The sequence below is a fragment of the Brassica rapa genome, chromosome A05 (genome assembly GCF_000309985.2).
Source record: "Brassica rapa cultivar Chiifu-401-42 chromosome A05, CAAS_Brap_v3.01, whole genome shotgun sequence".
Taxonomy (NCBI): domain Eukaryota; kingdom Viridiplantae; phylum Streptophyta; class Magnoliopsida; order Brassicales; family Brassicaceae; genus Brassica; species Brassica rapa.
This window is the reverse complement of record NC_024799.2, coordinates 17,505,184-17,630,417: the sequence shown is the minus strand read 5'-3', so window position 1 is coordinate 17,630,417 and position 125,234 is coordinate 17,505,184. Positions and strand designations below refer to the sequence as shown.

Here is a 125,234-nt window from a genome sequence, read left to right as displayed (position 1 = left end):
TGCTTCTGTTACTTATGCATAAAGCTTCATTCATTTTATTTTATTGGGTCAATTAAGATTTTGAATATTTCTTATGATTTCCTTTTCAACCCTAGATAATATGGATTGATACAAATTAATTTGTCCATGTTTTTGTAGATATTTTACCCAAATTTGATAGAACTTAATCAGTGGTTGACGAATCCATAAGTCAAGTAGATAGCCTAATTCTTTGGTTCTTGTGTTGTATTTTCTCAAAAAATGTTTGAATTTTAGAAGTTGAGTTTTTGTTGTTTTCATCGTAAAAAAAAATTGATATACCTCTAATTAGTGCAAAAATAATTTTATGTTTTATAATATTACACAAAAAGAAAAGAAAATTTCCAAAATAGCATTCATTAAAACATTAAATGAAATATATATATATATATATATGATTAATTCAATATATGAAAATTAAAAAAAAAAGATTCCTTTCTTAAAATATGTAAAATATATATATATATATATATATATATATATATTTTTATTTTATTTTAGTGATTATGGTTTCGCTTTTAGAGGTTAGAGTGAAATTTTATTTTAGAGTAATAAAGTCTTTTTTGTCTAATGAATGCTTATTTGAGGGCTTTTTCTCATATCTGCTATTTCTGTGACAATTTTATTTAAGTGTTGTGGGAACCGAAATTCGCACTGTCGATTTCCGTTTAAATAAGAAAACTAGGAAAACCCTAATTTCCCAGAGGTTCCGGATCTCTGCGAGAGCCAACGACAAGTGACCGAATATATGCGGAAATCATGAAAAGATAACAAACAAGTTTAGAGAAAACAGTAGATCTTATTTCGAATCCGCGTAAGAGCGTTGCGATCATTACAAGAGATCATAAAAGCTTTGGCCGCAAAGGCTGTCAGCGAGTTACTTAGTTCTAGCGGCCTAAAAGCTCAAACGTAGTTGAGTCGCAGCTCGATAACAAAAGACGAAAAAGATACATAAAAGGTTTTTGATTGATTTCGGACTGAACCTTGTTAAAGGCTGCCTACGTACCCCTTTCGAGGATCAAGCCGAACGTAGTTCAATTGATAGAGCTGGACAAGAGACCGAACTGCCTGGACGAGTTCGTCTAGTAATTGAGTGCCAGTTATAGAAACCGAACTTGTCGAGAATAAAGCTTAAAGTTTCTAAGTGCAAAGAATTCCAAGTCTAAAAAGTTCTCCCCATGCCTCTCGCCTAGGACTCCTTATATACTAGCTCCAAGGTCGGTTTACGCTTTTACACTTCTGCCCCTAAGCCGTCATAGCATAAAATGGAGATATTCCATTTTTTCCGATCTTCGTATTTATCCTCAAAATTTTGTATTTATCTGCGGAAACTTGACATTTATCCTTCCTTGCGCACCAAGCGTAAACCGTCATACGTTTTATGGGCTTTTGGTTAAGAAATCGTAAGTTGGGCATCGAGTCGTGTCTTAGGTCCCTTTGGACCGTCTTCCGACTCAAAACGTTTATTACGACTTCTTTCGATAAAGAACGAACTTTCCGTGGTTTTTATCGCAAAGTTTGATTGATGTCTTAGAATGGTCGGAAGACATGAACTGAGTTTGCTACGGTCTTTGGGAGATAGAATCGTAGGATAGACGAGAATGCATGAATTGGTGTCGTATCGACGTTTCGGAAGAGTTCGGTCGCTACGTAACGACCGAACAGAACGCACGCTCGGTCGCTACTTAGCGACCGAGCTCGACCGAGCGAGACGGACTCTCGGTCGCTACGTAGTGACCGAGCTTGGCTCGAGCTCAGTCGCTACGTAGCGACCGAACTTGGCTCGAGCTCGGTCGCTACGTAGCGACCGAGCGGGACGGACGCTCGGTCGAGCTCGGTCGCTACGTAGCGACCGAGAGGGACGGACGCTCGGTCGCTACGTAGCGACCGAGCTTGGCTCGAGCTCTTTCTCTATGTAGCGACCGAGCGGGACGGACGCTCGGTCGCTACGTAGCGACCGAGCTGTGTGCATGCTTGGTCGCCGCGTATCGATCGAGCTTGGCTTGTCCGTGGTCCGATTGCCGTACTCGAGCTTGTCCGCGGCCGAATTGGATACATGTCTGTTTCCTTCGGACAATCGGTATTTAGTGGTTCGATTGAGATTTGAACAAGATTTTACCGCAAGGCTCTTTGTAAAGATATCTTTACGAAGATTACTTTTTCGTAAAAACGTTCATGCTGATTTTTACGGACTTTCAGGCATTGATTCCGTCGTGACCGATTTTGACCCCAACAGTTAGCCCCCCAGCTCGTTAGAACCATGAGCTTCTAGCGTGAGGTTCTAGCGAGTGGCTTGGCAAGTTAGGCAAGTTAGGTGAGTTAGGCGGAATTAATGGTCGAAAACGTCTGTGGTAAGTGATCTTCTCGCTCTCCTAAAAGTAGAAAACGCGATAAGATTGAGGCTGCGCCTTATGACGGCTGCCTACGTACCCTTGTTGAAGGGTTCAAGCCTTTCGTAGTTCGTCTTGGAGTTAAGGTTCTTATGACTAGTTTTCCAGTGGGACCTTTATGGTCTAGTTTTTATGTAGCGATTATAAGGCGTATTGCTGCCGATGGCATTTTGTATGGGTGTAGAGGGAAGACTTCGAGTTGTCATCTCGTAATCTAACTCTATGTGAACTGCTATATCCGTAATCTGTTTCGAGAGTTTTCCGCAGTGTGTAAACTTGCGGGATTTCTGAAGATTCTCGAATATTGGCAAAAAGACAAATTTTGGGATCTCGTATCAGGGTGTTTGATACTATGCCTAGAGATGTTAGAGACCAGTGCGCTGGGTTTAGGGTAAGACCTAGGTTTACTCCTGGTTTTAGAGGGTGCGACGACTAATTCGACTTACGTATCCCGTTTCAGTTTCATCCTGATTTCATACTGATTTAAAGTCCGCGATAGGTTCTCGGCTTATACGACTTGTATGGTTGGAATCGAGCATCTCTCCAGAGATCGGAAGTGCTGGACCAAAATTTTGGATTTCTTTTATAGCGCTATTATCCTTGTGTCGGATGTACGAGAGTCATCTCTACGAGATGGCTAAGTCTGTTTAAGACATTGAGAGTTTGTTGTGATCAGCAACAAACTTAATGGTAAAAAATACCGTTTCAAGTCTTCGCGAAGGATATGTTTTGAGAAGATGTTAGTGCGTATGACTGTCTGGTATTCCAAGAAAATGTTTTTATCGAGGAAGGAAATTTCGTCGAAAAACGAATCTTCAGGCGTCTGCGACGTCTCGCGATGCTGAAGATTTGTTATTCTTTCGTATGCCGCGTTTCGTGCTTGAAATGTTTGCGGGCTTGAAGATGTTTCGCGATGTTGCAAGGGTTTAGTCTTAGCCCTGCGTTTGAGAAACGTTCTTGTTTGACTACGGATGTTCGCAGCAAAAATTGTTGTTCCTGGTTGGATGCTAATAATTTGATTTTCGATCGAGGAATTGGGACTGTGGTATCTCGTAAATTTGTCTATGGGAAGAAGCGATTTTCTTTATAGTGCTTTGTGAAGTGTTGGCCTTCCGAGATCTATTTCGTGCATTTTTGAGGATGTTTTGTATAGCTCCAGAAGCTTTCTTACGAATTTTTCCTTAGATACCGCTTATTATGGGTAAAACATAGCGGGCTTAAAGTGAATTGTGGAATGTATCAAACTTGGTCGATTGTCAAAAAGTTTAGATTTCCCGTTAACCGTTTGATTGTTAGGACTTAGTTTCGTTACGAAGAATTTATCATATGGTTTCCGACTGTGGGCTATAAGATAATTTATCATATCATATAACTGGTTTTACGAAGGTTGTAAATCAGTGATATGTATACATATGTCAAAGTAGCGTTGTTTCTGTGGGTTTTACAAGAAACGTTCCTGCTGTGATTTTGATTTTAGGTGAAAATTGCTTGGAGTTACTCATGGAGTGTTACCGAAGTTTATTTCAATACGATCTAGTCGCAGAACGTTTTTCATAGGTTTTTTTTTAGAGGATTCTCATGACACATTCGTTTCTTGAACGAATTGGTCAACTAGAGGTGGATCTAGCTAACCATCGGGAGGATAGTGCTCCTTTTAACGTGCACGATGCTACATCTATTCTCGAGTTTTCTTCGTCGCAAATGTTTTCGATGCTTTTCCGTGACCTACTTGGTACAACGGAAACTGAAAGAAATGCTTTGGTGATTGAAGATTTCTCGTAAATTTTTTTTTTTAAAAACGAAACTAGCTTTCTGAAGCCGGAAAAGGCTTCAATACTTTGGCTAATTGTCGAGTTTCAGTTTGATATTGGTACAAGTTTTCTGTACGCATGATTGCGACAAGAAATGATGTATAGTTTTTGAGATTATGTTCATGATCGTCTGGATATGTTGCTAGCGTTTAGACGAATATTAAGATTGTCGTTTACCTATTCTTGACGATTTGGAGAGGTTTTTGAAGTTTGGGAGTATACGAGTATAGTATACGTACCTACTCCCCCATTTTTTTACGAAAGAAAACGGTTGAACCGATACTTTGAAGGGTTGTGTACGTTTCTTCTTCTGATGTTTGGAATGATCGATAATTCGGGACAATTTATAGACGACGCTTGGACTGTGATTTGGTTGTTTCCAAGTTGACGACTTGGGATATGTCAGTTCCGAGAAAATCGCCAGAAATGAATCGGTTTTAAGATGACGTTCATGTCTCTAACTTTTCTCTCTTTAGCAAGCGAGCTTGATATGCGTGGCGATCGTTTCTTGACTTTCGGAGAGTTTAGATCGGTTTGCAAGATCTGGATGAACAATTATGGAACAATATATCGAGACAGAAAAAATCGCTTAAAACTTAGTTCGCTAGACTATCCGCCTAGGTTTTACGTTCCCTAAAGTTCTATGGCAGCCTCAAAGTAATTTCCTACGAAAATTCCAAGACTGATTTCAAAAATTTCAAGTCGGAAATACCTTAGTTCTCTCGAAGATGCAGTTTTGTTTCTTCTCAGTTTTGCTTGCTCATTTCCCTTTCCTCTTCTCGTGTATGTTCGCCATTTCCGATATTGGTGTTTATCCTTTGAAACTTGACATTTATTTTCCGAACTTGACTGTTATCTTCTCCTTATATACGACGTCAAAAAAGGTTCAACGTAATCGTATAGTTAAGGCGGCTAAGGTGTTAAGTTAACCGTTGCCGTTTTATACGATTAATCTGAATCCATTCGAGAAAACAGGTCTTTGCGGTTTTTTTTTATATCATAAAGTCTCAATGGTAACTTCAATCGAGGCGAAACAAGAGACATTTCGATCGAGATTCGAAAGTGAACGCAAAGATGGAGGTAGGGCGAGCAGGAACAAGCCAAGGAGTTTAAGATGAGTTTTACTTGTTTTTGTCGTAAAATCTCAACGGAAACTCCGATTGAGACGAAACGAAAAGCATTTCGATGAGGATTCAAAGGAGAACGCAAAGGAGGACCCCTTTGAGGCCTGACAGGTTGCTATAGCGAGTGAGGATGTCATCTCGGTCGCTATAGCGAGTGAAAGGGAGCCGAGACGAGTCCCACTTGTTTTCGTCGTAAAATCTCAACGGAAACTCCGATTGAGACGAAACGAAAAGCGTTTCGATGAGGATTCAAAGGAGAACGCAAAGGAGGACCCCTTTGAGGCCTGACGGGTCGCTATAGCGAGTGAGGATGTCATCTCGGTCGCTATAGCGAGTGAAAGGAAGCCGAGACGAGTCCAACTTGTTTTCGTCGTAAATTCTCGATGGAAATTCCGATTGAGACGAAACGAAAAGCATTTCGATGAGGATTCAAAGGAGAACGTAAAGGAGGACCCCTTTGAGGCCTTACAGGTCGCTACGTAGCGACTGACGGTCTGACAGGTCGCTACGTAGCGAGTGGAAGCAAGCCAAGAAGTGTCCTACTTGTTTTCGTCGTAAAATCTCAACGGAAACTCCGATTGAGACGAAACGAAAAGCATTTCGACGAGGATTCAAAAGAGAACCCAAAGGAGGACCTTTCTGAGGCGTTACAGGTCGCTATGTAGCGACTGACGGTCTGACAGGTCGCTACGTAGCGAGTGAAAACAAGCCAAGAAGAGTCCTACTTGTTTTCATTGTAAAATCTCAACAGAAACTCCGATTGAGACGAAACGAAAAGCGTTTCGATGAGGATTCAAAAGAGAACCCAAAGGAGGACCTTTCTGAGGCCTTACAGGTCGCTATGTAGCGACTGACGGCCTGACAGGTCGCTACGTAGCGAGTGGAAGCAAGCCAAGAAGAATCCTACTTGTTTTCGTCGTAAAATCTCAACGGAAACTCCGATTGAGACGAAACGAAAAGCGTTTCGATGAGGATTCAAAAGAGAACCCAAAAAATGAGCTTTCTGAGGCCTTACAGGTCGCTACATAGCGACTGACGGTCTGACAGGTCGCTACGTAGCGAGTGGAAGCAAGCCAAGAAGAGTCGTACATGTTTTCGTCGTAAAATCTCAACGGAAACTCCGATTGAGACGAAACGAAAAGCGTGGCGATGAGGATTCACAAGAGAACCCAAAATAGGACCTTTCTGAGGACTTACCGGTCGCTACGAAGCGACCGAGCACGCACTGCTCGGTCGCTACGTAGCGACCGAGCGGTGTGCGTGCTCAGTCGCTACGTAGCGACCGAGCAGTGTGCGTGCTCGAGATTAACTTTGGGGTTTTTCAGCGGTTTTTTTGGGAGAACAAGTTTTATCCTTCCGAAATATTTTCGGAAAACGTGTTTTGGTAAAACCCTTACGCATCGAGATTTCTTTTGTTCGGTAATGAGCCAAACTTACGGGGTTTTGATAAGATTTATCGTTTCCCTTCGTGTTTACAGGGAGAAATCACGAGCTTGTTTTAGTGCTCTTCCTGTGGCGGAAGGTCGCGACTAAGTTTTCGATTTTGTTGAAAACTACGGCGTTTGCGTAAGGGTTGGCCATAGGAGCAGTCAGTGCTGCGAGTTTGTCTTTCATATATCCAGACATCGTTTCGATCAAGCGTTTTGTGGCCATGAGTAAGAGTAATCCGTTACGAACCCTCCTTCTAGCGTCAAACTGTGGGAACCGAAATTCGCACTGTCGATTTCCGTTTAAATAAGGAAACTAGAAAAACCCTAATTTCCCAGAGGTCCCGGATCTCTGCGAGAGCCAACGACAAGTGACCGAATATATGCGGAAATCATGAAAAGATAACAAACAAGTTTAGAGAAAACAGTAGATCTTATTTCGAATCCGCGTAAGAGCGTTGCGATCATTACAAGAGATCATAAAAGCTTTGGCCGCAAAGGCTGTCAGCGAGTTACTTAGTTCTAGCGGCCTAAAAGCTCAAACCTAGTTGAGTCGCAGCTCGATAACAAAAGACGAAAAAAGATACATAAAAGGTTTTTGATTGATTTCGGACTGAACCTTGCTAAAGGCTGCCTACGTACCCCTTTCGAGGATCAAGCCGAACGTAGTTCAATTGACAGAGCTGGACAAGAGACCGAACTGCCTGGGCGAGTTCGTCTAGTAATTGAGTGCCAGTCATAGAAACCGAACTTGTCGAGAATAAAGCCTAAAGTTTCTAAGTGCAAAGAATTCCGAGTCTAAAAAGTTCTCCCCATGCCTCTCGCCTAGGACTCCTTATATACTAGCTCCAAGGTCGGTTTATGCTTTTACACTTCTGCCCCTAAGCCGTCATAGCATAAAATGGAGATATTCTATTTTTTCCGATCTTCGTATTTATCTTCAAAATTTCGTATTTATCCGCGGAAACTTGACATTTATCCTTCCTTGCGCGCCAAGCGTAAACCGTCATACGTTTTATGGGCTTTTGGTTAAGAAATCGTAAGTTGGGCCTCGAGTCGTGTCTTAGGTCCCTTTGGGCCGTCTTCCGACTCGAAACGTTTATTACGACTTCTTTCGATAAAGAACGAACTTTCCACGGTTTTTATCGCAAAGTTTGATTGATGTCTTAGAATGGTCGGAAGACATGAACTGAGTTTGCTACGGTCTTCGGGATATAGCATCGTAGGATAGACGAGAATGCATGAATTGGTGTCGTATCGACATTTCGGAAGAGTTCGGTCGCTACGTAACGACCGAACAGAATGCACGCTCGGTCGCTACGTAGCGACCGAGCGGGACGAACGCTTGGTCGCTACGTAGCGACCGAGCTTGGCTCGAGCTCGGTCTCTATGTAGCGACCGAGCGGGACGGACGCTCGGTCGCTACGTAGCGACCGAGCTGTGTGCATGCTTGGTCGCCGCGTATCGATCGAGCTTGGCTTGTCCGTGGTCCGATTGCCGTACTCGAGCTTGTCCGCGGCCGAATTGGATACATGTCTGTTTCCTTCGGACAATCGGTATTTAGTGGTTCGATTGAGATTTGAACAAGATTTTACCGCAAGGCTCTTTGTAAAGTTATCTTTACGAAGATTACTTTTTCGTAAAAACGTTCATGCTGATTTTTACGGACTTTCAAGCATTGATTCCGTCGTGACCGATTTTGACCCCAACAAGTGTTATTGATAGGATTTGCCAAAGAAAAATTTTATAAGAAAAAAAAAGCATGATCAAATATATGAATGGCCATAATTGTTTTTACTTATTTGAACAATTTAACCTACTTTAGACTCTGTGTATTATTAAACATCTAAAATTGTATCAACGATTTACATGACATATTATATAATTAGGTTACATAATTTACATTCTTGTAATTACATAACCATCATTTGTTTGAACTTTTATGGGCATAACATTAAAAATTGTTATAGTGGTTAAAGTGTCATATATATTTTTGTCCTGTATTTTTAAAAATGGTTTGAAAGCAATGTAAATATATTTTATCTCTAAAAGTTCAAAAATTAATGGCCAATTTTACCATATTTTACTAAAATCTAAGAACTTATTCTAGCATAACTATTTCTAGCTGAAAGAAAAGATTCAAATTAGCCAACTTTCTTTTTCATTCTCGGCACAAAACACTAATATGAACATATTTTGTTTCCACCAAAAAAGAGTTTGGTATATTAGATGTTTTTGTTAAAAGAAAACTATCTACTAGTTAGAGTCTGTAGATACATTAATTTAGAAACATCATTTTTTGAAATTACAATATATATATATATATATATATATATATATATATATATTCAACGCATTACATCATATGTGAGGCATTGATGTTTCTTGGGCCATCCTGGGCCGACTACTGAGCTTCGTACAAAACCTAAAGAAATAAGAAGATTGAGTTAGTTTCATCCGTATCCAAGAAGTTTATAAAATCTTATAAACTTAGGATAAAGGAATCACATTACACAATCTTGTATAAATAGGAGTCTAATCTTCCATTGTTAGACACATAAACATATAATCGCTCATAGAACACACAACTAGTGCGAGGCTTGTAATCTACTCGATCCATAGTGAAAACAGTTAGTCACCGGTTTGGAGAGAACTTGCCAAACATATTTTGCGTTTGATTCGTTTTTTACAAGAACAGCCAAGGTCGATTCTCTACCAGTGGTATCAGAGCCAGGTTAACAGATATCCAAGGTGCATAGATTCGAAGGCAAGAGTCAATAAACAAGCAAGGAGAATTCTTATATGGTGTGGTGAAGAATACTCAGCTCGTTGGTATTGAAGCTTGACGGGTACGGCGTGTTACAGAAACCTGCAAACAAAGGAGAAACAAGTTTACCGGTTAATAGAGGATGCAAGCAACTTCATGGAAATTTGAAGTGGAGAAGTTTGATGGTAAGGGTGACTTTCGTCTATAGAAGTATTAGATGATATGTCAGCTTGAGATTGTTGGTTTGGGTTCTGTTCTTAAGGAGAAAACTCTTTCTACTTCTATGGATGTTGAAGGTGAAGAACAGAAGGATTCTAAACCGGACCCTAAGGAGCAAGACCAGGAGCTGCGTACAAAGAATTTGATCAGTATGTGTCTGTCTGATCTTATTCTACGGAAGGTCATGCATGAGCCAACGACATTGGCTATGTGGAAGGCTCTAGAAGCGGAGTATCAGACAAAGACGTTACCTAATCGAATCTACATGAAGCAGATATATGCAGGTTTCAGGATGGAAGAACACAAGACCATTGAAGAAAATTTGGATGTGTTTCTGAAACTTGGGGCTGATCTAGCAAGTCTAGATATTAAGATCAGTGAAGAAGATCAAGCTATTCAGATCTTAATCATCTTACCTAAGTAATATGAGTCTCTCGTTGATCCTTTAAAATACGGCAGCGGAAAAGAGACTTTAACGGTCCGTGATGTTACAAGCTCGGCTTATTCTAAGGAAGTTGAATTAAGGGAGAAGGGACTTCTTAACAAGTCTAAAGGTAACTCGGAGGGGCTGTTTGCTGGCGAAAATAGAGGCAGAGGTGAGAAGAAGAACGACAAGACTTGGAGAGCTAGATCTAAGAGCAAAAACAGATTAAAATCAAGACCTAAGTTCTCTAAAGAATGTTGAACGTGTGGCAAGGAAGGACACTTTAAAAAGCAGTGTCCAGAAAGAAAATCAGAAGCCATCAAATTCGGTCATCATTGCTGAAGAAAAGAAGGAACCATTGGTACTAGTGGCTAGCCAGCAAGCTACTAAGCACAAGTGGGTACATGATTCTAGTTGCACATTCCATATCACTACGAATAAAGATGTTTTATTTGATCTTGAAGACATAGAAGGAGGGAAGGTTTTGATGGGAAATAACTTTTTCAGCGAGATCAAAAGGATAGGAAAGATCCGGATCCTGAACGATGATGGATCAAACGTGCGTTACATGCCAACAATGGGCAGAAACCTTATATCCTAAGGTTTGTTGGAGAAGATGGGATGCACATATGAAGGCAAAGACTTCATGGTGCAGTTTTACAAAGGAGATCAGAAGGTTATTTCTGGAAAATACTGTGATGGCTTTTATTACTTACAAGAAATGGTATTGAATGGTGAAGCTGCAGTCGCAAGGCCGGATATCAATCTGACTAAGAGATGGCACTCTAGAGTTGGAAATATGAGTCTAAAGGGCATGCATATCCTAGTCAAAGATGAATACTTAAGCGAGAAGGATGTGAAGACACTGGAGTTTTGCGAGAATTGCGTTTTGGGAAAAGCACATAAGTTAAGCTTTTCAAAGGGCAAGCATACGTCTAAGGAAGTCCTAGAATACATCCATTCCGATTTATGGGGTTCACCTTTGGTGGTTGAAAGTCTAGGAGGATGCTACTACTTTGTTACATTAATTGATGACTTTTCTAGGAAAGTATGGATCTATTTCCTAAAGGATGAAGTGTTAAAGAACTTGAAAGAATGGAAAGCCAGAATGGAGACAGAAACATGAAAGAACGTGAAGTGTCTTAGGACAGATAACGGATTAGAATTCTGGAATACATAGATGGACACTTTGTGTAAGGAAGCAGGGATTAAACGACACATAACATGCGTCTATACTCCACAACAAAACAGAGTATCAAAACGCATGAACCATATGATTATGGAGAAGGTTCAGTGTATGTTGACAGAGGCATGCTTAGAGCAAAAGTTCTGGGCGGGAGCAGCTTTGACGGCTGTCTACTTGATCAACCGATCTCCAAGTTCAGAAATTAACTTCAAACTACCGGAAGAGATGTGGTCTGGAACTAAAGCTGACCTAAACCATCTAAGGAAGTTCAGATGCACAACATATGTTCACGTGACTCAAGCCAAAACCAGTCCAAGAGCAATGAAATGAGTTTTCATGGGATATCCTAAGGGGACTAAAGGCTATCGGATTTGACTACCAGAAGAGCTAAGATGTTCAGTAAGCAGAAACGTGATCTTTAATGAAGAAGATATATTTAAAGATATCAAAGGAATCAGCGAGATGAAGAAGAGAACAAAGAAAGTAATGTTCAATCCAGTGCTGATAAGGACCTTCAAATGTAGTTACTGACGAAGACACAGAGGATACAGTTCAAGGTGGAGTTTCTCCAGCATCAGAAAACTAAGAAACCGAATCCTTAAGCTCGGAAAGTGAAGAAGAAGTTATGGAAGCTTAACGAGAAAATCTAGATAACTACATTCTTGCGAGAGACAGAATCAGAAGAGAAGTGAAGAAGCCTTCTAGGCTTGATGATTCAGACTGCATGGCTTATGCTCTAGCTACAACAGAAGAGATAAATATGGATGAACCTAAATTCTATTTAGAAGCAAGAAGAAGTAAAATCTGGAAGTTATGGAACGAAGGAATGCAAGAAGAAATGGACTCTTTGGAGAAAAATCAGACTTGGAAGCTGGTTGAAAAACCAGAGAATAAGAAGATCATTGGCAGCAAGTGGGTGGGTCTTCAAGCTGAAAGAAGGCATTCCTGAAGTTGAGAAGCAGAGATGTAAAGCTATATTAGTAGCTAAGGGGTTTTCACAAGTTGAAGGGATCAATTACACAGAGGTGTTTACTCTAGTGGTGAAACACGTGTCGATCAGAATTATGTTGTCACTTGTTGCAAATTACGATTTTGATTTGGAACAACTGGACGTGAAAACAGCTTTCTTATACGGAACGTTGGACGAGGAGATTTTTATGGCACAACCAGAAGGTTTCGTTGAGAAGGGGAAAGAAGATCAAGTTTGTCTCTTGTTGAAATCTCTTTACAAATTAAAACAATCACCAGGACAATGGAATAGAATATTCGACAGCTTCATGAAACAAAAAGGCTTCGACAGAAGTGCATACGACCCTTGTCTCTACATGAAAGGTTCGGATTTATCTCATACGACAGAAGCGCATACGACCCCTCGATGACATGTTGATAGCATCAAAGGATTCTAAAGAAATTAAGAGAATCAAAGATAGCGTGAAGAAAGAGTTTGAGATGAAGAACCTTCGAGCAGCTTCAAGAATACTTGGGATGGATATTATTAAAGACATGAAGAAATGAACTCTAAAGCTATCGCAAAGAAAGTATTTATAGAAGGTTCTGGAAACTTTTAACATGGCAAAGAGCAGAGCAGTGGTTACTCCTGTCGGACCACAATTTAAACTTAAAAGTTTGACACAAGAAGAAGAAGACATGTAAGCGAGTATCATAAGGAAAGTACCACACGCATCAGCGGTTGGAAGCTTGATGTACGCAATGGTGGGATCTAGACCGAAATTATGTTTCACAGTGGGCTTGATCAGACGTTACATGAGCAAGCAAGGAAGACAACACTGGGAAGTTGTTAAGTGGGTGATGAGATACCTACGAGGAGCTCTAGATTCAGACCTATTGTTTACTAAAGGAGAAGATTTCAAAGTACGAGGGTTATGTGACGCACACTATGCAACCGATTTGGATAGAAGAAGATCTGTTACAGGATATGTGTTTCAACTCGGAGGCAACATAATAAGCTATAGAGATCAGGTCTCCAACATATTGTCGCACTATCAACGACAGAATCAGAATATATGGCCTTAGCCGAAGCTTTTAAAGAAGCACTATGGCTAAAAGGTTTGTTAGCAAATTGGATTTGAGCAAGACGATGTGAGAGTGTTGCCTGATTCTCAAAGTGATATACACTTAGCTAAGAATGGAGGATTCCATGAAAGGACTAAGCATATAGATACTAGACTACACTTTATGAGAGACGTAACTGAGGCTGGTGACGTTACGGTTTATAAGATTCACACATCTATCAATCCGGAGGTTTTCCTAACTAAGTGTGTACCTGGACAGAAGTTCGAGAAATGCTTGGAGATCCTCAAGGTTCTGCCTTAGTAGGTCTCATGTGGCTGCAGGTGACAAGGCTGTCGAGTTGTTCACCTCGCGGAAAGGCCACAAAAGAAGGAATCAGTTTCAGGAAAAGCAAACTGATGGTTTGACAGGAATTTATAAAGCTTGGTAAAAGATGAGTTCAGAAGATTGCCTGAAGTCGTATGGTTGCAGCGAGGAAACGTCTACAACAAAGCTGTAAACTTAAAGCTATTAGTTTACAGGTTTAAGTTCTTAAATAAATTGAAGAAACAATTGTGTCTGTTACCTAAAGGAAGCAACGGTGGTGAAGAGACGTCGACACCATGAGCTGGAAATTAAACAAGGAGATATGTTTAATCATTTAGCTAAGGAATTTCATTACAGGTTACAAAGGGGGCTTAAGACACTTATCAAAGTGGAAGAAGTCAAAGCAAAAGGAGATACCTTTGAGCTTTGACAAGTCTGGTTCGGTTATGTTGTGAGGTTGGTGTGCAAGAGGAACTTTGTCACCGGAGAATCACAGAAGTCAAGCTGAATTCATCAAGGGACGAGCTGGAAATAGAAATCAAAGGTTAGGGTTTTGTTCAAATGTCTAAGGACACAGACAAGAGAGAGCAAACGAAACCTGAGATTTTAATGGTGGAGGCGGTGGAAGCTAACACCGGTGAAGACAAGCGGCGGTGATGTTGGGATCTTGTCTGTTCACAGAGAATCGAAGAGAGGAAGTGTTCAAAAAGAGAAGAGAAGCAAGGATCGGAGAACGCATACGTCTCCCATAAAGACGGTGTCGAGGAACAGGTGGTGCGTCGGAGAAAACGAGGCGGCGAGCTCGTCGGAGCTTTGGGTTTCTTTTCGTAGAGAGAGAGAGAGAGATGGAGAAACCGAGAAGCCAAGGAATGACCAAAGAGTCAAGATGGAGAATGTGAGGCCTTGATGTCTCTTGGGTCATTCTGGCCGGCTACTGAGCTTCGTACAAGACCTGAAGAATTAAAAAGATTTGGTTAGTTTCATCCTTATCCAAATTTTTTTATAAAACCTTATAAACTTAGGATAAACATGTTATTCCATTTACAACAAGAAATCACATTAGACAATTTTGTATAAATAGGTGTCTAGGCTCTCATTGTTAGACACATAAACATATAATCGTCCATAGAACACGCAACTAGTGCGAGGCTTGTAATCTATTTGATTCATAGTGAAAAGTGTTTGTCTCCGGTTTGGAGAGACTTGCTAAACATATTGTAAAAACTAAAATATAATATTATGAGATTAATTCATGTAAAAATATTAATATATCAAATATAAATATTAATTAAATTAAAAATTTAATGTTTTAAAAATACGGATCCGGATCCGGATATCTGGACCTAAAAATTAAGATATTCGGATTCGGTTTGGACGGATCCAAGATTTTACTATCCGGATTCGGATCTGGGCACCCCAGATATCCTATTTTTGAAGCGGATCCGGAGCAGATCTCGGATCGAATCCAGATATCGGATAATAAGTCTCAGGCCTAATGTGGGGGGTGTTATGATCGTCCAATTTAACTAATTTACAACTATATATTGTTTTGCTTGTTTTAATGATTACCATTGGTCACCATTTAGAGCCAAAATGATTCCTTGTTAAATATGGGATGGAACAACCATTCATTTTCATTCCTACAATTTTATTCCTATTCGTTCATTTTCTATTTGTTCCTCTTGTTTCCAGAATGGTCACCAGTCGGACAATATATATACATGTTTTGTTTTCTATATTTGTCCTTAATTAGTAGTTATTTTTCCTGTTTTTTCCTGTTATATATCGTCATGTCTGCATTAAAATTGTCAATATTTTGTTCTTGTTTTTGGAATAGCATACTTCAAAGGTCGTAGAAATCATTCCACATAACAATTACTGAAGAAGCAGATATCCAAACAACAGAAATGAAGTCCTCCTCCATAGAAGCACACAATACCTTTCAACGTGTTAAACTAATGCTTCATAAAAAGTATGTGCATATAAACCGAGAATCAAAAACCAAACTGGAACCGAACAAAAAGAATGAATCCAGAACCAGACTGATGTTCACAAATAAAAGAGTTGTTTCTATATTTATAAAACCAAAAAAAAAAAAACAGAAACCAAACCATAACCGAATGGACATCGGAATATCTAAAATACAATTTATATATTTTAAAATGTCAATTCTATTTAATTTGAATATTACCAAATATTTTTTAAATACTACTTATAAACCGAACTACCGAGAAAAAAAACTTATCTGACTATTTTTATCCAAAATATTTAAAATTATTCTGAAAGAATTGAATTACCCAAACAGTTTTTATTCGAAATATTTAAATTTATCTAAGTTACCTAGAAAACTGAAAATGAACCAGAAACAAATTGGAACAGAAATTTAAGGGATATTACCCAGTTCCTAACCATGTTACCTGAACGGAACCGAAAACAAAAATAATCAATGGATTTCATAAAAAATCGAACAGTTACCGATCTCGGAATTTAAAAAAAAAATACATGAATAGAAGCACATTGAAGATAACTATATTTTGATGAGATGAGAAGGGGATAGATCGAACCAGGCGGAAACCAAACTGAAAATAGACTATTGAAGCTAGAAGACTCGCTAGACCCCACAAGATTAGAATCCGGCGAAAGACATATTTGTCACAAGATCTTGATCAGAAAAAATTAAGTTGGTAATTGGAGACAAACCCCACTCAAAATATCAAAAAGATATGGGACCACAAGCTCCACAATCACCCAGAATCAAATAGTTCTGACATAAGACGCATTTGCATCAAAACATCTACATGCATAAAAAACTAGACATAAAAGAGAAGACAAAAAATACAAGAGCCCGACCGAAGATGGCGCTATGGCAGCCTCCATGGCTTCATCCACTGGCTGAAAAAAAAAGGAAAAAATGGAGGTTGATTCTTTATGTGTCCTGGCTTGCTATCATTTACACTTACTCACTAACAAAGTTACAACAATTTGTTGGAGATAGATTACATCCTCCGAACAAGATCCATCAAGGTAATTGAACTCGGCAAGAGAATAGATTTGGAGAAAATAAGGAAGGCAGTCAGCTATAAAAGGAGAATGTAAAGGATGAAGAAAAGACATTCAAAAATGCACACAAGTCGGTAAAAGATTAGGGTGTACATAGCTAATCTTGTTCTTGCCGAGTTGATCATCTCTTACGATATTTTAGTCTTTTGTAGTTACTTTTTAATCATTAAACAAGTGTCTTTTAAACACCCACCATCGAATTGTGTCTTCAATACGTATGTGCCGAATTCGTATTAAACACAACTTTACAATTAATATATTTTTAATAATTTTTGAATCTATAAAGTAACACTTTGCAATTACAGAATTAAACACTAACATATATCCTTTATATATTAATTAAGAAACATTACAATCTTTAAGTGTAGCCACGTGTCATCACCAGAATGAAATTCAAAATCCTTATAAAATAATTTGGTCCAATTAAGCATATATTATACTTTTCATTAAACTAATCATAAAATTAATTAAAGTGTACACTTACTATTTTCTTTTCTTTCCTTAAATAAAAACTACGAGATTACCAAATATGACTAATATATATATGACAATTAGTGATTCTAATAATAAAGATTTGATAATATTTTATATCTCATCCATCATTTTTTGTTTAATTTTATATTATTAAAATAAATTAAACAGTCATATAAACTATAAAATTAAAATATAGATTTCGTATATGTTATATTTTGAATTTTTAAAAACGAAAAAATTACTAAAACTGTTAAAATTATTATGTTAAAAATTAATGATCAAATATTTAACATCCTATATATATTAATAGAGAAACATTTAAAAAGTTTAGAACATGTAGTTTGTACTAATTAAAAAAATATCATGTTGAAGTTTGAAAATCAATTGAGAATTTTGTTAGTTCAAAATTAAATTGCTAGGGAACGTTATATTATATAGTATGTCCATTATAGACCATTTATTTATCAAATTGAAATTTATTATATATTATTTTCCTTAAATAAAACCTACGGAATTACCTAATGTTATTCTGATATATATAGTAATTAATGATTTTAAATAATGAAGATTTGCTAATAACTCTATACTTTCTATAATTTTTGTTTAATTCTTAATTTTTAAAATAAATTACACAATTACATTAATCATATATTAAAATTTTAGATTTTTTTATATGTTATATTTTGAATTTTTCAAAACGAGTATAAATTACTAAAACTGTTAAAAATCTCACATAAACTTTTGTGATCAATGTTTAATTTTTTTTCTATAATAAGATACAACAATAATAAAATCATATAAATAAATAATTTTATTTTAATAGGTGTCTATGTATATATATATATATATATATATATATATATATATATATATATATATATATGTACTTCATATCTTTGATTTATATGTGCAAGCCAATTTATTACATAATAGTAACTGATTTCTTAGTTATTTAATATACAAGACGTCTATCTTAACCTAAGTATGTATCTATTTAATAATTTTGAATCTTAAACATTTTCTAAATCTCAGGCCAAAAAAAAAAGAAAGAAATGAGAATAAACTCAAAAATCAATATTTATATCGAGCAAAAACCAAAATGACACAAAAAAGAGAAAAATATCGAAGATAGATAGGATTGGCACGTGAACGTAAACTTATCATAACCATAATTAAAATTTAAATTGCTAATCATAATATAAAACCGAGCTGTCATAGTTTCATTAACCAAATAGTAGGCATGATATTCTCCGGCCTAAACGTTAGGTTTTTATGCGATAAATAATTTTTGACCTAAAATATTTTAAAAATAAGATCAGTTCACTAGTAAACAAATTATGTAATTAACAAAAAAAAAATTAAAAAATTATTTAAGGGCCAGAAATATTAATTCGATCAATAATATAAATTTTATTTTCCATACGATATTTCTTAAATAATTTTCATATAAATTTTTAACCTGCGCAAAGCGCATGTCTTATCCTAGTAAAAGGTTATTAGTAGGCTCTACATACAGATTTTATTAAGGGAGAATTGAAAAAATGGGACACTTTGAACTTTTGTTTGTCACAATAAGATTTCTCATATTTTTACCAATTTTGGACATGTATTACCCCCTTCTTTAATGGGAAAATAGTAAATTACATTTTAAAAATGTACAAAAATATGAAAACTATTGGAAACATAAGTATGACAATATATATGTTTAAACTTTTTTTACAAAAATTGGAATCATATTTTATTTTATCTTCTAGGTACAGTTAGAAAACTCATTCTGGTAATCTATCTAGTTTATATGTTTGATTTTAAGTTTTAAACATAGATATATCAAGGATATATACCGTAAACTAACATTTCTTGTATATTCTAGCACATATAGAATCAATTACGTTATAATCAAGAAAGATGTATGCGGTCAACCTACAGTTTGATAACGACATATAGCCACAACTCAATGATATACTTGACATAACTTGTTCTGCCTTTTACCTTATATGACGCCTACATGAAGAATACATTTTTCACCTCCTATACGGTGTTCTGGTTATGTAGTGTACATATTCTACGCAAATCGTAAAAATATGGAAACTTCCATATTCTGTTAAAGAAGTTTCCTAAATCTAAACTAAATCTTCCCTAAATATCTCATAGAATATTATCTCCCACGTTTTTCTCCTTCTCCCACGATCTTTTCTCTTCGTTGTTTGTGTTTCTCTCTTCTTGATCAACATAGTCATCTCTTTTCTCTATCAATACAACATGATTCTAATCTATGTTAAATCTGGTGAATGGATGTCTAGTTGCAGTGATGAGTGGAGTTTCGTGGTTGACAAAGAAAGACGTTGTCGAATGGTAACATTAGAAACTACTGCTACGTTGAAGCAGCTCAAGATCATGGTGTGTGAAGATTACGGGGTGGACCATAATGTCGTTAATACTGACTCATCATAATCATAATAGCCAATTATTGGCTTTAAAGCATTGCAAGTTCTCAAAATGTCTCAATATAAAGCTCATGTACACCAACACACTGATTAAGATGATAGAACTAATAAAGCAACCAAGCAAACACCACATTCAGTTTTTTTCGATCTTATTTCTCATATTCTTAGACAATGCGCAATGTACTTGTGAGATTATTATTGACAATCATCATTGTCCCATTGCATACTTCTGGGTCCACGATCGGGCAGTGCTCTCGTACTTGACACCGGTCTGTCTTGTAGGTGTGAGCTATTTCTGGAACCAAAGGATCATCAGGGTTTGGATCTGTCAGCAATGAACATATAGACAGAAGAACCTGTAGAAAACCAACACCAACCTGTTTTAGCACTTGAGAATATGAAAATTAAAGAATCTCAGTTTATCCACGAAAGTATATTCAAGCAAGTCACTCATGTAAAATATAAAATGGAAATCCAGATGTCATGTCATCAATATTGATAAGGAAGACCTTGATTAGAAGGTAACTCCTAATAAAAGAGATAGCCCCTCGAGAATCACTGAGCTAATACCAAAATATAAGCTCAATCTTTGGCCAAAACGAATAATCACAACAGAGGAGGTGGGTAAAGACGTGACTGTAACATATCATCACCGACATGACCTAAACAACAATCATCAATTTCATTAGAACCAAAATAACTCATACTGTAACATAAAAACACATTCACTATCTACTGATGATACAGAGTGTGAAGCGAAGAGAAAGAAGAGACTGTCTGACGAAATCGTAGAGAACAAATCACCATTAGAGACGAAATAAAAAGGAGGAAAGACGAAAACGAGATTAGAGACGAAATAATTGATGATTTCCGATAAAGAAACAAGTATTCTCTGCTCACCTTAAATCACCATTGATAGGGGTTGAAGGTACGTTGGAGAAGAAGATGAAAGGGAAAAGGAAATTAGGGTTAAACGAATTGTTTTAACTCTTTCGTGGATTTCTATTAATATTCTTTTTTCTGTTTTTATTTTTCCCTTTTTAATAAAACTTAATCAATTACAAAATATTAAGATTAATTAAGTTAATTGAAGGATATAATGGTATTAAAGAGAATATAAATCTTAGTTACCTAAATAATCTTCTACAAATTCTATTGGGACAAATCTTAGTTAAAAGTGTCTATTTTTTCCAATTTTCTCTTTTATTCTTTTATTAATTGGTTGCCTTATAGTATTGAAATCTGTATTTTCCCATTTTCTAATGCATCTCATTTTTGGAGAAAAAGATGTTCCTCATTTATTTGTACTAGTTGTTTGTCCGGGCTACGCCCGGGATTTTTTGTTCTATAATTTAATTATTTTTCTATTACAGTTTTTATTTGAATATAAATGTACATATATACATTAGAATTTATTATAAAAATTTAAAACTATTTATATTATATTCTTTGTCTAGTAAATTTGAAATGTTAGAACTCATAGTTTTTTGTGCGTTCTTTATTTCAAATTATAGATGTAATGTGTATGAGTTAGAAATTAACTAAACATTAATTTAAAACATAATATAAAATGTAATTTTATTGGTTAAATTTTTGAGATATATTTAATTATAAAGTTTATGCATAGATAATTAATATTTAATATATTTTAATATGTATGAAAAATATTAAAACTTATATTTTTTCAAAAAACAGAGGCTGTATATCTTTTGAATATATTTTACTACTAATCTAATTTATTACATATTTGAGTGTTAAATATTATTGTTTATACTGTAAATTAACTCACTAATTGTGTTAAAGTTTAGTTTATTTATTTAGTAATTGGAACTCACCGGAAACTGGCTTAGTTCTGGAGAAGGGAAATTATATGATGGTAAATGTGGTTACATCTTTGAAGTTGAGCTATATTGTTTAATAATGTGTAGTTGTATTGAAATGAAATTTGGTTTGAAGATAATAAGTCATATACAATTTAGGAGGTTATTTGCCTATTACGTATTAGCTGTAAACTTTGTTGGTGGAGAAGATTTTGGTGATTGTGATAGGTACTGAGGAGGAAAATGAGATTATTACTGGGATGAGCATTCGTATTGATCTAATGGGATGTAAGTTATTCTATTAATCCGAAGACTAATTTTAAACATGTTCTAAATTTTTTTTTTGAAAAACAGAGCTTAGTTGATTAGATACAAAATTTTGAAAACAAAACACATACACTAACATGACGGACGGTAGTAATGAGTTTTGAGTCATAATTCATTAATATGCGAAATTTAAAAAAGCTCTGGTGTAGTTTGTGGGAGTTGACATGAGGGTCATAGACTCCATTACTTGAGATTTTACTCAATGCATGTCAGAGAGCCCATGTTCCAGAACTGTTAGCTTCTCCGCACTCCGCAGTCATTTCGGGAACAACAGGTCGAGCACTTGGCAGAGCTACCTCGCCTCTGTTTTTTTCAACCATCCCATGCCTATCAATCAAGCCTTATGCTGGTCATAGGAACACCAATCTACACATCATGAGAGGTATTTGTTGTTACAGATGCAGCTCCCAGCATATCAGCGATGGGGTTGTCATTACCTTCCTGCGCAGACACCAGAGCACTCTTTTTTTTTCCTTGTTGATTTTTATTTTGTTGCATTTTCTTCCCAACCCGCAAGTATCATACACTACAATTCTTCCCTCTGTTGAGAAACCAGATACAATACAAAAATCAATTAACAAATGAACTTTAAAGATTAAAATCCCATGAAGGGGATGATTATTTGCCTTTTTCTTTGGAGAGACAGCTGATTGTTTGTTGAAATCCTTCAGCAGCAAGTGTGTCTTTCATGTACATCGCGGCAGCTGTAACTTCATCATGTGTTTCTTTCCATGTCAATCCTTGTGTTATCTGCATTCAAAGCGTTGCAACTTTAGAAATTTAGTATCAGACGCGAAAGAAAGTGGAGGATATATAATGTCTATATACCTGTGAAAAGAAGCCAGCCTTTGCCAATGTTGATAGACACATCGTCATCCTCCTCGAGATATTGGTATCAGACCAGCAACCTTAAAAAGTACACCTAAAGAGTTAGCTTTGGCAAAATAATCTCTTGAGACTTTAGATTGATGGTAAACCATTCTTAATTCATTTGACCTTCTCCATTAATACAGAGGAAACCTCTGATGCTTCAGAAACTCCTTCCCCTTGGTCACTATTTTCTCAAGATGCTTTGTATGCCTTCGCCTCTTTTATCACCTCAACATCTTCAACATTTTCTTTTGGTAGTTGTGTTATGAAACTCCATCTGAAGAAACAAAAGAATAATTTATTCCAATCTAGGACACACTACGCTAATCAAACAAACCACTTATCCTCACACGCTTTTTACAGACATTCTTTCTTGTCAGCCTCAGGAATTATTCGCGCTCTCAACATACTGACAGTTTATATCCCAAACAAAGAGAGTATGAAAATAGGTATCAGAATAATTGTTTTGTATACTTAGTGTTCAAATATGTAGACTCATTTTACTTACAAATGCGGTAGTAGAAACGCCAATGCACGGCCAAGTTTGAAAAGATCATCATGCTGTTCAAGAACTCTAGCTCTGACCGGTTTTGTACTTATATGGCTGTTGGCATGGTCATCTCTTGGAGCGACACTTATCCTCTTCGCCACCTTTAAAATCCTTAATCCTTGTAAACTCTTTTTCTTCTTGATTTCTTCAAGCAAGCATACTCCAATACAATCAAAAGTTAAACTATTATGGTACAAAGTACCACTGAGACCTTTGACCGCAACAGTATAAATACATAGTGAAATTATAACATAATGTTGCAAGATTTTGTGACACAGCGTCCAAGACATGAGCTAACTACGTTTCACAAAAGCCACAACACGAAGTTTCAAAAAGCAGAAGCTAGAGTGTGAAAATAAAATAAAAGCTTCATATCATCATCCCATAAGAAAGTAATGAAAGTATTGCAATAATTTTTAGTTGCATAGTAAGCAGACACAAAAGTGAGCACATTTCTGCTCCTTCTCTTAATTGTCTACAAAGCAAAAAAAAAATAAACTGATATGACCAATTGTGATCGGCTGATTGGTCACCAAAGTCCTTTGGTTCGTATAGCCAGACAATAAATTAGATATAGTCTAGAGTTAATAAAAAAGCCTGAGAATTAGACAATGAATTAGGTTCGGTCAAAATCCACACCAAAAGAAGCAGTAAGCGCATTAATCTTACCAAACAAAACTCATCATAAACATTGTGAGAGGAAAAAGTTACCTTGCGCCCTAGGTCATTGCAGATTTGCAGAAGAATTCTTCGATGGATACACGCGTGAGAGGGGGCGTTTGATTTGAGCAGCTTTAGGGATTCATACGGCGATGTCGTATATATATTTAACCTGGGAGAGGGGAATTAGGGAAGTTGAATAGTGATTCGTTGATTCATTGGCTTTGATCTAAAGCAAAGGTTGGGACGTTTAATGCAAGGTTCATTTAATGCACGGTTGAGATGTTACATTGAGGTTATAGCTTTAGGTTCTGGAAAAATCTACTGCTAACATATGAACGGAGAAAGTGAGAAGATAAAAAAACCTTAATACTTCAATGGGCTCGATAAAAAGTTTTGTAAAAGCCCAACCGAAAGATGAAACAAAAGCTGAGTCCAAAGAAGCCAACGAAATCAGACAATCACTAATGACATGGCAGAAAGGATTTCTATGATTGGTTGATTTTTTAATCTGAGGTGGACACTCTCCCTGCTCTAGTTATTCTACTTTTAGTATTGTGATTCAGTTTTCATCCTTTCAACGTTTGAACGTAATCAGTTTTTGTTGTTGTTCTGGTATGGTTGTTAAGAAAAGAAGAGATCATATATATTTGTTGCATAATGAGTACATTGCACTTTGAGTAACACGAAAATACATGAATATAAGAACTTCAAACTTATGATATGCATATTTATCATAGATATGATTTTGACCAAATTGTAATCAGAGGAACATTCTTAAATAATCATCCATACGCTTGTACTTGACATCCGGATAGAGACTTGACGCTTCTTCATCTTCTCCGACTTTGTGATCAGTGAGACATCCTTCATAGAAGATATGATAAAAATGTCCTATCCCTGCTTGATGTGGAATCTCCATGTCTACATTAATATAACAAATTAATTAACATTTAATGGGCTTTATGTTTTAAACGGACATAAAGCCTAGTCTATTAAGCACGTGTAGCTGAAAATGATATATAGTTTATATACTATGTTACATTATTAGTGGACTTACGTTCAATGTTGGCAAGGAAGTCTTTTGCAGCAATATTGGTTTTCTCCAATTCGTTTCCGGTTAGCTTTTCCCAAATTTTAACCAATTCATTTTGAGTGAGAACGTTGTCCTGAGGTCTGATATACACGGTTTTGTTCACTGTTCGTGGATCGTCTAGTGTTTTTGCGGTGTATTTTGCGATATCGTCTTCATCAGCGAACACCACTACGAAGATAACACCATTAAAGATTGATTGCTTTAGAAACTTATGAGGTTAATCATTCAAATCTAAGAACTAATTAATGACCACACTTAGAAGAGTAAAGTTTTTCTTTGGAGGTAGTAATGATTTTTACCTTTTACGTTTCCGTCTCCATATATATTAGCTTTTTTCTTTGGAGGGAGTAAAGTTTCCATCTGAGATAAGTTTCCGGCAAAATATGCGGCGAAGCAAGCGCCAACAACGTAAGTGTAAGGTATTCCGGCAGCTTCAATAGCATGACGCACTTCCATTTTTTGGTCGAACGTTTCTCGTCCTGGTGGTAAAGCATGTCCCATACGTGGTGGATCCATACCAAACTCAGATGGTAAAAACCGCTGAAACAATTATTTTTATCAATCTTATTATTTAAAAATAAAATATAATAGACACCCATCCAAAGTACGACAATGAAATGTTTTATCAAATTAACACACTTTTGATTTGTTTGAAATATTAGGTTAAGTTTTCTATTTAAGCATGTTATTAGAAACGTAAAAAGTTAAAAACAACAAACTTATCAGCAGTTTTTTAATTTTTCTCAGCCCACCAATCTTAATCTCACCTTGACATTACCAGCCTCTATGATGGCTTCAACGAGCTTAAGCTGGACAAGGATGTTATGGCTACGGAAGTGAACGCCCGACATGGCGGAGACAACGACGTCTACGAGTTTCACGGCTGATACGAGGCTTTGGTGGTCGGAGAAAGAAGCCTCGACGAGACGAGCACCTAGTTTCTTGAATGAGAAAAGGAGTTGGACTTTCTCGATGTCTAGACCAATCTCTGGCCGCTGCAAAACATAAGTTTCGTGACCTTCAGCCAAACACGCCCTCACGATTCTCTTCCCTAAGTAACCCGTCGCTCCCACCACCAAAACGCGCGTTTTCTCGCCGCTTTTGATCCCTCCCATTTCGTTTTTCTTGATTTTTGTGTTTGGTAGAAGTCTCTCGCTCGCTTCTGTATATATATATGGGTCGAAACATATATATGTGTATATATAGATATATGTATGTACATCTAATGGATTATTGTATGCATTGTAAGTAAAGTTATTGAGGGTAGATATGACGCCTATAAAATAAATTAATACTTTTCAGCTGAATATTTTTTTAATGAATGATATGTAAACGAAACATACGATTTGTTTAGGAGAGATATGTTTTTAACGAATTAATGTCATGTTAAAGAAACATACAGTTTGCATCTTATGAATGAATTAATGTTATGTTATACACAGTTAGTAACATATAGTGTGGAATTGGGTTATAAAATTAAAAATATAACTTATATATACGTATTTATATATGATACTTGAGATATAATGTGATGTGAAAAAGCTTATCATTGGATTATAAACATTCATTGTGGTTACATAAAAGCACTGAAATTTGTTTATGTTCAAAATGTATTTGACATTGTATGTATCCTAGTTATATGTAGTGGTTTTTGTAAGACAGCAGTTTTGTAGTGTCTTAAAGCAATTCATTTGAAAATATAAATTTTTAAGCTTTATAATCTTTAGCGGAAAAATATTGATATATTTTTCTGGGCTTTTTGCAAAATTGACCTACAACTCAAAGTCAAACACAAAACTAACTTCCTTTTTTTTTAGAAATTAGTTTTACCCTTTTCACCTCACAAGTTCATATAATTCACGAAAATGCCATCAATTTTTTTTATTTTTTTTCGAAAATGACATTTTTACTCTCTCATCCTCATCATTTTCAAGTAATTACAAGATTGCCATTGTCATCAATACCCTAACCACCATGAACAACCAATTTGAAGCTCTTAATGCTCCCAAAATCAATTTACTCTTCTTCTTCTCCATTCTTATGAACTAAACACAACATCTCTATCACTTTCTCTCCACATTCAACTAAAAAAAACCAAGATTTTGATTCTACATTTTTTATGGTTTATAGAGTCAAAGAAGTTAACGATTCTGGGTGGGTCACTTTCGTTTGAGATTATGTGTTCTTGGAGAAGCCTTATGTGTGCTAAGGAAGTTATTTCACCAATTTAAGGTATGAAATCGAGTTTTTTTTCCAGATCTGTTCGTCCAGACGGCTTACAGGTAAGTCGTCTGGTTGTAGATGACTTACCTGGAAGTCGTCTGGTCAACGCAGAGGTTATTTTTGCAATTGACTTTGAAATCTGTTTTCTGAGACGACTGAAAGTTAAGTCGTCTGATTTTGTTTGGTTACAAAAAAATCTCCAAAGAACCTAGACGACTTACATTTCAGTCGTCATAGGTTAGTTTTGCATTTAACTGGATTATTTCAGAAGTTTGACTTTCCTCGACAACTTACATTTCAGTCGTCTGGTAAAAATTGAAATATCAATATTTTATTAAAACTAGACGACTTACAGTTAAGTCGTCATAGGTTAGTTTTGCAATTGAAAAAAAAACTTCAATATTTAATTATACCCAGACAACTTACAATTCAGTCGTCCGCACGACGACTTACATGTAAGTCGTCCAGGATTTTATTCTGAGATTCTGGTCAAACCTCGTAAATCCTGGACGACTTACATGTAAGTCATCGGACAGACGACTGAATTGTAAGTCGTTTATATATAATTAAATATTAAAGTTTTATTTTTTAATTGTAAACTAACCTATGACGACTTAAATGTAAGTCGTCGAGTTTTAATAAATTATGGATATTTGAATTTTTCACCAGACGACTGAAATGTAAGTCGTCCAGGAAAGTCAAACTTCTGAAATAATACAGTCAAATGCAAAATTAACCTATGAAGACTGAAATATAAGTCGTCTAGCTTTTTGGAGTTTTTTAACCAAACAAAAGTAGACGACTTATTTTTCAATCGTCCCAGATAACAAATTTCAAAGTCAATTGCAAAAATAACCTCTGCGTTGACCAGACGACTTATATTTTAGTCATCTGGAAGACTTAGATTGAAGTCGTCCGCGTCGACCTAAATGGACGATTTCTCTGGAAGTCTACTAGATGACCTTCGTGGATGTCGTCTGCGTCAATGTTTAATAAACTTGCATTTTCTCTAAAATTATAAGAACTTTTTAACATTTTCTTGTTAATTCATGTTTATTAATGAATATTTGGGCTACTGAATGAAATTTATAACTTAATTGGTGATATTTATGAGGTTACCAATATTTACGTTAATTAAAATTTCTAACTGATCCGAGAAAACTTTCGTGGAAGTCTTCTCCGCTAGTTTTTAAGTCTTCTACGCTAGTTTTTGAATAACATGTATTTTTAAGAGTGATAAGTAACTTCAAGATATGTAAAACTCATATTTTAAAAATATGTTATCTTCCTTAGTTTTACTAAATTTGACTAAGTTTTTCAACACAAACTTATAAAAAATATGATATGATTTGACTAGTTACTATTGTTTGTTTCCATCTCTTAAGTATTATTGTTATAGACACTAATGATGATTATTGTTATGAGTTGTAAGAAGGATTAAAATACTTCTTAAAATGTTGTATCAATATGAAGTTACCAACATTCTTGTTTATTAAGATGAGAAAAAGGCCATTGGAGTTTATTATTGCATATGAGAGATCCAAATATAAGAAAAAGGCTACTAAACTCTATTATTTCATTGATTTGTAAATGTGTAAACACATTGTTAGCACATGTATTACATCTTGGGAAACATTATTACTGATTTTACAAAAAAATTCACAACTAAAAGAGTAAACATGCAATTCACAAAACAGACCACAAACAAAACTATTATAGATCATTCCTCTACAAAGACAAGCTTGGACTCCACTTGATATGGAAAAAGACTTTTTCAAAAGACATCCAGGAAGTCCAGACGACTTCTAGGAAGTCCAGACGACTTTCAGGAAGTCCAGACGACTGAAATGGAAGTCCAGACGACTGAAATGAAAGTTGTCTGGAAGACTTTCTGGAAGTCGTTTAGTGCATTATATTTTAGACGACTAACATGTAAGTCGTCCCAGAAGTTTTCCAGATCTGAAAACCTGCATATCAAATCCAGATCTGAAAATCTGCATATCCAAAAATATTCAAATGGCTTAAAACAGAAAAATGAGTGGAAGATTAGATAAATCTACCTTTATAGAACACACAAAAATACATATCTAAAATTAATAGATTTACCTATAAATGAGTGGAAGATGAGTACCATCTGATTAGAAACCTGCAAAAGAAGATAGATTAGTAAGAAAGACATGAGACAAAACTGAAAAAATCATATAAAGTTTGGTGTTTTCAAGTCAAAGAGATTAGAGAGAGGTTGAAGAGTTTTAGAATGATGAACATTACATTTTTGTTGCAGCCATTTGAGAGGAGGAGAGAGAATGTGTAAAAAAATTTTATATAGGGAGATAAAAAATCCAATTAGGTTATTTAGACGACTTCCTAGACGAATTACTTGTAAGTCGTCCAGAAGGCTTTAATATTTTTAGCGGGAAATTAAAATATTTTTAGTGGAAAACTAAATAGAAGACTTCCCAGATGACTTACAAGTAAGTCGTCTTGTTTAAATTATTTAAACGGGAATTTTTAAAAAAAAAAAAATTAGGCGGGAATATTTGGACGACTTACATGTAAGTCGTCTGTTTTAATTTCTTCACCAGACGACTGAAATGTAAGTCGTCTAGATCCTAAACATAACCCCTAAACTTAATTAACTGACTTAACACTTCATAAAATCAAATTAAACTTCAAAAGTGTTTACTATACACAAAAATAAACACGTATAGGTAAAAAAATTAATTTTTCAAAAAAAATATTCAAACTTTCCAAAATCTAACCCTAAGAATACATACAATACTACAATATATGTTGCCAAACCCTAGACCAAAGAGTACCATGATTCACTACCTACACTCATCTATGTTGAAAACAATTCAATTTTGTTATATTTTAATTTATATCACTTAAAACTGTTTATAATTACATTATTTTAATTTTTTGCTTATCAAAATATTTTTTAAAAAATTTAAAAATTATTTTTAAGATAAGCTACACCAGAAGACTTACTTTGAAGTCGTTCAGATGACTTCCAACATCTTAAACGACTTAGACGATTTACTAGGGTTATATTCGTAAAAATGGCTTCTGTTTTTTTGTTTGGTCACAAGGAGCTGGACTGTAATTTCACAAGGCTTGTAGGTTAGTTTTGCATTTGATTCAAGTTTGGGTATAAGTTTAGGGTTAAAATCAAGTTGTGGGTTAATTTTAGTAAATTTTCCTATTTTTTTCTCCATAGAAAACAATCAATTAATTTGGGATTCTTATGCATGCATTCATTTACAAGCATTATATCATTTATTTGAAATTTGATGTTGTATATATGTATTCAACCCACTATATCATAATTTTAAAGTTAATTTCAACGGTCACGAAGAAATCACCTGATCATCTTCATTTATTGTACACACGTAAACTCCTAAACATATGATAATTTGTATAACGTAGATTAAAATCATAGATCCAATGGTGTAAAACAGTAAAAGTTTTGTATATATCTAAATTATCTCTGAAGTAAACAAACTTTTTTTTGTCTAAAAGCCGTTGAAGGGTGGATGTAATGTCCCACACGGCGCACTCTTTACAATTGTCAACCAATTTTGTTCAGTTTCATCTTTTTCTGACATGATTTCTTCAGATTTAATCTTTTACCTACTGGTTTTATATTACCCAGGGTAAGAAATTAATAACCGAAAGTTCACATATTCTCAACATCGTCACGTGAAACAGGAAAACAATATTTTACTTTACTTATTCATATTGATATTCATTAAGATGGGGCATGATCGTCTGATATAATATAATTTATAGCCTATTTTTTTTTGCATACAATTTCTAGCGTTTACCATAACTTTTTTTTTTTAAATTGGGCATCATTAAATATAGGACGTACACTATTTTCTTACAATATAAGTTTTTTTTTTTGAACAACATTTCTTACAATATAAGTTTAAACGTATATGGAAACTAAATTTCAACGATATATATATATATATATATATATATTATAATTATAAAATTTGCATGAGCTGAGGTCTTTTTTTAACACTTTTTTTTTATTGAAACTGATTTGGAATATGACATCAAAGCATAATATAGTTCCGTCTCAATACTGCAATCTGCAACATATAAAAATCCAAAAAATCAACATATAAATTCTATCCTTTCGGGCTTTTTCAATTGTACCAACAACAATATTATAATTTTTAGTTTTCTAGAATAAAGATAATGATTTCATTTGAAGAAAAACAAAACTCTTCAACAACCCTAAATGGGGCGGTCTTCCATTGCCGTAAAGTAGTACTTGCAAAGCTTAAGAACAAACACAAACAAGACCAAATAATTGAGTTCATTAGCTCATAGCATGTTAACCTTTTTTTTTTAATAAAAAAAATGCATGTTAACCTTTTTTAAATACATTTTTTGTTAGAACATGCTATTTCGTTTATCATGAAACTTCACCAAATATCAAAGTTCATTTTAAAAACAAGAAAACCCATTAAAGACGATGAATGGTAAAACTACAAGTTGCTCTATACAATCATTCTAAAATTAGTGTAAATCATAAAACCAAAATTAAAATTAAAATCATGAGAAAAAAAACGAGAAGGAATTAATTATACCAATAGATAGAGGTCGATAGGGTTTGGTTGTCAAAAGAAAAAAGAGAGAGAGAGAGAGAATGGGGTTGGTGAAGGCACCGTCATTGGTTGAGTTAGGTGCCACGTGTGAAGATATTGTGTTCTCACATTATAAAATTAAATTTTGATATCATAATCAAAAAGTATTTGAAACATGTGTCATATGGTGATAGGAAGAAAAGCAAATGATGGTGGTTATAGTTTCAGTGTTTCACGCAATATTCAAGATACCGCTAGAGATTAGCTGAATCTTTGTTTGATATTGACATACACTCCGATTGCCGGTGGTTTTAAACCCAGGAGAAAATCTTAGAAACTCTGTACTACTTTTTGACCTTGAATCTTTTTGTTTTTTTTTGGTAAAATATTAAAATGAAAAACTGTTTCACCTTTTTGCCAGAAAATCCGAATAATGCTTTTTGCCAGAAAATCCGAATAATGTAAAGACATCCGCATTGGCAAGTGTCTCCATAGATCTCTCATGATTAAAATAACAAAACACAAAAAAGTACTCACTCTGTTCCAAAATAGATGAAATTTTAAGATATTGCACAATTATTAAAAAAATTATTTTTTATTTAAAATATCATTAAATTATAAATTAAAAATTATTTAACCAATTAAAAAATAGTCTACAAAAACATTATTGGTTACACAGTTTTAGATAAAGTTAAAAAGTTACATTAATATATGGAAACATCATCTATTTTGAAACATCCAAACTTTCCTTAAACATCATTTATTTTGAAACAGAAGTAATAAGTAAAAGAAAAAAAGAAGGTGTTGATCGGTTCTTCTCAGAGGTGCTCACATCTTTTGTTGAGAAATTTTTATTAAATATGTTACCTTCTCATTGGGTAATATTTTTTTATCATTATAACAGGTCTTGAGAGATCCATCGTTTCTTTTTATCACTAATGTTGACCTAAATAGTTATTTCCACTGTGAATTGAACCCAAATGAGGGTAGTTACAACCACAACTTCTTTATCACTGGGTCAACTCGACGTTGGTCCTTGAAATTTTCTTTGTCTAATGAAATATTCTCCACGTTTCAGTTTAGTTGTCGTTGTAGAGTAAAATTTTCGTTTTAAAACATATATTGTTTATAATTTTAATGCAAACTTTATTGACTTCATATTTCAATTTATTTTTTTACTGATTGAAATGTGGTTTGATGTATTGACAATGATGTTCTTTTCTAGTAAATATACAAAACTAAATTTTTCTTTAATATATGTACTCAGGTCTAAATCAATACTCCATTCCTTCCACAAAAATAAACTTTTTAGTATTTTCACACATATTAAGAAAACATATTAAATTACTATAATAAATGTATTATTTTTTGTAATTTTTAATTTTCAATAACTTTTAACCAATAGTAATTCAATTAATTCAATTAATTTTTTTGAAGTTTATAATTTTTTCATAGAAAACACAAAAAATACATATATTTGTGAAACAAAATTTTTTTTCTAAAAAGTCTATCTTAATGGAATGGAAAGAATAATTTAAATGAAATGAACGAAGAAAATGGTAAAGTACATTTATTGCATGTCTCCACGGGACTAGTCAGTTGATTTTCTTGAACCGGACTTTTAGCTTGATTATTCCAATATTTTGCTGAGTCTTAGTAATTTGAAACAAACTGATTATTCTAAATTGTATATGGTTTTAGTTTCTTTTTCAAGAATTTCTATATAAGTAGTTAGATAATTGACCTTTATAGTTTTGATATTTTCACGTAATTTTCTTATGATAAATTCTGTACATGTTCAATATATGATTATATATATGTTGTACGAAAATTATTTCAAAAACATGTATATTAGCCATGGATTTCGTACTGTATTTATATAGGTGTGGTGAGTAGAGAACAAATTTACTCTATGAGCCAAACAGGGCCGTCTCAAATTTATTTTAGACCCTGTTCAAAAAAAATATAAATCGTACATTTTATCAAGTAATTTTAAAATTTAATAACTTTGTCTGATTTTTTTAAATTATAAGCTCAAAATTTAGCATTATATTTAAAATTTTAAAGTTTCTTACCATAATTTATCTATATATTTTAAAAATTCTTAAACTTTTTATTTTTATATTTCGGGGCCCTGTTCGACCGCTCCACTTGCGCGTGCTGTTAGACGGCCCTGGAGCCAAATATGAAGAGAAAGATTGTGTATGTTAGTAATGGATTCGTGAAGACTCATTTTGCTCAATACCTCCAGTTGGAAGCAATATTAAAAATGCACACTATTTGATGTATGTGTAGGTTACTATAATTTTTTTGTCTAGAGTTTCTCATTACTAATATATCTTTAAATGATAATAGTAATATCTTTTTAAGGCTTTTTTTACTAGCTTTAGTGATAAAGTCTTCTATCTTAAGAGTAAAGGTGCTATGTTCGGATTTCATCAACTGCGCCGAAGAAATGTAGCAACTAGCAACCAACTATTGTCTATGGTTCAAAAAAATTAATTATTGGTTTTCGTGTAGAATTTATTACGTACAATAAAAAATTCGTTTAAGTTTGTGATACAATTTTAGTATGTGCAAATAGAACAGTAAACACAATCTTAATTAAACATCATAATTGTTAAAGAGAATTTTAAATATGTGTATAAATTTCAGTTTATTTATTTCTGTAAAAAATATGAATATAATACATTTTCTAAAATAGTTTGAAATTTGTCTTGAGTGGTATATAAATAAAAGAAAAGTCTTTTATCTTCTCGAAAGCAGGTTTTAAGTCAACAATGTAAACTCAAATGTCAAGCGCCAAATCTAACTTATACATTAACATATAAATAAATCTATTACTAAAGTTCTAGCTGACTATAAAAAGACAAGAATTCAACAAAAGTAGTTCGAACTTGGAAGTCAATTAATGTTCTGTTACTTGGCAGTTGGCACTACCAAACAACCGAGACAAACAGCCGAGACGGCGAGACATGATCATGAGCTGAACGGGAATATTGTATTATGGTCTTATTATATTTGATAGGCTCGTCGTCGGCTTTATAATACTCGTCGTCGGCTTTATAATGCTCGTATTTATTCAAGCCCAGAGTAAAGACTGAGCCCAAAATTCTAAATAGTTCACTAAATATTCAAAGTTGACCAAATATGGATGTGACCGACCTGATAAAACAAAATCATATTATTTCTTGGGATTTTTGCCGATAAGGAACAAAAAAAGCATATCTTTGTCCCCTTACAATAAAAAACCCAAACTTTGTCCCTTTAGAACAAAAAAAAATGAAAAACCTGTTTTGTCCTTTTTAATAAAATAGGTTAATAGTAAGAAGTAAAAAACAAACGGATTCAGTGAAAAATTGCTTCACTTTCTTTGTCTCCGACTCCCGTTTCATAAGGAACAAAAGGCGATTCCGCCGTCGACTCTCTCTTTATTTTATCCGTTCAAGTTCGTCGGAGACGACGATATCGTCGTCACATCTCTCCTTCGTCCTCCTTCTGTCGTCTTTACTCTTTTTGAATCATCGATTACAGAGAATTGAAGGTTAGGGTTTGGAAATCCCCTTTCTGATTTTTTTCCGTTTTTGTTTACGTGCATGTAGTATAAAGAGCATGAATTGTTTAAAAATACAAATCGAATCGCATTTTGATTTTCGTTTGTGGGTTGAGTTGATTGTGAGGTCATCGTAGTTCTTGTTCTATACGATTCTGAGTTATATTTTGTTTGGTATTGAATTTGCTTTGTGTTTTGAATTCGTAATGGACTTAAAAGGCTAATGAGTTGATGTTTTTGATTTCATGTTTTATAGGAATGGATTACCAGTTTCCAAAACGCTTTATTGAAGAAGGAGCTGAGACCAAGATTGATAAGATTAACAACACCTGTAGGCGCACGATTCTGGGGACGCTGAAGGTGGTTCTCAGGGATGAGTATCAAGAAGTTTTGAAAGACCCTGTCTTCGGTCCGATTCTGGCAATCGTAGAGAACAAGCTTATTTACTCAGGAAAGGTTATTCACAGTTTCATATGCAAGCAGCTCAAGGTTTCCAAGCTTCACGAGTTGTGGTTTCTATTTGCAAAGAGGCCTCTCAGGTTTTCTATGCAAGAGTTTTATGCTGTGACTGGATTGAAGTTCAAAGAAGAACCCGACGTAGACTTCAATAACTGGAAGAGTGATAAGGGGTTCTGGAGCACGGTGCTGAAGGAAAATAAGAAGATCAACTTATTGGTTATAAGGGATGAGCTCCTTAAAGTCTGTAAGGAGTGGACGTATGTGGACAGGGTGCGACTAGTGTATCTGTGTATAATACATGGATTCGTCATTGCGAAGGATTTGAGAGTGTTTATCCCTCACGAGTTCATCCGTTTGGTGATGGATTTTGAGAAAATGAGGATGTATCCTTGGGGTCTTCGCGCCTATGATGAGCTGCTTGCATCAATATTCAAAGCAAGGGAAGATGTGCATCTGAAGAACAGCTATGTATTGGATGGATTCTCATATGCGTTTCAGATATGGATTATGGAGGCAATCCCAGACATCGGTTCTATGGTGGGTAAAAAGATCAAAAACAACTTGACGAAAGTGAGATGTAGGAATTGGAAAGGAAGTGGAAAAGTATCATATCAAGATATCACCAGCCTAGAGTCCAACTTTGATAAGGTAGTTATCTTTCTTATATTAAAGTTGAGTTCAATAATCGAACAACTGAAGCTTATTGTTTCATTTTTTTCAGGGAGAGCTGTTCCCGTTTATATCATCTACTGGGAGCTTGGATGCAACTGATAATGCTGAGTTCTTTAGGGAAGATGAGAAGAATGACGAAAGAGTCAATCGCATTGTTGCTCTGATCAGTGCCAAACAAGACTGGAAGCAATTCACTTGGGAAGTTGAGACTCTGCCTCCAAATATGGAGTTATCTGACGCAGAAGAGGATGTCGAAGTTGAAAATGTCACAGAAACACCTGTGGAGGAACCGGCTGTTGTTGAAGAGGAACCAGCTGTTGTTACAAAAAGGGGGAAGCGTAAGCTAATTGATCCTGGTGTCGAGTCTCGAAAGAAACAACTTCTTTGTCAAAGAGCGGCTGAACATAACAGTGTTGTCTCCGGTGATATGAAGACCTTCATTGAAGGTTTGTTCAACTCTTCTTTCAATTCTTTTAAGGAGCTGCTGCAGAAGGACATACAAGAGCGTTTTGACAAGGTCGACAATGAGATGGCTCAACTGAAGGCAACAGTGTCGCAGATTACGGGTCCTTCAGTTGCAGTGGGACGAGACATAGCATCTGAGATTCTCTGTCCTTCTGCAACACTTGGGAAAGAGCAAGAGAAATCATCACAGAGTCCGGGTCCTTCAGGAGCAAAGGGAAAAGGCAAAGGCAAGGCATCTGTGAGTGTTGATCCTCCTCCGCTTCGTCGTAGCCCTCGGCCAGTAAGAAAGGTAACCAAAACATGAAGCTTTGAATTATGTAGGACGAAACATCTTCCGTTGTAAGTGTTTATGTGGTTTGACTATTTTGTAATGTCCTTGTATTGTGCTATGTTGCATATCGGCTTGTAATGTATCTTTTTGTTTGCTATGAAGTGAACTGATAACTTTGACATGTTAGCTTGGCTATTTTGTAATGTTTAGAACTTGGCTATTCTCCACAGCAATGGTTAGTGGCTTCGAATGCTTAGAACTTAAAGTTCTACGTTTAAAAAACCATCGAGTCATCATTTCCCTAATGCTGTCCAACAAAGGTATCACTGGAAACTCTCTAGGCGTACGCAAAGCTGCATTTATCGACTCCGCAGGGTTAGTAGTCCTAATATCATATCTGTAACCCGGAAACTGACAACGAGCCCACTTCCTCACATCGGCATCTATGAGATACTGTCCAATTTCAGGACTAATAGCGAAAATAGCAGTGAAGACCTTACGAAAATCAGCAGCTCGATAAGCTTTAGAAGCCTTAGCAACCAAACCAGCCACACCTTTCCCGCTGAAATATGTTACAACATTATTCAGCAAGTGGTGAATGCAAATTCCATGATGAGCTTGCGGGTACACTCTCGCAATAGCTTTAGCAATTGAGGAATTCCTATCAGACACAAAAGCTAAACTATGGTCGTCAGCAATGACCATATTAAGTTGTCTCATAAACCAGTTCCACGCGAGGTCATTCTCTGAGTCGACAACTCCAAAGGCAATAGGATATAAACTCGAGTTTCCATCTAATGCTGTAGCAACTAGTAATACTCCTTTGTATTTGCTCTTCAAAAAAGTCCCATCCACCACAATAACTTTTCTAATTGCAGCATAGAAACCGCGAACACTCTGACCAAACGAGATGAAGAGGTATTTGAATCTCCCTTTTGTATCCCTTTCATAAAATGTGTGTGACCCTGGATTAGCTTCCTTCATCATATGCAAGTATTTAGGAATTTTTTCATAACCTTTCTCCGGAATACCTTTAACTGCGTTGATTGCATATTCACGTGCATCCCACGCCAAAGAATAGGATATCTCAACTCCATATACCATACGCATATACTGGATTATATCATCCGATCTCGGTCCTTCTTTAGCAGTTTCATACTTATGCATGATCAGAGTACCCACTGTTTTTGCTGAAACTGTCCTAACAGAACCCTTCCTATTGGAGGCAGCACATGAATGATCAGGTACATACTTTTTGATGATAAAATACGATGAGCCTGTTAAACCCTCTGCACGAACACGCCATGTGCAGTCATCATCTGAGCAACGAATGTACCATACTTTTTTATCCGATCTGACAACCACGTAGTCGAAATTATTTTTCATTGCACATATTTCGAATGCTGCCTTCAAAAGTGTTTTGGAAGTAAAAGATTGACCCTTCTTCACAACATCTACCAAAGAAAAGCGAACACCATCTTCATTGATCTTTTCTTTGTCACACTTTTTGTCATCTTCACTGTCAGGTACCTCAACATCTTGTTCTGAATCCATATCACTTGAATCGTCAGACTCCATAAGCGCTTCCTCTCTGTTAGGCGACTCACTACCTTCTTCCGCTATGTTAGAGGCTTGAGTACTCACACACAACTGCGTCGAAGCTTTGTTCTTTACATATGTAAGAAAATTTCGAACTTGTCTTTCACTGGTGATGATAACAGGGGGTGAGTAGATGCTATTGATCAAATCGGAAGGTAAATAACTCAGCTCTATATTGACCATGTTTACATCAATTCCAAAGTCTTCACACACCATAGCCTTTAGGTTTTCAAAGCTTGAACTTGTGTCCAAAGTAAGTAACCTGCCTCCTTTTTCTTCATCAACAAGAAATCCCCATCCATTGTTCATCGACGATTTCCACAAACCACATGAAGCATATATGTTAATCTTCATATTTTAGAATGACAAAAGTTTGAAAGAACTAAAAAATGAAGAAAACTTCCACGTTGAATTTCAGAAATCGTGGTATGTTGAACAAGAAAACAAGATTTTAGGAAAGACAATTAAAAAAGGAAATTCAAAACATTTAAAAGATTTTCTGAATATTTCCTAACCGTTTTTGGCTAGATTTCCGGATTTTGTAATTTTATTAGGTAGAATTTGCATTCTATCTATTTAGAAATTAGAAGACCTGGTAGAATACTGTATACCACTGGTGTAGACAAAAATACAATCCGAATAATGCATTTCCTACCTTAGTAGGTTAATTAGTTTTTGTAGCGCATCAAATCTACCAGTTACGTAGAGCATAGAGGGAATGAGGAATTTATATTCTTCTCCAGTAGTTGTTTATGTTTTCGGTGTATTGTGCATGCTACGACTAGTAGATCACTATGTCTTTGTTAGATTATATATTCTAAACCTCCGTAGATGGTAGATCTGATTTTCTAACCCCTTTACCCCATTTTTGAAATTATTATTCAAACATTTTTTGAATCCAAATTTATTTTTCTTATATGCAGTTGTTTATCTACATCTAATATACAATTTTTTCAGAATTTTTTGCCTTCTAAAAAAATTAATATGAATTTTTATATACAAAAAGGGTAGTGAATGTCCAAAAGTGACAAAAGTTTATTTTGTTCTAAAGGGACAATACCTTAGTTTACTTGTTCTATTTTCCCAATTTTCCCTTATTTCTTTAGCTTTTCGATTCGCATTGTTTCTTTTCTTCACCTCTCTATCTTTCTAAATCAAATACTTATAGAGTTGGATATTAAACGTATCATCCTCTCTATCTTTTTCTTTTTGGTTTTTTTTTATCATCAGAGATTCAGAGTACTGAAACATCTTAAGTATCTTGTAAGAGGCGATAATATCCACAAAGTAAAAACTGGTAAAATATAGAGATAAATTGTTAGTTAATCCCTAACTAAACCGAAAAGAACTTTCAATTTTCTTGACAAAAATAGAAAGGAGCTAAATTCCATTATGTTACTATAAAATACCTGATCCAATCAAACTAACGTAGGTTTTCCTCTTCCTTCTACAATTATAAGATAACCTTTATCTTCATTGTATCACTATTCATACTCAATAAGAATTAAAAATCACTTTTACATCTTAAATCATACTTAAACGATCAGTATATTAGTTTCTTGTACAACTCGTAGTATCGAATCTTAACCATAATTTCTTAGTGGATTCTGAGGTCCATCAAAAGGCATCATACAAGCCATGGAGATACACCACCACCACCACCACCAGTATGACTCATCAAAATTGTGGACAAAACAATGAGAAACAGAGCTCTCTCGCGGTGCAAACTAAAGGGCAAGCACGAGGATTGCCTTACTATATGTCGTTTTATGATTATGTACATAGATACTCCCTCTGTTTTTTAAAGATGAATGTTCTAGGATTTTCACACTTATTAAGAAACCATATTAAAACTTAGTTATTAATGCATAGTTTTTTGTAACTTTATATTTCCTATATTTTTAAACCAATAGGATTAAAAGAAATGTAATTAATATTTTTGAAACACACAATTTTTCATTATTAATTGACAAAATATGCTTTGAAAACATGAAAAATACATCTTTTAGAAACAAAATATTTTCCTAGAACATCCATCTTTAAAAAACAGAGGGAGTAATAGATTACAAAAACATTTATTTTCATATATTTTATAAAAAAATAATTAATTGTTCAATTAAACACAATTGGACCAATAATAAAATAGATTGCAGACTACAAATAATTATTTATTTATCTATATTATTATTTGTGAAGTGATTTTTTTGGAATCGAGCTCTCACGTTAAAAGTTAGAGTGGTCAAAGTCAATGATACTCTTAATGAATTTTATATATAATTAATTATACAATCAAAAACAAACTTTTATTAACAAAATTATTATTTTTAAATAATATAATTTTTATATATTGTGTTGTTATCTTAAAACATATTTTTCAACTATGAAAAGTTAAAAATAAGATATAAAACATTTTATAATAATTAAGTGGTTAAAGTCAATGTTACCCTTAATAAATTTTATATATAATTATTTATATAATTAAAAGCGAATTTTCATGAATAATATTAGAATTTTTTTTAAAATAAGTTAATTCTTATATATGGTGATTTTATCTTAAATTTTATTTTTTCAATTATAAAAGTTAGAAAATAACATATAAATTTTTAATTAAATATTAATTAACTAAAAACATTATTATAAACAAATTAAAAGAATTAAGTGGTTAAAGTCAATGTTACCCTTAATGAATTTTATATATAATTAATTATATAATTAAAATAAATTTTCATTAATAATATTAGAATTTTTTTAAAAATAAGATAGTTCTTATATATGGTGTTTTTATCATAAATTTTATTTTTTCAATTATAAAAGTTAGAAATAACATATACATTTTTAATTAAATATTAATCAACTAAAAACATTATTATAAACAATTTATAAAAATTAAGTGGTTAAAGTCAATGTTACCCTTAATGAATTTTATATATAATTAATTATATAATTAAAAATGGATTTTCATTAATAATATTAGAATTATTTTAAATAGGATAATTCATATATATTGTGTTGTTATCTTAAAATTTGATTTTTTTTAAATTATAAAAATTATAAAATAACATATAAACAATTTATAATTAAATATTAATCAACTAAAAACATTTTGTATAAAGATATTTTCTAAAATATTTCTAATATGTGAATGTTTTCTTTTAAAATTTCAACACAATAATAAACATATATATTTTAATGAAATTGCTTGTCATATATATATGTATATATATTTATAATTTGATGTTTATTTTTTTTTGAAAATATAAATAATATGTTATCATGCTTATTTTTGAATTAATAAAATTTAAACTAATAAATATTTGTAAGACGATTAAATCCACACTTGTAGACAAAACACCAAGTATAACATAAGAATTTAATAAATTTTACATCAAAAATTGAAAACATCATCTAATGTTGAACAAATATTTTTTTCTAAATCTTCGTGTATTAAGAAACGGAGGAGTAGTTTGCAACCCGACAAAGAAAAGATATTTGATTCATTGTTCATTTATAGAAGTTGTTCTGTTTGTGGCAACTCTGTATCATCATGATTGCTACAACCTTGACTGATACATTAGGCTGTGTGGACTGATACCTCGATGGATTTTATTAGTGATCTTCCATCTTCTCTGGGAAAAACAGTGATCTATGTGATTGTGGATAGGTTCAGTAAAAGGTGCACATTTCATCGCTCTCAATCATCCTTATACATCAACATCAATAGCTCAGGCTTTCCTTGATACGTTCTACAAACTTGACGGTTTTTCACGGTCCATTGTCAGTGATGAAGACGCTATGTTTGTCAGTATTTTTGGCAGAAACTCTTTAAGCTTCAAGGGTGTTCTTTAAACTTGTCTAGCGCTTATCGTCCACAAAGCGATGGACAAGCAGAAGTTGTAAACAGATGCTTGGAGACTTATTTTCGTTGTATGATAAGTGATAGACCTCATTTATGGTGTAGATTGTTACCTCTTGCTGAGTATTGGTATGACACGAGCTATCACTCATCTACTCAGACTACCCCATTGGAGATCTTTTATGGACATTTTATGGACAGCACCACCAGTCATTTACCATATGTTCCATGGGAGTCAAAATTTCAGGTGGTGGCTAGGTGTCTTCGAAAAAGAGAAAAGATATTTGTATTACTTAAATTTCATCTCTTGCGAGCTTAACATAGGATGAAACAGCAGGCAGACAAACATAGAAGTGAGAGGAGTTTTGAGATTGGAGATAAGGTCTTTTTGAAGCTTCAACTTTATCATCAATAATCAGTGGTTATTAGATCATCTTAGAAACTGGCTCTGAAGTTCTATGGACCATATGAAGTGTTGGATAGAGTGGGTGCAGTGGCTTATAAGTTAAACTTTCGTCTTCATCTCGAGTTCATCCGGTGTTTTATGATGCACAACTAAAGAAAGCGGTGGAAGTTTTCAAACAACTCACCATCTTCCTACTATGGTTCATGATGTTTTCGTTAAAGAACCGGAATATTATCTGGAGAGGAAGATGGTGAAACGCCAAGCACGAGCTGCGACAATGGTATTGGTTAAATGGAGGTACCAAGCAGAAGAAGAAGAAACTTCGAAATTCTTATTTGATATCCAAAAGAAGTATTCAACATTTGAACCTTGTGGTCAAATTGTTTCAACTGAGGAAGATTTGATACATATATAAAGAAGAAGATGTTGAGGCACATGTCAGCTCAAAACTGGCAGAAGGAGTTTGATAGACTCAACGATTCAGCATAAACAGAGGAGGATACGTGTCGTCAACCAATTGGAAGGAAGATAAGTTCGTTGAAGTCGTTAGAAACAAAGTATAAAAACAAATTCTAGTTGTTTTTACAGATTCATTCAGAAAATTAATACTTGTAATCTCGTCTTGAATCTAATACATTATGTAATTCGTGAAGCTCATTACTGGAGAAGTTCTTCTTATTCACGAACTTCTACAAGTGGAACTACTAATTATGTGTTTCAATCGAAGCATTGTTTCAGATTATTGAGGTGAAACCTATTAACCTCAATCAAATATCAAAGTAAAATTTGATAGATCAACAATTGTGAATCATTGTATGATCTAGAAGAAGAAGAAAAGAGTAGTTTACAGCTGGAGTTACTTTTTCTTGAGTTGTAACGACTTGACATACTTCTCGTCTGAGGTATACTTTTTCCTTGCTTTATGAATTTTACATGTCCAAATTGTCCTCTCAGTAACGTGATTATGTTTTATTCGATAGGTATAAAGTAACAAGCTAGTTACTTTATGTATCATTAGTTAGTTTTAGTTTTCCATGTGTTATAAAAAAATGTATTAGTTAAAATTTTTACACCCCCATATCTTGTACATCAATATTTCATATTTAATATATAAATAAATATATATAAATGTATCTATAAAATAAACATATTTTTTTCTTTTTGTTTTGATATCCATATGTATATATCAAATATATATTAAATAGAATCATTTTAGTTGGTACAAATATATATCAATCATGGATAACAAAACGTGGTCAAGCCTAATAATCACTATCCTCATAACCTATGTTCGCTGACCACACGATTTATGACCCTTGCTTTTGTCCTTCAGAAGAGATCCCTGACCACATAACATATGTCCTTAACTGTTTCTCAGTTCAAGCCTATGCTTGAAGGTGGTAATTATGGTGGATTGTTCCTCCGTCAAGTCGTATGAAAAATACATCTTTTAGAAACAAAATATTTTCCTAGAACATCCATCTTTAAAAAACAGAGGGAGTAATAGATTACAAAAACATTTATTTTCATATATTTTATAAAAAAATAATTAATTGTTCAATTAAACACAATTGGACCAATAATAAAATAGATTGCAGACTACAAATAATTATTTATTTATCTATATTATTATTTGTGAAGTGATTTTTTTGGAATCGAGCTCTCACGTTAAAAGTTAGAGTGGTCAAAGTCAATGATACTCTTAATGAATTTTATATATAATTAATTATACAATCAAAAACAAACTTTTATTAACAAAATTATTATTTTTAAATAATATAATTTTTATATATTGTGTTGTTATCTTAAAACATATTTTTCAACTATGAAAAGTTAAAAATAAGATATAAAACATTTTATAATAATTAAGTGGTTAAAGTCAATGTTACCCTTAATAAATTTTATATATAATTATTTATATAATTAAAAGCGAATTTTCATGAATAATATTAGAATTTTTTTTAAAATAAGTTAATTCTTATATATGGTGATTTTATCTTAAATTTTATTTTTTCAATTATAAAAGTTAGAAAATAACATATAAATTTTTAATTAAATATTAATTAACTAAAAACATTATTATAAACAAATTAAAAGAATTAAGTGGTTAAAGTCAATGTTACCCTTAATGAATTTTATATATAATTAATTATATAATTAAAATAAATTTTCATTAATAATATTAGAATTTTTTTAAAAATAAGATAGTTCTTATATATGGTGTTTTTATCATAAATTTTATTTTTTCAATTATAAAAGTTAGAAATAACATATACATTTTTAATTAAATATTAATCAACTAAAAACATTATTATAAACAATTTATAAAAATTAAGTGGTTAAAGTCAATGTTACCCTTAATGAATTTTATATATAATTAATTATATAATTAAAAATGGATTTTCATTAATAATATTAGAATTATTTTAAATAGGATAATTCATATATATTGTGTTGTTATCTTAAAATTTGATTTTTTTAAATTATAAAAATTATAAAATAACATATAAACAATTTATAATTAAATATTAATCAACTAAAAACATTTTGTATAAAGATATTTTCTAAAATATTTCTAATATGTGAATGTTTTCTTTTAAAATTTCAACACAATAATAAACATATATATTTTAATGAAATTGCTTGTCATATATATATGTATATATATTTATAATTTGATGTTTATTTTTTTTTGAAAATATAAATAATATGTTATCATGCTTATTTTTGAATTAATAAAATTTAAACTAATAAATATTTGTAAGACGATTAAATCCACACTTGTAGACAAAACACCAAGTATAACATAAGAATTTAATAAATTTTACATCAAAAATTGAAAACATCATCTAATGTTGAACAAATATTTTTTTCTAAATCTTCGTGTATTAAGAAACGGAGGAGTAGTTTGCAACCCGACAAAGAAAAGATATTTGATTCATTGTTCATTTATAGAAGTTGTTCTGTTTGTGGCAACTCTGTATCATCATGATTGCTACAACCTTGACTGATACATTAGGCTGTGTGGACTGATACCTCGATGGATTTTATTAGTGATCTTCCATCTTCTCTGGGAAAAACAGTGATCTATGTGATTGTGGATAGGTTCAGTAAAAGGTGCACATTTCATCGCTCTCAATCATTCTTATACATCAACATCAATAGCTCAGGCTTTCCTTGATACGTTCTACAAACTTGACGGTTTTTCACGGTCCATTGTCAGTGATGAAGACGCTATGTTTGTCAGTATTTTTGGCAGAAACTCTTTAAGCTTCAAGGGTGTTCTTTAAACTTGTCTAGCGCTTATCGTCCACAAAGCGATGGACAAGCAGAAGTTGTAAACAGATGCTTGGAGACTTATTTTCGTTGTATGATAAGTGATAGACCTCATTTATGGTGTAGATTGTTACCTCTTGCTGAGTATTGGTATGACACGAGCTATCACTCATCTACTCAGACTACCCCATTGGAGATCTTTTATGGACATTTTATGGACAGCACCACCAGTCATTTACCATATGTTCCATGGGAGTCAAAATTTCAGGTGGTGGCTAGGTGTCTTCGAAAAAGAGAAAAGATATTTGTATTACTTAAATTTCATCTCTTGCGAGCTTAACATAGGATGAAACAGCAGGCAGACAAACATAGAAGTGAGAGGAGTTTTGAGATTGGAGATAAGGTCTTTTTGAAGCTTCAACTTTATCATCAATAATCAGTGGTTATTAGATCATCTTAGAAACTGGCTCTGAAGTTCTATGGACCATATGAAGTGTTGGATAGAGTGGGTGCAGTGGCTTATAAGTTAAACTTTCGTCTTCATCTCGAGTTCATCCGGTGTTTTATGATGCACAACTAAAGAAAGCGGTGGAAGTTTTCAAACAACTCACCATCTTCCTGCTATGGTTCATGATGTTTTCGTTAAAGAACCGGAATATTATCTGGAGAGGAAGATGGTGAAACGCCAAGCACGAGCTGCGACAATGGTATTGGTTAAATGGAGGTACCAAGCAGAAGAAGAAGAAACTTCGAAATTCTTATTTGATATCCAAAAGAAGTATTCAACATTTGAACCTTGTGGTCAAATTGTTTCAACTGAGGAAGATTTGATACATATATAAAGAAGAAGATGTTGAGGCACATGTCAGCTCAAAACTGGCAGAAGGAGTTTGATAGACTCAACGATTCAGCATAAACAGAGGAGGATACGTGTCGTCAACCAATTGGAAGGAAGATAAGTTCGTTGAAGTCGTTAGAAACAAAGTATAAAAACAAATTCTAGTTGTTTTTACAGATTCATTCAGAAAATTAATACTTGTAATCTCGTCTTGAATCTAATACATTATGTAATTCGTGAAGCTCATTACTGGAGAAGTTCTTCTTATTCACGAACTTCTACAAGTGGAACTACTAATTATGTGTTTCAATCGAAGCATTGTTTCAGATTATTGAGGTGAAACCTATTAACCTCAATCAAATATCAAAGTAAAATTTGATAGATCAACAATTGTGAATCATTGTATGATCTAGAAGAAGAAGAAAAGAGTAGTTTACAGCTGGAGTTACTTTTTCTTGAGTTGTAACGACTTGACATACTTCTCGTCTGAGGTATACTTTTTCCTTGCTTTATGAATTTTACATGTCCAAATTGTCCTCTCAGTAACGTGATTATGTTTTATTCGATAGGTATAAAGTAACAAGCTAGTTACTTTATGTATCATTAGTTAGTTTTAGTTTTCCATGTGTTATAAAAAAATGTATTAGTTAAAATTTTTACACCCCCATATCTTGTACATCAATATTTCATATTTAATATATAAATAAATATATATAAATGTATCTATAAAATAAACATATTTTTTTCTTTTTGTTTTGATATCCATATGTATATATCAAATATATATTAAATAGAATCATTTTAGTTGGTACAAATATATATCAATCATGGATAACAAAACGTGGTCAAGCCTAATAATCACTATCCTCATAACCTATGTTCGCTGACCACACGATTTATGACCCTTGCTTTTGTCCTTCAGAAGAGATCCCTGACCACATAACATATGTCCTTAACTGTTTCTCAGTTCAAGCCTATGCTTGAAGGTGGTAATTATGGTGGATTGTTCCTCCGTCAAGTCGTATGAAAAATACATCTTTTAGAAACAAAATATTTTCCTAGAACATCCATCTTTAAAAAACAGAGGGAGTAATAGATTACAAAAACATTTATTTTCATATATTTTATAAAAAAATAATTAATTGTTCAATTAAACACAATTGGACCAATAATAAAATAGATTGCAGACTACAAATAATTATTTATTTATCTATATTATTATTTGTGAAGTGATTTTTTTGGAATCGAGCTCTCACGTTAAAAGTTAGAGTGGTCAAAGTCAATGATACTCTTAATGAATTTTATATATAATTAATTATACAATCAAAAACAAACTTTTATTAACAAAATTATTATTTTTAAATAATATAATTTTTATATATTGTGTTGTTATCTTAAAACATATTTTTCAACTATGAAAAGTTAAAAATAAGATATAAAACATTTTATAATAATTAAGTGGTTAAAGTCAATGTTACCCTTAATAAATTTTATATATAATTATTTATATAATTAAAAGCGAATTTTCATGAATAATATTAGAATTTTTTTTAAAATAAGTTAATTCTTATATATGGTGATTTTATCTTAAATTTTATTTTTTCAATTATAAAAGTTAGAAAATAACATATAAATTTTTAATTAAATATTAATTAACTAAAAACATTATTATAAACAAATTAAAAGAATTAAGTGGTTAAAGTCAATGTTACCCTTAATGAATTTTATATATAATTAATTATATAATTAAAATAAATTTTCATTAATAATATTAGAATTTTTTTTAAAAATAAGATAGTTCTTATATATGGTGTTTTTATCATAAATTTTATTTTTTCAATTATAAAAGTTAGAAATAACATATACATTTTTAATTAAATATTAATCAACTAAAAACATTATTATAAACAATTTATAAAAATTAAGTGGTTAAAGTCAATGTTACCCTTAATGAATTTTATATATAATTAATTATATAATTAAAAATGGATTTTCATTAATAATATTAGAATTATTTTAAATAGGATAATTCATATATATTGTGTTGTTATCTTAAAATTTGATTTTTTTTAAATTATAAAAATTATAAAATAACATATAAACAATTTATAATTAAATATTAATCAACTAAAAACATTTTGTATAAAGATATTTTCTAAAATATTTCTAATATGTGAATGTTTTCTTTTAAAATTTCAACACAATAATAAACATATATATTTTAATGAAATTGCTTGTCATATATATATGTATATATATTTATAATTTGATGTTTATTTTTTTTTTGAAAATATAAATAATATGTTATCATGCTTATTTTTGAATTAATAAAATTTAAACTAATAAATATTTGTAAGACGATTAAATCCACACTTGTAGACAAAACACCAAGTATAACATAAGAATTTAATAAATTTTACATCAAAAATTGAAAACATCATCTAATGTTGAACAAATATTTTTTTCTAAATCTTCGTGTATTAAGAAACGGAGGAGTAGTTTGCAACCCGACAAAGAAAAGATATTTGATTCATTGTTCATTTATAGAAGTTGTTCTGTTTGTGGCAACTCTGTATCATCATGATTGCTACAACCTTGACTGATACATTAGGCTGTGTGGACTGATACCTCGATGGATTTTATTAGTGATCTTCCATCTTCTCTGGGAAAAACAGTGATCTATGTGATTGTGGATAGGTTCAGTAAAAGGTGCACATTTCATCGCTCTCAATCATCCTTATACATCAACATCAATAGCTCAGGCTTTCCTTGATACGTTCTACAAACTTGACGGTTTTTCACGGTCCATTGTCAGTGATGAAGACGCTATGTTTGTCAGTATTTTTGGCAGAAACTCTTTAAGCTTCAAGGGTGTTCTTTAAACTTGTCTAGCGCTTATCGTCCACAAAGCGATGGACAAGCAGAAGTTGTAAACAGATGCTTGGAGACTTATTTTCGTTGTATGATAAGTGATAGACCTCATTTATGGTGTAGATTGTTACCTCTTGCTGAGTATTGGTATGACACGAGCTATCACTCATCTACTCAGACTACCCCATTGGAGATCTTTTATGGACATTTTATGGACAGCACCACCAGTCATTTACCATATGTTCCATGGGAGTCAAAATTTCAGGTGGTGGCTAGGTGTCTTCGAAAAAGAGAAAAGATATTTGTATTACTTAAATTTCATCTCTTGCGAGCTTAACATAGGATGAAACAGCAGGCAGACAAACATAGAAGTGAGAGGAGTTTTGAGATTGGAGATAAGGTCTTTTTGAAGCTTCAACTTTATCATCAATAATCAGTGGTTATTAGATCATCTTAGAAACTGGCTCTGAAGTTCTATGGACCATATGAAGTGTTGGATAGAGTGGGTGCAGTGGCTTATAAGTTAAACTTTCGTCTTCATCTCGAGTTCATCCGGTGTTTTATGATGCACAACTAAAGAAAGCGGTGGAAGTTTTCAAACAACTCACCATCTTCCTGCTATGGTTCATGATGTTTTCGTTAAAGAACCGGAATATTATCTGGAGAGGAAGATGGTGAAACGCCAAGCACGAGCTGCGACAATGGTATTGGTTAAATGGAGGTACCAAGCAGAAGAAGAAGAAACTTCGAAATTCTTATTTGATATCCAAAAGAAGTATTCAACATTTGAACCTTGTGGTCAAATTGTTTCAACTGAGGAAGATTTGATACATATATAAAGAAGAAGATGTTGAGGCACATGTCAGCTCAAAACTGGCAGAAGGAGTTTGATAGACTCAACGATTCAGCATAAACAGAGGAGGATACGTGTCGTCAACCAATTGGAAGGAAGATAAGTTCGTTGAAGTCGTTAGAAACAAAGTATAAAAACAAATTCTAGTTGTTTTTACAGATTCATTCAGAAAATTAATACTTGTAATCTCGTCTTGAATCTAATACATTATGTAATTCGTGAAGCTCATTACTGGAGAAGTTCTTCTTATTCACGAACTTCTACAAGTGGAACTACTAATTATGTGTTTCAATCGAAGCATTGTTTCAGATTATTGAGGTGAAACCTATTAACCTCAATCAAATATCAAAGTAAAATTTGATAGATCAACAATTGTGAATCATTGTATGATCTAGAAGAAGAAGAAAAGAGTAGTTTACAGCTGGAGTTACTTTTTCTTGAGTTGTAACGACTTGACATACTTCTCGTCTGAGGTATACTTTTTCCTTGCTTTATGAATTTTACATGTCCAAATTGTCCTCTCAGTAACGTGATTATGTTTTATTCGATAGGTATAAAGTAACAAGCTAGTTACTTTATGTATCATTAGTTAGTTTTAGTTTTCCATGTGTTATAAAAAAATGTATTAGTTAAAATTTTTACACCCCCATATCTTGTACATCAATATTTCATATTTAATATATAAATAAATATATATAAATGTATCTATAAAATAAACATATTTTTTTCTTTTTGTTTTGATATCCATATGTATATATCAAATATATATTAAATAGAATCATTTTAGTTGGTACAAATATATATCAATCATGGATAACAAAACGTGGTCAAGCCTAATAATCACTATCCTCATAACCTATGTTCGCTGACCACACGATTTATGACCCTTGCTTTTGTCCTTCAGAAGAGATCCCTGACCACATAACATATGTCCTTAACTGTTTCTCAGTTCAAGCCTATGCTTGAAGGTGGTAATTATGGTGGATTGTTCCTCCGTCAAGTCGTAGGAGATAGATTACGGGTTTTGATATTCTAGATCTACAATAGAAAGAAGGGCATTTAGGTGAATTTATAACATATGATTAGTAGATTGAAAGGGTAAATGATGTTTAGATCTGAAATTATTGATCTGCGACGGTGAGAAAGACCAACTTATCGGCGTCTAATATTAAAAGAAAAAAAGAGAGTGGGGTCAAGATATAGAAAGATAGAGTGGATCATGATAGAGAGAAAATAGTAAACTAAACTAATTTTAGTTTTGAGGGTAAATTAGACATTGCCACAGAAAAAAGTATACTGAATGGAGAAAGTACGTGTTAGTGATATGGACTTGAGAAAAAGTACGTGTAAGTGTAAATTTTTCAGAAGAAAAAAGCTCACTTAATAGCACAGACAATCTAAATTATGAAATTCAGCCTAAGGTGGTGCAATATCCAATATGATACCAAATAGCATAAGACAATACAACGAACCAGTAATTTAAATAAGAAAAAAACTGCAGTATTTGTAAGATGCGTTGCACCACGAGGTTTAGGGCCTGACTGGTTTAAACGCATCGGTTGCAGTTGCGGTTGCGGGAGTTTGTGGATGCGGACGGTTGCGGTTTCTAGCGGTTTTAAGAGATTTGTATGATTGGTACTGCGGTTAAAAATTGGTGCGTTTGCGGGTGACTTATGACTGATTAACTACCTAATGCGGTAACATTCAAATAATAAATTAACAATATTTACATTTAATATAATTATAAAATATCAAAAATCATAAAATTATAATAAATATAAAATTTATATTTAGAAAGTTATAATTTTAATTTTTGAAAATTTATTGAAATTGTTTTTATTATAAAATTTTATAATATTAATTAAAATATAATAGATATATTTTAATATTTTCATAATTTCAATTTTAAATTTTTTATTAAATATTTTTACTTTTGTATATATATTGTTTTAAAAAAAGAAAAAAATTTTACCCTCCCGCAACCGCCCGCAACCGCAAACGCTAGCTGGAGCCAGCTTTTGAATTTATGAGATTCGGAATGGTTTGAAGCGATGTAGAGCGATTTGAGTGATTGTTGCAAACCGCCGACAACCGCTACCAACCGCAAAAGCTGCGTTTGCGGGTGGTAGCGGGAAAACCAGTCGCCCCTTTAGTGTCGATCTCAGAAAAAAACAAGTATGCTATCACCTGAATGGATATATACCGAAATTGAGACTACACAGAGTTTGCTAGGCCTCGCCATAGAAATCGATGGTCGTCGTAGAATTGCATTTATGCGGTTTTTTAGAGAAAAAGATAATTTAATGATATATGCTTTGATTTTCAGTTTTTCTTGTTAATAAAAAAAATGAAAGAGAAAATTGCATTCTCGTAATAACTATCAATAAAAAGGAGTTTTGTGTGTTTCAACCTTATTAAGAAGCATGTCCAGATTACTTAGAGTTAATCTAATATTCTCTCTATTTCTGAAAGATCCATATTTTAGAAAACAAAATTGTTTAAAAAGATATTTTTTACATTTTCAATGCATAAATTAATTGCAAATTGTAAACTTCAAAACACATAATTGTTTTTATTAAAATTCTATTGTTAAAAGTTGTGGGAATACATAATTACGAAAAATAATGTATTGGTAACTAAAATCTTATATCTATCTATACCAATAAAGGAGGCTTTTCTCCCTTCTCCTTGCGCCACGTCAGCATGGAGAGAGGGGCATTCGCCGACACGTGTCGCTCAGCCAGTGACCCGCGTCTTTCCCTTCTGTTCGTGTTTCTTTTATGTTTTAATGAGAACTGGGCTTTAAGTTAATTCGTTTGTTTTGGCCTGTGCATTTGGCCCGTTAGACCCAAAGGTGTTTAGGGTTCGTCGTTTCTTTCTTCCAGAAGCGACCTCTCCGATGTAACTCACGAAACCAAACCGTCGCCGAGCTCTGTAACGCCTCCCAATCCATTAATCCTTTCTTTACTCTGAGTTTTCCTCAATTAATCCACTCCACCCATGTTAATCAAACAAAATACCTCTTTGTTTTCAGACCTTGATTTCCATGTTCGATGCCTAAAATCCCTAGAAACCTCTGACCAGGAATGGCTGCCTCATCGACTCTGCTCGCCGGCTTGAAACACCGCCGAAGTTTGGTTGCTGAGATTTTGGGAAGCTCGGAACGATAGTCTCGCTATCAACTCAAAGAGCATGGAAGGATCTCTTGTGCTTGCTTTGATGCTGGACGAGGCATCATCCCCGGTCCACAGGTAACTATCGCTCTCTTTGCTTTGTGTCATTAGATTCATTACATACCAGTCTTTGTGTGATGTTTATTTGTTTTTTTTTGTCCGCATATTATTAAAGGAACATACTACTAGACTCTTGATGGAACTTGCATAGCTAAAGCTCTTGAAAAGGCTAAGCCCCACGAAGTTGGAATCTTTGTTGTTGGTACTGAGAAAGGTATGCAAATAGATTCTTGGCAACTACTAATGGAAAAAGAGGGCGAATGAGTTTTAGAGAAAGTTATGTGTTTTGTTGTTGTGTGAGCAGGTAGCTTGGTGAAGGAGATTATTGAAGTCGTCTTGCAAGAACCATGAGGAGTTTAACTGGAGCAAGAGTTCCTTATGCTTTGAATTTCTTGATGTTAACAGAATATCCTCATTACATCCAGCAGTCTCAGTGTCCCACTTCAAGATTCACTTATCCGAAGGCTTTAGCTTCAAAAACCTACGTGGTATGGTCCACCAAAGGTTGTTCTTTTTATATGATTGGAACTTGGCTTGAACTATAAAATATCCTTGCTTCTACGAGTATATCCAATTTTAATCATATCAACTTATTTTTTTTGGCTTCAGGGTACCTCCTTAGCAGGGCCTTGGATGGAAGACAAACGTATATCTTCCTGGTGGCTGGTGGACTTAGGCGAACATCACCAGGTCTCCTCCATTACTTCTATTCCGATCACATCATTTTTTTCGTAAAGACACATGTAGTCCAGGAACTTCATGCTGAGTAGCAGAAAAGTTAGTTCGTGTTTAGTTTGATAGCCAAGAACCTAACCAGCTGCGTATTGTGGGATGCAGCTTATGTTCAAATACTACATTTTCAGACGATGGGTTAGAGCATACGTAAGTCCTGGAAGTTTCACATATCTTATCTATATGTTTGAGCCTAGACTTTGTCTTATTAAGACAAGCACCTTAGGAAGATTATGTGTGTCTTGATGGGCATGAAGGGATCAGTGGATGGGAAAACATGGACGAACTTGAGAACTCTACGGTTACTTGGAACTCTATGGTTACTTCCGTTGAAAATTACACTGCAATGAAATGGCCTGTTGACTGTCTCCACTACACATGTGTGCCTTTCAATTACCATATCTAGACACAGTGAATGAATTTTCCAAGTATGGATTTTTTCCTTCTATCTCTGGTGCTCAGTGAAATGTCTTTGTAATCTTACTTATACATGACATGGTGTGTTTCCAAGCAGGAGACAACAATTGATAGTGCAGGTGGTAGCAGATGAAAGCGATATGGAAGGTGTTCACCAGCTTGCTCGAGGATATTGAACTGATTTTGATAGCTTTTTCAAAAAAAAATCAAATGAGATTTTAGAATATAGTTTTCTTCTTCGTATAAATCAAAACACTATACGAACTCCTGGTATGAATCACTTCAATGTCATTTTTTTATTATTTTTTTCCTGGCTTGGTAACTGAGAAACCTATTGGACCAAAGATTTATATTAAAAAAAATAGAAGTTATCATTTATTAGATATTTCCTATGGAAAACACAGACATCTTCAGAAAATGAATGTACAATAACATCTTCAGAAAATGAATGTACAAACTCAGCTTCTCATCGACAAATTACTTCACAAGCAAACACAAGCAGCTCGAATAAAAATTGAATTTTAAAACTCTTCCTTCTTACATAACAAACTAGAAAGGACGTGATTTCGGAAAACGAAAAATGGAGCCACCAAATTTATTCGAACGAGAACCTATATTCTGGTTTCTTGATGATCAAGCAAATAAATTGTCTATCAATTTGACCCAGTCGTCTCAAACACATTAAAAAGTAACATAATCCATTTGTAAGGAATTATACTCAATCGCCATTTAAGTGAAATGCATAATGTCCACAAAGAAACCGTTTCATCCTAAACGGATCCTCTATAAAAACGTCTGGTTTATCAATGTATTGATTGATTTGATTGGAAGTCAACCTTAATGCTTAACTTAAAGAAGAGACATAAATATTACAGCAACTTACTGACATAAGATAGATTTCATTACACAAATACGAAATATGGTCAACCATTAATCTAAAACATTACACCAAAAATTACTAAATACAACAACATATGTGTCAAAAAAAACCCCACGTTAACAGACAAGAAAAAATGAGTCAAAACAAAAAATAGTTACATGGAAATCAAGGTCTGCGAACATACTAAACTAACAAAATAACTACGGCGTAAAATACATTCACATGAGTTCGCCCTATCACTCCTTCATCAGTCACCCCAAATCGCCTATAATCTAAGCTCCAAAATCCACATGCAATTCGCTCCTACATTAAGGAAAATTATAATAATTACCACTAACCATTAATACAACAGCCATAACTGAAGCAAAACAAAAGAAAATGTATAAGATATAAATGCTTACTCTTCTTCGCCACATGCTATTTGTCTTTTTTACTACACACTCAAAGAGCGAGAACCTATCATTTTCTCCTCGGCATATCTAACCATGACAACCATACGACTATAAAACTATGGAAGTACACATCTATTGACTTAAAATAAACCTATAATTAGCCCATTATAGTAAAATTACAATTCAAAATCAGCAACAAAACAATATGAAGACCAACGTTGAAAATTTAGAAACAAAAACCTCCCTTTTCTACTAAGATACTTTTGAAGATATTGTTCATTAATTGCATAATGCAATCTCTCCTAAACAAATTACTAATTTACTATTTAGTAGAAACAACTATATATCCTAATGAACAATGGAAAGAAAGAATCCCTAATAACTACAAAACACAATAACATAATCTACGTTTGCTAGAAACCGTATTGATCATCAAATGTAACATCTTCCAACAACATCATATGAAGCAGCTAAAAGAACATACACACACGATGTAAGAGCTTATCCAGAGATACTGGTTATTCCATGATTAAAAACATTTTGGACTCATTAGAGAATAAAATATATGAACCCGGCGCGTAGCGCCGGAATACCACTAATATATATATATATAAAGTAGAGTTGTGCTCTGCATACAGCCCTCCACCTCATCATCCTTTTTGTGACACATGTCCACTCTCATTTACGTTGTTTGCTTCATTGATTTAACAGATCTCAGTTTGTAGGGTCTAAGTAAAACAACCCTTTTATAGTCTTCGTTTGTTTCTCTTCAAATAAAGCCCATCAAATGATACCCTTTCTTCTCTCTAATCGACATTATTATCTAACCTGCAACCTAACGATCCCATTCCACTTCCCCCGATGAAATAACCTCCATAGTTATGGCATTCAATCAACAAAACCCGTTAATCCCACTATCATCTCTTCATTGTACCTTTAATCCATTGTTCTTAAACTTTTTCCAGTGTATACAAAGCTACAACAATGGTGAATTCTTCACCCTGCTTTGCAATCTGAACTGTTCCAAAGAGGAACAAAGGAAGCAGGAAGGTTCGAGAACACAAGTAAATGACTAGATCCATCGCACCCTCCCACTACTAACACTGTTTATAATTGTAAAACATAATTTGATATTTATGATGTTGGTGCAGTAGCAGAAACAAATGAGGAGAAGCAGACAACAACTCTAATATATCCTGGAGTAGGATTTTATCTTCTAGGCCAACACTCCGCTGAGAGGAATCAAGAAGCTAGTGTTTACGTTGGGAATCTCGGCCCCCAGGTTCTTTTCCTTTCTTTCTCTCTCGCACGAACCTTAAATTTCAGATTGGTTCGGGAGATTTTCTATGTGTTTCTCAGTTTCTCTTATCTGTGAATCGTAGCTATCTGAAGAATTTCTTTGGGAATTGTTAGTACAAGCATGCCATGTTGGTAAGTTGAACGCTTTGATTCATATGAACAATCTTCGCTAAGTTTCTTCTTCTGTATCTTATGGTTTTTGGTTATACTTAGTAGAACTGGTCTTTCTCTGACATTATGCTCCTTTTTTTGTTTTTAGATTTTATCAATTAATGTCTATGTTCCCAAAGATAGGATGACAAATCTTCATCAAGGTTATGGATTCATTGAGTTCCTTAGTGAGGAAGATGCTTGCTATGTAAGTCTTTCTCTTTTCCAAGAGTTTTAACTTCTTCCTATACACAATAGTAAACTTTTCTTTCCATGTGCAGACAATTAAGCTAGAGCTTGAAGCTTTGATATATATATTAGGATTAAGAGTGATACAGAGGAGGCTAAGAATGATCTGCGATGACCTTTCATTCAGATAGGGAGTTGGTACCGGATGGGTTCAAGACAGTCGAGTATGATGGGTTCGTCTCAAGTTATCAGAGACAGCTCTATCCATGTTCTTCCATGTGTTCTAATCATTGCTCTTGGTCATATTCCATTCAGTTTCACTGTAAGAAGAAAACTCCCAACCTTTTCAACTTTTTTCTTTTCCATTTGTAGAAAGTTGTGACTGATTTGTATCTTTTGGGTCCAATGTGGTTATTCTTCTTCAACATTAGTTGCAATCCTATGGATCTCGGTTCAAATGTATCTGAGGTACTTAACCAATCCATTGTTCTTAAACCTTTTTTTCCAGTGTTTAACCATATATATATACTTTTTCAGTGGCCTCTCCAATTCCCGTAGAATTATTTAGATATTCTGTGATTTGTTGTTTGAAATTAAGTTCAATGTTTAAACTTGTGTGCATCTTTAGGGATCGTATTTAGGAATGTGATTAGCCAGTTGTAGCAGCAATGATACATCATCTGCCCTTGGAGATCCAGAGAAGAAGAAGCTTTACGAAGCGAAATTGTGGGTGAAGCCATGGTTGAACTTCAAGGAGCTGCAGAATTCAAGCTTGATGGTGATGATACCCCTACCAGTACTCCCTTTGATTTTGGATGCAAAAGGTATGAATACAGAATACAGAAGTTACATATATGTATGCAACAGAAAGATAAATCTTAAGTTTCAGGATGGAGGAAATTTTCAGGAGATGGTTTAGAAGACACCTCTCAGTTCAAGGCAATATATTTTGGCTTCTCAGATTACAATGACCATCTACCATCAACTCTCCAATTATAGCCAGAAATTAATATGAATGTTCTGTATGCAACGTTGATCAGAGGGTTCCATCAATGTGAAAAGTCTGAACACTTTTTGAGACCTGTTTAAGGAAGGTTCTATTTACTCAATAAGTGGATTTGACGTAGCACGGAGCACCACCACCTTGATAAATACTTGAGAAGATGTTGCGGTATTCATTGACTCAACTCATCCGGATATTACAATACTTGAGAAGATGTTTATATTCTGCAACCACGAAAACTACTTCCGTTGGCAAATATCAACACCCACCTACCCGGTTAGTCTCACATCCTCTGTATGTTAACCTCTGCTTTCAAGCATATCAATATTGATGACTATGTTTTTCTTGCCAAGACATTACTGGTGAGTTGTGCGTCATCAGGAATTCAGGATCACATTGAACGAAGAAACACGTACGACACAACATACAATGCAACCATTCGCCTTGACAGGTGCTTTTCCACAGTTATGTGTAACATTACGCATTTATGAATAACGTAATTCCACGCACATGGATTTTTCTGTTTGTCTTCAGGTCTTTCACGAGCTAGCCATCGCGTTTCAGAAAAAAAAGACAGTTCTATTGCTGCTCCTAATGTAGTTGTAGCCACTAGCGTTAACCCAAAAATCGTTGGTGGTGATTCTTCTTCTACCACTACTGAATCGTAACAATGGCAACCATTATGAGACTGTGAAAAACTGTAAATGCGAGTTCCATAAACCACATCACTGATACAATTCTTCTGCAGCCCGGTTATTTTTGACTGCCACCTCTTGCACCCATTTTTACTTTGATACACAGACTACAACAATTTAAAGAAAATGATGATCGTGAGAATGTTCATCTATACGGCATACTGATGCTGGACCAAAAGGCCCACCCATACTTTCGTAAGGTTGTAAGACATCCACCTGTATAGACCTGAATATGTATTATAGGACAACGTTCACCTTAAACAACTCATTGTCTTTACATTCTATTTCTTGAGAGGTCGAAGTTGATGAATTTTTTCACCACCACGATCTGATTAGAAGTAACATTCAGAACAGACACATCGTCAACGACGGGTTATTGACATCCACAAGAGAACTTTTTTAGCACATAATTTAACTGAGAATAATCTGAAACATTATATACACTATTTCAGATAAAAGAAGAATATCTAATAAATAAATAAAACTATTTATATAATAATTTATAATAAAGTTACCTCAATATAAAATATCAGATTATTTTTATAAGATAATATAAAAATAAATATCAGAAGTTATTTTCATAATATAATAGAAAAATCAATATCAGAAGTTATATTTATAATATAATAACATTTTAATAATGAGTACATATATTTCTAAAAGAAGTATTATATTTGTATGGTTCTAGGAAATGTTTTTACAAAAAATACGAGGAACCAATTCCTCTTTTTCATATTATTTAAACATAATAAGTTTGAAATACAATATTTAAAATATAAAAAAATCAATAAATCCAAAATATAAACAGAGATAATAGTTTGTTATGTTTGTGTTGAATATCAACTGTAATATATTAATTTATTTTTATTCACTATATAATAAATATTGAAAAATGTAAAACAACTAAACTTTTTTAGTGGTGAGAAAAACCTATGCCCTTTTAACAAGATCAACAAATACAGATGGTTAAAATTATTATCAGTTGGATAAATTAAATATTAGAATATTAAAATTAATAAAAAAAAATGTTACTTTTCTTTTATTCACTTGTCCGTAGGTTTATGGTTTAGGAACTTTGGTATAGAAACTCTTGATATGACTTTTACTCTTTTAAGGTTGCAAAATGATTCATTTGTATCTTTTTATCTTCGCTTATAAATAATATTGATAACAGTCTAACATAAAACAAACAATCAATTCATTACAAACCATTGACTCAAAAGACCAAACGCTTCTGAATTAAATTGTCCTTTAACCAAAATGTTACAAGAAATTAAGAAAATCGATAATTTAAACTCACCATCTATAAAAAAAATATAGCTATAACATCTTATACTTCTTAAAACTTTGAACTCATACAAATAACCAAAGAATGAATGACGAACCACTTTTATCTTATGAGTTCTCACACCAAACAAGATCTTAAGGAGCAAATCCACGGCGCACACTCAAAGTCTACATCAACAGGCCCAACACACAATAATCTATCATTGATTTCGAACTACCATCTATCACAGACCATCAAGATAATTTTAATGACTCAAAAAGTGAGGGCATAGAATTTATGATAACATACCATGAAATCGAACACCAACACACTTCAAGTCTATATCAACAGATCCAACACACAACAATCTATTATTAATTTCCAGCTACCACCTATCACCGACTATCAAGGTAATTTTAATGACTCCACAACTGATGGCATGGAATTCATGTTAACATACCATGAAATCGAGCAACCCGACTCAACCCTGCTTATTCAAGAAACAACCCAATACGTGATGAAATTACTAACAGATGAAGAGAATAACGTAACTGATGATCTTCAAGTTACTCTTACCATCACAGACTACAACCAAAACGCGACCGCAAGACCTGACGTCAACCTTATCATCACCGATCTTGACGCAACTAATAGGCCTCCAACTACAGAAAAAGAAAACGATACATGCACGGTATAGTTCAGAAATTACAACAATGGAACTATCTATGCTCTTTTACGCCGTACTTTCTATTTATGTTGCATTGATCAATGGCTTCGTACAAATGTAAGATTTCCCATATGTAGGGAAAGTCATATGTGATTCAGCATTATTACAATTTATATGGGGGTTTCTTATGTTCTAATTTTCAGTTTTATTTACATACTGCTTTTGATTTTCGTTTAAATTTTTAAACAATATAACATATAAATATTTTTCTTCATTTCCTAATATGTTCCATTACCAGAATTAGTTTTTTTTTAAACCAAAAATCAGATAAAAACATATATGAACAAAACTTCATTACACATGTTTAAATTCAGATTAGTCACTAAAATAAAATTCCAAATGATGTTTCTTCTATATACTATCCACATGGTACTTAACAGTATAAGTATGTTCTCTAAATAAAACATCAACTTTACTTTATATTTAAATTCCAACTAAATTAACTTTGTTACGACTATCGGCTTTTTATTATACTTTTATTGAATCTATTAGTTACAATCACTGATGCTATTTCACTTTGAACTAAGTAACTTTTTAAAAAAAAGTAATACACTAGGATCGCTAACCAGTATATTTTCATTTTCATATTTTTGAACATTTTTTTTACTAAGACCATAAAATGAATTGTAAATTCATGTAAGAATAAAACATACGAATCCGGTGCGTAGCGCCGTAATAACACTAGTATAATATATGTTCTTAATAAGTGTGAAAATCTTAAAACATACATCTTTTTAAAACAGAAGAAGTAACTAAATAAGAAATAAAAGTCAATAATAATTTTCTCTCTTTTTATTCTTTTGATTTATTTACCGTTAATGCAGCACTCATATGTAAAATAGTTTTTAATCGAAAAAAATTTATATTCATTAAAGAAAACAAAATCACAACTCCAAAACCGACTGCCTCTATGACTTGTGTAGTCAACGCTTGTGAAGTCATTGATGACATCTCCAACCATGATACTAAATTTGGTGTTGAAATTACACCAAATTTGGTGTTTTGATGTCATACATTTTTTTTTTCATATCTAACCATAACACCAAATATTACACAAAAATTAATATTATATATTATTTTATGTTTTCAGCTTTAGTAATTTTTATATTTTTATTATTTGTAACTGCTAAATAAAATTATTTGACCACACTTAAATATGTTTGTTTAATTATTTTGTAATTTTATGTTTATAATATTTATTTACATTTATGTTTTTAGTTTAAAAATATTATACTTTTATGTATTTTATTTATTATAAAATATTGTATAAAAAATACAAACTATTAATTTTTAAAAGCACATAAAAATAATATATTTCTTTTAATAAAATTCGTATTAGTTAGTAATACAAGTTTAACTATATTATAAAATAAAATAAAAATGTTATTTTAATGTTTGGTGAATTTAATAGTACTAATTAAAATTTCATATTGCTAAAATAAAATATAAAAGTTCTATGATGTTTTATTTTTTTACAATATAAAATAAATGTTAGGGGGTGTTATTGGTTCATATATTTTAACGGATTTGAAAATACAAGTCAAATCTAGTGTTATTGGTTATGTGATTTTAAAATCTATATTCAAATTCATTGTTATTGGTTATATGATTTTAAAATCTATATTCAAATCAATTGTTATTGGTTTTATGATTTTAAAATAGATTTTAAAATCAGGTGTTATTCAATAATAGTAATTTGTTTGAAGATTTGATTTAAAATTAGATTTGAATGGATTTATGAATGATTTTAAGTTAAAAATACAAAGGAGCAAATATTGAGTTGAACCTTGATATTTTGACAAATCTGTATTATTGTACGTAGCTGCTCCTGTTTTAAATCTTGCTTCTTAAAGCAGTTAATCAGTGTCTATCTTTAATCATTGAACTTATGATTATCAGGACATAAACGAACTGATATAGAGAGTTTATTTGAACAATGTTAGCCGCAGCCAGTTACAAAGACGTTTGTTTTCTGTGTCCATGTAAAGCTAATGAGAACTTAAATGCTACAGTATGGTCCCTTCTATGCATCACATGGCTTTAACAGTTTCTTGTCTGGAACATCCCACATACCCAATCTTTATCCCTTTAGGGTTAGTCTATTTTGTATATACAGAGTGGAGGTTAATTCACTTTCATACGAAGATACAACTTGTATATAATGAGGTAAACAGTGATATAAGAAGTTGTAGGCACTATCTGGGATATTAACATGTTATCATTATGGTATCTCTACTTAACTATTTGGCTGATTTATGATAATCCAGTTATTTTGATTTTGAAATCTATATCATTGATTCTGAAATCTAATTATTTGACTTTAAAATCTATGTATTTATCAAAAATTTCTAAATCCAAGAAAGAATCCTAAATTCATTAAAATACTACAACCAATAACCTCCACTTAATAATCATTTAGTGATTCTTACTTTAAAAATAAAATAAAATATTTTAATTATGTAAAAATAATTTAAAATACAACAATACAGTATATTTGTGTTTAGTTACAAATATGAACTAATTAATAATAATGATTGAATTGTATTATAAAATGAAACATAGTAAAATATGTATATTAAATATTTGGTGTGACGAATAAAGGCGTCAAAATGGGATAATCCATGAGTTGTTTATAGCATGAGTCACATTCTGAATTTGTCTTACATTCAGAGACACATTCAACATTTGATGCACTTTTCTTTGGCATTTGCTATTTGATCAGACAATAATGCCCTTGATGAGAGCTTTGTTATTAATTTCAGCCTCATTTATTTATTTGTTTTTATCTCAAATATTAATAAATATAAATAAATAAATTTGATGTAATAAATTTTAATTTTTCATCATTTACATTTTGACATCCATTTATATATACTTTAGAAATTTTAAAATAAAAACATAGAAAATGTTTTTATAATTAAAATATTATAGATAGTATTAGATGAATAAGTCATTTACAAAAAAAATATAAATGAATGAATTGTGGACAACGAAAATGTGGACATAATTTTATAAAAATGAGGATAAAATTTCATCAAATATATGAATTTATAGTTTGTGTTCGATGTAGGAAAGGTAAGAAAGATAATCTTCTTTGTCGATAGAATCTCTCAGGTTGAAGCCACCCACTAGTTCCTAGAGATCTGTTCAAACATCCACACATTCCCAGAGATCTGTTCAACCATCCACGCTCCAGCTATCCACACACCACTTATTCATGCAACCCCCATCCACAAGCTATCCGTCCACATGTTTTGCAGATCTGGAATATGAAATCGTAACTTTGCAGATCTGGATTTTGAAATCCACAACAACACTAAGAAACCAACAAAACGGGAATCGATTAAAAAGATTTAAAAGATCAGACAAATTCGGAGAATCTAGGATTTAGAAGATCAGAAGGTTAAACTACCTTCTTCCTTTTCTACATCTTTTCATTTTTTTTACAAGCTGTAGTCTTTCAGTTTGCTTTTTTTTTTTCCTTTTGTAGGAGAGAAAAAAAGAAGTGATAGAATCATTGGAAGATGAAATTTGAATAAAGTTAATTTGAAAGAATGAGAGAGACAAAAAAGTAAAAAAATGTTAATGTACATAATTTTTTAATTAGTGAGTTTTTGGTCTTTTTAACACTAGAAAGTGTTTTACGAGCACATTGTGTTTTGCAGTGTAATTGATAAGATAAAATGTGCCTCCAAATGTAAAAAAATTAATAATCCATAGCTTTAAAGTCTTTGTGAAAGGCGTTCCTTTTTTAACTTACCATGGTAGAAACATTCCAACACTTTAGAAACAGATGAAACGAAACCATACGAAAGGGATCAAGCACAACAACTTTGTCACCGTACTTATCCGCAGATGATCTCCATATATCAGGAACAGCCTTCCATTCATTAGATCTCAAATCAGTAGCAGCATCATCCCCTGGTATTGATGAGCGTTCTAAGAACGGTGAACAACGCCTTAGCTCCTTCTCCCGAACCTGTGAGAATAATACACAGATTATGATGTTACAGATTCATTCAAAAAAGCTGATAACACTGGGAACAACCGAACTAAGACAAGTCAAGAATTCAGGGATCAAGCTCTGGTGAACAAAAAGCGATATAGCTGTCGTTAGACCTAAATTAGTCTGGTTTAGTGCAACCTATAAAGTTGACAACCCAAAAGTCAACCCTCAGAAAGACAAACGCATACAACAATCTTAGCAAACCAATAAGGCCAACAAAAGATCATACGTACATCCTTTCTATCACCCTTTAGCACACATAAGAACTTAAATAAATCTAAGCAAGTCTCGTGAGTATTTCTCCAAGACTCCAACCAAACTAAAGTCCAAAAGCTACAAATCTCAGATTCGCTTTGCAAGAGCAGCTACAAAAACTTTGAAGAGACGTTGTAACGATTTAAAGAGTCAAGTGTACTTGCCTTAATAAACGAGAGCTGAGCCATAATCAAAACCAAACACAGAATCAACCCAAAAACCATAAGAATGACCAAACAAAAACACCCAAAATCAAACCAAACACGGAAGCAAACAACACAGATCTGTACGTTCAACAAGTAGATCAAACGATGAGCACCTAAAAGAAATGAAGCAATCAGATTAAGATATCAAGCTTCGATTGATCTGAGATATCTTAGAGTCAATGGAGTCTCTTCTAAACTAACGAGTTCCTCGATAGATCAAAGCAAACCAGAAAATACACTTCAATCGATCATAAATCAACAAAATCAATGACCCAAAAGGCTAAATTGAAGAAAAATAGACTTTTGACTCTCCCTCACAACGAAGGTGACGTTGGGTTGGATTGGATAATCCATAAACCCATTTTGATCCAAACCAATATTATTCCAACTCACTAAACTCATTAACCCATAAAAACCATTAATCCATTAACATCCAAATTATTGATTCATTAAAACCATGGGTTGGTTTGGTTTGGATCAATCCATTCATTTAGACCCATTTTTACACCTCTAGTGATGAATAGTGTTACAAACTTGTGATCATATTCCTTACACGTCATAAACTAAGCTAGTAATCATCACTATTCACTAACAATGTAGGCTTGTTTACAAGATATTTTTATCAATGTAAAAAAGGTCATTATGATGAAGCCATGACAAGAAACTATCTGGAGGTTACAGTACCCATGATTAGTGTCATTTTTATTAAATCCGTTTGATGATATTTTGTGTCGCTAGGAAAAAAAGAGAGTAAACTAATCAATTGATTATCTAATGAAAATAAAATGAGAAGATCAGATTCTCTCCCATGTGAGTTGTGAGTTGTGAGTTGTGACTTGTGAGAGATGATGAATGTTTTTTTTATTAACGTTTCCTCTATGATTGTCTTATTATTGCTCATCTTTTTTCAATTCTCAAAGAAAAAAACGCAAAAGTTCTTATTTTTACGCGACCCTTTTCGAGAAGATTTCATTTGTTTTCCGTTTCGATCCATTTTTTTTCTTACTGGGAAAAAGTTTATATTTTTCCTTCCTTCATCTGATCCAAAGTTTCTATTTTTATTGTTCTGTTTGTAAACGTGTTCTCTCTTCATCTGATCCAAAGTTCTTCTCGGTAGCTTCAAACGTTGACCGACTTTGTTCTATCTCTCTCTCTGATCCAAATCTCCACAAAACGAAGAAGAACCCTTGATCTGCTATTTCTCAGAGGTTCTTATTATATTCCTCGTTTTAAATCTCTGCCCTTGTTAGCTCTCGAGTAAACTATGAATCTCTTAAGCTTTACATGAAACTGATCTTTAGTTACATTCTCTTCTTCAGGAAGATGGGTTCTTTCAAAGGCCATGCTTTGCCAGGTACATTGTTCCTTGTGGTTGGAGTATGGCACATTTGGAGCTCTGTGGTTCGATTCATATCCAACCCCAACTCATTTCGTGTTCGAGTTTGGCACCCTCTCCCTGCTTTCAACGACAGGTTCAAGTGCTTGGAGCTCTACGTTGTCACCATTGGCTCGTTCATTGACTTGTGCATCGAGTTCTTCTACTCTACTCATCTCAACTTCTTTGTCAATGGTGTACTGAATCCTTCACACATGAACGACTTCGAGCACTCAGGGATGCTTCTCATGTTCTTCATCCTCGGCCTCATCGCTTTGCTCTCCGAGAAAACGAGGTACCATGTTCGTGTAATGATTACCATTCATGTTTATAGATCTATCATGATGTTTTTCTTATTTCTCTTTAGGTTGCTTCCTCTGCCACAAGAAGCTCTATGCCTAATTGCTGCAACAGCTTTTACAGCAGAAGGTCTTCTCTTCTTCTTCCACTCCACAAGCCACAAAGGTCTTGAAGGTTATTACCACCTCCTCCTCGTTTTTCTCATCGGTCTCTGCGTCATCTCCTCAATCGCGGGAGCTATCTGCCCGACCAGCTTCCCAGTGGATCTGTGCAATGGCATTGCAATGACTCTTCAAGGACTTTGGTTTTATCAGACGGCTTTCACTCTCTATGGCCCTATGATGCCTCAAGGCTGCGGTTTAAAAGAGAACTCTGTGGTCTGCAGATCAGTTGATTCCGTTGTCTCTGGAGAGTTTCTGGCAAACTTTCAGCTCTTCTCTTTGGTTCTTGCTGTTCTTGTCTGCCTTGTGGGTTCATATGTTTTTGCAGCTTCAAGATTTGGAGTCAGTAGCTAGATGAGAGATCTTTAGGGAGTAGAATCTATAGATATTTTTGTTGTTCTTCTTCTCTTTTTCTTACTGAGTTTTTGTAGCTTGAAGATTTAAAGTAGAAGAAGATACATGGCCGGCATTAACATATCTGACTATGATGCTACATGTCTTAATCTAATAAATGGTTTGTTTATATTCTGCTCTCAAGAGGAACCTAGTGCCTCTTTCACTTGTCACTACATTAGATACTCGAGCAACTCATTTATAGCAGCAGAGTACATTGGGATCCAAACAAAACTGAAGATTACATGACAGAAGAGGCAGTTCCAATCTTAAAGTCAATGCTCTGGTTGCAAACTCTCCTCTACAAGTACTTGATCATACCCCGACCTTCCACGCTCACCTTGGTGGCTTGCAACCGCTTCTTCTTCGTTCCTTTCAGCTGCTGCAGTTTCTGGAAAATGGAGCTTAAAACTTGAACAAAACTTGAGTCTAAAATCAAAGAGAAAGTCACCTAAGAAGTAAGAACTTGCTCGATCCAAGCTGCTTTCAATTCTTTGAACTTCTCTCTACTTCTTTTCACACTTGATTAGCGATTGTGTGTTGTGTCTGACTATGCGAAAACGCAAACACGAATGGTCAATTTTCTAACCCATTCTAGAAATGTTAAATGGGTTGATCATGTTATTGTGGTGTCTTTTTGATGTTACTGTCGCTTTTGTAACTGATGAAATAATCTAGAAAAAAAAAACATAAATAAATCATATCACCTAGAAGAGGAGAGGCCAAAACATAGCATTTATAATAGAGAGAAACATCACATGCATTCTGCTTTATCAAACTTAACCCCTAAAATAAATCCTTAAACATAATGAAAACTAACTGATATAACCATGTCGCCTCATCAAACTGATATTGCCACAATCAACTTCTTGTGAAGATGAAGTTTCCTTGGGACAGTAAGCACAACATCGCACCACTCAACCTTCCCATAAATCTCATGTTCGTTGAGTCCTTTGTCAAGAGTAATCTCAGCACACCAAATCATCATCTTAAAACATGTTCTTGTATCCCATGAAACCGCAATCCTCCCACCATAATTCACCAAAGTAACACCACTTGGTAATTTAGGCAGTTCTTCCAAACCTTTCAAAATCTTCCAACAGTTTTCCTCGTCGTCATACCATTCAATCACTTTATTCCTTCTATAACAGTACATTACGTTATCTATCACACAGATCGCCGTTCCTATATAATTTATCTCCCATCCTACCGCATCCCATCGATTTTCCTTAGGCTTGTACACCATGTTCTTGTCTCCAAAAAAATAAAAGGTTTCCTTTGATGGCTCCACTTTTAAGTATATATTCACCGCGTATCTCTGCACCAGGTGTTGGCACATGCTCCCATGTTTGGGTTTTAGGATCGAAAACCTCCATCAAATTCGATGTATCATATTTTTTGAAGCTTTCCAATACGTATATTTTCCCATCAAGAACACTCACGCGAGGGAATCTCCTAGCTATCAGCATGCTTGGAGCTTCCTGCCAGATATGAGACCTACAATCCATGCAGAATACCCTAGACGTGGGTTTATAACCAATGTATCCACCAATCATGTAGATATTAGAACCAACTGTGCTAAGATTCCACAGGAAATTACCACAAGGAGAAAAATTGGAAGTTGTGACTGAGATCAAAAGATTGTCACCTAACTTCCTCTCTTCCTTCCTAAATGGTCTAAAGCATGGACTGAACCATTGTGGTTTAGGAGTAGGGAGTCTAGGGACTCGTGTTGGTCTACGGCAGAGAGTAAACCAACGTGATTCTTCAGTACCGTACTGTAAGCACACATAGATACAACTCTCGGTGCGGTTTAAAAGCTTTCGGGTTTCGTAAAGGGCACGTGAGGCTAGGAGACAGCGGAATCTCTTGGAGACTAAGGAGAGAATTGGGTAATACAATACCGAGACGCGGACAAAGAAGTTCAACAGTAAGTCATCAGGAAGATATGTCTGATTAAGTGGTAACCATTCTTTGAAGCTTCTGGCGGTTGCAAGAAGTGGTGAAGACTCATTGGAGTCTGTGGCAGTAGAAAGTTTAGTTAAAGACGTCGACATGTTAGCAGAAGACGTTGGAGAAGATCAGGTTTAGGTTAAATACTTAAATCTTATACGATCGAGCCAGATATATACAAATATGTAAAAGAATATTATTTACAGAAAAAATAAATTGAAACTGTTAGTGATGAATTTATCTGAGCGGACTTTACATATAAAAGTAAAAATAAAATAAAAACCGAAGTGTGTGTTACAAAAAAAAAAAAAGCAACCCAAAGTGCAGTTCGAACTGTTTTCAAAAATTGTGTATAGAATTGCAGAGAAGCATATACGGGAATAAAGAAAACTTTTCTGAAGCAAGCAAGAAGATGTAACAGAAATATATGATTGGATTGACGCATTCGTTTTAGCTTCTGTTCCACCAAGAACCAGACTTTTGAAATGTGGACAGTATAGCCTTTGACCAAACTATGAGCAAGTTTTCTGCCTTGAAGATATACTTTCTTGAGTGAACTAAAACACTTTGGTTTTTTCTCTCTTCCAAAAAGCATCCACCTCTTGATTAAAATTCTGTCACTTCCAGTGAAGATTATACGATCAGTTGAAACAGAGTAAGGATCAACGAACAATTAAAACAAAGCATATAACAAAAACCAGAATAAAAACAGGCCCTAGAAAGAAGAGTACAAACTAAGACAACGAGGAATCTGACAAAAGACAAACACAGTAACTAGGAAATAAGTAAGAAAAAGCGTGATTACAATCCGATCATGTGACAACAAACATGTGAGAAACTAGGACGAACGACCAAAGTTTTGTTCATGCATGCGTTAGTAAAACTAACAGGAAAATGTGACCTTGATCTTGCACTTTGAAGAAGCTCTGGGAATCATCAAGTGTTGCTTGTCTACGTCAGGTCTATCACAAGAATGAAGTTTCACCAACTTCAGACACGACAGTTTCTCTATAAAATGCTTCAATTGATCCACCTCCCCAATTGTTCCGCGGTAATCGGTTATCTGTAGGACCTTTATAGGACACGACAACAAGAAAGAATATCCCAACAAGCAGTTGCAAACAGATTCAGGTTGTTCTTCATTGTAGTGCAGTGGACCCTGAAGCAAGAGGAACAATATATATATAGAGAAAAAATTAAGGAGTATCTTTAAGGTAAGCTATTTGACCAATAAGCATTTAGGGTTTTGATCATACATCAATGACAAGAGTCTCTAGATTTGGAGACTTCTTTAGCAAATATGGTAGAAATGCCATACAATCCTCCTCATCATCACATCTAATGGTTAAATGATATAGGTTTTCAAACACCGGGATTGCTTCACGGAAGTAATATAATGCCTGAAACAAAAAAAATATATATATATATATCTAATCTTCAACGTACTGCATTATTTAGATACAAAGCCTCTAGTGGAACATCATATGAAAGCAAAACAATAATGTCTCAATGATTACTAATTTTTTTTTTTTCTAGAAACTCAAATTGTAATAAGATGTCACAGAGTTATAAAAGAAACAACAGCACACTTACCACGAAAGTGTTCTGAAATAATATCTCCATGATTTCAACATTTCCCAACCCCTTTATCAGATTTGTTGGAGTGCTAGAAGAATTATTGTGATCATGACTTACAGATCCATCGTAGGGTATGTAGTACTGGTACTGACCGTCAGTGAACATAAGATGGAGCTTAGCTTCAACAAGGGAGTCAAGATTAAAAATTGAATACTCATCCGGCATAGCATCAGAGCACTCAAAATAGGTAAGACTTGGAGTATCCAAAGTAACTCTCGTAAACTGAGAAGGATGGAAATCTTGAATAATTAGTCTTTGAAGGGTTGGAATGCACAGCTTGCCAGACCATTTCGGACGTTGCCACCTCATACCAAATATTGTCAGTTCCTTAAGTACAGGGCAAGCAGAAAGAAGTTTTTTAAACGCACAACCACGAAGATCGTTGAACTGAATGACACTAAGAGTAAGCGTATCAAGTGCGGGTAGAAAAGCATTCTCAGGGAGAACATCAATAACAAAACCCTTCCCATAGGAATAACCCGCCGCATAACGACCCTCCAGTTCCACTTTAACAACTGTCTTGCAAGTGAAAAACTCAAAGGGCAGATAATAATGTCTTCCAATACCTATGTCCAGTTTAAGATCCAAGATGCCCCGCTTCAGCACATCACATAGACAACGGTTGATAAGATCATATTGAGCTGGATCAACACGATCTCTGCATCTTAGGTAGAACTTATTCACGCGAGTACTGGACGGCAGAGAAATTACTCCATCCACGAAATAAGAGAAACTCCCTTGAATCTCGTCTGTGTCATCAAACAGAAGCTTTGGAATGATGGTAAAGAGATTTTGCCACTTTTTTGAGAGAATAGATGTGAAAACAGCCTCCTTTGCAGAAAGAAAGGAGACAATGCGGCGGATAACCTCTTTTGGTAGATTACTAATCCTATCCATCCTATTGCTAATGATTCCTTTCAGTTTCAGTAACTTAACACTAACCTTGCTACAGATGAAAAGCCTCCACATGTTGAGTGCACGAGGACAAATGCAAATGCATCTGAGATATTATTTAACCAAAGGATATTATTTAACCAAAGGTGAAAAAGACAAAAGGTAAAGGAACCGAATTGTCTTGCATTGCGCCGTTCGTGTGCTTCTTCCACGTGGCATGCTGCAGTCAAACAAGAAAAACCAACAACGATGATGAATTGATGATCATCAACTCAGATACCAAAGTTGAAAACGTTTTGGGCCTGAATTCAAATTTGCCAAAGAGCTGATCGTGGCCCAACAATTATAATGACGTGGCGTGTTCTTAGTGGTTCGTTGTCTACTACTTTGTCTGTTAATTTATTTATTTTTGGAGCTAATAAGAGGAGTCTCTGTAGAACCTGAGCCACAATTTGGTAGTAGTCATCTCTGAGATACTTTGCGAAAAATCAAATCCAAGAAAGAAAAAAATGCAAGCAATCGGCAGCTATGGCTGCCTCTGCTTCAAGCACTACCACTCCCTCTCCAAGTTCCTTTCTCCTCCCTCTACTTCTCCATCGCTTCTTCCTCAGGTGAAACTCGTCGTTTCGTCTACTTCGTTCTGCTATTTCGTTAGGTTAGGTTAGTTTAATCTGCTCGGACACTTGGTAGCTTATGGATTCTCAGTTTATTTTCTTGCTATTGCTTTCGTTGTTATTTACAGAGATGCCATTCGTTCTGTATCCCCAAGCTTGGAAGTAGCAGCAACAACGCTGAGAACGGGCGAGGAAGAGGCGTGACAGTGAGAGCCTCAGGAGAAGACGACAACTTTGCCCCGATTGCTCCTGTTGAGCTGGAATCTCCTGTGGGACAGCTTCTGGACCAGATTCTTAGGACACATCCTCATCTCTTACCCGTCACTGTCGATCAGCAGCTCGACAAGTTATCCACCGAAAACGATAATCTCAAAGCCGAACCGTCTTCTTCGCAAGACATTCTCTCTAAGTAAGTCTTTTATCCTCTCTTGCTTAAACCTAGGCTATGTTATATTAGCAGTTTCTTTCTCTTTCGCAGGAGGATATCTGAAGTTAAGGATAAGGAGAAACGTAAAACATTGGCAGAGATCATTTACTGCTTAGTGGTGCATAGATTTGTGGAGAAAGAAATCACCATGATCCCTCAGATTAAACCAACCTCAGACCCAGCAGGACGGATAGACTTATGGCCAAACCAAGAAGAGAAGCTTGAAGTCATTCACTCTGCGGAAGCCTTTGAGATGATACAGAGTCACCTGTCTTCGGTTCTTGGAGACAGAACAGCAGTAGGTCCGTTAAGCTCCATAGTTCAGATAAGCAAGATCAAACTCGGGAAACTCTATGCTGCTTCTGTCATGTATGGCTACTTCCTAAGAAGAATCGACCAGAGATACCAGCTTGAGAGAACCATGAACACACTTCCCAAACGGCCTGACAAAACCAGGGAACGCTACGAAGAGCCTTCCCCTCCTTACCCGTTATGGGACCCGGATTCTTTGATCCGGATCCAACCAGAGGAATATGATCCTGATGAGTACGCAATACAGAGGAATGAAGGAGAGTCGTCGTCTTACGGGTTGAGATCGTACGTTACGTACTTAGACTCGGATACGCTTCAGAGATACGCCACGATACGGTCTAAAGAAGCCATGTCGCTGATAGAGAAGCAGACCCAGGCGCTCTTTGGGCGACCGGACATAAGGATACTGGAGGACGGTAAGCTGGATACGTCTAACGATGAGGTTCTGTCTCTGAGTTTCTCGGGTCTTGCGATGTTGGTTTTGGAAGCTGTGACCTTTGGATCTTTCTTATGGGACGCAGAGAGCTACGTTGAATCTAAGTACCATTTCCTCAAGGCTTGAGCCTGCCTAGTCCTCAATTTGTATGTTCTTTTCCAAGTTATCATGTAAAGAAAGAAGAAATTTGTACTTTTGAATGTAAATTGTTTATCTCTCATGTGAAGAATTGATAACAAACTCGAAATTCCAAAACGTATACAAACTACACTTCAAAAGTATAGATTCTAAGTCGATATCTACTAGATTATTTTCTTACTATTTTCAAACCAACATTATACTATTAATTGAAGACATGCTTAACTGAAAAATTATAATTTGATTGGTTCTAAAATGTGACATGATATAATTGACATGTACTGATGACTCAAATATGACTCAAGTCCACATAGGATAAGAATTTATTAACTTGCTGACATCGTTAATTCCAGATTAGCTTAAATAAATGATTTTTAGTTACCATATTTCAATCTCGTTTCAGTTTGCGTTAAATTGTGTGGTTATCCTAATCAAAACTCGTTAGATAATTTCTCATCTGAATTCATTTGATTTCCCCATCATATTATAAACTTTGATTTATGATTGATACTTTTGTGATTAATTTACTTATAAGGTTTATGCAACATATATGGTTTCAATATACAATGTTGGTTTGATTGAATTAATTTTAGGTTTTACGGTTTAGGTTTCAAGACAAAAGTGATACACGATATTTTATTTTATATATCTATCATAATATTTTATTAATTGATAACCACATAAACTTTGATATTTAGTATTGATATTGTTCACAAAAATTATACTTCCTATATATCAAATCACCAAAATTCTCTCACGAATAGTATGATTTCACCATTGTAAACAAAAATTCCAATATATATATATATATATATATATATATATATATCACAAATCGTTTAACTATTAATTTAAATACATCATAGACGGTAGGTAAGATACTATATTTGGAAAAAAAAACCAGTGAGAAGTGAAAGAGAGAAGCTCCCAGGCACGTGCTTCGATAACGGTCCATAAAAAGTTGACTTTCTGCGGTTATTCCCTTTACCCACTGGTTCTTTGTGGTTCCTGTCACTGCTACACTGCAAAATCCCCTGTTATTTCAAATTTCTTTCCTCTTTTAGAAGTAACTGTTGGATAATTACATTCCTTGGGTTAAAATCCACCGGGTTCTCCCCCGACCAAGGTCGGAGGGCCGCCGTTCCTTCACCGCTACAGTCCCGGTAAGCCCCTCCTCTCTATGGATTGTCGCATTTCTTAACCTCTAACCCAATCTCTTGCTAGACTCCTCCTTTGCTAGCAGTGAACCTTCTTGTGAACTCTTCCTTAAAAGCTCTAGCTGAGCTGAAACCCTGTTACTTTCTAGAGCAAATCTCTAAGAACTCTCTCACGGAAACGTGTTGAACTTTTGGCAAGACTGTCCTCCAACTAAGCTCAGCTCAAGACATGTCTCGTCGACTTTCATATGCTGAAAAGGGCAAAGGCCTCCAACGCCCTATCTCACCTCTACGCCGCGGTAGAGTTGTTCTCCCCGACTTTTACACTTCAGAGCTGATGCGGAAACATGAGCTCACCCTCATCGGTAGAACCACAAACCCCAGGGCACAGCGAATGTGGTCTCTCATTCCCTTTTTCGCTGATCACTGGAAATGCAAATCCAGGCCCTTTGGAGCTGACCTGGGACAAGGAAAATTCCAGTTTCAATTTGAAAATCATGAAGATCTCCAAGCAGTGCTTGATAACGGACCATATCACTTTGCAAAATGGATGGTTATTATCCAAAAATGGGAACCAAGCATCTCACCTGAGTTCCCTTCCCAAATTCCGTTTTGGATCCAAGTTCAAGATGTACCTGTTCACCTGTGGAATGAAGCCATCCTTAGGGGTATTGGAGAAGACATTGGTACATTTGATGTATGGGAGATTACGGCCTCAAAAGCACGATTCAGAGCGTTCATTAATGGCTTGCGTCCCCTTATCTTTAAAACTACCTTGGAGTTTGCTAATGGTGATGAAGTCTCAGCAACCTTACTATACGAGAAGCTCGAAAAGCACTGTAAGATTTGCTATATGTTGGATCATGAAAAAGAAGATTGCCGCCTTAATAAGACCCATCAAAGCAACAAACTCAAATCTCATGTCCAAGGAAACCTACAAAGAAAGGAAGAAACCTTACCTCCCCGAAGAAGCTACTCAGCCAAACAGGGTGATAAAGACCTGGACTCCCGCCAACCTACTGGCTTTATGAGAGATGCTAGGAGGACTGGGTTCAATCACCAGCCACCTCCATCTTCTGAATACAGATCTGATAATAGGACTTATGATGGTGGGAGAAGAACTCATCGAACTTTTCCCCGAGCCAGTCAAGATTCATCTCGTACTCAAACAAACAATACAAGAAAAAGATCTGAATATGAACATGGTGGTTCTAGATGGGTTGATACGGGTCGAAGACTCCCCCAATCGGAATATTCACAACACAGAGACAGAACAGGAGGGTCTAACATTCATGCTGAGGAAATGAATGGTGAAAGAATGGCTACCTCACTATTGAAAACACTGCCAAACTCAGCCCCTGTACCCCCAGTAGATGATGGCTACTCGAATGCTATCATGGAGGCCCGAGAAGAGATAAGAGAAGTGATGCTCCAATACACCAGCTGTGCAGATCCCACTGAGAGTGCTGCAAGGAAAGAACGAATGCGGTTAGCAGAAGAAAAAGGAGAAGCTGAGGAAATTGCTAGAAATATGGTTGCAGCAAACTCCGCCTTTAATGCATCTATCTTAAATGCTAACCCCTTACCTACCAACGCTGAGACTAGGAGTGAAATCCTCCCCAACTTTAATGAGGAGAATTCATCTAGACTACCAGCTCTAGCAAGGTTAGGCCCACCAGCAGATGCGGCCAACATCTCTATGAACCCTGAGCAGGAATGTGTTCCAGTGAAAAAGAGACTTGGACGACCCCCACTTACAAAAAATAAACCAAAGGCCTTGGGAGTCAAGACAGGAGCTGGATCAGGAACAACTAAGAGAAGGGTTGCTCCAATACGGGTCTCTCCCAAAAGACGGTCTGCTCCATCCTCTTCTACTAGAGGAGGAGGCTCAAAACGAAAGACAACTCCTCAACAGTCTAACTCCTTACAGGTGAACAGTTCTGCGACAACCTCTCAACCCCAAACTCAGATCATACCTGCGGTGGTGAGAAGGAGGGTGGATTTTCAGAATCCACCCGATCTAGTTCCTTAAAAATTATCAGCTGGAACTGTCGAGGCTTGGGGGAATACCACGACAGTCCAGAAACTAAAGGAGATGCACAAGAGGTTCTCTCCTGATATCTTATTCCTCTCGGAGACAAAGAATGCCAACGACTTTGTACTCCGGAAATGTGATTCGTTGGGTTACAAGAATTCTCTCTTCATTAGCCCTCAAGGCCATGGTAGTGGTGGCTTAGCTCTTTTCTGGAACCAGGGCATTAATCTTACCATCGCTGAATCTTGTAAAAACTTTATTAATGCTGACATTTGCTATGAGAATAAAAGCTTTCGAGCTTCTTTCGTGTATGGTGACCCTGAACCTACCCAATGACGCATGGTATGGAAAAAACTCACTGAAACAGCACTTGACAGAGATGAAGCATGGTTCCTAATTGGTGACTTCAATGATATCACCAACAGTCAAGAGAAAACTGGTGGCCGAGATCGCTCTGAAGGGTCTTTTGGAGATTTTCGAGCTTTCCTATCAGAATGTGACCTCTATGATCTCCCACACACTGGTGACTTTCTTTCATGGAGAGGAGTAAGAGGAGATGACGTTGTAAGATGTCGCTTGGACAGGGCTATTGCAAATAGTCAGTGGTTTGATCTCTTTCACTCAGGGAGCGTTGAGTACTTAAAATACGAGGGATCCGACCACAGACCCATTCTAGCCTGCTTTGATCTAACAAAGAAGAAAGGCAAAGGCCTCTTCAGATTTGATAGACGACTAAAAGAGAACCCTGAGATCAAAGCACTAGTCGAAGATACATGGAAGCAAGCTGGCAACAGAGACGTCCAATATAAAATCGGCCAGACGCGAAGAGCTATAGTAATATGGAATAAGGAACAACAAAGAAACAGCAAGATGCTTATCAACAAATGGAAAGACGAGCTTGAGAGAGCCATGACGAGCCCAAGCAATGATTCAGACCTCCTTAACCATATTAACTCCGAGTTAAAAGCAGCATACCTGGAAGAGGAGGCTTTCTGGAAACAGAGGAGCAGGAACTTATGGCTTAGCCTTGGGGACCGAAATTCTGGCTACTTCCATGCTGTTACCAAAGGCAGAAACGCAGTTAACAACTTCTCAGTAATTGAAAATGCGGATGGGGAACCGGTATTCACTGAGAAGGAGATTACAGGGACAATTGTTGATTACTTCAAAGGCCTATTCACAACTGTTCCTGGCGAGAGAAAACAGATTGTCGCCCAAGCAATATCACCAAAAATTTCCACTTTGGAGAATGAAGCTCTTATACAAACCCCATCAGCAGCAGAAGTGCACTCGGCGTGACTTGCAATTCATCCGGACAAAGCACCAGGTCCGGATGGGTTTTCTGCAAGTTTCTTCCAAGCTAACTGGTCAACTATCGGAGCAGATATTGTATCTGAGCAGATATTGTATCTGAGATCCAGGTCTTCTTCACCTCCGGTGTAATGCCGAGAACTTTAAACCACACTCATGTCAGATTGATTCCGAAAAACACTGAGGCAAAAACAGTTGCAGATTATAGACCAATTGCACTTTGCAATGTCTACTACAAGATAATCTCCAAACTGCTTGCCAATAGGCTCAAACAAGTCCTTCCAGACCTGGTTTCGGAAAATCAATCTGCCTTTGTCCAAGAGAGAGCTATCACTGACAACATCCTCATCTCCCATGAGGTCCTGCACTTTCTCAAAACTTCCCACGCAACCAAACATTGCTCAATGGCCGTCAAAACGGATATGAGTAAGGCATATGACCGTCTCGAATGGGATTTTATTGAAGATGTCCTCTTACAACTCGCCTTCAACCCTACTTGGACCAATCTGATAATGCAATGCATAAGAACCGTTTCCTATTCGTTTCTCATCAACGGGTTGGCTCAGGGACTAGTCAAACCGCAAAGAGGCATTAGACAGGGAGATCCCCTCTCACCTTATATCTTCATCTTGTGCAGTGAAGTTTTGTCAGGGCTCTGTCGAAAGGCGCAAGAAGAGAAACGACTGCAAGGCATTCGGGTAGCTACACACTGCCCCAGCATAAATCACCTCTTCTTCGCAGACGATACTCTCTTCTTCTGTAGAACCAACCCAAAAAACGTCTCAGCCCTCCTAAAGATCCTCTCACTATATGAAACAGCCTCAGGACAACGAATCAATCCACTAAAGTCAGGTATAACTTTCTCCCACCAAGCTCCCCTAATGCTCAAAGAAAAGATTAAAACAGAGCTGGGAATTGAGAAAGAGGGAGGGGCAGGGAAGTATCTTGGTGTGCCTGAACATTTTGGCCGGAAAAAACGAGATCTGTTTACTTCCATTGTGGACAGTATCCGTCAAAGGGCGGTTAGATACTCTACAAGATATCTATCTCCTGCGGGCAAGATGACTCTCCTAAAGTATGTACTAGAAGCTATACCAAACCACACTATGCAATGCTTCAAACTGCCGCAATCCCTTTGTAAAAGAATCCAATCTGCTCTTACACGTTTCTGGTGGGATCCGAAGGCAGGAGATCGCGGTATGGCTCTAGTAGCATGGGACACAATGGTGAAATTTAAAAGCGACGGAGGCTTGGGATTTCGGGACATACAAAGTTTCAATGATGCCCTGCTGGCCAAAATTAGCTGGCGCATTCTGACCTCGCCCTCATGTCTTCTGGCTCGGGTACTTGCTGGGAAATACTTCCATGACCAAGACTTCCTCACCGTACAACCCCCAGCAGCATGCTCCCATGGTTGGAGGGGGATACTAATAGGTCGAGATTTGCTTAAAGAACATCTGGGTTGGGCAATTGGTGATGGCCAGAGTGCACTAGCGTGGCAAGACTCCTGGTTATCTGATCTCTCCGGCGCCCCTATGGGACCAATACCTGAACTCGAGTCAAGTCTGAAAGTTGCTGATCTACTCCAAGCACAACCACGGAATTGGGATGAAGGAAAAATTAATCACCACTTTCCGCTTATCTCTGAATCTATCAGGTCTATCAAACCGAGTAAATGGGGAGGTGCTGATAAACGAATCTGGCGCAAGAAAGCTTCAGGAATCTACACTGCAAAAACTGGATACTATGCTGCGCTAGAGAAAAACAAACCAGACATTCCAGTAGCCCAAGAATACTCCCATGATTGGATTAAAGATTTGTGGAGTGTAAAGATGGCACCTAAACTGAAGCTACTCCTATGGAAAATCCTACATGATGCCCTCCCTGTTGGAGAACTCCTGGTTGCAAGACAAATCCTTCCTACTGCTAAATGTATCAGGTGTGAGGGCTCTGATTCAATTCTACACCTATTCTACCATTGCCCCTATGCACAGAAGGTATGGAAATTGGCACCTTATGCGGGAGACCTCGATGCTTTACAAGTATCCTCCTTTGAGATGGGCTGGAGAAGGGCTCTGAATGCTGCTGTCCTCCCTCCTATTGGGCTTAGTGATTGCCATCTTGCTCCATGGATCATTGCTTCTATCTGGTCTGCAAGGAATCTTCTCGTATTTCAAAAACGAGAATTCACAGCTCAGGAAACGATTACAAAAGCCATCTGTGATGCAAAAGAATGGAAGGAAGCCCAACCTATTAGTACACCCAGATGTAGCAAGCCACAGACCCCCCAAACCCCAATAACTGAAGTCATTTGCCGGTCTGATGCGGCTTGGAAGAAGGAGCTTAAAGCTGCGGGTCTCGCGTGGACCTTCAGCGATGTTCGGAATGAGAGATTTTTCTCTCACAGTGTTACTTGTGCGCTTGTGATCTCGTCTCTCGTGGCGGAGGGACTAGCAATGCGTTCGGCGATGGAGCAAGCTATCGACCTACAGCTGAGGAAGGTGACTTTTGAGTCCGACTCTCTGCAACTGGTATCTGCGATCAAGGGATCCACATATTTCTCTGAAATCCATGGAATCCTATCTGATATTCATCTACTCTCGTCGTATTTTGATGTAATTTCCTTTCGATTCTGCCATCGTGAAAACCTTATGATTGAGGATGGTTTAGCTAAGCAAGCCCTAAGAGGGTTTGTACCAAACCCGGTTTAATATTTGAATGAAATTTTAAGTGAAAAAAAAAAGATACTATATTTGAACTAAATCGTTTAAACATGGTACTACTAACGTACTGGGAAATGTTCTTATGACTCGTAGGTTAACTAGTCAAAAACTTATATATATATATATATATATATATATATATATATATATATCTTCCTCTCATGTATAACCCAATCGTTTAACACAAAAATGTCATTTTCCCAAGAAATATTCCATACTAAATTCAGGTGAACTTGCTAGAACCATTCAGTGAGAATCATGAAATTCATGTAAAGACTATCAACAAATGAACTTTCCAACTCCATAACAGGAACTCTATTGAGTTAATCCTTGTGGATGAAAAGATAGTGTAGTGTTCATGTACTATTAATTATTTATAAACGATTTTAATGTTCTTCACTACATATGAAAATACTAATGCATCTTTTTTTTGGTAAATAAAATGTATCATATTGCATGCATCTATTGAGAATGAGGTTTTACAAAAACATAAGCATCTTCTACATGACGGGCAAACTTTATGAATCAACATATTCAGACTAAAAAATATACGACGGTGAATTCATTATCATCTTATTTCCATACAAATGGTCTATTAAACGAATAACTTGGACCAAAGCTTTGACAAATTTTCTTGATTTTGTACCAGAAAATTATTTTACTGATTTTTGTGATATCTTAGATAGAAAATATGAAAAGAAAGCGTACATATGTAACTATATGCTTATGTATTATTTTGTTCGTAAAAAATCATAATTTCGCAATTTTGACATTTTGTGTTTGTTGGACTTGACAAATGTCATTGGACAAATCAGTTAGGTTGGTAACGTCGAAGAAGTGAAGACTAAAATAAAATCAATTAATTCATCTAAACTACAAATAATTTTGCACGCTACAAAGTAAGTGGTGTTCTTATATATATCATATAAACAAAGATTTATTGTTAACTAAAATATATATAAGATAGGTTACCCTTAAGGCCTTAAGTGCATTTTATGAGGAGATCATGCGAAAAGAACATTTTCATATACACATTAAAGAAGATGGATGCGGTTGTGATATGTGTCTTGCGTTTTATGTCTGTCAAATCTTATAAAAAATTATAACAATATTTATTCATTTATTATATGTGCAGTTTTATTTATATTCGTCGGATACTAATTTGTTAGTCTAAATTTTAAAATAAGCATATCAAATGCTTTTAGTGTCATACAATATGGTTTGATCCTTCTGCTAAACATGTTGATAATTTCAAAAATAGGTACACATGCTCAACTTTATCAGGTTATAAATATTAGGATACAATAATTGTTATCAATTTTAATTATTGTGCAACTAATAGCTTGCCTAGTAATATTTAGAAGATTTTATGAGATGCTTTCAGTCAGTTATCATTTGGTAATTCCCTTGATATCCACAATGAGTTTTTCTTGAAAATTCTCTGAAGAATTTATCACGTATTTAAAAGTCCACTTCAGTAGTATTTTTTTGTGATGTTTTAATTTAAATATTATTCGTCATACTACTGATAGTTATATTATATATAGTTTAGAAAGCAGTTTGTTGTGTTAACATCAAAATGATTGATACTACAAAAAAAATAGTATTATTGAGTATCTAAAACATGTAATATGAAAGTTTAGGAATATGAAGAACTTTCTAGAACCTAGATGTTGAATCTACAAAAATATATGGTTTGTAGAACCGAGATTTTGAATCTTGACTGGACTTTGAAAGACTCTTGCTTAACCACGACCAATACTTCCTTTGTTGATATCTTATGACGAGAATGAGCTTGAAATGGACTGATTAATGGGCTGGTCGAATTTGGCTCGAAACAAATCCAAAGTGAATTTGTTATAGCTTTCTTCATGGGCTGAATCACTTATCTTTGGTCTGAGAAAAGCCCATTTCGTCCAGCAGCTAAACCAACTCCATCTTTAGTGTCACTCAGCTCATCCAGCTCTAGATTAGTGTCACTGAGCTCACTCAGCTCATCCATCTCCAAGTTAGTGTCAATTAGCTCATCCACCTCATTCATCTCATCTATGCCTGATCATTCATCTCATCTATGCCTATCAAGCTGAGATTTAGAGATGGAAGTATTTGAGGAAAATGTCTTCAAACCTCCAAGGAAGTTTCTGTGCAAAACCATACTTTGTTGTTGCTTATATGTTTCTCTTCTTGAACTTTTGTCTCGAGTCTAATATGTTCCTTTTGATGTAGGAGATACATATTTGAGGACAAATTTTTTTGAAAGAGGGGATGATGTAACCATGATCAGCTATATGCAACTTTGGACAATCTGTAACTAACTGATAACGCTGAGGACAAGCTGAAACCAACTGAAGAGAGTGTGTGTGAACTGAAACCAGCTGAAGTGAGTGTAGAGGAGTTGGATGAGCTAAATGACACTAAATTGGAGCTGGATGATCTGAGTGCTCTAAGTGACACTAACCTAGAGCGGGATGAGCTGAATGACACTGAAGATGTAGCTGGTTTAGCTGTTGGACGAAATTAATCTTTCTCAGACCAAAGAGAATTGATTAAGCCCATGAATAAAGCCATAACAAATTCACTTTGGATTTGTTTCAAGTTAAATTCGACTAGTCCATTGATCAGTCTATTTCAAACACATTCTAATCATAAAATATCAACAAAGGAAGTCCTGGTCGTGGTCAAGCAAGATTCTTTTAAAGTCCAGTCAATATTCAACATCTTGGTTCTACAACTGCCTAGTTTTTAGTTTCAGTCAAATTATTGTTTTCTAAAAAGCCTTTGCCTAGTTTTTCTACTTTCTTTCTAGTTTTTTACACATTGTAAGACTGTATAAGGAGGCTGTATGACCTGAAGAAGAGTATTCACCTTTTTAAAAAAAAAATCTCTTACAAGTTGTGAATCTTTTGTTCATCACTGAACATCGACAGCTAGGAGTTCATTCTCTGCAAGAAGACTCGTCCTTGATCATTGTTTGTGGGAACAACTCTCACGATCAAGGACACATCTACATAAGTGTTGATCAGTTCATAGATCCTCACTGAAGACCATTCAAATTTATTTAATCATTCATCAAGTTCAGAATTGATTCAATCTCTCTCAAACCATAAGTTCATCTTTGAAGTATCATGGACAAAGTAATCTCAACATAAGGGGTTCATCAGCCTAGCACCAAGAAATCCAGCTTTGCTAATAATGTCCAGAGCATAATTACGATGAGAGATAAATAATTCATACGAGCAACTTCGATAACGAGAACATACTTGAGTTTGCCAAGATCTTGCATGTGAAAGTATTGGTAAAGGTAGCTCTTAAAACGATGAATACTAGTCCGTACGATTGTGCTTGAATCGACAGTCTTGTAACGCTGTACTTAGTTTTGCAAACCAACATTTGGGGAAATGTTTAAGTCCGTAGATTGATTTACACAAATGACATATCTTTGTAGGATCATGATCTTCAAAACCGGGAAGCAAGTGTATGTAAACCTCTTCTTTCAAATAACCATGTAAGAAAGCATTGTGGAAATCCATTTGATGAAGTTCTCATCTCTTTGTAGAAGCAATTTCAAGAAGACAATGAAATGTAGTTGGTTTTGGAACCGGAGCAACCTTATCCGTATAATCTAAACCTTCACGCTGGAGGTTTCCAAGTGAACCTAGACGAGATTTGTGACGAGCAACCTTATTATTTGAATGGTATTTGATTTTATATAACCACTTATATCCAATTGCCTTTTTCTCTGGAGGAAGCATAGTGATATCCCAAGTACGGTTTACCTCAAGTGCTATATAATCATCGTCCATAGAGTCATTCTAAACATTCATTAAGACAAATTGTTGGTTCGGCCACATATATTATAGCAGAAATGAACACTAGCTTGAGATAGATAAGTTACAATTAGATAAGGTGTTTTACATGTGACCACAGTGGGAGAACAAACATCATAGGGCGGTTGAGCAAGAGTGTCATGATATGATCTGTAGGAATATGAGAGATGGCTGGATTAATTGAAGCGGAATAAACCCTTCAACAACCACGTCCTTGTCCACCTGAGTTAGAATAATGACCTCCCCGACCATGGTTATTTGAACTAGAAAACCCTCACGAAGCAGAGCGTTGTTGTTGTTCGAGAAAACAATTCCGAAATCTATGGAGAACAATTGGAATCGCGGCTGCGAGAAGTTACTGCAACAACACTGGATGTAGTAGGTGTAGAATTCATAGAATCGACCTTAACGGAAATCTTAATGCATCATGTTTAACCTCCACACATCTCATATTACTTAGATGTTATTGTGCTCGAATGGCACGTAAGTAAAAAATGTTGAGGTCAGTAGAGGTTCCTCATCGATTATTTGAGACTGGATTGTATTAAAACAAATCTCATCTAAACCGAAGTGAAATTTGTGTATCTTGGCATCCTCATGTTATTTCTCAAGCTCGGTAAAAGCAACACATGTATACCTAGTAGCAGATTTTAACGTTTCCATAGTATTCAAGAACAAATTGTCTGTTATGTTTGCAATTTTGTTTCATCTTCCAAGAGATGCTTGCAGAGAGACAGTAGACCGAACATGCATATCGATTGATGTGCGATTCTAACCTGAAATCATGGAGTTTGTAGATGTTTATCGAGTTAACTCGAGATTGGAAGTCGGCTTTTGAATGGTGCCGTCAGTGAAGCCAATCTTTTTTTTTTTGCTTTAAGAGAACTCCAAAATTGGTAGCCCACTCAGAATAGTTATAACTTCGTAAATTCACAGATGTAGTTAGTGCACCTATATTGTCAGAAGGATGTAACATATATTGAAGATCCAAAGAAGAGATCTTCATATTCTGATACCATGTAAGAAAATTAAAAGTGTTTGCATATTTATTAACCAAATAGAGTGTTTATACGATAAGTTGTATCCTAATCCTAGATTATCCTATAATATATTACATCAAATATGTAAACTTTATTTATCCAATAATTATTTGTCTTTGTTCTATAATATATTTTGCTAAAACAAAAAAACAGTGTTTTGCATGTAAATGAACTCTATTTTATTATCATGTGTTTTCTATAATTAAACGAAAAATGCATTAAGTATTTAACAACTAGTTGGATCTCAAAACTTATTAATTGTTTTTACCAGAAGAATAAGTTGAAATATTTTGGTGGATATTAGGATATGATCAAACTTGGACATTGTACCACATGGGCACAAAACTTATACAATAATTAATCTAAAGATATTATCATTATATCCATTTGTGTATATATGTTTTCCCACAAACAAGCTTGGAGATGATTACATTACATGTCATACCCTACCATATGCAGTTTTCCTAATCAACTGATTTATTATATCGTGTGTGTTGCAAGTTGTAACCACATTATTATTGGTTCATTTTCTAATAATTGTTAGAAGAACATCCTCAATTATTGTAGTATATGGATATGGAATAATGTTTGTGCTACATATGGACCAATAACATTGTGAGTTAACATATTACAATAAGAATCTTTGAATTTGTTATATAAATTCTTAGCTTCATATCTAAGGCATTTGTTCAATTGATTTATATATAAACATAATAGCTAGGCCAAGATCGAGTAGTAGATAATCATTTTCTCTTCATAAACTAAAATATTAGCAATTCAAATAAAAGTTCAGCTCATTGAGCCTATTTGTATCTTTTAAGAAAATACCACCATGTATCCTTCTTTTCTTTATACTTCGAAGAGGTGTATCCCGTTATTAGCTTTTAGTTTGAAATGACAATAAGTTTAATCAATGGAGTTAAACATATATTCAAAAAAATTAGTTATTAATGATGGCATCCACATGCAAATGCTCTTGTACAAGGTCAACTCCCTCTAAAAGATGATACAACTGAGTTTCTACCTTATTCAATACCTCAAGACTTTCTCATTCTTCTCTAATAGGTTGATGATTGCTAAACTTAGACTTTTTCTAGTTTTCCTATTTGACCCGTTTGTGTGTATAATATACATATATATATATATATATATATATATATATATATATATATATATAATATCACCATATATTATAGGTGTATATGCACATTGTTGCTAAACTGGTTGTTATTATCGGTTACTTTTTTTCTCAAAAAAGATATTAGCGGTTACTTATTTGGATTATGTTTCTGAAAAACTATACAACATTATACATATATGATGTTCTTTGTAAATATAACATATTTATTTGCGCTAAACTAAGTTTTGTATGTTATTCGAAAATGTTCTTAATAAACTTAGACATAAAAACACATCCCTAAAAAATCGCAACACCAGAAAAGCTGTATACTCTGTGTTATAAATCTTTTTTCGACCCTTATCTTTCCACCTCATATGTGATTCTTACTTTGATGTCATATTCGTTTCCATAGTTCCTATAAAAACGAAAAATGTGCTTGAAGTTTATGAAACAATATCTATAAGAATATTCTGATAGATAATGTTGAAAGAAAAACAAAACGTTTATTTTTATTTGTTGAATGCAGAAGTTAGCAACAATTGAACACAGCGGGCCAATAGTGATTGTGTGTACAGATGGTAATGGAATCACTCTCTTGTCTAAAAGAAAAGAGAAAAGGACAAAAGAAAGACAGATTGCTTCCTTAGTAATACAAAGGGAAAATAAATTCAGCCTCCATTTCTAAGTAGTACGTACCACTATATTTTCACATTATGATCAATATACTGTTCTTAGAAAGGTACTAACTTATACATTCTACACAAGCTAAAAATATAGTGGTACGTACTACGTAATGCAGAACTAATTAAAATTAACATGATGTTTCTTTGCGGCTCGTATCACATAATATCACAAGTCTCCTAGCTTTAGTTTTTTTCTTTTTTTTTTTGAACTTTTCCTAGGTTTAGTTTATGAAAAAAAAATCGTTATACAACTTATTAGCAGATTGCGATATAAAATTAAACACAGTTTTGTATTGTAGTTATGTAAGTTTAAGACTGTGTCTTTATAACTTTCGAAAAAGTATTTTTATATTGTAATAATATTGACATGTATGCTTTTTTTTTGGCAAACAATATAGACATGCATGTTTCTTTTATTTTCTTTTCTTTTCTTTTTGTCAGCAAATAGATTAGTTTGTTGTTCTCATATTTGTAGAAAACTTGTAAATAAATTTATTGTTTGATTTGTATAAATAAGTAGATTGCAAAATAATCAAAATACAGACAACCTTACACATCTGTGATTTATGGTTGATTTGTATAAATAAGTATATTGCAAAATAATATAAATACAGACAACCTTATACAACTACGATTTATGCACCATAAACGATTTAACTATTTTATTAGCAGATCATGATAATATACCGTTATTACTCATAATTAAAATCCATGGGTTAGTTTTGTCTTCTAATTGCTTTGCGCTAATAAGTTGATGGCCAGATGCATGCATAGATGTTAGAGAGTAGAGAGGTTGGTAAACCAAATCAACTAACTACACATTTACATATACAGCCCTGTCGCACATATAAATCATGATTTTTATTTGTATATTGAGAGTTGGTAACTAAATTTAGAAGGATTAATTAGCACAATTGAAGTGAAGTATGATCGTAAGCTTTTAAAACGATTAGTTTCTTTTGTCTGGTCTCGGTAGTTCATTTAGGTATTTTTGAGAATTATTCTAAAGTGGCTCACGCTTAAATATAAGAGTATCAAAACTGGTTACTCATATAATAATTATTTGGGTGTTATGGGGATTTGACGTATCTTTTTTTTGGCTTAATATTTGACGTATCTGGTGCGGCTAACTAATTAAAGGAAATGGACCAAAGCTAATCAAATGTGTAATATGTATCAGTATATTGTCCTGAAATTTGTTACCACAAAAGTAATGTCATGTTAATCATTGTCTATCTTATTATGTTCATGACGCTACCCAATCTTTGAATTTATTAAGAATATCATAATAATATTGTGAATACGTATATAAAGCGAAAGTGAACAAAAGATATATATATAGAAAGAGGAAACATAACTAATTAAAGTATTATGATAGAAAATCATAACTAATTAAAGTACAAAAGAGAGCATGGAAATGTTTACGTTTGGCTGTCCATAGTTTTGGAATCTATACCTTCTTTTATATTATTTGTTGTCAACGACCTTTCCATTAATTTAAAGTGTTGATTAGTGTAACTACCTAATATGAGCAACTACACGTAAATTTATATATTTATGTATAAAATCATATTTTAGTGATGAAGATGACCGGCTATAATGTACAGTATGCATGGGAATACAGATAAAAGACTCTTTGACATCCATTTCATACTCAATTGCATGCTTAGACCATGATTAATCCCAGTTTCTTAACTCAGGTTCTTAGCTTCGACTAAGAAACGGTTCTTAGCTTTTTTAGATTTTAACTAAGAAAAATTAAGAACCGTCTTTTAAATAAGAGATATAAGAGCCGTTTCTTAGCCGAAAAATGTAAAAAAAAAATATCAAATCATGAGTTAAGAACCCCAACTAAAAAACTGGGGTTAATCATACCCTTTAAAACCGCTTATAATTCTCTAAAACCGGCTAAACCTGCATCTCAAAGTTAATCATGCCTTGACACCATTGAAACTGAGATCCAGTACTTCTAATTCTCTAAAACCGGCTGAACCTGCATCTCAAAGTTTCTTTTAGTTCTTGTTTCGTTCTGGAAAGACAAAACTAAACTAGGTTTTGTTAACATATATATACCTTGACCGGACAAGAAGATGAAACTGTTGTCCTTCAAGTTTAACACTTTCAAGTTTCTCATGTTTGCAAGTCCTGCCACACACCAAAACAAGAAACCGTCAAGATCATCTCCCATTTACTTATAATACAAAAAAATTCTAATAACATTTAGAAGAAATGTATAACCTTGAGGAGGGAAGACACCTTCCATATAATTAGACTCAAGATACAGAGTCCTGAGCGATGTAGCAGCAGTCAGAAAAGGAAAAATACTGTTGTCGAACATATTGTGGGAGAAATCTATGGTGATGAGCTTCTATAGTCTCCCAAAGCTCTTAAAAACCGGCTAAGAGACCGGGGCTAAGAGATAAGAGATGCAGGTTTAGCCGGTTTTAATTGTCATGTCATTCAGTTTGGTTCTCATCAGCGGAAATGACTAATCTACCTTTTTATACACGTCACCACACATAGAGTACACCAGTTATATAATTTATAAGCTAATAGATAATTTTACTCTAATTGTAGACGAACATCTAGAAGGAAAGAGCCGTTTAAATGCATATACACCACTTGATTGTAGATATCCGCTTTATCATATTATCATTTCTATTACAAAATCTTAGACAATTTTTTTGTAACTGGTTTTACAATCTTAACATTTTGTATGTAACGATCTATATATACAACCAAAACATTTAAATGCACAACTTCGTTAAAACACAAACGAAGGAAACAAAAAATACACGTCCTAACTCCCAATAATAATTGAAAAAACTCCCAATATAACATATTACAGCAAATGGTTTAACATATATACATCATATTAGAAATTACAAAAATTATTCTAGTGAATTGAGAAAACCCGTAGTATTTTTATTACTATGTAAATTACGGATCTTAAATCCGAGTTAGTCTTTGGAAATTTTATTTGAAAAAAATAATATTTCGTACCAACTTCCTTATACTACCATTATGCGAGTAACGTTTTAGTAAACTGAATGCTATATTAGTTTTTTATAATTTTTTCAACTTTTTTTTCTTTCGTGGAAGCACCGTGGCCTAGTGGTCAAGGTTTAAAGGCTTCTACACCCAGGTCTGGAGTTTAAACTCCAGACAACGCAATTTCTACAAGAAGAGGTCTAGATTTCAGTTCCCGGAGAAGGAGAGTTATACAGAAAATTAGAGAAAATGCTTACAAAAGATCTTCAGCGTGGCACAAAGAGTACCGTCAGGAATGGATCTCAGAGGATTACTCAGGGTGATGCTATCAGGCGTGAATCCTTATAAGACATGTAGAATTGTCGGCTGTAATATCGTCTATGTAATGTTTCTTATAATTTGTAATAGCATAATTAACTAGACAAAAAAAAAACTGAATGCTATAGTAATCGAATTTCAAACAATTTTTAGAAACAATAAGCCACTGGCCGGTTAATTATCATTATGTACCTATCTCTACATTATGGAAGTTTTAGTTGAAGAATCTTGTCGTATACATTCAATATGTTGCAGTTGATCATTGTTATTAACCATTGGATATCATACTTTGATTCAATTTCCATTATTTTCCATTGCTATACTCATTGCCGATCCAGATCTTTTATCATCATTAATTCACTTTACAAAAATCTCAAATGCTCTTGGGGAATGATAAGAGATCTTCAAATAATATTCACTCATAAAATTTTAGATCCAAAATCACTTAAATCATCAAACATTTGGCTCCAAACAACTAATTTTAAAAAATCTTATAATATTTTTACAACCACGCATTTGTATCAGATTAGAGGGTTTCATGTTGATAATCCATTTCGGAAGAAAATGCAACGTAGGAGACTGAAATTGATAATAACTTTTGTTTGGTATTTACTACAATGGTCTTATTTGACGAGTGAAACACAGACTAATTAAGGATTTTAGTTATTAATAGACAAACATTTTTTAGTTTAATTTGTCTTATATTTTAGGGGTACTATCCTTCTCTGTATCAAGTTTATAGGTTTTAGAAAGATAATAATCAAATATATTTAGATTAGATAATAATCAAATTGATAATAACTTTTGTTTGGTATTTTACTACAATGGTCTTATGTTCATTCTGAGACTATCTTTAGTTCAATTTAGATTATAATTTTTTCTAAATAATCTAACTCTCTAAATATAGCCATTCTAATTTTTTAATAATAAATTTGTCGGATAATTTATTCTCTGTCTGATTCAAATTTATTTTCTTGATTGGTTATTCCTTAAATACACATTTAAATGTCTCTACTGTACTATTTAATAGTAGTAGTACTAGGTTAAGACCCGCGCATTTGGGCGGGATGAATATTATATATAAATTATTTTTAAGTATTATATATTTTTTACATATTATGAAATAATAAATATATATTAAATAATTAAAATTTTAGTAACTATTACGTATATAATTAAATTGGTACAAATATTTAAATAAATTTTATTAATTGAGACAAACACTTTTTCTACTTTATATGTTATAAAATTAAGTTTACATGATATTAACATAGATATATAGTATATTTTTAATATTGACATCTGTTAAAATATATTTTATCCTCATATTATTTTTGATCGTTTGTATTTCTTTATAACAAAAATTTTAAATCAATGATAATAGTAAATAATTTGTGGGATGTTTAATAGTTTTAGTAATTTATAATTTTAAAAACATTCAATTCAAATTTTAAAATCTAAATATTAAGTTGTCAATAATTGTTCAAAATGTTTATCAAAAAAATTCAAAGCAAATTCGAAATTAAAATACTTATGTATTTTAAATGGTATATAATTTATTTAAAAAAAATATTGATATACATATATATAATATTTATTAAATGAGATTTCCTGCTTCTGTAATTTCGTAATCATTTGCATCTTGTTATAATATAAATTTTAAACATGGATCACAAAAATTTCAATGTGAGATTTTTAACAACTTTAGTCATTTATATTCGTTTTTAAAAATTCAAAATCTAACATATACAAAAAAATCTAAATTTTTATTATATAGTTAACGTGGTTGTTTAATTTATTTTAATATGTTAAAATTTTAAAAATTGATAGATAATAGAGTAATTTTTATCAAATCTTTATTATTCAAAATCATTAATTGTCATATATACTTTAGCCATATTAGATAATTCCGTGATTTTTAGTTAAGGAAACAATGAAGAACATTTATGATTAATTTATGGTTAGTTTAATAAAAAGCTTATTATATATTTATATATGGACCAACATATTTTTCTAATAATTCTAAGAATGATTGTGGTGATGACATGTGGCTACAAAAATATGTTGTAGTGCTTTTCTTTTAATATATAGGAGATACAATAATAAACAGCTCCAAAATTAAAAATAAGGTTAGAATCGGAAAATAGAGAGAAGAAAAAAAGTGTTGAATTATAAATTAAGACCATGAGCGTGGAAGATAAAGAGCAATTCTCTCTCACCAAAAGACCAAACCTCTCTTCTCTTTTTTTGTCTTTTTTTTTTGTTTTTGGTTTAAAGCAAACCTCTCTTCTCTTATCTCAAAAGATTATGTGTAATTAATAAATAGAAAATTATTAATCTCTCCTTAATCCCAGGAAGAATATAGAAAAAAATGTCTAAATTATCGTATAATCTCATCTTCTCGATTATCATCTTGGTCTTCTTGTGTTTGGGTTTGAGATCATCAGCGTTTACGAATCTCAATACCTTAAGCTTCGAAGAATCACTTTCTCCTCTATTCGGTGATGCCAATCTCGTCCGTTCTCCTGATGATCTCTCCGTTCGCCTCCTCCTCGATAAGTACACCGGTATATACCTATTTATGTGTGTGTTTTCACATGGATTCTTTATTTTATTTTATGATCACAGTTTGATGATGATGATTATGCATAGGTTCTGGTTTCATATCATCGAATATGTATCAACATGGATTTTACAGCTCTATGATCAAACTTCCCGCCGATATATCAAGGAACAATCACACCTATTTCAAGATCAATTGAATTCGCAGATAAATTTCCTGACGAGTTAAGAGAAAAGACCCAATTACAAAGATTTTTAGGATGTCTAAACTATGTTTCAGACTTCTTACCCAATCTTAGGAAAACAATTCAACCATTATTTCAACGGTTACAAAATAATCCAAAACCATGGACTAATCAACATACCCTTTTAGTCAAACAAGTTAAGCAAAAGGTTAAAACTCTTCCATGCCTTTCCATACCAAATCCTGAAGCTGACATGATAGTTGAAACTGATGCTTCAGAAATAGGTTATGGTCGAATATGTATCAACATGGATTGCTAAACTGGTTGTTATTATCGGTTACTTTTTTTCTCAAAAAAGATATTAGCGGTTACTTATTTGGATTATGTTTCTGAAAAACTATACAACATTATACATATATGATGTTCTTTGTAAATATAACATATTTATTTGCGCTAAACTAAGTTTTGTATGTTATTCGAAAATGTTCTTAATAAACTTAGACATAAAAACACATCCCTAAAAAATCGCAACACCAGAAAAGCTGTATACTCTGTGTTATAAATCTTTTTTCGACCCTTATCTTTCCACCTCATATGTGATTCTTACTTTGATGTCATATTCGTTTCCATAGTTCCTATAAAAACGAAAAATGTGCTTGAAGTTTATGAAACAATATCTATAAGAATATTCTGATAGATAATGTTGAAAGAAAAACAAAACGTTTATTTTTATTTGTTGAATGCAGAAGTTAGCAACAATTGAACACAGCGGGCCAATAGTGATTGTGTGTACAGATGGTAATGGAATCACTCTCTTGTCTAAAAGAAAAGAGAAAAGGACAAAAGAAAGACAGATTGCTTCCTTAGTAATACAAAGGGAAAATAAATTCAGCCTCCATTTCTAAGTAGTACGTACCACTATATTTTCACATTATGATCAATATACTGTTCTTAGAAAGGTACTAACTTATACATTCTACACAAGCTAAAAATATAGTGGTACGTACTACGTAATGCAGAACTAATTAAAATTAACATGATGTTTCTTTGCGGCTCGTATCACATAATATCACAAGTCTCCTAGCTTTAGTTTTTTTCTTTTTTTTTTTGAACTTTTCCTAGCTTTAGTTTATGAAAAAAAAATCGTTATACAACTTATTAGCAGATTGCGATATAAAATTAAACACAGTTTTGTATTGTAGTTATGTAAGTTTAAGACTGTGTCTTTATAACTTTCGAAAAAGTATTTTTATATTGTAATAATATTGACATGTATGCTTTTGTTTGGCAAACAATATAGACATGCATGTTTCTTTTATTTTCTTTTCTTTTCTTTTTGTCAGCAAATAGATTAGTTTGTTGTTCTCATATTTGTAGAAAACTTGTAAATAAATTTATTGTTTGATTTGTATAAATAAGTAGATTGCAAAATAATCAAAATACAGACAACCTTACACATCTGTGATTTATGGTTGATTTGTATAAATAAGTATATTGCAAAATAATATAAATACAGACAACCTTATACAACTACGATTTATGCACCATAAACGATTTAACTATTTTATTAGCAGATCATGATAATATACCGTTATTACTCATAATTAAAATCCATGGGTTAGTTTTGTCTTCTAATTGCTTTGCGCTAATAAGTTGATGGCCAGATGCATGCATAGATGTTAGAGAGTAGAGAGGTTGGTAAACCAAATCAACTAACTACACATTTACATATACAGCCCTGTCGCACATATAAATCATGATTTTTATTTGTATATTGAGAGTTGGTAACTAAATTTAGAAGGATTAATTAGCACAATTGAAGTGAAGTATGATCGTAAGCTTTTAAAACGATTAGTTTCTTTTGTCTGGTCTCGGTAGTTCATTTAGGTATTTTTGAGAATTATTCTAAAGTGGCTCACGCTTAAATATAAGAGTATCAAAACTGGTTACTCATATAATAATTATTTGGGTGTTATGGGGATTTGACGTATCTTTTTTTTGGCTTAATATTTGACGTATCTGGTGCGGCTAACTAATTAAAGGAAATGGACCAAAGCTAATCAAATGTGTAATATGTATCAGTATATTGTCCTGAAATTTGTTACCACAAAAGTAATGTCATGTTAATCATTGTCTATCTTATTATGTTCATGACGCTACCCAATCTTTGAATTTATTAAGAATATCATAATAATATTGTGAATACGTATATAAAGCGAAAGTGAACAAAAGATATATATATAGAAAGAGGAAACATAACTAATTAAAGTATTATGATAGAAAATCATAACTAATTAAAGTACAAAAGAGAGCATGGAAATGTTTACGTTTGGCTGTCCATAGTTTTGGAATCTATACCTTCTTTTATATTATTTGTTGTCAACGACCTTTCCATTAATTTAAAGTGTTGATTAGTGTAACTACCTAATATGAGCAACTACACGTAAATTTATATATTTATGTATAAAATCATATTTTAGTGATGAAGATGACCGGCTATAATGTACAGTATGCATGGGAATACAGATAAAAGACTCTTTGACATCCATTTCATACTCAATTGCATGCTTAGACCATGATTAATCCCAGTTTCTTAACTCAGGTTCTTAGCTTCGACTAAGAAACGGTTCTTAGCTTTTTTAGATTTTAACTAAGAAAAATTAAGAACCGTCTTTTAAATAAGAGATATAAGAGCCGTTTCTTAGCCGAAAAATGTAAAAAAAAAATATCAAATCATGAGTTAAGAACCCCAACTAAAAAACTGGGGTTAATCATACCCTTTAAAACCGCTTATAATTCTCTAAAACCGGCTAAACCTGCATCTCAAAGTTAATCATGCCTTGACACCATTGAAACTGAGATCCAGTACTTCTAATTCTCTAAAACCGGCTGAACCTGCATCTCAAAGTTTCTTTTAGTTCTTGTTTCGTTCTGGAAAGACAAAACTAAACTAGGTTTTGTTAACATATATATACCTTGACCGGACAAGAAGATGAAACTGTTGTCCTTCAAGTTTAACACTTTCAAGTTTCTCATGTTTGCAAGTCCTGCCACACACCAAAACAAGAAACCGTCAAGATCATCTCCCATTTACTTATAATACAAAAAAATTCTAATAACATTTAGAAGAAATGTATAACCTTGAGGAGGGAAGACACCTTCCATATAATTAGACTCAAGATACAGAGTCCTGAGCGATGTAGCAGCAGTCAGAAAAGGAAAAATACTGTTGTCGAACATATTGTGGGAGAAATCTATGGTGATGAGCTTCTATAGTCTCCCAAAGCTCTTAAAAACCGGCTAAGAGACCGGGGCTAAGAGATAAGAGATGCAGGTTTAGCCGGTTTTAATTGTCATGTCATTCAGTTTGGTTCTCATCAGCGGAAATGACTAATCTACCTTTTTATACACGTCACCACACATAGAGTACACCAGTTATATAATTTATAAGCTAATAGATAATTTTACTCTAATTGTAGACGAACATCTAGAAGGAAAGAGCCGTTTAAATGCATATACACCACTTGATTGTAGATATCCGCTTTATCATATTATCATTTCTATTACAAAATCTTAGACAATTTTTTTGTAACTGGTTTTACAATCTTAACATTTTGTATGTAACGATCTATATATACAACCAAAACATTTAAATGCACAACTTCGTTAAAACACAAACGAAGGAAACAAAAAATACACGTCCTAACTCCCAATAATAATTGAAAAAACTCCCAATATAACATATTACAGCAAATGGTTTAACATATATACATCATATTAGAAATTACAAAAATTATTCTAGTGAATTGAGAAAACCCGTAGTATTTTTATTACTATGTAAATTACGGATCTTAAATCCGAGTTAGTCTTTGGAAATTTTATTTGAAAAAAATAATATTTCGTACCAACTTCCTTATACTACCATTATGCGAGTAACGTTTTAGTAAACTGAATGCTATATTAGTTTTTTATAATTTTTTCAACTTTTTTTTCTTTCGTGGAAGCACCGTGGCCTAGTGGTCAAGGTTTAAAGGCTTCTACACCCAGGTCTGGAGTTTAAACTCCAGACAACGCAATTTCTACAAGAAGAGGTCTAGATTTCAGTTCCCGGAGAAGGAGAGTTATACAGAAAATTAGAGAAAATGCTTACAAAAGATCTTCAGCGTGGCACAAAGAGTACCGTCAGGAATGGATCTCAGAGGATTACTCAGGGTGATGCTATCAGGCGTGAATCCTTATAAGACATGTAGAATTGTCGGCTGTAATATCGTCTATGTAATGTTTCTTATAATTTGTAATAGCATAATTAACTAGACAAAAAAAAAACTGAATGCTATAGTAATCGAATTTCAAACAATTTTTAGAAACAATAAGCCACTGGCCGGTTAATTATCATTATGTACCTATCTCTACATTATGGAAGTTTTAGTTGAAGAATCTTGTCGTATACATTCAATATGTTGCAGTTGATCATTGTTATTAACCATTGGATATCATACTTTGATTCAATTTCCATTATTTTCCATTGCTATACTCATTGCCGATCCAGATCTTTTATCATCATTAATTCACTTTACAAAAATCTCAAATGCTCTTGGGGAATGATAAGAGATCTTCAAATAATATTCACTCATAAAATTTTAGATCCAAAATCACTTAAATCATCAAACATTTGGCTCCAAACAACTAATTTTAAAAAATCTTATAATATTTTTACAACCACGCATTTGTATCAGATTAGAGGGTTTCATGTTGATAATCCATTTCGGAAGAAAATGCAACGTAGGAGACTGAAATTGATAATAACTTTTGTTTGGTATTTACTACAATGGTCTTATTTGACGAGTGAAACACAGACTAATTAAGGATTTTAGTTATTAATAGACAAACATTTTTTAGTTTAATTTGTCTTATATTTTAGGGGTACTATCCTTCTCTGTATCAAGTTTATAGGTTTTAGAAAGATAATAATCAAATATATTTAGATTAGATAATAATCAAATTGATAATAACTTTTGTTTGGTATTTTACTACAATGGTCTTATGTTCATTCTGAGACTATCTTTAGTTCAATTTAGATTATAATTTTTTCTAAATAATCTAACTCTCTAAATATAGCCATTCTAATTTTTTAATAATAAATTTGTCGGATAATTTATTCTCTGTCTGATTCAAATTTATTTTCTTGATTGGTTATTCCTTAAATACACATTTAAATGTCTCTACTGTACTATTTAATAGTAGTAGTACTAGGTTAAGACCCGCGCATTTGGGCGGGATGAATATTATATATAAATTATTTTTAAGTATTATATATTTTTTACATATTATGAAATAATAAATATATATTAAATAATTAAAATTTTAGTAACTATTACGTATATAATTAAATTGGTACAAATATTTAAATAAATTTTATTAATTGAGACAAACACTTTTTCTACTTTATATGTTATAAAATTAAGTTTACATGATATTAACATAGATATATAGTATATTTTTAATATTGACATCTGTTAAAATATATTTTATCCTCATATTATTTTTGATCGTTTGTATTTCTTTATAACAAAAATTTTAAATCAATGATAATAGTAAATAATTTGTGGGATGTTTAATAGTTTTAGTAATTTATAATTTTAAAAACATTCAATTCAAATTTTAAAATCTAAATATTAAGTTGTCAATAATTGTTCAAAATGTTTATCAAAAAAATTCAAAGCAAATTCGAAATTAAAATACTTATGTATTTTAAATGGTATATAATTTATTTAAAAAAAATATTGATATACATATATATAATATTTATTAAATGAGATTTCCTGCTTCTGTAATTTCGTAATCATTTGCATCTTGTTATAATATAAATTTTAAACATGGATCACAAAAATTTCAATGTGAGATTTTTAACAACTTTAGTCATTTATATTCGTTTTTAAAAATTCAAAATCTAACATATACAAAAAAATCTAAATTTTTATTATATAGTTAACGTGGTTGTTTAATTTATTTTAATATGTTAAAATTTTAAAAATTGATAGATAATAGAGTAATTTTTATCAAATCTTTATTATTCAAAATCATTAATTGTCATATATACTTTAGCCATATTAGATAATTCCGTGATTTTTAGTTAAGGAAACAATGAAGAACATTTATGATTAATTTATGGTTAGTTTAATAAAAAGCTTATTATATATTTATATATGGACCAACATATTTTTCTAATAATTCTAAGAATGATTGTGGTGATGACATGTGGCTACAAAAATATGTTGTAGTGCTTTTCTTTTAATATATAGGAGATACAATAATAAACAGCTCCAAAATTAAAAATAAGGTTAGAATCGGAAAATAGAGAGAAGAAAAAAAGTGTTGAATTATAAATTAAGACCATGAGCGTGGAAGATAAAGAGCAATTCTCTCTCACCAAAAGACCAAACCTCTCTTCTCTTTTTTTGTCTTTTTTTTTTGTTTTTGGTTTAAAGCAAACCTCTCTTCTCTTATCTCAAAAGATTATGTGTAATTAATAAATAGAAAATTATTAATCTCTCCTTAATCCCAGGAAGAATATAGAAAAAAATGTCTAAATTATCGTATAATCTCATCTTCTCGATTATCATCTTGGTCTTCTTGTGTTTGGGTTTGAGATCATCAGCGTTTACGAATCTCAATACCTTAAGCTTCGAAGAATCACTTTCTCCTCTATTCGGTGATGCCAATCTCGTCCGTTCTCCTGATGATCTCTCCGTTCGCCTCCTCCTCGATAAGTACACCGGTATATACCTATTTATGTGTGTGTTTTCACATGGATTCTTTATTTTATTTTATGATCACAGTTTGATGATGATGATTATGCATAGGTTCTGGTTTCATATCATCGAATATGTATCAACATGGATTTTACAGCTCTATGATCAAACTTCCCGCCGATATATCAAGGAACAATCACACCTATTTCAAGATCAATTGAATTCGCAGATAAATTTCCTGACGAGTTAAGAGAAAAGACCCAATTACAAAGATTTTTAGGATGTCTAAACTATGTTTCAGACTTCTTACCCAATCTTAGGAAAACAATTCAACCATTATTTCAACGGTTACAAAATAATCCAAAACCATGGACTAATCAACATACCCTTTTAGTCAAACAAGTTAAGCAAAAGGTTAAAACTCTTCCATGCCTTTCCATACCAAATCCTGAAGCTGACATGATAGTTGAAACTGATGCTTCAGAAATAGGTTATGGTCGAATATGTATCAACATGGATTGCTAAACTGGTTGTTATTATCGGTTACTTTTTTTCTCAAAAAAGATATTAGCGGTTACTTATTTGGATTATGTTTCTGAAAAACTATACAACATTATACATATATGATGTTCTTTGTAAATATAACATATTTATTTGCGCTAAACTAAGTTTTGTATGTTATTCGAAAATGTTCTTAATAAACTTAGACATAAAAACACATCCCTAAAAAATCGCAACACCAGAAAAGCTGTATACTCTGTGTTATAAATCTTTTTTCGACCCTTATCTTTCCACCTCATATGTGATTCTTACTTTGATGTCATATTCGTTTCCATAGTTCCTATAAAAACGAAAAATGTGCTTGAAGTTTATGAAACAATATCTATAAGAATATTCTGATAGATAATGTTGAAAGAAAAACAAAACGTTTATTTTTATTTGTTGAATGCAGAAGTTAGCAACAATTGAACACAGCGGGCCAATAGTGATTGTGTGTACAGATGGTAATGGAATCACTCTCTTGTCTAAAAGAAAAGAGAAAAGGACAAAAGAAAGACAGATTGCTTCCTTAGTAATACAAAGGGAAAATAAATTCAGCCTCCATTTCTAAGTAGTACGTACCACTATATTTTCACATTATGATCAATATACTGTTCTTAGAAAGGTACTAACTTATACATTCTACACAAGCTAAAAATATAGTGGTACGTACTACGTAATGCAGAACTAATTAAAATTAACATGATGTTTCTTTGCGGCTCGTATCACATAATATCACAAGTCTCCTAGCTTTAGTTTTTTTCTTTTTTTTTTTGAACTTTTCCTAGCTTTAGTTTATGAAAAAAAAATCGTTATACAACTTATTAGCAGATTGCGATATAAAATTAAACACAGTTTTGTATTGTAGTTATGTAAGTTTAAGACTGTGTCTTTATAACTTTCGAAAAAGTATTTTTATATTGTAATAATATTGACATGTATGCTTTTTGTTTGGCAAACAATATAGACATGCATGTTTCTTTTATTTTCTTTTCTTTTCTTTTTGTCAGCAAATAGATTAGTTTGTTGTTCTCATATTTGTAGAAAACTTGTAAATAAATTTATTGTTTGATTTGTATAAATAAGTAGATTGCAAAATAATCAAAATACAGACAACCTTACACATCTGTGATTTATGGTTGATTTGTATAAATAAGTATATTGCAAAATAATATAAATACAGACAACCTTATACAACTACGATTTATGCACCATAAACGATTTAACTATTTTATTAGCAGATCATGATAATATACCGTTATTACTCATAATTAAAATCCATGGGTTAGTTTTGTCTTCTAATTGCTTTGCGCTAATAAGTTGATGGCCAGATGCATGCATAGATGTTAGAGAGTAGAGAGGTTGGTAAACCAAATCAACTAACTACACATTTACATATACAGCCCTGTCGCACATATAAATCATGATTTTTATTTGTATATTGAGAGTTGGTAACTAAATTTAGAAGGATTAATTAGCACAATTGAAGTGAAGTATGATCGTAAGCTTTTAAAACGATTAGTTTCTTTTGTCTGGTCTCGGTAGTTCATTTAGGTATTTTTGAGAATTATTCTAAAGTGGCTCACGCTTAAATATAAGAGTATCAAAACTGGTTACTCATATAATAATTATTTGGGTGTTATGGGGATTTGACGTATCTTTTTTTTGGCTTAATATTTGACGTATCTGGTGCGGCTAACTAATTAAAGGAAATGGACCAAAGCTAATCAAATGTGTAATATGTATCAGTATATTGTCCTGAAATTTGTTACCACAAAAGTAATGTCATGTTAATCATTGTCTATCTTATTATGTTCATGACGCTACCCAATCTTTGAATTTATTAAGAATATCATAATAATATTGTGAATACGTATATAAAGCGAAAGTGAACAAAAGATATATATATAGAAAGAGGAAACATAACTAATTAAAGTATTATGATAGAAAATCATAACTAATTAAAGTACAAAAGAGAGCATGGAAATGTTTACGTTTGGCTGTCCATAGTTTTGGAATCTATACCTTCTTTTATATTATTTGTTGTCAACGACCTTTCCATTAATTTAAAGTGTTGATTAGTGTAACTACCTAATATGAGCAACTACACGTAAATTTATATATTTATATATAAAATCATATTTTAGTGATGAAGATGACCGGCTATAATGTACAGTATGCATGGGAATACAGATAAAAGACTCTTTGACATCCATTTCATACTCAATTGCATACTTAGACCATGATTAATCCCAGTTTCTTAACTCAGGTTCTTAGCTTCGACTAAGAAACGGTTCTTAGCTTTTTTAGATTTTAACTAAGAAAAATTAAGAACCGTCTTTTAAATAAGAGATATAAGAGCCGTTTCTTAGCCGAAAAATGTAAAAAAAAAAAATATCAAATCATGAGTTAAGAACCCCAACTAAAAAACTGGGGTTAATCATACCCTTTAAAACCGCTTATAATTCTCTAAAACCGGCTAAACCTGCATCTCAAAGTTAATCATGCCTTGACACCATTGAAACTGAGATCCAGTACTTCTAATTCTCTAAAACCGGCTGAACCTGCATCTCAAAGTTTCTTTTAGTTCTTGTTTCGTTCTGGAAAGACAAAACTAAACTAGGTTTTGTTAACATATATATACCTTGACCGGACAAGAAGATGAAACTGTTGTCCTTCAAGTTTAACACTTTCAAGTTTCTCATGTTTGCAAGTCCTGCCACACACCAAAACAAGAAACCGTCAAGATCATCTCCCATTTACTTATAATACAAAAAAATTCTAATAACATTTAGAAGAAATGTATAACCTTGAGGAGGGAAGACACCTTCCATATAATTAGACTCAAGATACAGAGTCCTGAGCGATGTAGCAGCAGTCAGAAAAGGAAAAATACTGTTGTCGAACATATTGTGGGAGAAATCTATGGTGATGAGCTTCTATAGTCTCCCAAAGCTCTTAAAAACCGGCTAAGAGACCGGGGCTAAGAGATAAGAGATGCAGGTTTAGCCGGTTTTAATTGTCATGTCATTCAGTTTGGTTCTCATCAGCGGAAATGACTAATCTACCTTTTTATACACGTCACCACACATAGAGTACACCAGTTATATAATTTATAAGCTAATAGATAATTTTACTCTAATTGTAGACGAACATCTAGAAGGAAAGAGCCGTTTAAATGCATATACACCACTTGATTGTAGATATCCGCTTTATCATATTATCATTTCTATTACAAAATCTTAGACAATTTTTTTGTAACTGGTTTTACAATCTTAACATTTTGTATGTAACGATCTATATATACAACCAAAACATTTAAATGCACAACTTCGTTAAAACACAAACGAAGGAAACAAAAAATACACGTCCTAACTCCCAATAATAATTGAAAAAACTCCCAATATAACATATTACAGCAAATGGTTTAACATATATACATCATATTAGAAATTACAAAAATTATTCTAGTGAATTGAGAAAACCCGTAGTATTTTTATTACTATGTAAATTACGGATCTTAAATCCGAGTTAGTCTTTGGAAATTTTATTTGAAAAAAATAATATTTCGTACCAACTTCCTTATACTACCATTATGCGAGTAACGTTTTAGTAAACTGAATGCTATATTAGTTTTTTATAATTTTTTCAACTTTTTTTTCTTTCGTGGAAGCACCGTGGCCTAGTGGTCAAGGTTTAAAGGCTTCTACACCCAGGTCTGGAGTTTAAACTCCAGACAACGCAATTTCTACAAGAAGAGGTCTAGATTTCAGTTCCCGGAGAAGGAGAGTTATACAGAAAATTAGAGAAAATGCTTACAAAAGATCTTCAGCGTGGCACAAAGAGTACCGTCAGGAATGGATCTCAGAGGATTACTCAGGGTGATGCTATCAGGCGTGAATCCTTATAAGACATGTAGAATTGTCGGCTGTAATATCGTCTATGTAATGTTTCTTATAATTTGTAATAGCATAATTAACTAGACAAAAAAAAAACTGAATGCTATAGTAATCGAATTTCAAACAATTTTTAGAAACAATAAGCCACTGGCCGGTTAATTATCATTATGTACCTATCTCTACATTATGGAAGTTTTAGTTGAAGAATCTTGTCGTATACATTCAATATGTTGCAGTTGATCATTGTTATTAACCATTGGATATCATACTTTGATTCAATTTCCATTATTTTCCATTGCTATACTCATTGCCGATCCAGATCTTTTATCATCATTAATTCACTTTACAAAAATCTCAAATGCTCTTGGGGAATGATAAGAGATCTTCAAATAATATTCACTCATAAAATTTTAGATCCAAAATCACTTAAATCATCAAACATTTGGCTCCAAACAACTAATTTTAAAAAATCTTATAATATTTTTACAACCACGCATTTGTATCAGATTAGAGGGTTTCATGTTGATAATCCATTTCGGAAGAAAATGCAACGTAGGAGACTGAAATTGATAATAACTTTTGTTTGGTATTTACTACAATGGTCTTATTTGACGAGTGAAACGCAGACTAATTAAGGATTTTAGTTATTAATAGACAAACATTTTTTAGTTTAATTTGTCTTATATTTTAGGGGTACTATCCTTCTCTGTATCAAGTTTATAGGTTTTAGAAAGATAATAATCAAATATATTTAGATTAGATAATAATCAAATTGATAATAACTTTTGTTTGGTATTTTACTACAATGGTCTTATGTTCATTCTGAGACTATCTTTAGTTCAATTTAGATTATAATTTTTTCTAAATAATCTAACTCTCTAAATATAGCCATTCTAATTTTTTAATAATAAATTTGTCGGATAATTTATTCTCTGTCTGATTCAAATTTATTTTCTTGATTGGTTATTCCTTAAATACACATTTAAATGTCTCTACTGTACTATTTAATAGTAGTAGTACTAGGTTAAGACCCGCGCATTTGGGCGGGATGAATATTATATATAAATTATTTTTAAGTATTATATATTTTTTACATATTATGAAATAATAAATATATATTAAATAATTAAAATTTTAGTAACTATTACGTATATAATTAAATTGGTACAAATATTTAAATAAATTTTATTAATTGAGACAAACACTTTTTCTACTTTATATGTTATAAAATTAAGTTTACATGATATTAACATAGATATATAGTATATTTTTAATATTGACATCTGTTAAAATATATTTTATCCTCATATTATTTTTGATCGTTTGTATTTCTTTATAACAAAAATTTTAAATCAATGATAATAGTAAATAATTTGTGGGATGTTTAATAGTTTTAGTAATTTATAATTTTAAAAACATTCAATTCAAATTTTAAAATCTAAATATTAAGTTGTCAATAATTGTTCAAAATGTTTATCAAAAAAATTCAAAGCAAATTCGAAATTAAAATACTTATGTATTTTAAATGGTATATAATTTATTTAAAAAAAATATTGATATACATATATATAATATTTATTAAATGAGATTTCCTGCTTCTGTAATTTCGTAATCATTTGCATCTTGTTATAATATAAATTTTAAACATGGATCACAAAAATTTCAATGTGAGATTTTTAACAACTTTAGTCATTTATATTCGTTTTTAAAAATTCAAAATCTAACATATACAAAAAAATCTAAATTTTTATTATATAGTTAACGTGGTTGTTTAATTTATTTTAATATGTTAAAATTTTAAAAATTGATAGATAATAGAGTAATTTTTATCAAATCTTTATTATTCAAAATCATTAATTGTCATATATACTTTAGCCATATTAGGTAATTCCGTGATTTTTAGTTAAGGAAACAATGAAGAACATTTATGATTAATTTATGGTTAGTTTAATAAAAAGCTTATTATATATTTATATATGGACCAACATATTTTTCTAATAATTCTAATAATGATTGTGGTGATGACATGTGGCTACAAAAATATGTTGTAGTGCTTTTCTTTTAATATATAGGAGATACAATAATAAACAGCTCCAAAATTAAAAAGAAGGTTAGAATCGGAAAATAGAGAGAAGAAAAAAAGTGTTGAATTATAAATTAAGACCATGAGCGTGGAAGATAAAGAGCAATTCTCTCTCACCAAAAGACCAAACCTCTCTTCTCTTTTTTTGTCTTTTTTTTTTTGTTTTTGGTTTAAAGCAAACCTCTCTTCTCTTATCTCAAAAGATTATGTGTAATTAATAAATAGAAAATTATTAATCTCTTCTTAATCCCAGGAAGAATATAGAAAAAAATGTCTAAATTATCGTATAATCTCATCTTCTCGATTATCATCTTGGTCTTCTTGTGTTTGGGTTTGAGATCATCAGCGTTTACGAATCTCAATACCTTAAGCTTCGAAGAATCACTTTCTCCTCTATTCGGTGATGCCAATCTCGTCCGTTCTCCTGATGATCTCTCCGTTCGCCTCCTCCTCGATAAGTACACCGGTATATACCTATTTATGTGTGTGTTTTCACATGGATTCTTTATTTTATTTTATGATCACAGTTTGATGATGATGATTATGCATAGGTTCTGGTTTCATATCATCGAATATGTATCAACATGGATTTTACAGCTCTATGATCAAACTTCCCGCCGATTATACTGCCGGCGTTGTCGTCGCCTTTTATGTAAGTCCCCGGACATTTGTTTTCTTTTTCTGTTTGATTAGCATAAAACTGTTTTCATAACAAAATAGTTTTTCTTTTCTTTCTTTTATTGATCTGCATGATGGTTAATTTTTTTTTCTTTTTTGACCAAAGTGTTCATTATATTCTTGGAGGATCATGAATATAACTCATTTGGTTAAAGAAGAAATCTCCTTTTCTGCATAGAAAATAGTCAATAATTTCCCCCGAGAAAATGGTTTATGTTTCATTAGATCCAACTTAATTTTAATCTGATGATATTGAGATTATTAATTTTGAATCTGCAGACATCAAACGGAGACGTGTTCCAGAAAACACACGACGAATTAGACATAGAGTTTTTAGGAAACATAAAAGGAAAGCCATGGAGGTTTCAGACAAATCTCTACGGAAATGGAAGCACGCCTAGAGGTCGCGAAGAGAGATATCGTCTCTGGTTCGATCCTTCTAAAGAGTTTCATCGTTACAGCATCCTCTGGACTCCTCACAAGATCATGTAAGTCTTTGTAATCGATCATTTTTCACCGTTTAGCTTGAACAGCGTTGACTAAACCCGGTTTAATTATATGACCAGCTTCATGAAAAAAAAAAGAATGTTTGTCTTTCAGAAAACGTTTCTTTCTTCCTAAGATAGTTAATGAATCTACATTATTCTCCCTCTTCTTTTTTTCTGGTTTTACCTTTTTTCTCTTTTATCTAATACAAAATTCCAAAAATGAAAGAGAATCAGCTTTTTTAGAATAATTAATTAGGTACTGCTGTAAAAAACATCAGCTTAGCTTTATAGTTTTTGACACGTAAGTCTCAGTCATCACGCGAAGCGTCTTAATTAAAAGCCGAATTAGGTGTTCAAATATAGGACTTTTTATTGACCTTCTTGTTCATATAAAGAAACGTCAGGAATAGAGTTAATAAAATAAAAAACGAAAATAACTTTAACGAGAATACAAGTATATAACTAAGGCCTAAATGGCGTTTAATTAGCAATTTAGAAAATCAGCAATGCTTTATTTTATTCTAACACTCTAATTTTTTTTCTCTTTTTACCACTGACATCATTTTGCTCTTTTCCACCTAATTATTCAAACTCATTTTATTTTTAATCTCTAGTATATTTTTATGTAATAAAATTCATCACTATACCTCTCTATTTTAATTCATTTTCATATCATTTTTAATTTGGTATATAATAATAATAGTTTTAGATATTAAAATATTTATTAATATCCATTTAACAAAAAGTATTTTAAGAACATCAAAATAGTGGATTAGATGTTAAAAAGAATAATTATTATGAAAAATGTTTTTAGATTATACAAATGATGAATTTTGATATATTTTTTTTTAAAAAATTTATAAAATAATTGAGTTTGAAGAATTTGGTGAAAATAAAAATCATTAAAATTTTGACAACCAATAAAAAGAGAATACATGGCACTGCATACCCCATCCAATTATTTCAACATGTTGCTTATGTGATTTTTACATATATTTTCTATTCAATCAACGGTTTCATTACATTGGATTAAGCTGTTGAATCATTGTTCATCATGTCTAAATGGTCTTACTAGTATTCATTATTGCATCTATATCTTCACTGAAGTTTTTTCGTTTTTTTTCTTCTAATAAGTGAAAAGAACATTTCAATCAGAACTAAAAAAACTTGTCGCCAGACAAAAAAAAGACTAAATATTTATCATGTTTCAGGTTATTTCTGTTAGCTATTGTTAATTTTTCATTCTATCATTTAATTTTTCAGTATGATTCCTTGTTGTTCAATTTATAACTGATTATTATTATTATAAACATAAGTTTCTTTTGTGGCCAATTAATTAATTGAAATAATTATCAGATTTTGGGTTGATGATGTACCAATAAGAGAAGTGATAAGAAGTGAAGCAATGGGAGCCGATTATCCAGCGAAGCCAATGGCTCTTTACGCCACCATCTGGGATGCCTCCGATTGGGCAACCTCCGGCGGAAAATATAAAGCCAATTACAAATTTGCCCCCTTCGTCGCCGAGTTCAAATCTTTCTCCCTCGATGGCTGCTCCGTTGATCCCATCCAAGAAGTTCCTGTTGATTGCGCTGACTCTGTTGAGTTCCTTGAATCGCAAGATTACTCTGCCATCAATTCACATCAACGTGCCGCCATGAGAAGATTCCGACAACGGTTTATGTATTATTCTTATTGTTACGATACAGTTAGGTATCCAGAGCCACCACCGGAGTGCGTGATTGTTCCGGCGGAGAAGGTTAGGTTTAGGGATACGGGTAGGTTGAAATTTGGTGGTACAGAGGCTCGTGAACGGCGGAGAAATCGCCGGCAACAAAGGCCAGAGATTGAGAGTGATCCTGATGAGAGAAAGCTTTTATAATAATATATATATTCCTTTGTTGTTTACTATTTAAAATTCATTTGTGAGTAAAAATAAAAAATAAAAAATAAAAGAGTGAAGATATGAAAAAAGAAAGAGAGAATGTGGCAGAGTTAGATTCATAATGTAAATTATAAAAACATATCAAAAATGTTATATGTAAGACCAAGTTTGGTTTTTGTTACAAATAAATTTGAAATATATGAAAGTATCTGGTAAAAACGAAGTAAATTTTTAACAAAATTGTTGAAAGTTCACATAAAAGACCACATGATAGGGTACAAAGTACCTTTTATAAATTTAAGGATCTTCTCATTAAGAGATACAAACTAACTGTAAAGACTACAACAAATAGAAATGGAAACAATAGAAAATAAGCATAAATGAGAAGATTTATCAGCATGGATAACGAATCACCGTGAAAACAGTGCAGGGAGTAACATCAACACCACCCAAAATCGAAGAAATCCAAAGCTTACCACATAGATTAGGCTGATGGTCTTAGACATTCGGGTCACGGAAGGATAAAGATACTTTCTCAGGGCTGGGTTGATACAGTACACTATCAGGGTATGAGGGACTGATTGGAGCCAAAAATACAAGACCTTCCCTGTCACATTTACATATGGAATTTGAAAGTTTCATCAAGGCGATGGAAATCATGAAATATTTTTGCTCAGATGGTGAAGATGGTTTCAGAAACATAAGAATAGCATGTTTTCACAATTTATTTGGAAGAAATTTAGCATGAAGGAAAAAAACAATTTGCAGCAACATACATACCTAGGACTCAAAATACAAGGACAGACAACCTCACACATGGTGCTCGAAATCGTCAGTCGTACTTTGTCTACATAGTCACGGACTCTCTCGTTTGGTTACCGTAGTCTTAGAGCATGTTTAATGGAGAGTTCTTAGGGTGGGATTCTTAGCGGAACATAAGAACCTGTCTCTTAACTTTTAACTAAAAATGCTAAGAACCGGTACTGTGCGTTTCTTTACGAACCGGTTCTTAGTTTTTTTAGTTAAAAGTTAAGAGACGGGTTCTTATATTCCGCTAAGAACCTCACCCTATGGGACGTAAGTCTTTTTCTCCTTGACTCTCTCTCTCTCTCTCTCTCTCTCTCTCTCTCTCTCTCTAGGGTTTAATGATGCATTGTTAGTGAGACAAGTATGGCAGTTTAAAAAAAAAAGTATGGCAGTGTTTTTTAAGTTTAGAATTTATCATTACTAAAAATGCATGAAAATTAAAAGATTTTTTAGAAAAATTACTTATATGCAGTTATTTTTGAAAACATAAAATTATTTACTGAATAGTTCTTTGGAAATAGTATTAATTTTTTTTCACATGAATTTCTCAAAATTATATTAGTATAAGTTTCTGAGAAACTCATGTTGAAATACTTCCAATGCGGATGACTTTAATGCATGCCGCGCCATTGAAAATATATAAAAGTATATGAACTTTTGCAACTGAAATTGATTATACATGAAAGTTGATTGTTTGTTGCAATTTTGATCTAGCAAGTCAATTCACCAACGTTGGATTCTCAATATGGTTACTGAAAGATAAGACAAAGATCAGACTTCCTCACCATCCGCAACTCCATTTGTACCAATGGCTCCTAAAAGGCTGCAAAAGGTAGATAACCTTCAACCATTCTTCCTTATTGGTATGATACCGGGTTTGCGGGTCAACCCGCTCCGCACGACCCGCCAACCCGCGGATCGATTCTTTTTTTTTTAGTTAAAATTTCGACCCGCTCAACCCGCAAAGAAAAAAACTAATACCCGCACCCGCCCTGCTTTATTTTGCGGGTAACCCGCAGGACCCGCGGGTTATATTTTTAATTAAAAAATAATTATTTAATTAGTTTTTCTATAAAATAATATATTTATAAGTAATTTTTATATTATTTTTTAAAAATTTAATTATTTTTTTTTTAAAATTAATTATTATTTTTTAAATAATTTTTTTTCTTAAAAAATAGTATTTTTCAAAAAAAAAAAAGATTTTATTTTATTTTGCGGATTGGCGGGTAACCGCAAATCAAAATCCACCAATCCGCACCCACCCCGTATAAAATAGTCTTAACCCGCACCCGCACCAATGGTATCACCAAAAACTCACAGCTCACGAGTCACGAGTCACGAGGATTAACGAGATGTGGCGTATCTACTTCTATGTAAAATTTGTTTCTCAAGTTTACGTAATCTGTAAGTGATATACATGCATATAAAAAACGCAGTAGCATGAAAAGAATAACAAGATCAATGTCGTTGAGAGTTAAGCACCAGAAAATACACAAGTAATCAAATCAAACATTAAGATACATAAATGATCAATTGAAGAAAAGAAACAAACTAGGGAACAACAAAAAAGGAGAGAAATAAAAACCCGCGATCAGCCATGGATTTATTACAGAAACATCACATTCTCAACATGGTTTGTGAAGGTGAATATTGCTTCAGGGCGATAATGACCCATCAACGCCTTCTCTTCAATTCCTTTGATCTCAACTCTTCTAACACTCTGTCTCTCCAAATTGTAGTAGAAGACATATAATGGATAGGTCCAACGACTTGGCGCCCAAACAATCTCACCTGAATCAGTTGCCCAAATTGATCTTATGACCATAAAAGCGGCAGTTGGCAAATGAAAGATATGCTTCGACCATTTCTCATTCTCAGGATCATCTAGAACCCATAACTGATCATGGCGACTTTGATCAAAGACTAGGGCAGCTAACTTTCCGTTGTAATTTATCCACGTCAAGAAAGTCAACATAGAGCTCTCTTCACCTATTTGTATAAACCTAAATTTCTCATACTTAACATTAAAGCAAGCTATCACTGTATTCAAATTGCTCCTAGCTATGTAATACAAAATCCCGTTGATGCATATCCCATTTTTGTAATTCTCAGGAAAATGTGGAAACAAACATTTGATTTTTCTCCACGATGGTTTTCCTTTCCCTAACGTCAAAACTTTATGTTCTCTGGAGTTAGTTTGTTTATTATACTTCGCCACAGTCATGCACAAAACCTTGAATTCATTCTCGATCGGATCATACCCCAAAAAGCTTCTCAAGTCGTTATTCTTGGCTCTCACTATAGGTAAATGTACCTGCTGACCCGTGCTAGGGTTACATAGCACAGGAACCCTTTCAATTTTTCCCTTAAACATCTGCTTATCGTAAAGATAGATAAACCCATTGGCGGACTGACAAGTTTCCTTGTACCAATCTCCAGAGAAACCCATATGATAATCTGCTATTACAATCTGCTCATCGACATTTCGAGGCTGAGGGGACGAGAAGAAATGCCACTTGCCGCCGAATTCGAACGTGAACAGAAGACGTGGCCGAGTTGACGAATGTGGGAACCGAAATTCACACTGTCGATTTCCGTTTAAATAAGGAAACTAAGAAAACCCTAGTTTCCCAGAGGACCCGGATATCTGTTAATTACCACACGTCAAGCAATCAGAACACGAGAATAACAACGACAAAATAAGAAATCGAAAAGAGAGCAAAGTAGATCTTATTCCGAATCTGCGTATGAGCGTTACAACAAGGTATAAGCCTGGGCTCGAGAGCTGTCGGCGAGATTCCTAGTTCTAGCAACCCTAAGACGGCTAAACCTAATTGAGTCGCAGCTCGAAATAACAAAAACAGAAAATTGCCTAAATTGCTCTAAGTGCTAAGTTTGCTCTGAAAAAGTTCTCCTCCTCTGCTCCTCGCCTAAGACTCCTTATATACTAGCTCCAAGGTCGGTTTACGCTTTTACTCTTCTGCCCTTAAGCCGTCATAGCATAAAATGGAGATTTTCCATTTTTCCCGTTCTTCATAATTATCTTCAAAACTTCCGTATTTATCCGCGGAAACTTGACATTTATCCTTCCTCGTGGGCCAAGCGTAAACCATGCTATGGTTTACGGGCTTTTGGTTAGGAAAATCGTAGGATGGGCTTCGAATCGTGTTTTAGGTCCCTTTGGGCCGTTTTCCGACTCGACACGTTTACTACGAGTTTTCCGCGGTTTCTAATCCGCGAAGTTTGATCGATGAATTAGGATAGCGGGAAACATGGACTGAGCTTGCTACGGTCTTCGGGAGATAGCATTCGAAGGTTTGACGAGAATGCATGGACTGGTGTCGTATCGATGTTCGGAAAGGTTCAATCGCTACACAGCGACCGAACTTTGGCTCGAGCCCGGTCGCTACGTAGCGACCGAGTGAGACGAGTGCTCGGTCGCTACGTAGCGACCGAGCTTTGGCTTGAGCTCGGTCGCTACGTAGCGACCGAGCAGGACGATCGGACGATCGCTCGGTCGCTACGTAGCGACCGAGCTTGGCTGAGCTCGGTCGCTACGTAGCGACCGAGCGGGACGAGCGCTCGGTCGCTACGTAGCGATACGTAGCGACCGAGCTTTGGCTCGAGCTCGGTCGCTACGTAGCGACCAAGCTTTGGCTCGAGCTCGGTCGCTACGTAGCGACCGAGCGGGACGATCGCTCGGTCGCTACGTAGCGACCGAGCTTGGTTTGTTCGGTTTGAATCCCAAAAGATACTTCTTCGTAAAAACCTCGTATAGGTTATTTTTACGAAAATTACGTCTCTTCTTTTACTAACTCTTTTGGAAATACGATCTACGAGGATTTTCGGGTGGTAATTCCGTCGTAACCGTTTTTGACCCCAACAGTTAGCCCCCCAGCCCGTTAGGATCAGTATCGTAGGATCCTAGCGTGTGGTTAGGCATGTTTGGCAAGTTAGGCGTGATGGATGGAATTAATATCCGAAAGTCCGAGCTTGAATAGTAAATCCTCATGTCTTATAAGAAGAGAGGTAACTTGTTCCATAATTTTTTCACTTTCTTGTTTTTCTCTAAGATCTTTCAAAAAAGAACTTTCTATCTTTCTCTCCACCCTCTTCCTCTATTCTATCAAGAGAAGTGTAAAGATGTCGAGCAAGAAAAAGATTGCGAAAAAAGGGTCTTCGTCCGCGAGTCCTTATGAAGAGCTCGTCGTTCCGAAGATGGAGTTCGTGCCTCACTCGGTGCATCCTGCCGAGAACGAGGCATGGTGGGTTGCTCATTATGGCTCATTGACTCCTCCCAAGGAGAAGCCGTTCCCGGTCCTGGTCCATCGTGGAGTCGAGGAAGAGGATGCAAGCAGGACTACTGACGAGTTTCTCGCGATGATGCGATCGTTCTACCACATCCCGGATGCTGTGGAATTCCGGGTTCCCTGCCGCGGGGAATGTGCTAGCAATCCCCCGGAGGGTTACTTTACTTGTTATGAGGCATTCGTAGTGCGTTGTCGCCTCTGGTTCCCCATACCCGAAATTCTCGTCCGAGTGTTGGACCGTTTCGAAGTTGCGATAAGTCAGTTGACACCCCTTGCCATTCAGCACCTTATTGGGATCTTGATCCTAAGCTACGAGCACGGCTTTTCCCTTTCCGTCGATCATTATGAAGCGCTTTTGAGGCTTCAACTTGTCAGGGATACGGATAAGCATAGGTTGGTCCCTCGTAAATTTATGTCAGTGGTTAAGAAGTTTATTTCGAACTTCAACTCGTGGAAGAAGTTCTTTTTCTTTGTCCGTATAGACGCTGCATCCGTCGAAGAGAGTTGTATTCCATTGTTCCGAAGGTTGCCGAATGATCGTCCCTTCATCAACCCTCTTGCTCCATTCCCCGAGGACATCATTTTGGTGAGGGATCTTCTCAGGAATGGTCCCTTCTTCTGGACTTCTTTTACGCCGAAGAGGGTTCGGAAGGCACTGAGATTCGTGCAACCCGGTCCTGCTTTGGACGCGGACACGGGAAGCGACTCCGAACCCGACGACCAGAATCCCGTCGAAGCTCCGACAGCTGCGCCGGAGTCGAGCTCTTGGAAGGGAAAAGATGTCGATCTTGGCGACATAGAGTTTTCGATGGATGACTCTATGCTTCCAGGATGGGATCCGAACTTTGCTTACGGCAACGGGAGCGGTTCGAGCGAGGCCCCTATTCCGGATTTCGATGATTTCTTTGCTGGGATGCCATCGGGTTTCGATGCTCCTCCTCCTACGAAAGAATCGGCGAGGCCGAGAGTCGTTGCGGAAGGATCTCGCATCATCAATGGAGTTAGTTTTTTTTTGAGAATTTTTTGGTGATTGTCCTATGTATATATTCATATCATGCCAATCGTTTTTGCAGGGCCTGAGCTTGCTGGGCTCGGCCATTGAGGCGGGCCATAGAGAAGCCATGGTCTACCGCTTCAAGGCGGAGAAAGCGGAGCGGGATCTCGCTCGCGTGCAAGGCGAGATGCTGGAGCGAGAGGCGCAGCTTACTCGTGATCATGCGCGGGCTGTTCGTAAAGCGGAGAGGAAAGGCAAAAGAGAAATCGTCGAGGTGATGAAGACTCGTGCATCGCAGTTCCAGGTTGAGTACAGGAACCTCAAGAATGCCTTTACCTCGGTGGGTGACTTTCGCGAGTGCCGTGGTTCGGTCGGAAGTCTTTGGAGGACGCGAGCCGATGACTATGTGTTTGAAGAGGAAATGAGGTTGATGAAGAGTGGGATGAGTGACCGTGCCCACGCTGAGGCACTTATCTCTCCGATCGACGAGAGGATTCAAGGGTTCTGGGATTCCATCCCGATTTCCCCTGATACCGAGGAGGTTCCGATCGATTTTCACGATGGTGGCGAGGAAGTGGATCGTCCCGCGGATGCGTTTGGTGCTTCGTTGTCCGGGGACTTTGACTTTGGATTATGAGGGATGGATCAGTTATCCTTGTTTTCGGCCGAATGTGGCCCTTTGAATTTGGATTTCGTTTAGGCCTAGATGGCCGTATTTGTATTTCCGGGACTGGCCGTTGGTGGCTTTGAATCCCTTGCCGCTTTACGCGGTTTATTTATATGATAAATGTTTCGAGTTTTCCTGAGTAGGGTTGAAGTAAATACGAGTTGTCGTCTCGTATGTAGTTCTAATTAGACGTTCAATCTGTTGGTTCGTTCGTGATTTTTCGTAAAAATTTATCTGTCTTTACGATTTTCGAGAACATTGAGATACGAACGGAGAGACATGGTTTATGATCTCGTATCTTTTAGATATCATGCCTTGAGATGTTTGAGACCAGAGCGTTGGGTTTAGGGCAAGACCTAGGTTTACTTTCGGTTAAGGTTTGTGCGGTGACTAGCCGGCTATCGTTTTTCCTGTTGCGATTTCTTCCTGACTCGCACCGATTTAAAGTCCGCGATATGTTCTCGGCTTATATGACTTGTATGGTATGAATCGAGCATCTTCTCAGAACCAACTGGAAGTGCTAAACCAAAATTTCGGATTTTTGTTGTAGCGCGCTTTTGTCCTTGTGCTGGACGTTTTTAAAGATCAAAAGAGTGATCGGATTGCGTTTGTTTAAGACGGCTGGCGTGTTCGTCGGGGCCAATCGACGAACGGGGTGTAAGGTTTTTGGTGGTCGCGTTCGGACAATTTGTTAGCATTGTCCTCGAATTTTAACTTTTGCGACGTCTCGCTGTTATTTCGAGGATTATGCGTGTATTTTTGAAAGATGATAATCTTTACGATTTTTGGGCCGGAAGGGGCCGCAGACAAGAGTTTTAACGTTTTCAGGCGTGTCCTGAAAGTTTCTTTTGTGTTTTACTGAAGCGTACACGTTTTCGATAAGAAAAGACAACGTATAGTGTAGTAAAAGTTTTTGAAGTTTCTAAAAACTCGATTACAATAATAAAGATTTTTCTAAGTGGGAGTATACGAGTATACGCACCCACTCCCCCCCCCCCCTTTTTAGAGAGGGGGATAGCTGAACTCGTCTTTTGACGAGCTGCCTACGTACCCCTTTCGAGGATCAAGCCATCTCGTAGTTCTGTTTCATGCCGCGAGTGTTCTTACTCGGCGGTAGATGTCGCGATGTCCGCCTTGACCGTATCGATCGTGGCTGGGGCGACGCTATTTTCCGGATGTTCCGGTTCAGTTGTTGCGTGGGCTTCGGATTTATGTCGAGCCTCGACGTCCGATGCGTTTGCGTTGATAGACGATTTTATTTCGTCTTCTCCCGGGGCGCTTTTGGCTGAAGATCGATCTATCTTAGCGCGTTTGCCGTTTGTGGAAGCTGTGATTTGCCTTAACTTATGCTCCGCGAGGAAGCACAGTCGCGACTGTTTTTGGCATCCCCAGATGGCCGCGACTCCGCTCGGCGTTGGGAACTTGAGACCCAGGTGGTAGGTTGATGGAACTGCCTGCATGGCGTTGAGCCATGGGGTTCCCATGATTACGTTGTAGATAGCGGGATGATCGACTACCGCAAATTCGACGATTTTCGTGATCTCCTTGGCCATGACTGGCAATTGGATTGATCCGAGAGTCATCGATACTTCGCCTGAAAAACCCGTGAGTGGTTTTGGCGTCGGAATTACTTCTCCGAGTTTGATACTCATCCGCTTGAGAGTGTCGCGAAAGATTACGTTGACCGTGCTTCCCGTGTCGACGAGTACCCTTCCGACTTCTAAATCTCGTATGACGAGATCTATGACGAGCGGGTCGCTGTGAGGTTGGTCGATACCGCCGGCTTCTTCCTCCGTGAAGGTGATCGAGCAACTTTGGCCGTCTCGAGGAGGAGACCATGTAGGCCAATTTGCACTTGACTCTTGTAAGACCCGATCCCGGCCGCCTAGGCCAACGTCGATGCCTCACGTCGCTCGGTCCACTTCCTGGCCGAACCTCTTAATTTTCGCCCTTTATTTATAATATCGCCTAAAGGCGAGGGCTAACTTAGATCTTAGCTAAAGACTTCCCTAGTCATTAATAGCCTAGATCCTATCAACAGATACGCAGCGGATTATTCTATAGTTAACCATTGGTCTAAAACCAATCAAAACACTTGTCTGGTCGAATCACCTTAGCCTTGGTCAGTTTACTCAACTACCAATTAGCTTAAAGGTCAATCCTAAACCCAAACCAAGCCATACAATTCTGAGGTTCCATTCCCCTAAACCATTATATCTAGATCTACATAAGTAAATGCTAGATCATAACTTTGCCACATCTACGGAGCTTATTAGCTCATCGGTCCTCCATTGACTCGAATCGCTCTTGCTTAACAGCTGGACCACGATCACTCAATGATCTTACTTAAGGTCCTTATCTTGACTCCTGCATCAAACAGCTCCCCTAGGTACTTAGTCATTCAACCAACCATCCCCACCGACATAAGTAACCTTTGAGAAGTCTTTGAAAGGATAAGGGTATGTATTTGGCCTATCTCGGCTCAAGCACAATCCAAAATCCTTTTGCCTTATAGGCAATCATACCAAGTCCATCTTCTGGACTGACAAAGCTCATGATATCCTAAGTCAATCAACCAACCATCCTCACATGACTTGGAACTGATGAGTCATCATCTGGCCTGACCGGCCTTGGGACTTAACCCAGACAACATATATGATTTGTTCATACCAACCGATGCATTCATTAATCAGGTTAGGACCGACACCTTGAGCCATCATTCAGAGGTCAGGTCGTCCATACTCAACCATGATCAGATGTTACACGGCCTTCCTTGAACAATCACACCTAAGCTCAATACATATGGTCTACGACACATAGTACTAGCCATACTCTTCGTCATGACTCTTAGCCAATCTCGAAGTTATCAACACCAAGGTTGATATCTAGAAGCATCACACCAATACTCTTACTCCAGCAACATGATTATCCATACTAGTGTGCGGCCATCGAACCATCGTCATGAAACATGATCCGACCACTAGACTTGATAAGCCATCGTCCACTTAGCATGCACTGATATGACAGGCCTTCCATTGCCATCATGTGGGTCTACGCCCTACATAAGGCATATGGCGCCTATCCTACTCACCAACCCGAGGTTGATTGTAAGATATCCTACTTAGCCTTTGCGGCTAGAACCATCCAACCTTAGCCGGATTGTCCATAGTCCCGTCTAACCGTCTGATTAAGATCTAGGTGCGATCGGCCAGTTACAAGTCCGGCCCAAAGGCTCACGGACCTTCTTACCTGATCCGACCCAAAGCCTGGATCCATACCACAGAGTAAGGCCCAAGACCAAACCGGATTGCCTTGCAACCAATCAGACCTTGCGACACAACACTCCGGTTAAACTAACCGTCTGTCCGTTCGACTATGCAGCCGCGGACTGTCCACTTGGTTCGGCCTAAGCCTTGAACCAATGGCACCGTTTGGAACTCACACCCTTTGGGAACTAGTACCCTTTGGACACGCGTGCCTCTTGGCAAGTCATGACCCTTGGCAACTCGCACCCATTCAGATGTTCCAACCGTTCGACCTAACCGTCCGTATGGACTGTCTGGTCCGTGCGTGTGTCCGGCCTATGGCCAAAGGACCACGCCTTAACCTACACAAGTCATGAACCATTGTGACTGTTCAGGGAAGGGTTGCAACCGTTCAGAACAGAACAGAACCGCCCCTATCCAATCGGATCACCTGAGGCCGGTTTAGACCATGTGCGCGCCTAACTCGACGGTTATGGACCGCGACCGCATTACTCAACCAGAACCACGGTTATAACCAATCCCAACACATCAACAAGGCCACGCCAATGTACAGAAGGAGTAGAAGAAGAAATAGATGAAAATAATAAGAAGAATAGGATACAATCCAAACGCCCATGGCTAGACCGGTTCGGACTGTCCGATGGTCTTAGCCGATGAGTGGGTGGTTACCCCACTGACCCTATATGACTGAACCACGGGGTTGGAGTCCTTCTCCAGACCTTTCTCTATGCCTTGGGTATCCATAACCACACGGCATCCTCTCTCCTAAACCGTTCTCCTTGCCGGAGATACTAAACCACCACGACCGGCCCTTTTCCGGGCGATCTCTTGGCCGGGACTCTCTCTCTCTCTCTCTACGTTTTTCTCTGAGTATTTTACTCTGGAATTGGATAATGAAATCGACAGGAGAGCCCCCATATTTATAGAAAACGAGGGGGTAAGTCTTGCCCCACGAACAGGCACGACTTGCTAGCGAATGGGCACCATCGGCCAAGCGTTGTCCCCTTTCGGCCACTTGCATCCCTTCGCCCTTTCTGATTGGGTTTGGGGTCGGTCATAAGCCCAACCCACGCCCCAAGACTCCTGGACTTAGCCCAAGACCTTGTCCAAGGACCCAACAGCCCAATGGCCTCATGGCCGGACCTCACAGCCCGCCACTGACCCGGACCCGGACCATCGGCCTAAAACCCGAACAGTCCGTCTAGCTGAGATGAGCTGACTCCCAGCTGCCTCAGCTGAGTGAGCTAGTAGTCCAGCTAATGGAGCTGACTTAGTAGTGGCTGAGCTGGAGTGAACTCAACCTAGCTTCGTTAAGCTGGTCGAGCTACTTCTCTATCTTGTCCAGCTACCATCTTACTCGTCTTAGCCGTCTCTTTGCTCTTATAAGGTTAAGCCTAAGTTTCCTTATGTCCTAAACCTTCTTTCTTGACCATGGAACACTTGCCTTGATGTCCTAAGACTGGCTGGTACGTTTCCTCGAACCATGGCCGTCCCGACAATCCTTTCCAGGATTGGGGGCGTGACAACTCTGCCTTCCGTTGGTAGGCCTTGATGGCCGATACGGTATCGCCGCAGTATTGTGATCCTCCGATGATCATATTGACTCTGCGACGATTGTTATCGTTCCCTTTGTCATCCGGCTTCCTATCGCGTTTATCCCCAGGATGGTTTCGTTGAGGGGATTTTTCAGCGGGCGGATTTCTATCCGTCTTTGGAGGCCGATCAGAATCGAGGATGAGATCCTTGACGCTAGTTACTTCCGAAAGCTCTCCAGCAAGTAGCTTCGCGGCCAGTCTTGCTCCCAAGACTTTGCAGTTGGTCCTGGAGTGTCCTCGGGATTGGTGGAACTCGCAGAAGGTATTTTCATCATACCCTTGATTGCGAGTCCATGTGTTGCACGTGGTCCGGCCTTGATCCGAACTGATCGCGTAGTTATGCGCCCCTTGGAGATCTTCCCCCTCGTGATGGGCGTACTTGTCGTTACGAGAGTTCTTCTTTTTCCCTTTCGGATCTGCGTCTTTCGAGGATGGTCTTGCCGGCTTATGTTTTTGCGATAAGACTTTAGTTTCTTCCTCGACTATGATGTAGTCCGTTGCTTTGTGGAGGGCGTCCTGGATCATTCGCGGTTTGTCGAGAGTTATCCATTTTCTGAATTTCGACTTGTACCAGAGCGTCTTTCTCAGCGCGTCGATGGCCACTTTGTCGCTTATCCCGCTGACCCTGGACATTATCAGTTTGAACCAACTGATAAATTCGCGGAGGGGTTCGTCTTCCCTCTGGGAGAGACTCCAGAGGTCAACATCGGAGGTTTCCCTGTCTATGAATACAGAGTACTGTTTGAGGAATTCCGATGCGATCTGTCGAAAACTCCCGATGGTGTTGCGACGAAGGCGTGCGAACCATTCGAGCGCTGCTCCTTCGAGATTTTCGACGAACAGGCGGCAATAGCCGGCATCTTTTTCGCCGTCCTTCGGTCTTGCTCTTCCCATCGCGATGTGGAAAGCCTGAAGGTGCGCTTTTGGATCGGCCGTACCATCGTACTTCGGTACTTTGATCTTTCCCGGATCGGACACCCGCATGTCCTAAATGCGACTGGTAAAGGGGGTCTTTCGAGCTCCTTCCAGCAGTCGATCGATCTCGGGGGCAGCACTAGTAGCATGATGGATTTGAGACTTTACGGCTCTCACTTCTGCCGCAGTCTTAGTGATGTAGTCGCGAAGATCGCGGATATCCGATGTCTCGTCAGTGGATTTCTGAGCCTGTCGGCCCTTACTGCGAGTGAGCTCGGTTTGCCTTTCGGCCAGCTCCTCTTGTTTGTTCCAATAGGCGACTTCTTTTTCTTCCGTCATTGGTTTTTCGAACGGGGAGCCTTCCCGAGCGGATCGGCTTCTGGTCCTTCTTGGATGTCTGTCGACATCCTCGTCGGTGTCATTGGAGACATCGCTAGGATCCAGGTCAATGTGTTCGGCTTCGTTATCCTCCGAGTCCTTTGCAGGGGGCGGAAGATTTTCAGGGTTCCCCTTTTCGACGGGAGATTTCTCGCTAGGGTTTTGGCCGGAAGGTCGTTCCCGCGCGAGTCCTGCTCTATCGAGTGGGGTGGCGAAGTCGAGCCTCTTCCCGCGGATTTTGGTGGTTCCGCGGGGACGGATAGCTTGGGTCCTTGCCGTTAAGGTTTCAACCTGTTTGGTCAAGGTATTCACGAGCTTATCCTGTTTTTTCCGACCTTTTCTCATAGGTGGCGAACATCTTTTTGAACTCCTCGAGCGTCGCGGCATTGGCTTGCGCGTTGGCCGCGGATACGTCCGCTACTGGAGTGTGGAGATCGGTGCCGCTGCCTCCATTAAGAGGAGTTTGCACGTTATCCGCGTCGTTGGTTGACATGTCAGATTGTGTGTGGCTTTTGCGGGTTAGATTGATCCGTAAGTCCCCCTCCTTCTAGCGCCAAACTGTGGGAACCGAAATTCACACTGTCGATTTCCGTTTAAATAAGGAAACTAAGAAAACCCTAGTTTCCCAGAGGACCCGTATATCTGTTAATTACCACACGTCAAGCAATCAGAACACGAGAATAACAACGATAAAAAATAAGAAATCGAAAAGAGAGCAAAGTAGATCTTATTCCGAATCTGCGTTTGAGCGTTACAACAAGGTATAAGCCTGGGCTCGAGAGCTGTCGGCGAGATTTCTAGTTCTAGCAACCCTAAGACGGCTAAACCTAATTGAGTCGCAGCTCGAAATAACAAAAACGGAAAATTGCCTAAATTGCTCTAAGTGCTAAGTTTGCTCTGAAAAAGTTCTCCTCCTCTGCTCCTCGCCTAAGACTCCTTATATACTAGCTCCAAGGTCGGTTTACGCTTTTACTCTTCTGCCCTTA

The 125,234-nt window shown here is 34.8% G+C and overlaps 9 protein-coding genes, 8 long non-coding RNA genes and 1 pseudogene across 22 annotated transcripts; 8 read left to right on the top strand and 10 right to left on the bottom strand.

Moving 5' to 3' along the window:
- Window positions 1-8,947: 8,947 nt before the first annotated feature.
- Window positions 8,948-17,395, bottom strand: LOC103868908. 3 transcript variants are annotated; one of them, XR_004458494.1, is made up of 5 exons: window positions 14,302-17,395; window positions 14,121-14,228; window positions 13,963-14,004; window positions 13,651-13,890; window positions 9,218-9,639 (listed from the first exon to the last, which is right to left on the bottom strand). It is a non-coding gene; the product is annotated as an uncharacterized LOC103868908 (long non-coding RNA). The 3 variants fall into 3 exon arrangements; XR_004458493.1 differs by lacking the exon at window positions 9,218-9,639 and adding an exon at window positions 8,948-9,195 and having other exon boundaries at window positions 13,651-17,394; XR_004458492.1 differs by having other exon boundaries at window positions 13,651-17,394.
- A 2,268-nt stretch (window positions 17,396-19,663) lies between these two features.
- LOC103868907 lies at window positions 19,664-22,368 on the bottom strand. Of its 3 annotated transcripts, XR_004458362.1 has the most exons (3): window positions 20,582-22,368; window positions 20,191-20,343; window positions 19,664-20,037 (listed from the first exon to the last, which is right to left on the bottom strand). It is a non-coding gene; the product is annotated as an uncharacterized LOC103868907 (long non-coding RNA). The 3 variants fall into 3 exon arrangements; XR_004458361.1 differs by having other exon boundaries at window positions 20,191-22,368; XR_633074.3 differs by lacking the exon at window positions 20,191-20,343.
- A 2,161-nt stretch (window positions 22,369-24,529) lies between these two features.
- On the bottom strand, window positions 24,530-26,158 carry LOC103868905 (pinoresinol reductase 1). Its single transcript, XM_009146961.3, has 4 exons — window positions 25,772-26,158; window positions 25,304-25,544; window positions 24,969-25,172; window positions 24,530-24,832 (listed from the first exon to the last, which is right to left on the bottom strand). Exons 1-4 carry the CDS (start codon window positions 26,117-26,119, stop codon window positions 24,672-24,674), a joined length of 954 nt encoding a protein of 317 aa, XP_009145209.1. The 5' UTR covers window positions 26,120-26,158; the 3' UTR covers window positions 24,530-24,671.
- Window positions 26,159-29,979: 3,821 nt separating this feature from the next.
- LOC117134229 lies at window positions 29,980-39,941 on the top strand. 2 transcript variants are annotated; one of them, XM_033292315.1, is made up of 3 exons: window positions 29,980-35,372; window positions 35,638-36,488; window positions 36,562-39,941. In XM_033292315.1, the coding sequence occupies exons 2-3, from the start codon at window positions 35,640-35,642 to the stop codon at window positions 37,279-37,281; spliced, it is 1,569 nt and encodes a 522-aa protein (XP_033148206.1). In that variant the 5' UTR covers window positions 29,980-35,372; window positions 35,638-35,639; the 3' UTR covers window positions 37,282-39,941. The 2 variants fall into 2 exon arrangements, with proteins under 2 accessions (XP_033148206.1, XP_033148205.1); XM_033292314.1 differs by having other exon boundaries at window positions 29,980-36,488.
- On the bottom strand, window positions 37,441-39,156 carry LOC108871888. Its single transcript, XM_018658911.2, has one exon. It carries the CDS (start codon window positions 39,154-39,156, stop codon window positions 37,441-37,443), a length of 1,716 nt encoding a protein of 571 aa, XP_018514427.2.
- Window positions 39,942-55,856: 15,915 nt separating the features above from the next.
- LOC117133998 lies at window positions 55,857-65,907 on the top strand. Its single transcript, XR_004458101.1, has 2 exons — window positions 55,857-64,553; window positions 65,649-65,907. It is a non-coding gene; the product is annotated as an uncharacterized LOC117133998 (long non-coding RNA).
- On the bottom strand, window positions 64,605-66,757 carry LOC103868904. Its single transcript, XR_004458100.1, has 3 exons — window positions 66,714-66,757; window positions 65,341-65,907; window positions 64,605-65,244 (listed from the first exon to the last, which is right to left on the bottom strand). It is a non-coding gene; the product is annotated as an uncharacterized LOC103868904 (long non-coding RNA).
- A 450-nt stretch (window positions 66,758-67,207) lies between these two features.
- Window positions 67,208-68,760, top strand: LOC103868903 (transmembrane protein 45B). Its single transcript, XM_009146959.3, has 3 exons — window positions 67,208-67,603; window positions 67,715-68,065; window positions 68,138-68,760. The coding sequence occupies exons 2-3, from the start codon at window positions 67,719-67,721 to the stop codon at window positions 68,583-68,585; spliced, it is 795 nt and encodes a 264-aa protein (XP_009145207.1). The 5' UTR covers window positions 67,208-67,603; window positions 67,715-67,718; the 3' UTR covers window positions 68,586-68,760.
- On the bottom strand, window positions 68,510-70,732 carry LOC103868986 (annotated as a pseudogene).
- Window positions 70,733-71,233: 501 nt separating this feature from the next.
- On the bottom strand, window positions 71,234-73,258 carry LOC103868902 (F-box/LRR-repeat protein At3g58980-like). The gene is made up of 3 exons (XM_018659039.2): window positions 72,171-73,258; window positions 71,834-71,977; window positions 71,234-71,736 (listed from the first exon to the last, which is right to left on the bottom strand). Exons 1-3 carry the CDS (start codon window positions 73,182-73,184, stop codon window positions 71,461-71,463), a joined length of 1,434 nt encoding a protein of 477 aa, XP_018514555.2. The 5' UTR covers window positions 73,185-73,258; the 3' UTR covers window positions 71,234-71,460.
- A 244-nt stretch (window positions 73,259-73,502) lies between these two features.
- On the top strand, window positions 73,503-75,141 carry LOC103868901 (UV-B-induced protein At3g17800, chloroplastic). The gene is made up of 3 exons (XM_009146956.3): window positions 73,503-73,720; window positions 73,852-74,132; window positions 74,202-75,141. The coding sequence occupies exons 1-3, from the start codon at window positions 73,619-73,621 to the stop codon at window positions 75,022-75,024; spliced, it is 1,206 nt and encodes a 401-aa protein (XP_009145204.1). The 5' UTR covers window positions 73,503-73,618; the 3' UTR covers window positions 75,025-75,141.
- A 4,802-nt stretch (window positions 75,142-79,943) lies between these two features.
- Window positions 79,944-82,250, top strand: LOC103868985. The gene has a single exon (XM_009147030.3). It carries the CDS (start codon window positions 79,944-79,946, stop codon window positions 82,248-82,250), a length of 2,307 nt encoding a protein of 768 aa, XP_009145278.3.
- Window positions 82,251-94,420: 12,170 nt separating this feature from the next.
- On the top strand, window positions 94,421-98,128 carry LOC117134286. Its single transcript, XR_004458529.1, has 2 exons — window positions 94,421-94,808; window positions 94,894-98,128. It is a non-coding gene; the product is annotated as an uncharacterized LOC117134286 (long non-coding RNA).
- On the bottom strand, window positions 96,177-100,419 carry LOC117134287. The gene is made up of 2 exons (XR_004458530.1): window positions 98,129-100,419; window positions 96,177-98,035 (listed from the first exon to the last, which is right to left on the bottom strand). It is a non-coding gene; the product is annotated as an uncharacterized LOC117134287 (long non-coding RNA).
- A 960-nt stretch (window positions 100,420-101,379) lies between these two features.
- LOC117134028 lies at window positions 101,380-105,089 on the top strand. The gene is made up of 2 exons (XR_004458139.1): window positions 101,380-101,766; window positions 101,852-105,089. It is a non-coding gene; the product is annotated as an uncharacterized LOC117134028 (long non-coding RNA).
- Window positions 103,253-107,361, bottom strand: LOC117134029. The gene is made up of 2 exons (XR_004458140.1): window positions 105,090-107,361; window positions 103,253-104,996 (listed from the first exon to the last, which is right to left on the bottom strand). It is a non-coding gene; the product is annotated as an uncharacterized LOC117134029 (long non-coding RNA).
- A 971-nt stretch (window positions 107,362-108,332) lies between these two features.
- LOC103868984 (probable xyloglucan endotransglucosylase/hydrolase protein 30) lies at window positions 108,333-111,521 on the top strand. Its single transcript, XM_033291454.1, has 4 exons — window positions 108,333-108,728; window positions 108,814-108,914; window positions 109,220-109,428; window positions 110,785-111,521. The coding sequence occupies exons 1-4, from the start codon at window positions 108,533-108,535 to the stop codon at window positions 111,308-111,310; spliced, it is 1,032 nt and encodes a 343-aa protein (XP_033147345.1). The 5' UTR covers window positions 108,333-108,532; the 3' UTR covers window positions 111,311-111,521.
- Window positions 111,522-113,729: 2,208 nt separating this feature from the next.
- On the bottom strand, window positions 113,730-114,572 carry LOC103868983 (putative F-box protein At1g46984). Its single transcript, XM_033292665.1, has one exon. It carries the CDS (start codon window positions 114,570-114,572, stop codon window positions 113,730-113,732), a length of 843 nt encoding a protein of 280 aa, XP_033148556.1.
- Window positions 114,573-125,234: the final 10,662 nt, after the last annotated feature.

Bases quoted from the DNA above. Each gene is read 5' to 3' on its own strand.
- LOC103868905 (XM_009146961.3), bottom strand. From the start codon at position 26,119: ATGGGAGGGATCAAAAGCGGCGAGAAAACGCGCGTTTTGGTGGTGGGA. The intron at 25,545-25,771 runs GTGAGATTAAGA...TAATTGTTTCAG, and splicing joins TAGAGGCTGGTAATGTCAAG to CGGTTTTTACCATCTGAGTT. The intron at 24,833-24,968 runs GTAAGTCCACTA...ATATTAATGTAG, and splicing joins CTTCCTTGCCAACATTGAAC to ACATGGAGATTCCACATCAA.
- LOC117134229 (XM_033292314.1), top strand. From the start codon at position 35,613: ATGTTTTTGATTTCATGTTTTATAGGAATGGATTACCAGTTTCCAAAA. The intron at 36,489-36,561 runs GTAGTTATCTTT...CATTTTTTTCAG, and splicing joins TAGAGTCCAACTTTGATAAG to GGAGAGCTGTTCCCGTTTAT.
- LOC108871888 (XM_018658911.2), bottom strand. From the start codon at position 39,156: ATGAACAATGGATGGGGATTTCTTGTTGATGAAGAAAAAGGAGGCAGG.
- LOC103868903 (XM_009146959.3), top strand. From the start codon at position 67,719: ATGGGTTCTTTCAAAGGCCATGCTTTGCCAGGTACATTGTTCCTTGTG. The intron at 68,066-68,137 runs GTACCATGTTCG...ATTTCTCTTTAG, and splicing joins TTGCTCTCCGAGAAAACGAG to GTTGCTTCCTCTGCCACAAG.
- LOC103868902 (XM_018659039.2), bottom strand. From the start codon at position 73,184: ATGTGGAGGCTTTTCATCTGTAGCAAGGTTAGTGTTAAGTTACTGAAA. The intron at 71,978-72,170 runs GTAAGTGTGCTG...TTTTTGTTTCAG, and splicing joins TATTTCAGAACACTTTCGTG to GCATTATATTACTTCCGTGA. The intron at 71,737-71,833 runs GTATGATCAAAA...CTCTTGCTTCAG, and splicing joins TAGAGACTCTTGTCATTGAT to GGTCCACTGCACTACAATGA.
- LOC103868901 (XM_009146956.3), top strand. From the start codon at position 73,619: ATGCAAGCAATCGGCAGCTATGGCTGCCTCTGCTTCAAGCACTACCAC. The intron at 73,721-73,851 runs GTGAAACTCGTC...TGTTATTTACAG, and splicing joins CTCCATCGCTTCTTCCTCAG to AGATGCCATTCGTTCTGTAT. The intron at 74,133-74,201 runs GTAAGTCTTTTA...TCTCTTTCGCAG, and splicing joins TCGCAAGACATTCTCTCTAA to GAGGATATCTGAAGTTAAGG.
- LOC103868985 (XM_009147030.3), top strand. From the start codon at position 79,944: ATGGCCGTCAAAACGGATATGAGTAAGGCATATGACCGTCTCGAATGG.
- LOC103868984 (XM_033291454.1), top strand. From the start codon at position 108,533: ATGTCTAAATTATCGTATAATCTCATCTTCTCGATTATCATCTTGGTC. The intron at 108,729-108,813 runs GTATATACCTAT...GATTATGCATAG, and splicing joins CCTCCTCGATAAGTACACCG to GTTCTGGTTTCATATCATCG. The intron at 108,915-109,219 runs GTAAGTCCCCGG...TTGAATCTGCAG, and splicing joins GCGTTGTCGTCGCCTTTTAT to ACATCAAACGGAGACGTGTT.
- LOC103868983 (XM_033292665.1), bottom strand. From the start codon at position 114,572: ATGGGTTTCTCTGGAGATTGGTACAAGGAAACTTGTCAGTCCGCCAAT.